Source organism: Eschrichtius robustus, chromosome 14 (assembly GCF_028021215.1).
Source record: "Eschrichtius robustus isolate mEscRob2 chromosome 14, mEscRob2.pri, whole genome shotgun sequence".
Taxonomy (NCBI): domain Eukaryota; kingdom Metazoa; phylum Chordata; class Mammalia; order Artiodactyla; family Eschrichtiidae; genus Eschrichtius; species Eschrichtius robustus.
Window position 1 is genome coordinate 100,075,810 of NC_090837.1, and position 144,179 is coordinate 100,219,988.

The 144,179-nt window shown below is 48.5% G+C and overlaps 1 protein-coding gene across 1 annotated transcript; it reads right to left on the reverse strand.

Annotated features, from left to right (window-relative positions):
• Positions 1–10,159: 10,159 nt before the first annotated feature.
• On the reverse strand, positions 10,160–113,404 carry PARD6G (par-6 family cell polarity regulator gamma). Its single transcript, XM_068563018.1, has 3 exons — positions 113,262–113,404; positions 76,182–76,404; positions 10,160–11,041 (listed from the first exon to the last, which is right to left on the reverse strand). The coding sequence occupies exons 1-3, from the start codon at positions 113,331–113,333 to the stop codon at positions 10,221–10,223; spliced, it is 1,116 nt and encodes a 371-aa protein (XP_068419119.1). The 5' UTR covers positions 113,334–113,404; the 3' UTR covers positions 10,160–10,220.
• Between the last annotated feature and the right edge of the window lie 30,775 nt (positions 113,405–144,179).

The following is a 144,179-nucleotide window of genomic DNA, read 5'->3' on the forward strand; positions in this document are numbered from 1 at the left end:
TGTTTCCTTCTGCAGGTTTGGGAAGTTTTCAGCCATAATTTCATCAAGTACATTTTGACCCCTTTCTCTCTCTCTTCTCCTTCTGGGACCCTATAATTCAAATGTTGCTATGCTTGATGTTGTCCCAAAGGTTCCTTAAACTGTTTTCTTTTTTATGTTTTTCTCTTGCAGCTGTTCTGAATGAGTGATTTCCATTATTCTGTCTTCCAGATCACTTAGTATTCTTCTGTATCACCTAGTCTGCTGTTAATTCCTCTTGTGTATTTTTTACTTCAGTTATTGTATTCTTCAGTTCTGAGGGGTTCTTTTAATATTTTCTAGTTCCTTGTTAAATTTGTCACGTGTTCATCTATTTTTTTCAGTCAGTATTCTTATTCCCAATGCTGTGAACTCTTCATCTGGTAAATTGTTTATCTGTGTTACATTAGTTGTTCTCACAAGGGTTTTTGTGTTCTTTCATTTGAAAGAAATTCCCGTCTTCTCATTTTGCTCATCGTTCTCTGTCTCTATGAAACTAGATGAAGCAGTTACCGATCCCAGTCTTGGAGGGGTGGCCTTGTGTGGGGATGTCCTGACACAGTCTGCGTGTGCCGGCTGCTTTGCTGGGAGAGCTGGATCTGACGTGAGCGTGAGTCACATCTTCCCCCAGGGTGTGCTGGCAGCTACCACCTTGGTAGGAGGTGGGGCTGGAAGTGGAGGTGGCAGAGTCAGGTGTGAGCTGGGGCCACTCCTCTGCTCAGTGGCCAGCACCACCTTTCAGGGGTGAGGCGGGTTCCCAGACCCTGAGGGTCAGTCTGAGCTGGTTCGTTCCCTGTAGGTGTGTGCCCTCCCCTCCGAGCGTCAGCACCTTTGCTCCAGAGGGGAGCATACTGGAGTGGGCGCCCAGGGCTTGCTGGGGGGTGCCCGAGCGTCACGGGCACCAGTCACAGTTGCAGCCAATCCTGACCTGCTGTGAATGCCAGTAATAGCCATCCTCGTCCTGTTCAGGTGCCGTGCTGGGTTGAGTCAGCTCTGGCTCCTCAACCAAGCACTCTCCTCGGCTGCAGCAGCCTTCACCCTCCCGAGGGGCTGCACCACAGAGCAGGAGGGGCTGCAGGGGGAGCTCAGTGTGGGCCGGAGCGTGGCCCCGGTTGGTTGTGGAAACTGACCAGAGCCCGGGCAGTTTCTGTCTGCTTCCTCCACCTTGCCCCGGGAGCGAGCAAGCATGTGCCCACTCTTCATGAGTGGAGTCTAGGTTTGTCACATCCCCACTGCTGGTTCCACTGGTTTTCAAACCAGCTTAAGGGGACTTGTCCTCCTCGCGTTGGGCCCCAGGGCTGGGGTGCCCAGATGTGGTTCCAGCTGCTCACTCCCCAGGGAGGATCTCCGAGTCAGTGTAATGCCCCTCCTCCTTTGTGTCCCCTCCCAGGGGCGCAGGTCCCGACTTGATCGCTTCTCCCCGTTCCTGCTCAGCCCTGTGGGGCTCTGTCTTACAGCCTTGGTTATAGAAGAATCCTTCTGCCAGTTTCCAGTGAGAATTGCTCCACATATAGTTATATTTTTGATGTGTTTGTGGGGGGAGGTAAGCCCCGTGTCCTCTTCCTCTTCCATCTTGATCTCCTCTGGAAAAAGCTTTTTTAAAAAATTGTATTGAGGTATATAGTTAATTTACAATGTTGTGTTTAATTTCTGCTGTACAGCAAAGTGACTCGGTTATACATATATATATATTGTTTTTCAGTTCTTTTCCATTATGGTTTGCCACGGGATTTTGAATATAGTTCCCTGTGCTCTACAGTAGGACCTTGTTGTTTATCCGTGGCAGTAGCTTTTAAAGTATAGAAATATGTAGTCTTGTGGGACTGCTGCGGAGGCCTTGCTGGCCACCAGACAGGCGATCTGAGGTATCCCCTGGGCAGCAGTTGCAAAAGCTGGGGCTCTAGACGAGTTTATAAGCTCCTTTCTGGAAGATACTGGTGAGCGGGAGTGAGGCAGAGGGGGCGCATAGGATGGTGTCCCAGCCCGCGTTCCCTGAGAGCACCGCTGTTCCAGGGCCTCGGGCTGAGCGCACCTGGAGCCTGGCCCTCAGGCCGAAGCTCCGGGGCAGGAAGCAGGCCTCTTTCCCGGAGAGAGTCGGGGTGTGTGCCGCTGTGGTGTCTGCGCCGTGTCCTGGGGTGGGACCCCGCCAAGAGCCGTCTCTGACCGTCACAGTCCTGTGGGCCCAGGAGCACCAGCCCACTGGCCGCCAGAGCCGGGGGTTCACGGGCATCCCGGGGCAGCAGCTGCAACAGTGGGACGCCAGCGGCGTGTAGGAGCTCCCCCCGAGCCGTGCGCTCTGGGCGTGCTGGAGTGAGGATGCGAACGCCCCCCTCTCGAGGCCTCTGGAAAGGTCTGCGCTCAGCCCTTAGATGTCGTGTGTCATTAGACGCCCGCGCCTCAGGCTCCAGCCTCGCTGCTGAGCCGGTAGGGCCTCCTTCACAGGAAGGCTGAGCTCCTGGGCCTGCCGCCTCTTGCTGCGCCCTGAGGGTGGTCACTGTCTGAGACCCCGCCTCCACTGACTGCGCTCCTGGGGGGCCTGCCCGTGTGAGGCCCACTGGCAACTGGAGCCGGGTGACGCGGAGGTGTCCCCTGGACAGCAAACAGGCCTCTGTCTCACAAAGATGGGCGAACGTTTTGGTCTGTTATCTGTGCGGTGCCCTGGGTCATAGCCTGCCAAGAACTCTCGCCAACGTTACAGTCCCAGGGGACCCAGAAACGCAAGCCCGCGGCGCTCAGAGCCAGCTGATCAAGGGGCGTCCCCTGGGCCGAAGCCTCAAAAACCAGGCCCCCGACGTAAGGGCCGGGGCACTGGCGTGTGTAAGAGCTCCCCTCCCAGAGGTGCTGGTGCTGTGGGCGTGGCAGAGAGAGCGGTGAAGACGTTCACCCTCACAGGAAACAGGAAAAATGATGGAGCTTGCTGGCTCTCGCGAGGCAGAGAGAGAGTGCCAAGATGGCTCCCACAGAGAAAAAAAGGAGAAAGGTCTAAATTAACAAACAGGTCACCCCCAGTGTTAGCAAGCGGGAGCACAGCGGCAGCGCTAGCGCCCTGTCCCTGGAGAGTGTCCCACCAGGCCTGGCTCCTCGGGCTGAGGCTTTGAGATCAGCCGCTGAGCCTCTGCCGTCAAGTCTGGGCCCTGGGCTGAGTGAGCCTGCGTGTCAGGGCGCCTCTGGGCTTCCTGCAGCCCTCGGGGTCTCGCAGACGCGGGGCTGGGTGGGCTGCAAACCAGATGTTTTGGGGGCTCGTCTCTCGCCGGGGTGCCCTTTGTGGGGCACAACCCTTGGCTCCTCAGGGAGAAGCTCCGGGTTTGTGATTCCCTCCCGGTGGTGGGCAACTGTGCCAGGGGTGGGTTTATGGGGAGACTGTGTCAGCCTCTCCCACCCGCTTCCAAGTGGCTCTTGTCTCGTTTGTCAACGTGAGGTAGCCGCTCGGCGAGTTTAAGGTCTTTTTCAGAGGAGATGGTCGCACCTGCAGCTGTAGACGCGTGTCTGGAGGAGGTGAGCTCAGGGTCTTCCTGCGTCACCCCTCTGGGTCCTGATGGCTGCAGTTTGGGGCATCAGTTTGGCAGTGTTTCAGCTTTTTTTTTTTTTTTTTTTCCTGCTGTACTTGCAACTTTTCCGTGTGATTGTTTCCAAAGAGAAAGAGAACTTCAAAAATGTTCATACCCTTTGATTCAGTGATTTCATCTAGGAATCTATCCTAAAGAAATAATCAGAAATCTAAGCCACGATTTATATATAAAGCTTCCATACTTTTTATAATATAAACACTGTATGTAACCCAGTATCTCAGGGCCTTTGTGCTTTTCGTGTGTCTACACTGTGTTACTTCAGTGCTGAACTGTCTAGATGCCTACGGGGCCATCTTTCTTCAGGGGTTATATTTTTGAGAGTCACACTTTGTGAAGCACTTTGTGGATAGTTTGGGTTGGTACCCTTGAAGACAAGGGGGAAGGAAATGGCTCTGTGGGTAGAAATCTAGGTTCAGTATTTGAAGATGTCTGATGTGCACTTCTGAATGGGCTCAGATACTTGTGGCGTTTCAGGGCTCCCGCCTGAACACCCAAAGAGCCCGAGTGGAAACAGGTGCAGGGGAGGCGTCCGACAGCACCAGGCCTGTGCAGGGGCAGGAATATGAACGTTGAGCTGGAAGCCTCGACTTAATCTCCGTTGGCCTTGTACAGCCGGCGACTGGCCTCGCTCAGCGGGGCAGTGAGGCAGGCGTTGTGAGGGCCGTGAGGGGTCCCGTCGTCGGCTGGTAAAGCTGCTAAGGTGAGCGGGGACAAAGCGTCTGTACGGAGGGAACAGCTGCAGTCGGCAAGCGGAGGCTTGTCCTGGGGTCACAGCGTTTCTCACAGTGCGGTCCCAGCAGCGCCATTTCCGCGCTCCCAGCAGGGGGTCGTCCACGGGGGTCTAATCCGTTGCCAGCGGCCCCGGGAGACGCCGTTTCCGTCACCCCCACCCCACCGCCAGCCTGAGGGTCCACAGGGACCTCCAGGTTCCCTGCCAAAGTGTCTTCACTCTGCCAGGCGTTTGAAACAGAGGAGATTTCACGTGGGGAACTGATTACAGCTGCCTCCCAACCCACCGCCAGCCAGGGCTGGTGGAATAGAACAGGGGTGATGACCAGTTGGGCTATAGAGGCAGGAAGCCAGGTGACGAGGACGGGAATGCCGGAGAGGCTGCCCTTCCTCCCACCTGCCAGAGACCGCATGGAGGCCGGTGTCTCGGGGTCCAGCGCTGTGGCCGGCACGCTTCTCCCTCGGCACCACAGAGCGTGGGAGGGCGGGCCTGCCTCCGAAGAGCGGAAGGTGAGCCACTAGCAACTTAAGGTGTTGTCAACTCACCTCAGATTGCGGCACTGCTGCCAGGCAGCCGGTGTGATACGTCCCTCTTCACTGCCAAAGCCCCAGTTTTGTTTGGGTGGCCAGTCCTCCCATCATGGTGAAGACGGACTCCACATCCAGGGTCCAGGCCCACTGCCCTGGCTAGTGCTGGATTTGGAGCGTCATGTGGCCTGGAGCTCCACCATCTACCCGTGTGGACAAAGCTGGCCTTTTCTCATGTCTAGGAAGGTGTCACCAGTCCTGGCGGGTGAGTGTCCTAAGTTAGGGAGCAGTAAGTTACTGCCGACCCCAAGTATGCGTTCTCATTTACTGTGTTTATTTAATGCGTATGTGTTCTTTGAACTTAATTTGTACCTGAACCTAGATTTATAGTCTGAGAACTTTCACATTGCACAGCGCAGGGCTGGGAAAATCGGGCTCTGCGTGGTTCACCTGCAAGGTCAGACTGATCCCAGCCCCGAGCTGCGGCCGCAGTGGGATGATGTTTCGTCAGCACTAAACGTCCTGACCACGAACGTAGCCTTTTCTGCGTTTTGAACCCGAGTTCAACCTGGGATATTGACAAGGGGCCGGGATGGTGGGAGTGGAAACCACGCAGCCCCTGAGGGAGCAGAGAGGGTGAGCAGACAAATTAGGAAGGACGTACAGGAGTACAGGGAGTGCACTTCGTTCCTGTCCAAGAAAGTTTCCACTAATAACCACACCTGTCCCACGTGGGGGAGCCTGACCCCTGACCCCTGACCCCGGGGCATGAGGAGGAGCCGGGGCGAGTGTGAGGCAGAGGAAGATGGGCCGTGGTTAGGGTAAGCTGGCTGCTGCCGAGGACGGCTGGGTCTCCCAAACAGGCTGCCATTCTAGCAGCCTTCAGTTCTCTAAGGTGCTTTTAAACACAGAAATCACGATTCTGAAGAAGGGAAGAGAAAGGATGCTTAGGGTCAGTGGCCCAGAACAGGGAAATTTCCCTTTGATATTTTCTACCTGAGTGATCTTGGTATGAGCAGCCCTTTAGTTTAATTCTTGATGTCACTTACGCTGGATGACAGATCCTGGAACTACTATTGTTAGATGGACTGGTTTATGGCTCAGTCCAGAATGATTCAAGGAGGAGAGTGGTGTTTTTCCTTAGTGGGAACTGTGTGGATGAATGTTGCATTTCTTTTCTAATACATTTATTTATTTATTTATTTACTTTTTGGCTGCATTGGGTCTTCGTTGCTGCTCGCGGGCTTTCTCTAGTTGCGGAGAGCAGGGGCTACTCTTTGTTGTGGTGTGTGGGCTTCTCATTGCGGTGGCTTCTCTTGTTGCAGAGCACGGGCTCTAGGTGCGCGGGCTTCAGTAGTTGTGGCTCACGGGCTCTAGAGCGCAGGCTTAGTAGTTGTGGTGCACGGGCTTAGTTGCTCCGCGGCATGTGGGACCTTCCCGGACCAGGGCTCGAACCCATGTCCCCTGCATTGGCAGGTGGATTCTCAACCACTGCGCCACCAGGGAAGCCCCGAATGTTGCATTTCTGGAAGCAGATAGATGGGGCGGGAAAAGTACTGGATGTCAAAAAATATGGGTGTGAATTATGGCTCTGAAAATTACCATGTGATCCTGGAAATATCAGTCTACCTTTACTTCCTCGTTTTAAAAAGTAATGTTAAAAATTTACAATATCCTCCTTCTGGTTTTGTTTTTATTCATAGCAGTTACTGGCAAACAAATTATTACATCTTATACTGATTTGTTATCATCTGTTTCTGAAGTATAAGGTCCGTGGAAACATTTGTATGCTCACACTCAGTAAATAAAAAAATTAAGAGAATGTAACAACCTCTGAACAAAGAGCTTATGCTGGTTTAGGAGACAAAACACAGAAAACCAAAACAGCAACCTGAGGACACTGAGGAGGGTTTGCAGTGCTTCCCTGGAGTCCTGGTAGCTGGTCTGTGGAAGCTGCTTCTCACCTGTGGCCTGGGCTTCGGTGGGGCTCATGTGAAGAATGTAACTTGGTCCTGGAGCAATAAGGCAGACAACTCAGTGTGCCATGGAACACCTGCGGTCTTGCTCAACAGATCACTGGGGTCTACTAGAAGCGAAACTTGTGTGAAAAGAGCTCTTCCCCTGGCACATTAGCTTGGGGTCAAGAGGGTTCAGGCTAAGAAATGTGTTTACTTTCAAAGCCCCCTGGGGAAGGGAACGTGGAAAATGGCACTTGTTTCCTAGGCTGAGGACACCAATGGTGAATCATTTTGTTTGCTTTTTATTAACATAACAACGGTTTATGCCATTCCTTGGAAGTGTTGTTCAGTAATGCAAAGTTCTCAGTCCCTGAAAGTTATCTTTCTGTGAAGATGAAGAAGAAAACAAAATAAGTGAGGAACCATAAGAGGGAAAAAGAATTTGTATATTGACTTGGGACGTGTTTGGGATAAGAAATACTTAGGAGACTGATGTCAGAGGCAGAAAGGAGGAATAGGTGTAGCTGGAATAAAAAGTAAACCACAGAACAGTATTTCTGCCCATCAGGAAATACTTTTTGCAGGCTACCTGATATTAGGGTCTCAGTACCAGCATTATCCAGGTATCTCTGCGACTTGCAACAAGACCCCGCTCCCTGTCTCTGGCTACTTTGTGTAAAACTGTGAGATACTATATAACCTCACTGATTCGTGGACAGGGTCTCCTTATCAGCTGAAAGGTTGGCCCTCCTGAGATGTCACAGGCTCTGGGGCTGGCAACATGCATTACTACAAGGTCAAGTGACCTGCGCTCCCTGGCTGGTCAGCCAGGTATCTGCCCCTGCACCTCTGACTCCATCACAGGAGCTAACTCAGAGCATGTATCCAGCTTCAGCACCTGCCTGCCTCAGCTCCACCTCACAGGCTGCGGGGGTGACTGTCCCAATGCTCGAGTCCCCCCAACCCTAAATGGAAAAGGGCTGACTGCAGCTCAGCAGTGTCAGTGAGGGGATTCAGCGAGGTGGTGCACACTGGTAAAGCTGAGACAGCTGCGCCTCTTTCTTCCAGGAGTTATTGGTGTTTGCTGCTGTCACCTTGACATTTGTAATTTACTGAATGAGTAGATCTTGATGTATTATGCATTTAGTAATGTCAATGATGATAAAGTGTTAATGGAGATTTTGCAAACCAGGGTATATTATTTTGAAAAAGCTGTATAGTAAGTGTTCAGAAAAGCTTTTTCAAAAGGACTTCAAAAGAAGGTTCTGGACCTACGACACATCTATCTCCTATCAAATACGAGTATAATTTGGTTATCTGAAATGCCCTACTACCTGCTTGAGTTTGAGCCCATTTTCCCATCTGTAAAATGGGCTACTACTACTCGCCTGTGGAGGAAGTGTGAGGGTGACGTGAAAAACAAAAAAATAAGGCGCACAAGAGGCACTTGGTCAATATTAGGTACTTCATCCTGAGGCTGAGTTTATCTCTGCTGATCGTTAACAGACGTTCTCTCCAGTATTCAGAACACAGCTGAAAGCAGCAAAGAAAAAGTTTTTATTCTTTGATATAAAAGAAAACTTTAATGTGTATACAACATAGTTTTTTTTGTCCTTTTTTTTTTTAAAAAAGAAAATTGCAGAAATATAGGCCTGGGTAGAAAAATACACTCAAGCAGCTGCTCAAGACAATTCATAACTCCTAAAATTATGAACAATAGCACACAAATCTCAGCATAAGCCTTTTTTTCCTTTACAAAATTATTCACATTTACTTAAAAAACACACCTAGTTATTTGACAAGATATTCAATAACCAGCAATAACTTAATAAAAGAACATTTCCTTTGTGATAGTAAGTTAGCATAAGAGTTTTGGTTCTACAATACTTGTCATAGTAAAAAAACACTTCTGACTCCTGGTGCCCAAAAATGCTCGTACAGTTCATTGGAGCCCATAAATTTGGGGGTCCTAGACCTCAAAGGGGAGCATCTTTGGTCTTCCCTGTACTTAGGACCAAAACAGACAGTGATCCTGGCATACAAATAACAAAAACAAAGGTGCAGGAGACCACAACTACTCAATAAAAGCTATTTATGCCCAATAAATAGTTTCCAAGAGAAAAATAATTTGCTTTTCACTTAATGAATTCAGGAGAAATGAACACATTGAGACACACTGTTTTCCACCTGTTATCAACCTGCCATCCATAAAGTCAGTTCTGCCACTACCAGCAGGGGGTGCCTGACCACAGGAGAAGTAGCCACGTAGTTTCCCAAAAGGCAACCTACAAAAATACGTTTACCTGTATTTACATGAAAACTTTTTTGGGTGAAAGTTTAGTTTTCAAAGTACAAGTGTAACATTTTCTCCTCGACACTGGATTCAAGTAGAAAATACAGGTCATATAAAGTTTGATTGGCTGAAACATGAATAAACCTTTAAAATTACTAAATAAGTGAATATTGCTAGAATACCAAAGGAAGTGACAATGAATTTAATCTGTGTTAAAAATCTTTACATTCCATGTGACTTGTTATTTAAAGTCAAAGATCACAGAACCCACAAATCCAAGTGACTGACCTTTCGAAGGCCTGTGTGACGTGCTGGAAACACTTCACAAACTGCCCTCAGGGTCACAATCCACAGGAACAGACTGGTTTTTACCTCAGAGTAAATGCTGGCTTTTGATCACAGATGGTACTGGTGAGCTGTGCCTTCCACTCCCTTCCCAAAATTAAATTCACCTCAAAGGCTAAAAACAGGCCACCTCTGACGGCCTCACAAAACTGCCTGTCGGGGCGAGTCTGCCGCCGTGGCCACCACGACCACTTCACACTATGTGAGACAGGACTGCAAACAGTGCAACGTTCTGAAATTCATCCTCTACCGCCATGCTTATTATTATTCCAGGTGTGGGTGCATTTGCTCTTGAAGACCAGCCTCTACCTACCTTCCTGCCACGTCCCATCTTCATAGCCTCTGGCCCGTCAGCAGAATCAGTGCAAGTCGGCAGGAAGCACAGTGAAAACATGAATTCGACTATTTTAAAAAAGTAATGTTAAAGCTTCATTTTAAAAAGTATACTTTTAAAATTTAAAAATGAAGTATTTTCTGCACTTGGTCAGATCCTTTCTACCACTTGACAAAGGTGCTAGACCCTCACCCAGCCTCGTACAGACGGTGCATGAGTATGTATGTATTTTACGTTCTGTGGAGAAATTCTACAAAAATACAATATTCTTTTCTCTCCATAAGTTGGAATAAAGAGTAGGGCTGTGGGAGAAAAGGGAGGGATAAGTAAAAACAACAAAAAGGAGGCGTGCGGTATACAATTTTTTCTTATTTTAAGACTGGAATAAAACTTTAAGAAGAAGGAAGTATTTCCCCTCGGGAAACTGACCTGTCGGACGCCTGGCCCTACAGGGTGACTGCCGGCCCGTGCTCCTCCACCCCTCCGGGGGGCAGGGCCAGGCTGTGGCGGGGGTCGGACCGGAGGGAGCTGAGCAGCCTCTGGACGCTGCCCTCCCGCCCAGGGCTGTGCAGGCCGGGCACCAGGCCAGCGCCGTTGACCCGAGCGAGGCTGCCTGGTGGCGGCCTGGGTACCAGCCGGGGCTCCAGGACGCCCTCGAGGACCACGTCGGCCTCCTCGTCGCTCTCCATCTCGTCAGGGGGCAAGTTCTGCAGGACGTGGGCTGCAGGCAGGCTGTGGCGGCTGGCCGTGCTGTCCGAGGAGCGGCCGGAGCTGCTCAACGCACGGCTGCCACGCACCACGTTGTTCCTCTGGTTGGCCGGCTTGACCGTGACGATGAGGTTGTGGCTGTTGGCAATCATCATGTCCGTGACCTGGTCCAGCGTCTTCCCGGCCACCTCAATCCCGTTCACCTCCAAGACCTCGTCGTCCACGGCCAGCAGCCCAGTGCTCTCGGCCAGGCCGCCGGGCACCATGCGGGAGATGAAGATGCCGGGCACCTTCTCCAGCCCCTGCGGGGCCACGCGCACGCTCGTGCCGTCGCGGATGTAGAAGCCCAGCGGCTTCTGGCAGCCATGCCGGTACAGCCTCACACGGCGGTGCGTCTCGGGGAGGATGTCCACGTCGATGATGGAGGACACGGGGCGGAAGTCGTGGGGCAGGCCGATGTGCAGGTGTGTGCGCCGGCGAGGGCCGTCCTCCCGCAGGGCCAGGGGGCGCCGCCGCCTGGACAGCGAGCCCACCCCGAAGCTGCAGTGCTCAGCCTCTTCTGGAAGAGCACAGAGGAGTCGGTCAGAGGAGAGACCCCGCGGGCAACGGGGAAGCACAAGTCAAACAGCATCGAACACCCGGAGCCTGAGGCTGGCCGTCCAGGTAAGGCCTGGCCTTCTGCAGCTCACCTTCCCACCGCTTCTCTGACTTGTGATGTGACCCCAGGGAAGTCTGAGGCAATGGGCAAATCAAACCGTGTGAAGAACTGACTGAAACACAAGTCTCCCACACATGCCCAGGAGCTGAATGATCGATTCATTTTGTCACACTTCAGTTGTTGGGAAAGTCTCAACCTCCTGGATGATATGCAGACACAGTGCAGTAACTTTATGGGTTGTTTTGCTGAGCCCACAGCAATCCTGGCCTCAGGTGAGCTGGCCCAACAATATTCACCAGGCAAATGTCTGATGCCAAGTTCAAGCACAATCAATCACCTCCTTAACATTAGCTCTCCAGGCAACCAACAGAATGGTTGAAAGGTTAAGAGAATTAACAATAGATGAAAGGTTGAAAAGTGCCTGACTGGATTCTGCAGCGACAGTGGAGTGGGAAGCACCAGGAACGTCTCCCAGCCTGGACCACAACCGCAGGGGCAGAATCTGTCTGATGTAACTAATCTGGAACTCGAGAGTCTGTTGAAGGCTCAACTTCCAGGGGAAGAAATGGACGGTAATTGCAGTCAATTTTGCTCAGTTTCAACTCTTAGTACAGTAGCAGCTACCTAGCCCACCCCCAGCACCCTGGGAGGCAGCTGTGCACTGTTCCTGGAGAGTTTGTGGGCCAGGGTGGGCAAAAAGGACCCTGCTCTCCAAACATCAGGCATCTGTGCTCTGATTATGGACTGCTACTTCTGATCACAAAGGTGTAGACAGAGGTAGGTGGCCATTGCACCTCCCTGCATTGTTGCAAGCCCCTCCCCTTCTACCTGAAGGAACGTCCAGGAGAGTTAAAGGACTGGCACCCTATCTCTCCCTTCATTTTTCACCTTTTCTCATTTTGGGAGTCAGACCTTAAAGTCTAGGACATTGAAAACAACTGCATATATGGGGAAAGTTAGTTAGAAGTGACTGCGCATGCTCAAGGAAAGACTCAGAAAGGACCTCAGAAGACCGGAAGTTCACACCTTAATGTTGATACTCAGCAAAGAGCCTCCAACAGTTAAAAAAAAAACCCCACCCCAAAACAGTAACAAAAACCCAGCAAACCCTGGGGAAGGGGTAGAATCTGATTTCCAGAGCTACCATGTTATTAGATGAATCTCCAGTGTTCAACAACAACAAAAGAAGTCACAAGACATACACAGAAACGAGAGTGTGCCCCAAAGGAAAACAGTAATAGAAACTGTCCCTGAAACAACCTGATGGCAGATTTACTAGACAAAGACTTCAAAACAATGGCCTAAGACATGATCAAAAAACTAAGAAAAAAAGAGATGTGGGTAAAGTCAAGAAAACAATGTGTGAACAAAATGGAAATATCAACAGAGAGACAGAAAACCTAAAAGGAAACTAAATAGAAATTTTGGAGATGAAAAGTACAATAATGGAAACTATTGAACAGGGGACTCAAAGGCAGATTTGAGCAGGCAGAAGAAGGAATCAGTGAACTTGAAGATAGGACAATAGAAATTATCATACCTGAGGAACAACAACAAAAAAAGGTTAAAGAAAAGTGAACAGAGCGTAAGCAATCACTGGGACACCATTAAGCAAACTGATGTATGCCTTGTGAAAGTCTGAGAAGGAGAAGGAGAAGAGAAAGGGGTGGAGGGAATACTGGAAGAAATAATGGCTGAAAACTCCCAGACTTGATGAAGTGTGCAAATGTAAACATCCAAGCTCAACAATCTCTAAGTAAGATGAAGTCAAAGAGACACAAGATTACAAAATAATCAAACTTAATAAAGACACAATATAGGGGGCAGAGTCAAGATGGTGGTGTGAGAAGACGCCAAGTTAGTGTCTCCCCACAACTAGGGCTCCTGCCTGCCACTGATGGGGGACCCTGATGCCCAAGGAGACGGGAGGAACCCCCAAGTGAACCGGTAGGACGTGGGGGGACTGAGGGGGGAGGAGAAGTGGAGGCCAGACAGGATGGGGCCCCTGAGGCCGGGGAGATCATGAGAGGCAGGGGGAAGGGCCCTGCGGGAGGAGCAGGAGAGGAGCGGAGGGAGATTGCCCCGCCCACTGGAGCCCAGGAAGGCTGCTGGGCTCCCAGGCTGGTCCCCGCCCTCCAGGGCAACCCCCCCACCGGCCGCATTGGTCCTGGAGGCATAGGAAGGAGGCCGAGGGGGAGAACAGGAGAGGCAGACGGGAGGGGCGCTGCGGGAGGAGGAGGAGAGGAGAGGAGGGTGTTTGCCCCGCCCACTCAAGCCCAGGAAGCTTGCTGTGCTCGAAGGTGAAGTCCCCTGCCCTCTGAGACCAGGAGTGGGGGGCACGCCTTGGCCCCTTCTGTTCCGTTGAGCCTAAGCCCCACCCCGCACAGCCCCCCAGGGCCTTTTCCAGCCCTGTGGGTCCTAAGCATAGGCCCCGCCCACCACCCAAAACCTCGCTCTTGCTTAGGCCCTGCCCTCCACAGCCGAGGCCTTTCCCCCCCTTTTTTTCCTCCTCTTTTTTACTATTGTGGTACTGTTGTACCTTCTGGTTGTTGATCCATCTATATTTTTACTTTTATACTATTTCTAACATATCTGTTAGGTTCCTAGTCTAATTTTATTTTGGGCTTTGTTGCTATTGTCCTCTTTTTCTTTTTGCCACCCCACACGGCTTGCAGGCTCTTGGTTCTTGAGCTGGGGGTCGGGCCGAAGCCCCTGCAGTGGGAGCTCCGAGTCCAAACCACTGGACTAACAGAGAACCTCAGACCCCAGGGAATATTCATCAGAGTGAGGTCTCACAGAGTTCCTCATCTCAGAACCAAGACCCAGCTCTACCCAATAGCCTACCAACTCCAGTGTTGGAAGCCTCAGGCCAAACAACCAGTAAGAAAGGAACACAATCCCACTCATAAAAAAAAAACAACAAAAAAAACCATGAGACAGCAAAAAAATATTTCCAGATGAAGGAGCAAGGTGAAAACCTACAAGACCAAATAAATGAAGAGGAAATAGGCAATCTACCTGAAAAAGAATTCAGAGTAATGGTAATAAATATGATCCAGAATCTCGGAAATAGAATGGAGGCACAGATTGAGAAAATACAAGAAATGTTTAACAAAGATCTAGAAGAACTAAAGAGTAAACAAACAGAGATGAACAACACAATAACTGAAAGGAAAAATATACTAGAAGGAATCAATAACAGAATAACTGAGGCAGAAGAACGAATAAGTGAGCTGGAAGACAAAATGGTGGAAATAACTGCCAAGTAGCAGAATAAAGAAAAAAGAATGAAAAGAATTGAAGACAGTCTCAGAGACCTCTGGGACAAGACGAAATGCACCAACATTCGAATTATAGGGGTCCCAGAAGAAGAAGAGAAAAAGAAAGGGTCTGAGAAAATATTTGAAGAGATTATAGTCAAAAACTTCCCTAACATGGGAAAGGAACTAGTCACCCAAGTCCAGAAAGCGCAGAGAGTCCCATACAGGATAAACCCTAGGAAAAACACACCAAGACACATACTAATCTAACTAACAAAAATTAAATTCAAAGAAAAAATATTAAAAGCAGCAAGGGAAAAACAAAAAGTAACATACAAAGGAATCCCCATAAGGTTATCAGCTGATTTTTCAGCAGAAACTCTGCAGGCCAGAAGGGAGTGGCAGGATATACTTAAAGTGATGAAGGAGTAAAACCTACAACCAAGATTACTCTACTCAGCAAGGATCTCAATTCAGATTAGATGGAGAAATCAAAAGCTTTTCAGACAAGCAAAAGCGAAGAGGATTCAGCACCACCAAACCAGCTTTACAACAAATGCTAAGGAAACTTCTCTAGGTGGGAAACACAAGAGGAGAAAAATACCCGCAAAAACAAACCCAAAACATTTAAAAAAATGGTAATAGGAACATACATATCGATAATAACCTTGAATGTAAATGGATTAAATGTCCCAACCAAAAGACACAGACTGGCTGAATGGATACAAAAACAAGACCCATATATATGCTGTCTACAAGACACTCATTTCAGACCTAGGGACATATACAGACTGAAAGTGAAGGGATGGCAAAAAGATACTCCGTACAAATGGAAATCAAAAGAAAGCTGAGTAGCAATACTCGTATCAGATACAATAGACTTTAAAATAAAAACTGTTATAAGAAATAAGGAGGGATGCTACATAATGATCAAAGGATCAATCCAAGAAAAAATATAACAATTGTAAATGTCTATGCATCCAACATAGGAGCACCTCAATACATAAGGCAAATGCTAACCACCATGAAAGGAGAAATCGACAGTAACACAATAATAGTAGGGGACTTTAACACCCCATTTACACCAATGGATAGATCATCCAAAATGAAATAAATAAGGAAACAGAAGCTTTAAATGACACAGTAGACACGATGGACTTAACTGATTATAGAACATTCCACCCAAAAGTGGCAGAATACACTTTCTTCTCAAGTGCACACGTAACATTCTCCAGGATAGATCCCATCTTGGGTCACAAATCAAGCCTCAGAAAATTTAAGAAAATTGAAATCATATCAAGCATCTTTTCTGACCACAATGCTATGAGATTGGAAATCACTTACAGGAAAAAAAAAAAAACCTGTAAAAAAACACAAATACATGGAGGCTAATCAGTGAGCTACTAAATAACCAAGAGATGATTGAAGAAATCAAAGAAGAAATTAAAAAATACATAGAAACAAATGACAATGAAAACATGATGACCCAAAACCTATGGGACGCAGCAAAAGCAGTTCTAAGAGGGAAGTTGACAGCAATTCAGTCTCACCTCAACAAACAAGAAAAATCTCAAATAAACAATCTAACCCTACACTTAGAACAACTAGAGAAAGAAGAACAAAGATAACTCAAAATCAGTAGAAGCAAAGTAATCATAAAGATCAGAGCAGAAATAAATAAAATAGAAATGAAGAAAACAATAACAAAGATCAATAAAACTAAAAGCTGGTTCTTTGAGAAGATGAACAAAATTGATAAACCCTTAGCCAGACTCATCGAGAAAAAAAGGGAGAGGATGCAAATCAATAAAATTAGAAATGAAAAAGAAGAAATCACAACTGACACTGCAGAAATACAAAGGATAATAAGAGGCTACTACAAACAACTATATGCCAATAAAATGGACAACCTGGAAGAAACAGACAAATTCTTGGAGAGGTACAATATTCCAAGACTGAACAAGGAAGAATTAGAAAATATAAACAGACCTATCACAAGTAATGAAATTGAAACTGTAATTAAAAATCTTCCAACAAACAAAAGTCCAGGATCAGACGGCTTCACAGTCGAACTCTCTCAGATATTTAGAGAAGAAGTAACACCAATCCTTCTCAAACTCTTCCAAAAAATTGCAGAGGAAGAAACACTCCCAAATTCGTTCTACGAAACGACCATCACCCTGATACCAAAACCAGAAAAAGATATCACAAAAAATTATAGACCAATATCACTGATGAACATAGATGCAAAAATCCTCAACCAAATACTAGCGAGCAAACAGAATCCAACAGCACATTAAAAGGATCATACACCACGATCAAGTGGGATTTATCCCAGGGATGCAAGGATTCTTCAATATATGCAAGTCCATCAATGTGATACACCATATGATCATCACAATAGATGCAGAAAAAGCTTTCGACAAAATTCAACACCGATTTATGATTAAAAACTCTCCAGAAAATGGGCATAGAGGGAACCTACCTCAACATAATAAAGGCCGTATATGACAAACCCACTGCAAGCATCATACTCAATGGTGAAAAACTGAAAGCATTTCCACTAAGATCAGGAATAAGGATGTCCACTCTCGCCACTCTTATTCCACGGCAATCAGAGAAGAAAAAGAAATAAAAGGAACACAAATTGGAAAAGAAGAAGTAAAACTGTCACTGTTTGCAGATGCCATGATACTATACATAGAAAATCCTAAACATGCCACCAGAAAACCACTAGAACTAATCAATCAATGAATTTGGTAAGGTTTCAGGATACAAAATTAACGCACAGAAATCTCTGGCATACCTATACACCAACAAGAAAAACTCAGAAAGAGAAATTAAGGAAACAATCCCATCTACTATTGCAACAAAAAGAATAAAATACTTAGGAATAAACCTGCCTAAGGAGGTAGAAGACTTGTACTCAGAAGACTATAAAACACTGATGAAAGAAATCAAAGATGACATAAACAGATGGAGAAATATACCATGTTCTTGGATTGGAAGAATCAATATTGTGAAAATGACTCTACTACCCATAGCAATCTACAGATTCAATGCAATCCCTATCAAATTACCAATGGCATTCTTCACAGAATTAGAACAAAAAATTTTGCAATTCGTATGGAAATACAAAAGACCCTGAATAGCCAAAGCAATCTTGAGAAGGAAAAATGGAGCTGGAGCAATCAGGCTCCCCAACTTCAAACTATACCACAAAGCTACAGTAATGAAGACAGTGTGGTACTGGCATAAAAACAAGAATATAGATCAATGGTACAGGATAGAAAGCCCAGAAATAAACCCACGTACATATGGTCACCTTATTTTTGATAAAGGAGGCAAGAATATACAATGGAGAAAAGACAGCCTCTTCAATAAGTGGTGCTGGAAAAACTGGACAGCTATATGTAAAAGAGTGAAATTAGAACACTCCCTAACACCATACACAAAAATAAACTCAAAATGGATTAAAGACCTAAATGTAAGGCCAGACACTATAAAACTCTTAGAGGAGAACATAGGAAAAACACTCTTTGACATAAACCACAGCAAGATCTTTTTTGACCCACCTCCTAGAGTAACGGAAATAAAAACAAAAATAAACAAATGGGACTTAATGAAACTTAAAAGCTTTTGCACAGCAAGGGAAACCTTAAACAAGACGAAAAGACAACCCTCAGAATGGGAGAAAATATTTGCAAACGAAGCAACTGACAAAGGATTAATCTCCAAAATATACAAGCAGCTCATGCAGCTCAATATCAAAAAAACAAACAACCCAATCCAAAAATAGGCAGAAGACCTAAATTAAACATTTCTCCAAAGAAGATATACAGATTGCCAACAAACACAGGAAAGGATGCTCAACATCACTAATCATTAGAGGAATGCAAATCAAAACTGCTATGAGGTATCACCTCACACCAGTCAGAATGGCCATCATCAAAAAGTCTACAAACAACAAATGCTGGAGAGGGTGTGGAGAAAAGGGAACCCTCCTGCACTGTTGGTGGGAATGTAAATTGATACAGCCACTATGGAGAACAGTATGGAGGTTCCTTAAAAACTAAGAATAGAACTACCATATGACCCAGCAATCCCACTACTGGGCACATACCCTGAGAAAACCATAATTCAAAAGGGTCATGTACCACAATGTTCATTGCAGTTCCATTTACAATAGCCAGGACATGGAACCAACCTAAGTGTCCATTGACAGATGAATGGATGAAGAAGATGTGGCACATATATACAATGGAATATTACTCAGCCATAAAAAGAAACGAAATTGAGTTATTTGCAGTGAGGTGGATGGACCCAGAGTCTGTCATATAGAGTGAAGTAAGTCAGAAAGAGAAAAACAAATACCGTATAATAACGCATACATATGGAATCTAAAAAAAAAAAGAAAAAGAAAAAGAAAAAAATGGCACTGATGAACCTAGCTGCAGGGCAGGAATAAGGATGTAGACGTAGAGAATGGACTTGAGGACACGGGGAGGGGGAAGGGTAAGCTGGGACGAAGGGAGAGAGTGGCATGGACATATATACACTACCAAATGTAAAATAGATAGCTAGTGGGAAGCAGCCGCATAGCACAGGGAGATCAGCTCGGTGCTTTGTGACCACCTAGAGGGGTGTGATAGGGAGGGTGGGAGGGAGGCTCCAGAGGGAGGGGATATGGGGACATGTGTATGCATATGGCTGATTTGCTTTGGTGTACAACAGAAAGTAACACAGCATTGTGACGCAATTATACTCCAATAAAGACGTATCAAAAAAAAAGAACTAGACTCAATATAATCTTACACGCTCCTGGACGCAGGGCAGGAGCAGTAATTTGAAAGGAGGCTGGGTCACACCCACCTGCTGATCTCAGAGCGCCCCCTGGAGTGGCAGGAGGCACCTGCAGCTCACCCTGGGGACACAGACGCTGGTGGCAGCCACCTTGGGGAACTCATCCTACCACATGGACACCCGTGCTGGAAAGTGCCATTTTTGAATTCTCCCTATAGCTTATCAGCTTCAGGACCCAGCCCTGCCCTGCCCAGCCGCCTGTAGGCACCAGTACTGGGAGGCCTCAGGATAAGTGACTAGCCAGGCAGGGACACAGCCCCACCCCCACCCAGCAGGCAGGCTGCCTTAAGACCCCACGAGCCCCCAGCCACTCCTGCAGACAGCCCTGTCCACCAGAGGGCCTAGGCCCTGGCACCACACCCTGGAACTAGATCCAAGACCCCCACGGCCCTGCAGCCAGAGACTGCAGGACCCAGCTCTGCCTACCAGTGGGTAAGTACCTGCCCCAGTCCCCCCTGGGGCCCGGCCCCGACCAGCAGCAGGCAGACACCAGCCCCAGGACCACTGCAGCCAGAGACTCCACGACCAAGCTTCACCCACCAGTGGGTGGACGCTGGCCCTAGGATCACTGCAGCTTGCCTTTTCAGGTGTCAGGCGACGTGTCAGCAGGCTGGCAACAGTATCAGGATACCCCAGGATTCAGCCCCACCCACCAGTGGGATGACACCAGCTGTAGGACCCCAAGGACCCTTCAGCCAGAGGCCTCGGGACCTGGCTCCACCAAGCAGTGAGCTGGAAGTAGCCCATGGACCCCCCAGTCCCTAGAATCACCCACCAGAAAGCCAACACCAGCTCTGAGATACCTTAGAATCCTCAGCTAGCTGCTCAGGGATACAGTGGGCCAGTACCAGCCTTGGGATACTGTAGAACCCACAGCCAGCCATATCAGGAATGGGACCCACCCACCAACAGGCCAAGACTAGATCCAGGAACCCTGGTTCCGCAGAAATCTATGCCAGAACCAGGCTCTGCCCAACGGTGAGCAGTAGATCTGGGACCACCCTGGGTTCTGCAGCCACCTTGTGACCTGGTCCTGCCAACCAGAGGCCAGCAGCCTCCGCACAAGGCAGGGCCTGGCAAACAACCAGACGGGGCCAGCTGCACCTACCAGGCTGCCCGCAATAGTCATCCTGCCACAACAGGAGGACCAACGCAGCCCTCATATAGCCCTAGAGCAAACAGCTCTGGTGACCAGAGGGCAGTGTGCCGCAGGGAACATAGGACATCTCCTAAAAGGGACTACTTCTCTGAGATCAGGAAATGCAACCAACGTATGAGATACCCAGAAATAAAAACAGCAAATTAGGTAAAATGAGGCAACAGAGGACCATGTTCCAAATGAAAAAACCCAGAAGAAGAACTAAGAGAAGTGAAGATAAGCCGTCTACCCAGTAAATAGTTCAAGGTAATGATCATTAAGACAATCAAAGAACTTGGGATAAGAATGGATGAGCAGAGTAAAAAGTTAGGAGTTTTTAACAAAGAGTAAAAAAACAGAAAGAAGGACCAGAGACAAAGAATACGGTATCTAAAATAAAAAATACACTAGAAGGAATCAATAGCAGATTAAATGATGCAGAAGAATGGATCAGCTAGCTGGAAGACAGAGTAGTGGAAACCACTGAAGCTGAACAGAAAAAAAAGAATGAAAAGAAATGAGGACAGTTTAAGAGACCTCTGGGACAACATCAAGTATACTAGCTTTCTCATTATAGGGGTCCCAGAAAGAGAAGAGAGAGAGAAAGGGGCAGAGAACATATTTGAAGACATACTAGCTGAAAACGTCCCTAACCTAGGAAAGGAAACAGACATCCAGGTCCAGGAGGTAGAGAGTCCTAAGCAGGATCAATGCAAAGAGGACCACACCAAGATACACTGTAATTAAAATGGAAGAAATTAAGATAAAGAGAGAATATAAACTGCAGCAAGGGAAAAGCAACAAGTTACATACAAGGGAACTCCAGTAAGGCTATCAGCTGACTTTTCAGCAGAAACTCTGCAGACCAGAAGGGAGTGGCACCATATATTTAAGGTGATGAAAGGGAAAAACCTACAACCAAGAATACTCTATTTGGCAATGCTCTCGTTCAGATCTGATGGAGAGGTCAAAAGCTTTACAGCTAAGCAAAAGCTAAAAGAGTTCAGCATCAGGAAACCAGCCTTACTAGAAATGTTAAAGGGACTTCTTTAAGCAAAGAAGAAAAGGCCACAACTAGAAACATGAAAACTATGAAAGGAAAAAGCTCATCAGTAAAAGCAAATATACAGTAAAGGTAGTAAACCTACCATGTACAAAGGTAGTAAGAAGGTTAAAAGACAAAAGTAGTAAATCACCTATATCTGTAATAAGTAGTTAAGGGATACAAAAAAAAAAAAAAAGTAAAATATAATGTCAAAACAGTAATTGTGAGGGGAGGGGAGTAAAAATGCAGGGTTGTTTAAATGTGTTTGAAATTACGAGATCAGCAACTTACCATCCCTCATGGTAACAACAAACCAAAAATCTATAATGGATACACACAAAAGAGAGAAGTTTCTAAACATAACAACACTAAAGATAGTCATCAAATCACAAGACAAGAGAACAAGAGAAGAAAGTATCAAAAAAGAACTACAAAACAACTCAAACAACTAAAATGGCAATAAGTATGTACCTATCAATAATTACTCTCAATGTAAATGGACTAAATGCTCCAATCAAAAGATACAGAATGGCTGTATATGTATACAAAAACAAGAGCCAGGTATATGCTGCCTACAAGAGACTCACTTCAGATCTAAAGAGACACACAGATTGAAAGTCAGGGGATGGACAAAAGTTATTCCATGCAAATGGAAATGAAAATAAAGCCAGGATAACAATACTTACATCAGACAAAATAGACTTTAAAACAAAGACTGTAACAAGTAACAAAGGACATTACATATTGATCAAGGGAGCACCCAAGAAAAAGATTTAACAACTGTAGATATATATGTACCCAACAGAGCAGCAATACATAAAGCAAATACATAAATACATAAAGCAAATACATAAAGCAAATATTAACAGACATAAAGGGAGAAACTGACAGTAGCACAATAATAGTGAGGAACTTGAACATCCCACTACCATCAACAAACAGATCATCCAGACAGAAAATCAATAAGGAAACTGGTCTTAAATGACACATTAGACCAGATGAACTTTTATATATATATATATATATATATATATAGATTCCATCCAAAAGCATCAGAATATACATTCTTTTCAAGTGCACATGGAACATTCTTCAGGATAGATCACATGCTGGGCCACAAAGTAAGTCTCGGTAAATTTAAGAAATCATATCAAGCATCTTTTCCAACCACAATGCTATGAGACTAGAAAATCAACTACAAGAAAAAAATTGCAAAAAACAAAAACATGTGGAGGCTAAACAATATTCTACTAAACAACAAATGGATCACTGAAAAAAATCAAAGAAGAAATTTAAAAATATCTGGAGATAAATGGAAATGAAAAAACAACGATCCAAAATCTATGGGACGTGGCAAACACAGGTCTAAGAGGGAAGTTTACAGTGATACAAGCCTACCTCAGGAAACAAGAAAAATCTCAAACAAACAGCCTAACCTTACATCTAAAGGAACTAGAAAAAGAACAAACAAAACCCAAAGTTAGTAGAAGGAAAGAAATCATAAAGATCAGAAGAAATAAGCGAAATAGAGACTTAAAAAAAATAGAAAAGATCAACCAAACTAGGAGCTGCTGCTTTGAAATGATAAACAAAATTGGTAAACCTTTAGCAAGACTCATCAAGAAAAAGAGAGGACCCAAATCAATAATATCAGAAATGAAAAAGAAGTTACAACTGACACCAGAGAAATACAAAGAGGGATCATAAAGAGATTACTATGAACAGCTGTATGCAAATAAAATGGACAACCAAGAATAAATGGACAAATTCCTAGAAGCATACAATCTGCAAAGACTGAACCAGGAAGAAACAGAAAATATGAACAGACCAATTACCAGTAATGAAATTGTTGGAGGTTTTTTGATTACTAATTCAAACAAAAGTCCAGCACCAGATGGCTTCACAGATGAATTCTACCAAACATTTAGAGAAGAGTTAACACCTGTCATTCTCAAACTATTCCAAAAAACTGCAGAGGAAGGAACACTTTCAAATTTGTCCTATGAGGGCCGCATCACCCTGATGGCAAAATCAAAACCAGACAAAGCTATCAAACAAAAAAGAAAGTTATAGGCCAATATCACTGATGAACATAGACACAAAAATTCTCAACGAATTATTAGCAAACCAAATCCAACAATGTATTAAAAGGATCATACACCATGATTAAATGGGATACATAGGATGGTTCAACACCCACAAATCAATCAATGTGATATACCACTTTCACAAATTGAAGAATAAAAATCATATGATCGTCTCAATAGATGCAGAAAAAGCTTTTGACAAAATTCAACAGCCAATTATGATAAAAACTCTCTACAGTGGGTGTAAAGGGAACCCACCTCAACATAAGCAAGGTCATATAGGATAAGCCCACAGCTAACATCATACTCAACGGTGAAAAGCTCAAAGCATTTTCACTAAGATTAGGAGCAAGACAACATTGCCAACTCTCACTGCTTATATTCAGCACAGTACTAGATGTCCTAGCCACATCAATCAGACAAGAAAACGGAAGAAAAGGAACCCAAATTGGAGAAGAAATAAAACTCACTATTTACAGATGACATGATACTATACATAGAAAATCCTAAAGATGCCACCAAAAGACTACTAGAGCTCATCAATTTATTCAGTAAAGGTGTAGGATACAAAATTAATATACAGAAATCTGTTGCATTTCTATACACTAACAATGAACTATCAGAAAGAGAAGTTAAGCAAACAATCCCATTCATAATCATGTGAAAAAAGAATAAATTACATAGGAATAAATCTAACTAAGGAGGTAAAAGACCTGTGCTTGGAAAATTAGAAGACACTAATGAAAGAAATTGAAGATGACACTAACAGAAGGAAAAATATACTGTGCTATGGATTGGAAGAATTAATATTATTAAAATGACCATACTGCTCAAGGCAATCTACAGATTTAATGCAATCCCTATCAAAATACCCATGAGACTTTTCACAGAACTAGAACAAATAAGTTAAAACTATATATGGAGGGACTTCCCTGGTGGTCCAGTGGGTAAGACTCTGCACTCCCAATACAGGGGGCCTAGGTTTGATCCCTGGTCAGGGAACTAGATCCTGCATGCATGCCACAACTAAGATCCCGCCTGCCACGACTAAAGATCCCACGTGCTGCAACTAAAGATCCCATGTACTGCAACTAAGACCTGGTGCAGCCAAATACGTATGTATGTATGTGTATGTGTATGCGTATGTATATATATAATATATATTATATATACATACATATATATATATGTATATATAAACACGAAAGACCTTGGACAGCCAAAACAATCTTGAGAAAGAACAGAGCTGGAGGTATCATGCTCCCTGACTTCAGACTATTATAAAGCTATAGTAATCAAAACAGTATGGTAGTGGCACAAAAACAGACACATAGAGCAATGAAACAGAATAAAAAGCTCAGAAATAAACCCATATGCTTATGGTCAATTAATCTACAACAAAGGAGGCAAGAATACACAATGGGGAAAAGACAGTCTCTTCAATAAGCGGTGCTGGGAAACCTGGACAGCTACATGTGTACAAGAACGAAAGTAGAACATTTTCTCACACTACATAAAAAAATAAGCTCAAAATGGATTAAAGACCCAGATGTAAGACCAGAAACCATAAAAATCTTGGAAGAAAACATAGGTAGAACACTCCTTGACATAAATTGTAGCAATAATTTTTTGGATCTGTCCCCTAAGGCAAAGGAAAGAAAAGCAAAAACAAGAAATGGGACATCATTAAACTACAAGGGTTTTGCACAGCAAAGAAAACTACTGACAAAATAAAAAGACAGCCTACTGAACAGGAGAAAATATTTGCAAATGATATGATTGATAAGGGGTTAATGTCCAAAATATATAAACAGCCCTTACAACTCAATAAAAAACAAACAACCTTTTAAAAAATGGGCATTAGACCTGAATAGGCTTTTTTCCAAAGAAGACATACCAATGGCCAACAGGCACATGAATAGATGCTGAACATCACTAATCGTCAGAGAAATGCAAATCAAAACCACAATAAGATAGCACCTCACACTTGTCAGAATGGCTATCGTCAAAAAAATCACAAATAACAAATGTTGGTGAGGATGTGGAGAAAATGAACCAGTGTTCACTGTTGGTGGGAATGTATATTGGTGCAGCCACTGAGCAAATCACTATGGAGTTTCCTCAATAAACTAAAAATAGAGCTACCACGTGATCCAGCAATTCAACTCCTGGGCATATATCCGAAGAAAACAAAAATATTAACTTGAAAAGATACGTGCATCCCAATGTTCATTGCAGCATTAGTTACAATAGTCACGATATGGAAGCAGCCTAAGTGTATATCAACAGATGAATGGATAAAGAAGATGTGGTATATATATTCAATGGAATATTACTCAGCCGTAAAGAGAATGAAAATTTGGCATTTGCAACCACATGAATGGATGTAGAGAATATTATACTTAGTGAAATAAGTCAGACAGAGAAAGACAAATACTGTATGTTATCACTTTATGTGGAATCTAAAGAATAAAACTAATGTATATAACAAAACAGAAACAGACTTACAGAGTAGAGAACAAACTAGTAGTTACCAGTGAGGAGGAGGAGGGGCAAGATGGGAGAGGGGATTAAGAGGCACAAACGACTATGTATGAAATAAATAAACTACAAGGATATATTGTACAACACAGGGAAAATATCCGGTATTTTATAATAACTTTAAATGGAGTATAACCTATAAAAATTTTGAATCACTACGTTGTATACCTGAAACTAATATAATTTTGTAAATCTACCATGTAAAAAATATATTTACATATATATGAAGCAAAAGCTGACAGAATTCAAGGGAGAAAGAGGCAGTTCTTAGGAGTAGTTGGACTTCAGTACCCCACTCCTAAAAGTGGATACAATGACTGGACAGAAGTAAGGCAATAGAGGACTTAAGACAATAAACCAATGAGATCTAACAGACACACACAGAGCACTCCACCCAACAGCATAGAGAGTCTTTTCAAGTGCACACGGGACCTTTTCCAGGATAGACCATATACTAGGCCACAAATTAATTCTCAGTAGATTGAATAAGATAGATATCACAGAAATTATCTTCTCTGATAACAAGAGGATGAAGTTAGAAATCAGTAACGTAAAGAAAACTGAAAAATTCACAAAAATGTGTACCTGAACAGCACAGTTTTAAACAAGAAATGGATCAAAGAAGAAATCACATGGGAAATTAGAAAATACTTAGAGATGAATAAAAATGAAAACACAACATACCAAAACTTAAGGGTCACAGCAAAGGCAGTGCTAAGGGGAAAATTTATAGTTATATGCTTGCATTAAATAAAAACCAAGAGATCTCAAATCTACAACCTAATTTTACAACTTGAGGAACTCGAAGAATAAGGACAAAATAAACCCAAAGCTAGCAGAAGGAAGGAAATAATAAAGATTAGAGCAGAGATAAATGAAATAGAGAACAGAAAAACAATAGAGAAAAGTCAATACAACAAAAAATTTGTTCTTCAAAAAGATTAACGAAATCGATAAACCCTTAGCTAGATGAACTAGGAAAAAAAGAAGATTCAAATTATTAAAATCAGAAACGACTGTGGGGCATTACAACCATTTCTGCAGGGAAAAAAAAACAAACAGGATTTAAGAGAGTACTATGAATAACTGCGCACCAACAAATTGGAAAACCTAGATGAAATGGACAAATTCCTAGAAACACAAAACCTACCCAGACTAAATTATGAAGAGATGGAAAATCTGAATAGTTCTATAACTAGTAAGGAGATTATACCAGTAGTCCAAATTCTCCCCACAGGGAAAAGCCCTGGACTTGATGTTTTCACTGGTGAATTCTACCAAACATTTAAAGAAGAACTAATACCCAATCCTTCTCAAACTTCTCCCAAAATGCAAGAGGAGGGAACCTTTCCACCTCATTCTGTGAGGACTGCATAACCCTGACAAAGCCAGACAAACACACTAAGAGGAAAGAAAACTACAGACCAATATCCCTCATGAACGTCCTGGGCAATTCCGAGTGTGAGGGACTGGGGGTGGGGCGAGGGGCCCGGGGGCGGGCCCGGGGGCGGGGCAGAGCCGGGGAGGGGGGGGGACCGGATGCTGCTGCTCGCAGCATCCCCTCCCTGGACTCAGGACCTGCGCTGTGATTCCATCAGAGCCGCTGGTCTTCCAGCCCCCCGGTTCCCCCAGGATCCCTTCCCCGCGTCCCCAGGCTGGGTGGCCCCAGGGCAGTGGGCACTCCAGGCGCGGTCACCGGATGCAGGCCCGAGGGCTGCGTCCCTGTGCGTCCACCCAGGACTCGGGGGACAGAGGACAGCAGGGCTCCCCACGTACACAGGTGGACGAGGCCCCCGCACGAGACGGAGTGGGCTTCTGCCTCCCGGTGAGGGGGGGATGCCCACCTGCCCATGCTACTCCGGGTCCACCGACGTCACACAAACCGCAGGACGACCCCGAGGGTGCTGAGGGGAAGGCGGCCCCAGGACCGCGGCCCCAGGGACCACTCGCTGTCCAGTCCCTGGGTTTTCTGCTTCCAAGGCCGCAGCCTGAAACGCCAGTGCGCACAGACCTCGAACCCCAGCCAAACCGCTCTTTCCACCCGAAGCACCAGGAAGGGGCAGCCTGAAGAGACAGCAGTTTTAGGAATCTCTTCCCAGTCCAAACGCAACAGTGAAAAGCGCTGCTTTACCCCCATCCGACAGCAAAGGCGGAGGGAGGAGGGCACCCCCCAGGCCGGAGAAGCCCCCGCAGGTCGCTGAAGGCCAAGCCCGGAGGCTGGACGTCCACCCTGGGCCAGGGTCAGAACAGGACCCGCCCAGGGTCAGCTGCAAGTCCAATCCAATGCCTAATGTAGGCGGGTTGAAAGGACGGAGGAACCACGCAGACATAAATCAGAGGAAAGCAGAAGCTGCGCTTATAGGTAACGTATACCTTGGGCAGAGGGACGGACGGACCACACGCAAGACAGTCCACCCGGGAAGCCCCAAGTGCCCCAGCGGGGCCGCAACGAGGCGGAACAAACCAACGGAACGAAAACCGAGCAAAACGCCCTAGAAGAGCTGCAGGAGAAAGCAACAGGTCCAGTCACAGCTGGAGACTCGCCCTCAAGCCTCCTGACCCAGCACAGGGCCCAGCAGGACAGCCTCTGGGGACAGCCCACGGGGGGACACCCACTCTTCCAAGTGCCCAAGGGCCCAAGGGCTCCGTGCTGGGACGGCCGCGCCCCGACCTCAGCAAACTCTTCACACCTGGAGTCACACCGAGTGTGCGATCAAAGCAGAAATCAGCACCAGGGAGGCCACGGGAGGGTCTCCAAACGCTGGGGAAATAATCCACGGGTAAACCAGATGTCTCTAAGGAGAAAACCCGGCACGGGCTGGAGTGGAAACGAAGCACAGCCATCCGAGCACAGGAGACGCGGCGGCTGGGGTGGCCTTGGGGGTGAGGAGTGCAGGGTGCAGGGACGGGAGAGGCACCCAGAACACGTCAGACAAGCGGAGCAGCCTCTGGTCAGCAGTCAGGGCCCACACCTAGAGAAAGAGCAAAACAAGCCCAAGGGACGGAAGGAAGGAAGGAAGGAAGGGATAAAGATAAGTGACTCAACAAGCCTGAAAACAACAGAGAAAATCCATGACACTAAGCGCTGAGTCTGTCACAGTCTGATGGGGGTGCTCCCATCCTGTGGTCCTGGCCCCCTCCCCTTCAGCCCTTGCCCTGGGCCACGACCCCATCTGCACTCCAGGCCTGCTGGGGCTCACGCACCATCGCGGCCCCGCCCCGAGCTCAGCTGCCTGAGCGTGTCCTCCACAGCTCTCCTCCCTACCTGCCTTACATCCTCTTGACACGTTCACCCCCCGTCGTGCCAAGTCCAAACTACAGCAAATGCACGTTCCCCCTCCTCTGGAACCCAAACCCTTCAAACTCCAAGGGCATTCCCTCCATGACATGTTCTCTTCTGGTCTAGAGGGCTACAGGTTTTCACTTTCCTGTCAGAGTGTGTTTTGAAGGGTCCGTACTGTTCCCCACTAGTGTCGTGTGTGAGCGTTGCTCAGCGTCAGAGCACAGAACCATTGGTCCTGGGCCTCCCCGGACCCTAACAGACAGGACAGGTATGAGGGGGCCTCGCTGGCCCACAGACAACAATATAAAAATCCCAGCCAACTTCATGTTGATAAATGTTTTTAATGGTGTTGAATGACTAACCTCTAGGAAGTTGCCAGAAACCATCATTTATCATTGCTACTTATTTCCTGAGTGAAAAAGCTTCCCCTGTCACCATCTGGACGTGGAAACAAATGCTGCGACTCTTCCGCTTGTATTTTTCCTTCTGAAATGAAGGCAGGCCCCCCTGCAGTGCTGCCCACACAACACAGCCTCGCTACCTGAGGCCGTACGTCCGGGGGGCACTAGGCCACACGCCGCCCAAGCATCACCGCTGTGTCCCTCCACCCAGTGGCGCCCACCCCACACAAAACAAGCCCAGGCGCGGCGACCGCGGGGTCTGTCCACAGCAGTCCTGGCCCCGTGCCCTGGAGAACCCAGGGAGGCAGCACAGCCTGGGGCACCTGTGTGCCGACGGCCCTGCTGACCTGACCTGCCTCCCCAGCCTGCGGGCATGAGGAGGACTCCTCAGCTTGGTGGAATGTTCTGCAATTAGATATTTTTGGGAAGGGCGGAGAGCTGGCAGGAAGGCCTCAGAGCTGCACCCTCTCGGCGTGGGTGAATTATTAGTGTTTTCAGGGCTGGAAGCCGTAGCTGGCGTGCTCAGTCACTGATGAAAACGTAGTTCAGGAAATGGGAGATTTTCCCGTTTGTTGTTAAGTATTTCTCATATTTGCCTAACCATAAGTCAGAAAGTTCCTGTAAGAAAAAGCAGCCCTTACTTTCAAATAATATGCCAGAGGTTTTTTGTTCAAATCGCTGTTAATTCCATCCAGGAAGCATATCAGCAGGGTATGGTTACTTCCTTAATGACCCTGACATTTTTGACAGTTTTTGTTTTGACACTTTCCCGTGAACATGTTATTGTTATACACAAGTTTTTCAACATTAAGATTGTTAATCTGTTTCAAATGATAAAATCCTCAAGCTGAACCAGATGAATGTTTGAAACTGAATCTCGGTGTTATCAAACTAAAGGCACATACCTACACATACCACCCCCCTCCTTTAGAATCTAAAGAGTTCAGTAAGTTTATCGTGAGCAATTAATTACAATCTCCCTGTTCAGGGCAGGGCCTGGAACCATGCTTCCATCATGAGGTTTAATTAGCTGCCAGATGTGAAAACACAGCTGCTCAGTGGCGGCTTATTATTTACAAACAAAACAGTATTTTCCATTTTCTGCTAAATGTCCTCAGTGGAGATCATCAGACAAGTGGGGGGAAACTTGCTCATTTCAGCCCATTCCTGCTTCCTGCAGCCACATGTGATGATTTACAAGCCTGTTCCCATCTTCTTGGTGACCTCGGAGAAGCAGACCAGGAGTATGAGGTCAGGGCTGCAGGCCCATGGCCAGAGGGGGCGGCCGCCTCGTGGGTCCTGCACACTGTTAGCCAGACCGGGTCCCGGCTGCAGCACCTTCTTGCCTTTCTCCATCTGCTGGCGAGGAGGCCTGGTCACCTCTGAGGATGGCGGGGGAAGCGGGAAGGGGGAAGCTGGTGGGGCTGGAGCCTGGAGGCTGACCCGGTCCCCTCTCTACCACTCGGCCTCCTTCCTTTGAGGAGCCTCTGAACACAAACACTGGAAGGCCCAACATCTGACCCTGATCACTGAAAACTGGCTGGAAACTAACACTCCATGCTGACCCTACCCTGTGGGCCCAGCTGCCCTGCTTTATTTAGCAGTGCCTCCAAAGGAGTGTCAGCAAATCTAAAGGGGATCAAGGTACCATACCGGGTGCTCGTTCCTTCCAGCAAAGACCCTGTCCAAAGTGAGCAGCTACATCTGGGGACCTCTTGGGCCTTGTGGGTGTCAAGGAGCAGAGGACATTCTGTTGTGTGGTTCCCATCCTGGGAGCACCCTGTCTACTGGGAAACACGTGTGAACACGCATGGAAGCACGAAGACACGGGGACCTGGGGACAGGGCAGTAAGCCTGGGTCCAGGGGCCCCGAGAAGTACACCCTGGAGGGTGGGACGGGGTCCAGAAAGGCCTGGGGGAGGCGGGTCCCGAGTGGAGCCTTCACCACGTTCCCGGGGGGCTGGGAGAGGATGCTGGCGAGAATTGGGTAGGCGTGACCCTGTCCTTGTGTGCTTTGTCCAGTGTAGATCCCCTCTCTGGGAGGGAGGCGTCTCAGATCCCTGAAACGTTGGTCAGGGTTCCCCAGGGCAGCAGGATCAATAGGGTGTGTGTGTGTGTGCGTGTGTGTGCGCGCGTGTGTGTGTGCGCACGCGCATGTGCGCGCGCGCGCGTGTGTAGGTACAGAGAGCAATTTACCATATAGTGGCTCAGGCAATTATGGAGACCAAGAAGTCGCACCATCTGCTGTCTGCAAGCTGGAGACCCAGGTGAGCCAGCGGTGACCCGGGAGCACTGATGTCAAAGGGCAGAGAGGACGATGACCCAGCCAAGCAGAAAGAGGGAGAATTCTCCCTTCCTCCACCGTTTTGTTCCATCCAGGCCTCAGAGGACTGAATGAAGCCCACCCTACTTCACTCAGTCTATTGACTCGAATGCTCACCTTTTCCGGAAACACTCCGAAATGCCCACCCTCTGGGCCCCGTGGCCTGGCCAGGCGGGCACATGCAATCAGCCGTCGACGTTTCCTCCAGGCTCAGGGACTCCTGTCCTCCTTTCTCAGGTGTGGCTGGGCTGGGACTCGCAGCGAGAGGTGAGGAGGTCCGGACACGACCCCGGGTGAGCGCATTCGGGGTCCTGGGACCTGCTTTTCAGGCAGGTTGACGCTGGGACTTGTGCCAGGCAGGTTCCGTCCCTGGCCTGGGACGCGGCCCGAGAGCCTCAGGTGATGCACGTGGTTCACGGCTGCTTCTGAACGACGAGGGGGCTGGCGCGAGGCCGGCCGACAGCGGTTTGAACGGAAAGGCAAACGAGTCTCGGCGGCGGCAGTCAGAGCAGGCGGCTCAAGGGGGAAAGAGCCGACGCCCTCACGAGGAGGCGGGGCGCCCAGGCTTCACCCCAAGTGCCGTGCCCAGCGGCCCCGCGCCCAGGTCCCAGGCGGCTTCCCTCCGTCCTTCCCGTCCTAAGCAGCGCGGCAAAGCTCCGGCCAGACGCCCGGTGCCGACAGCGGCGGGGCAGCCCTGCGGCTCTGGTGGTTTCACACAGAAGCCGTCGCACGGGGACCAGTATCTCAAAAACGAAACTTGCTCTCTAGAAGGTCCCCACTCCTAAGATGCCGGCTTTGGTTCCCGGAATACCTTTCCGCGAGAGCAACACGGCCACGGCTTCTTTATCCCGCAACGTGTTCGATCTTCTGTTTTCCACGAAGTCAACCAGGAAGGGAGGCCCACGTTTTCTGGGCGCATGTCCTCCGCCCTCTCCGCCTCCTGTTTCACATTTCCGCTCACGTGCATCTACGTTCCCTCCCCGCTGCTTCCAGACGCCCTCGGCAGGAGGAGAGACAGGAGCCTGCCCGCTTCCCGGGCGCGTCTCCCGCCTCGGCCCAGGTCCAGCCGGGCAGCTTGTGCCCGGGAGGAGGGCAGGCTGACCGGCTCCCCAGTCCTTCCTCACGGCGACAAGGCCGCTCAGCGCGCCGCGCGTGACACACGTTGGTGGCGCGAGGGGCCTCCCCCGGAGGACGCGCTCCTTGGGGCCGTCCCGGGTGCCACGGGCTCAGGGCAGTCGCGGGGACGCGGCCGGGGACCTGGGTGGCTCACGCCGCCCCCTGGGAGACATCTGACCTGCTCGCCCGCCGGGGAGGGACCTGCAGGTTCCGACGAAAGGCTCAGAAGCACCTGCGTTTCCACGCCAGCCGCTGCTTCTCTCCTCGCAGCTGCTGTGACGGGAACGCGCTGACAGGGTGTTCAGTCCGCTCGCCGCTGCCACCGAACAGCCGCCGGAGGGCCGCCACCTGCACGCGCTCCGGCCCCGAGGGCCTGGCGGATGCGAGGACACGGGTGGGTGGGCGCGATTCCCGTCGGCAGCGCTCGTCCGGCGACGGGGAGGAGACGGGCAGGGTGAGGGAGAAGGGGGTCCCTGCCCGCTCAGTTGAGCCGTGACCTGAAGTGCCTCTGGGCCTGGGTTAGGGACCGGCCCTGCCCTGCGAGGAGGGAGCCGTGTCCAGGGAACGCGGGGACGCAGGCCAGCTGAGGGGAGGCCGGGGAGGGGCTGCGGGGGCCCCCCCGGGACAGGTTCAGCCGGAGGAAGCGGGGCCGGGGCCGGGCAGAGGGAGGGAAGCGGCCGGGGAAGGCGCCGTGCCGTGGGCAGCGCCGCCGGCGCTGGGCCACTCCGCTCCGGAGCTCCAGAGGCTGCAGGCCCCGCCGGCTACCCTGTTTCATGCAAATTTGGAACAGGTCTACTGTGGAAAATCGACCAAGTTACGTGAAAGGAACTTTAAAATCTTTAAACTTGAAACTTTTAAATTTGGAAAACGCAGAATCACGTAGGGTATCCATGGTATTTTCTACGTTATAAGTATGGGAACTTGTGGACGGATAAGTTATTCCCTTTCAAGCAAATTGTTTTTTGGCAATTCACTAGAAACTGGACATTAAATTGAAACTTTATTTTAAAAATTCACTGAGAATTTTTAAAAATCCAGATGACCAGTAAAAATGCTTAAAAAACAATCCCGGAGTTCATAAAGATTAGCAACTCCCCCCTGCCAAAGCCCCAAACCCTCTGATCATGAAGAACAGGAAACAATGTCTTAAAGTATAAAAGGCTAAAAATCACCATATGGTACATATATCAAACCAAGTTATGCCCTTAGTATAAGTAAACATTTTACTGTGTGGATGTCAATACGCCGATTTTAAAGTTTACACAGAAAAGCCGAAGGACCCAGAATAGCCAGTGAAATGCTGAAGGAGGAGAACATGGTCAGAGGACCGACGCCCCCGACTTTAGGACTCATCATAAGGCTGTGGTCAAGGGATAGAGAGACAGCAGCTGGACAGAACCGAGAGCTCAGAACAGACCCGCACAAAGACACTCGACCGATCTTTCTGACCAAGGGGCAAAGGTGATTCAACGGCGAAAGGACAGTTTCTTCAACAAACGGTGCTGGAACAGCTGGATGTCCACATGCAGGAGGTGAATTCAGACCCAGACCTCACAGCCCTCAAAAAACTGACTCAAAAGGGGCCACAGACCTAAATGTAAATGTGAGACTGTAAAACCCCTAGAAGCTGACAGCGCAGAAAATCTAGGTGGCCCTGCGTTGGCAGCAAGTTTTTAAATACAACACCAAAACATGATCCAGGGGAGGAAGAATGCATACATGGGGCTTTATTAAAATAAAAACTTCTGTTCTGTGAAAGACACAGAGAATGGAAAAAAAAAAAAAGAGAGGAGCCGCAAACTGGGAGAAAATATTTTCAAAACACACATCTGATAAAGGACTTGTTCCTAAAAAACACAAAGAACTCTCAAAACTCAACAATAAGAAAACAAACAACCCAGTTAAAAAATGGGCAAAAAGTGTGAACAGACACCTCGCCCAATACACAAAGGGCAAATACGCACATGAAAAATGCTCCACGCCACATCATCAGGGAAACAGAAGGTAAAACAACAACGAGATACCACCACACCGCTATTAGTTTGGCCACTAACAGAAGAGCCAAACTCCGGAACACCGACAACACCAAATGCCCACGAGGATACAGAGCAGCAGGAACTCTCATTCGCCGCTGCTGGGAGCGCAAAACGGTGCGGCCATTGCAAGACGACAGTTTGGTGGTTTCTAACAAAGTTAAACATAATCTAACTATATGATCCAGCAACCGCACTCCTTGGTATTTGCCCATATATGAACCGAAAACATATGTCCTCACAAAAACTGACACGTGGATGTTTACAGCAGCTTTATTCATAATTGCCGAAACTTGGAAGCGACCAAACTGTGAGTGGATCAACTGTGGTAAAGCCAGACAATGGAGAATTATCCAGCAATAAAACGAAATGACCTATCAAGCCATGAAAAGAGAAGAGGGAACTTTAAACGTCTGTAACTAAGCGAAAGAAACCAATCCGAAAAGGCTGCGCGCTGTGTGATTCCCACTAGATGACACTCTGGAAAAGACAAAACTGTGGAGACACTGACGAGACAGACCCGTGGCTGCCCAGGATGGAGTGGGCAAGGGGCAGGGCAGGGGAGAAACAGGGCACAGATCTTCAGCACAGTGAAAACACTCTGTATGATACTGTTGTGATGGACACGGGTCACCATGCACGTGGCAAACTCACTGAACACCACAGCACCAAGAGGGGGCCTTAATGTAAACGACGGACTGTAATTAACAGTAACATATCAATACTGGCTCACCAGCTGTAAAAGTGTAACACGTTAATATGTGACGCTGTCAGTACGGAGGGAGGGCGATGGGCATTCTCTGTACTTTCTGCTGCATTTTTCGATAAATCTAAAGCTGCTCTAAAAAATAAAGTCTGTTAATTTTTAAAAATGCCTTAAAGCATAAAAGGCTAGAAATCAGTCTATGGTTCTTACACAAAACAAACTACTCCCTCAGTAGCACTCACCATTTTCTTTAAAAGTAAACTAGGTATTAGTGGTCGAAAAGCCGTCGAAGCAGCTAGAACTGCTTGGAACCATCTCCCCGTGGCCCTCGCAGCCCCGTCTCAAGGGCCAGCCCTGGCCAGCTGGCTGGGCGAGCACCCCAGACTCAGAGCTCAGATGGGGGCTCAGCCTGGCAGGCTGAGGAGACCTCGGTTTGCCCCAGAGGCCGGGGGATCGTCCCTCACTCCCCGCCACCTGCCCGCTCCGTGACCACAGGACAGACAGACAGAACCTCCGTGTCACAGAGCCCCAGTCCAGCGTCAGAGTCAGCCGACGGCAACGTCCAGCAACTGTGCCAGGAAGAAAACAGGCCGGGAGAGGGTCCGGAGCAGCCCTCTGTGACGGGCAGAACAGGCCGGCGGCCTAGGCAGTGCCAGGAGGCTGCAAGTCACTGTGCTGTAAGCAGCGGCACAGTTAAAGGCCTGCTTTCCCTTTAAAGTCACGCACGGCAGGTGGGCAGGGGACCCCAAGAGACAGATGGAAGCTGGGTGGGCGTCCAGGAGCCACCACACACACCCTCCTCCGTCCCCTCTCCCACAAAGAGTTCCCACCCAACCTCCCCCCACCCCCCCCCCCGGGTCTGGCTTTGCAGGCTGCTTGCTAACGCGCTTGACCCGGAGAAGGGGCCTGTGCGCGGGGGGCCGGCACTTGGCGCCCGGAACCCATCCCCTCTGGGAAGCACAGGGCGGCCCCGGGCCTGCTCCACCTCCCTGGGCCTGTGTGTCGTCCTGCTGCCTCGTGTGGGCCCTCGAGGTCAGTCCACGGTGGCCCCGAGAAGCTCCAGCCCGTCCTCAGTCCACACTGCCCAGCACCCTGGACACAGCTTGAGGCGGAACCACAACCTGCCGGATCACGGTGCCGAGTGGTCATGCCTTGTCCACGCCCAGGGGCCCCACTGACCCAGACTGGACGAGGGGGGTGGCGGTGAACGACCACCACCGCCACGGCTGCCCCTTGCGTGGAAGAAACCCGGTCCGAGCCGGCCAGCAGAGGTCAGGCCTGCGGTTCCAGCCCAGGCCGAGTCTGGGGGATCGCTGTCTGAAAGGACACCCGTTTTCCCTACCACTGCTCTTTTGGGTGTTGGTTGTGCTTTAAATAACACTTTTTCTTCTGATTTCAGAAGCAATGCAGGCTCACTGCTACACTTCCCAAGCTGTGCACACACACAGCATCAAAATCACCTGGCCCCCGGTTCTGGGACGCTCTTTCTGACCTTTTGGTGCTGCTTCCCTGTGTGTGTGTGGCTCGTGCAGCGTCCCTGTTGTGATGCTTTCCCCATTAATGCTGTACGTTAGGAACCTTCGTTCAGTAAACATTCTGCTTTTAAAAGACTACATATACTACCAGTATATGGATTTGCCCGCAGCTGTCTAACCTATCCCTCACAATTGGATATTTGGTTTGATATCACTTTGTAGTCCTACAAATCACAACGAGGTGGCCGTACACTCCTCTGACGGTTTCCTTAAGGCAGGTGCCCGGACGTGAGTCGCCAGGTCAGATGGCCAGCGCATCACCAGGCCTCCCGGTCTGAATGCACTCAACCAGGGCATCACGACGGAAGCACAAACGTGAGAAAACACCACCGTGCCGCTTTAATTTGCAGTTCCAGGAACGGTCTTGTGTGTCTGCAGGTGGTACAAGGAAACAGCTCGGGGTGCACTTTCCGCAGAGCCGGGCTGCGTCCAGAGAAGGCAAGCGGGGCGGGCAGGGGGCAGGAGGCCGGGGGCGCGGCCTCGGCCAGGCTGGGCCAGACCTCAGCGCCCGGACGCCTCGAGCCTGCACGCCACGCTCCACCCACAGCTCCCTTAGGTTCCTGTAACTGCTCAAGGGGGGACGCGCCAGACAGATGCAGGACCGAGGTGCCGTTCTGCCCGGCAGAAACCCTCTGCCCTGCCGGGCGCTCAGCGGCGCCTCCTCCAGGATCAGACAGACCAGGCCTGCGGGGAGGAGGAGGCCTCTCCAGGCGCCCTGCCTTCTGTCCAATAAGCTGGCCCCCACTGTCCTCCCGTCCTGCTGCTGCTGACTCAGCTTCTCGAGACACGGGCTGAGGAGGCCTCCTTCCTTCCCAGGACAGTTACCCGACTTTAAAGCACCATGAGGAGAAGAAGGAACGGCTCCCTAACGAGCCCGATTTGCCACCAGGATCACAAGAGCTGCCGTGAGTCGGCTGCGTGGCCACCCAGAGGAGCATCCTGGGCCACGCGGTACGGGAAGTGGCGCCAGCAAACGTAAAGCTGCCGGCTTCTACGTAAAAGGATTCTAGAAACAAAAAGTGAGAGCAGGGAGGGGGATGTAGGGGAGGGGGGAGGGGGGAGGAGGCCGGAGAACAGGCCGCAGAGAGCTGGGGGCCCTTGCAGTGACGCACCACACAGGGGACGGCGGGCTCACACAGGTGACTCTGATCAGCCGTCAGCCTGGCTGCACGAAAACACGTCCTCCAGTCTTGGCTTGTCCACGGGTAGTTAAGGCCAAACTGCTCCCCTTCCCACAATTAAGCAAACACTGCAGACACAGACAAAAGACATCCCGGAAGAACTGCACCACTGGATCAAAACACAAGTCAGAGCAAGATTTTATTCTTAGAGACACTGGAAATGTCAACATTTTTAAAAGTCTGCCACATAAGCTGAAAAACAAAATATGCCACATATTACAAAGGAATCCGGAAGTCCTACAGTCTTCTCCCTCCCCACAAACTTTGTCATGCAGACTTGGGACCTGTCTCCTTGCTCTATTTTCCCCCGGCGCCCCCAGATGAACTCGCGGAGCGGAAGTCCCTGGAGGCCCCCAGCCGCGCACCCAGCTCTCTCGCCACTCCCGGCTCATCCGATTTGCTGGGCTGAGGGACTCAGTTGGGCCACCCCCAGATGCTCTGTCCCCCCACCCCCCCCCCCCCCCGAGTTTTCCTCAAAGGACGCCGTCCCGGTTAGTCCCCCATCTTTCCCAGGAGTGCAGTCCTCTGGGTTTCGGACGGCTCCGCAGGGCACCCGGGGGCCCACAGCTCAGGAACTGGCTGAATGTGCTCTGAGCGTCGGTCCTGGCATCACGGTGGCTTTTATCAGGGCTGGTTCCAGCTTCAAAGGAAGTTTAAAGAGCATTTCTAAGAAATGACTCAAAATGAATGCAGAATCAGGCCTAGGGCAGAAAGTCCTTTAGGGCCTTCTGGCAGTAAACAGCTCCAACGACCGAGGATCAAGGAACGCGGGGCTCGGGAGCCGAGAACTCTAGCCCGTCGCCTGTCAGTGTGTGTCAGTCTGTCTCTTCCTGACCCGAAATGATTCAGCCCGTTCTGGAAACAAGGACTTGAGCGGGGCTGGGTCGGGCTCAGGCCAATCAGGGCCCCCCTGGAGCTGTGGTCCTAGGACCCCTCCCAAAGGTAAACACGCGTTTCAGTCCTTCTTGGGAACGAGGCTGAGAGGCACTGCTTCAGGGCGAGACGCCTCCTGACAGCTTCGGGGCCCCTCTCAGAGTCGTCGTCCCAGGAGCCCTGCCGACAGCAGACACAGACCTGTCCTCCAGGGGCTGCACGCAGGCTCTGGGGGGCTCGGCACGGACACGCGCACGTGTCTTGTGCGTCTGCTACTCATCCCAGCAGAGAAACTCGGGTAGTTCTGGGTCACCGAGGCCCATCTAGGGGACGGGGAGCGGCAGATTCATGCTGCGACGCCACAGACCAGTGTCAGGAGGCTTGGAAGGAGGGCACCCAGGGGCGGGGCCTGGGCGTCACTCACAGGGCTCCTGGGGTGCGGCCTTCTCGGTGGCTGTGAGCTCCCTGACACCCCAGGGCGGGGTGTGTCCATGAACTAGAGTCGGCTTCTGGGGCTTGTGCTTCTCAGGTGACGAGAGCTGTTTTAACGGGCACAGAGGTGTCTCCTGTGCTTGTTTTCTGTTCCCAGGCGCTTGTTTCTTCTTGGGTTTTCGCCTCTGTCCACGGCAGAGCCGCCAGCTGCCAGCTGCCCTCCCACCCTCCTGCTCCAGCTTCCCCTGGATGAGCTCTACTGTGCGTCTCAGGCAGAGGCTGGTTGTGGCTGGGCCGAGCTGCAGACGGTGGTCGGCAGGGCACCCCAGCCTGGCAGCAGCTGGCACTGGGAGACAGGCCGGTGACCCTGAGCCGCTCCCAGCACCTCTGTCCCCACCTGGGTCAGGTCTGGGAGGGCTATAACCCGCCCCCAAGAGCTGACCGACCGACACAGTTTCCTTATAATCATATCTGTGGGTCCACCCTTTTTGGTAAACTCTAAGCATCTTCAGTGCTTTATTCTTAGCAGTACTAACTTACTCGTAGCCCATCTCAACGTGGACTAGGGCCCCGGGTCCTGTACCTGCCAAGCAGGCGACTGGTCCCGAAGGATGCCAGGCGGTACTCAGGCAAGGAAGAGCTCCCAGCGGGTGGGCTGAGACACACCTGTCTGCTAGGTGTGCACAGAGAGCCTAAGAACATGGAAAACAGGCAGGGATTCAGGTGCCACTGAGAGCTGGGAAGGTGGGGGAAGAGGGGCACCTCGGACCCGCCACAGACGGAGGAAGGGAAAGAGGCAAGAGCACGCAATCAGGGACCCCTCGGGGAGAAAACCTCCCTAATACGACGGCCAGTCCTCCAGCCCTCCTTCCCTCTCACTTTAAAACACATTCTTTCAAAATAAACTCTCCTCACATGAGCTTCAGAGAGCCCTGGGTGCTTGACAACAAGCTTTCTTTTGACAAAAAACCAAAAAACAAAACACAGTGCAGTCATTCCTCAGTATCCGAGGGGCACTGCTTCCAGGGCCCCCCCATGGACACCAGGATCGCGATGTTCAAGCCCCTTACATAAAATGGCCCAGTGCAGTCGGCCCTCTGTATCCATGGGTTCTGCATCCGTATCCCCTTCGATCCTCGGCTGGTTCAATCCATGGATGTGAAACCCGTGGATACACAGGGTCAACTGTACTAGTTTTCCCCTGGGTAGTGTCTTCTGTAACTAGGGCATAGAATGCTTAACTTACTTAGGTTGCTCTTTCTGGAATGCCCCCCACCCCAAGTCCGGGGCAAGGAAAGGAAGAGAGTTTACATTTTCACTGGAAGCATTTAAGAAGCACCTTCTTTTGCTTCTGGGTGTCCAGTACCTCATTCTCTTAAAAAGTTAACCCAAATCATCCACATTCATTATAGAAACAATGGAAGCAAAGCATACTTAGAAAACCCCCAAAGCTGTAGCCCCGCTCCTAGGTTGCCAGTGTCAGCGTTCCCCACTAGAACCGGCTCAGGAAAGCCTCAGGCCACGCCCACCTGCTCCTCTGTGAACCTCGAGCAGGTGACCATGGACACAGCTAGAGGGCGTCGCCATCCCAGGTGGGTGTTTCCACGCACACGCCCCCCAGCCCCCCCCCACCCCCCCCCGACCCCGCCCAAGAAAATCTCTAAGACAGAGGAGCTTCCGGGCTCCCGCCTCTGCCCCAGTCCACGGGGCCGGTGTCAGCAGGGAGCACCGAGTGGTCCATGAAACAGGCACTGCCCAGCTGTTTACTGCACCAGCCCATGTTTGCTCCCTGTGCATTTGGCTTAAAAAAAGCTGTCTTTCAGAAAAAAATTGAGATAAAATCCATGTAACATAAAATTCACCATTTAGACCATTTAAAAACGAACAGTCCAGAAGTTTTTAGTAAATTCACAGTGTTGTGGAAACATCACCACTATCTAATTCTGGAGCATTTCCATCACCCTAAAAAGAAACACCGCCCTTCAAAATGCCTTCCTCCCTCCAGCCCCGAGCAAATACTAATCTGCCTTCTATCTCTATAGATTTGCCAATTCTGGACACTTCGTATAAGTGGAACCATACCGTATGTGGCTTTTTGTGCCTGACTTCTTTCACTGAGCATAATATTTTCAAGTTCATCTACACTGTAGCATTTATCAGTGCTTCATTTCTTTCTATGGCTGAGAAATATACCACTGTATGGACGGACCACATTTTAAAAATCCATGCCTCCTTGATGGATACTTGGGTTGTTTCCACTTTTTGGCTATTGTGAATAATGCTGCTATGTACGTTTTTGTGTGGACATATATGTTCATTTCTCTCGGGTAGACGGCTAGGAGCGAAATCGCTGGGTCGTATGGTAACTATACTTTCACCTTTTTGAGGACTCACCAAATGGTTTCCCACAGAGGCTGCACTATTTTATATTTCCATCAGCAGTGCCCGAAACTTCTAGTTTCTCCACATTTGTTTTTATCTGTCTTTCATCGTTTCATGTGCTTATTGGCCATCTGAATATCTTCTTTGGAGAAACATCTATTCAGATCCTTCGCCAAATCTGACAAATTCAGACTTCAGTTTGTCTTTTTATCATTGTTGAGAATGTTCTTTATATTCTAGACACAAATCTCTTCTAAGATACATGACTTTAAAATATTCTGTTCTGCAAGTTATCTTTTCATTTTCTTGATAGTGTCCCTTGACACACGCAAGTTTTCAATTTTGATGAAGTCCAATTTATCTATTTTTTTTGTTGCTTGTGCTTTTGGTATTATATTTAGGAAACCATTGCCTAACCCAAGGTCATGTCCCTGTGCATTTCTAAGTAAAGCAGCAAACAGAAGTAGCTGTGGCCCTGGTTTTAAAAAACAGAAACACAAATAACACCCTGTGTGTGGGGTCTGGTCTTAGGAGCTCTTTTCTGTCTTTCCTGGAGAAGAGGCCCAACACAAAATACCAGGCGTTAATAGAAGCTGTCTGGAACCAGCATGATGCAAACATGAACAAACCAACCACACAATGTAGAAAGTCCCAATTTGAGAGGCTAAGTATGGCGCTCAGCTCCCAGTTTCCCAGCCTCACGTGAGGGTGGTGTACACCGGGAGCCTGAACAAGTTTACCAGGAAAACAAGACTCAGACCAACACTTGGTGTTTTCTGTTAAAAGCTGCCTCAAACAATGGATCGGGTCTTGAAAGCCACCTCAAAGTAAAACTACAGTCAACTCTGAAATACCTTTCTCTGCCAAAGGAAGCCATGCCCGAGTTTTGGGAGATGTTTGGACCACTCCCCGAAGGGTTTGCTGAGATGCTTTCAAAGCCCACAGTGAAGAGTGCTGGGTCCTGCGTGGCCAGTTCTGGGCAGCACTCGAAATTCTCCACCGAGATTCAGGGTCCAGGCTGCTGGCAGAACCACTGAGGTCAATGACAAGTGAAGCTTTATGTCTTCAGGACATGGGAGAAGCCCATGGGCTGAGGCCCAGCCTGGTCAGCCCGGAGAGCTGTCTGCCGTTTCTGAGCCACTCTCGACCTCCCCCAGGGCTCCAGAGGAAGAACGCAAAGACGCCTGCAGCCAGGAAGTGGAAACCATTCTTTCCAACCCACTGTGGGTGCTCAGAGCCCACCCTTCAGGCCCACAGACACGGGCAAGTCAGGCGGGCCAGGAGCCACTTGGGCGGCTTTCCCGAGGCCTGGAGAGGCCGGGTCAGCCAGGAACAAACCTTCCTGGAGGCCGAGCCGGCTAAGAGCTTCCCACCCCGTCCTCCTCGGTCCTCACGGCTCCTGAGGCCCAGGCTACCTTCCTTTGACAGATGGGGAAACTGAGGCTAGAGGCAGACGCCACTAGGCACGGGCCCCAGGTGCTCGCCTGCGGCACTGCGCCGGTGGCCGGGAGAAGCGTGAAGCACCTCATCAGGGGTAAAGGCAGCATCGTGAAAAGTCACTGTCTCCTGCTGGCTCTTTCATTTAAACAATGTGCAGAGAAAGCGCTCAGCACGCGCTGGGAGCAGAACAGCACACAGATTGGACCAAGCGGATTAAATACACAAAACAGAAAGAAAATGCCCCGATGGTCCTCCTTCCTAATAACTGTCTCGCACACACTTTCCCAGGCTGTTTAGCGCAACTAAAACGTATCTGTATTCGTGGGGTTCTCAGCGGCATGGAGCTGACAGGACACATACAGACACGGACGTAAGAGGAGACTTCTCACGGACACGGGCTCTGGCGGTTACGGGCGCCAAGGCAGCCCCCAGCCGTAGGCGAGCTGGGGACCCAGGAGCTCCATGTCCGAGGGCAAAGACAGGTAGATGCCCCAGCTCCAGGAGAGAGAATTTGCGCTTCCTTCACCTTTGGTCCCATTTGGGCCCCTAACCGACTGCGGGGGGCGGGGGGTGACCTGCTTTACTCAGTCCACTGATTCAAATGCTCATCTCTCCTGGAAACACCCTCACAGACACACCCGGAAATAACGTTTTATCAGCTCTCCGGGCATCCCTTACGCCAATCAGGTTGACACATAAAATTAACCATCATGATACCACATACAGAAAACACATAAAACAGCACTTTAATAATTGGGAACTTGCTACGCTAGCTCGAGCTGGGTGGTTTAAACGGAAGACGTTTACTTCGCACAGGCCTGGGGACTGGAGTCCGCCCTCGGGGCGCCGCGTGGTGGGTTCTAGTGAGGCCTCTTCGTGGCGGAGGTGGAGCTCTGGTGTCCTCTCCTCTTCTTAGAAGGACACGGGCCCCCTCCCATGACCTCATTTAACCTTAATTGCCTCCTGAAGACCCTCGCGTTGGGGTGAGGGCCTCGGCGTGTGGCTTCGGGACATAGCTCGGTCCGTGTTGCTGGGTGCCCGGTTCACAGCTGGCTCCTTCATTTACCGTATCCTGGGCGCCCTCCAGGTAGGACAGGTCTCTCTCTGTCATAGTTAGCAGGTGCACACTGCAGGGAGAGGCCTCCGCGTGCCCACCTGGATGCCCGAACCGCCCTACGATGACCCTAAGACCGTCACTGTGCCTCTGAGTGGGCTCTTCCTGGAAGCGGGGCTGCGAGCTTTGGGTCAACGTGCACGACAAGCCACGCCAGGCCTGCTTCTGTGACGCCGCCGCAGGCAGCGCCTCTAAATCCGATGACCCCAACGGCCCACCAGCGCCAGCGACACTGTGACGTCTTTCCGGTCAGAGGACAGTAAATCCTGAGAGGCTTCCTGGAGGAGGAGCTTTGCAAGGAGAGGAGAGGTTTGTGGTTTACGAGGACCAGCCTTGAAGGTGGGCGAGGAGAGAAGAGCTACGGTCATGATGAAGAGAGAAAGCGGTGAGGGGGTGGAGTTCACATTTTACCTGGAAAGGATTGGTGATAGAAGCAAGTGTGTAAAAGAGGAGGGAATATCAGCTTAAAGGGACAGGTGAGAAACAGAAATCAGAGCAGATACCCAACCACTCTTCAAGTAGCTGCATACCTGCTTTTTATTTATTTCTTCATTTTGACTTTATTTTTTTTATACAGCAGGTTCTCATTAGTTATCTGTTTTATACATATTAGTGTATGTATGTCAATCCCAATCTCCCAAATCATCCCACCATCACCACCACCCCCAACCTGCTTTCCCCTCTTGGTGTCCGTACGTTTGTTCTCTACATCGGTGTCTCTATTTCTGCCCTGCAAACCGGTTCACCTGTCCCATTTTTCTAGGTTCCACATATATGCATTAATATACGGCATTTGTTTTCCTCTTTCTGACTTACTTCACTCTGTATGACCGTCTCTAGGTCCATCCACGTCTCTACAAACGACCCAATTTCGTTCCTTTTTATGGCTGAGTAATATTCCATTGTATATATGTACCACATCTTCTTTATCCATTTGTCTGTCGATGGGCATTTAGGTTGCTTCCATTGTCCTGGCTATTGCAAATAGTGCTGCAATGCACATTGGGGTGCATGTGTCTTTTTGAATTATGGTTTTCTCTGGGTATATGCCCAGTAGCGGGATTGCTGGGTCCTATGGTAATTCTAGTTTTAGTTTTTTAAGGCACCTCCATACTGTTCTCCATAGTGGCTGTATCAATTTACATTCCCACCAACAGTGCAAGAGGGTTCCCTTTTCTCCACACCCTCTCCAGCATTCGTAGTTTGTAGATTTTCTGAAGATGCCCATTCTAACTGGTGTGAGGTGATACCTCATTGTAGTTTTGATGTGCATTTCTCTACTAATTAGTGATGTTGAGCAGCTTTTCATGTACCTCTTGGCCATCTGTATGTCTTCTTTGGAGAAATGTCTATTTAGGTCTTCTGCCCATTTTTGGATTGGGTGGTTTGTTTTTTTAAGATTGAGTTGCATGAGCATACCTGCTTTTTAATAAAGTTTTTCCTAGTGTCTCTACCTGGAAAACTTCATGCCCTCAGAAAAGACTGATGGATATACCTGTAAATTACGTTTAAACTCCGAACACGTTAAGTGTTTTTCAGAACCAGTTATCCTACTTATAATGTGTATTCCCCACTTCCTTAAAAGCTGAAAAAATGCCCCCAAACCCCAGAGAAAAAACCCAGCACCTGCTCTGGGATCTCAGCGCCCACGTGGGCCTCTCCTGAGAGAGGGCACAGCAGGTAACACGGGCTGGGGAGCAGGGCCAGGGGCTGTGGTTGTGTGATGGGGGTGAGGGGTCGGCAGGGACAATGGGAAGGAGTAAAGCACAGTCAGCCTTACAGCTGCTGCCTGCCTGCTTTCGGAGGGCTGCTTCTGCAGCCTGCTGTGGGATGCAGGCCCCAGGGCAGCTCCACGGGGGTGGAAAGCACTCTTTGGGAGGCCGTGGCCGTGAGGGCTGACAGGTATCAGGCATGGCCCACAAACATTACTGATGTGAGTAGCCCGTGACCGAGTCCTAAGGTGTAGGAAGCACTCGTAAATCGCCGTCTGATGGGGCAGAACATCCTGCCACAGATGGGAAAGTGGCTTGTCTTTGTGTGTTCAATTTTACCAGATATTGCTGTGATTTGCTCTTAAAAATCATGCCAGCACCCACAACTGGGTGCCAAGTAAAGCTAGGCAAATGTGAACAAGGTGCGGGGTGTGTCATGTGTGACACTTGTGACACTTTTGTAAAATACCACCACTGGGGGGAACTGGGCAAAGTCCACTGGGATCTGTATTATTTCTGAAAACTGCAACCATCTCAATAAAAACCTCAATGAAAACCCCATGCCAGCGGGCGGAGGGTCCCGCGTGCCCAGCCTCCCACTCCGGCTGAGGCTCTGCAAACTCAGTGTCTTCGGGAGAGTCGGGTGCTGCCATGAGGGCCCCTGGGCCCCCACTGCAAGGCCCCAGCACCGCACCCCTGGCTGCATTCACAGCAGGAAGACTTCTCCCAAACCTTCTGTTCTCCGCAATGCAAATGAGCAGAGACACCCAGAGCCCACAGGGATCTTCCTGGAGAATTCCTAAAGCGTCCTGCTGGCCAGCTCCCAGCTCCCTGCCCCCCCCCCCCCCCCCCCCCCCCGGCCAACACACACACACAGGCTCCTGCCAGACTCTCGGGTCATCTGTGCTCTAGGGCTGCCCCACTCACTGGGGCGGGGTGGAGGCCCTCAGAGTGTGAAGGAACATCACCTTCAGCACAACTCGCTCATCCAGCCCTTGTGGGAAACCAGTCTTTACGTACATAACACAGGGCAGGAAGCAAAAGTCAACAAATACGGGTGAGTGGAGACCAAGCCTTGGGGAGGGGTACATGGGAGGGGCTGGGGGCTGACTGCTCTGCGTTGCTTCAAGAGGACGCGGATCTAAGACAGAAGGGGTGAGGAACGCCGTTTGGGGGCATCCAGCATGGTTTCCTTGAATGTCTCTTCCCGAGCCAAGCCTGCAAATGCTGAGAATCAGGCGTCCCCTCTCCCTTCCTTGGCCCCAATCCCTTCCTGCCACCTATGGGACCATGACTTCTCGGGAAGGAGAGGGAGGAGGACGAACTCAACCTGGGCAGACAGTTAATAAAGAACATGCCGAGTCAAGGGAGAGACAGAGCCAACCACCCGAATTCTTACATTTTTGCAGAAGCCACGAAGGGGGGCTGATCACAAAGCACCAATCGGAACTCGGCGTTCCCGCCTCAAGCCCACGTGGGAGGACTTCTTGCCAAACCTCCCGGCCTCGTGCCCGTGGCCTGGCCCCCGGGGGTGGGGCCGGTAGGAGGACTGCAGTCGTATTTTTAACTAGAGGGGAACATTTTCACTCGGAAATCCCGGGAACTGAAGTCACTCAGGTGTGTCTCGGTGAAGCAGCCTCAGAAGCACGTTGAGGCCAGGGCAGGATGAAGTCACCCCTCTGCAACCAGGCTCGCGTGCCCCAAACTGCAGCAACACGCCTCCCGTCGCCTTGGCCATTGCAGGGGAATATCCCTTTCCTCGCCAGGACTGTGTCCTGCCCTCCGCAGGCCACGGGCCTCAACGTCACTGCGAAAGGGCTGACGGGTGGGAGCCCCCAGTGAATGCCCCGCTCCCCCATCCCCAGGTCCCCAGGCAGGTCTTGTCCGAGGTCTCCTGCCTCTGGGCCTGAGGCACTGCACCAACCATGGCACCCCGGGAGCCACTTCGGCCCCAAGGCCGCGTTTTCTCATTGGGTGAGTGAGCACGGCGACAAACACCAACGCCGTGGGCCACGTGGGTGTCCGGTGGCTGTCCCGAAGCCTGGTGCTCACGGCCACCACGGGGACTACGCAGCGCCCAGACACCGTCTCGTTAGAGCGAGGGGCCTGGGTGACACAGATTTCAGAATGAGCCTCCGCTGCTTGCGTGCTGGTTCGGAACACAGCCAACGCAGATGCTCCTGTGGTCTGAGGGCCGAGGAAGCTGCCCTGAGGCCCCGACAAGGAGAAAGCAGGCCGCGGGGGCCTCTGCAAAGGTGCGACGAGGCGGCAGCAGTAGGTGTGTGCCTGGCTCTCCGAGCTGCACTCAGCCGGTCCTCTCTCCCCGAGGAGAGAGGCAGAGGTAACAAAGTCCAGCGCGCTCCCGAGAGATGCAGATAGGAGACTGAGGTGTCCCGTGCGTAAGTGACCGGAAGGCCTGGTCTGGCAGCCCCGGATTCAGGGCTTGGAGCTCACTTTGCCTGAAGGTACGGTCCTGGCAGCCCTACCGGCCTGAGCTCCTGCTGGGGGAGTTCGCAGCAGGGCCCGTGGTGCGGCGCTCAGCTCTCATCCTGGGGGCTGGGACGCTCGGCCCCCACGGGCTCCCCGGCAGCCCTGCGAGGGGGAGGGCCCCCAAACAGGGGGAGGGCCGGAGGGCCCCCGGGCTGCCGTTAGCACTGGGAACCGGGGGCACCGTATCCACGTGATGGAGAAGACTGTGGGCCAGCAGGCGACCCAGCTGGCGGGACCTGAGACCAAGGGGGCTGGGGGGCAAACCTGGGTGCCGTCTGCGGTGGATGAGCTGGCACAGACGGGTGACCAGCACGTGGCCGTCCTCTGCCCAGTCCGCTCCCCACCTGGCAGAACACATGGGACACACAGGGGGCAGCGCTTGGGTGCCTGTGAGCCCGGACCACCCTCTGAGGACCCGCCCCCCAGCTGTGCTGGGTCGTGACTGGGGACACAGGGGTACCCTCCCAGCCCGGTGCCCCACCCAGTGTCAGAGCCGCTCGCCACAGCCTGCGGCCGTGGCAGGCTGAGACGGGGGGCCTGGCCTTTCGCCTGCTGGGAGTCGCCCCCTTCCTGGCGGGGGCCTGGTCCGGCACCCTCCTCGTGCGGAACGAATGCAGGAAGCAGGCCCTGGGTCTGCTGAGCAGGCTGGCCCGTGGAGCTGCCCCAGAGATCAGACCAGGCCCCGCCCGACGGAGCCTGCATTTAAGCAGACCCAGGAGCACCCACGCGTGGCGGTGGGAAGCCTGGCGCCTGACTCCGCCCCCTCTGCCCCTCGTCAGGGGGAACCTGAGGCTGGGAGCGGGCACCCAGAGCACTCAAAGCCCTTCTATGCCTGCAACTTGACAGCTGCCCCGGACCTCGAGCCGCTGCGTCCCTCTCCTGAAACACCCAGGCCACCTCGGCCGCCTCTGCTGAGGGCCTCAGAGAAACGGCAGCCCCGCCTTCCCTTCCGTGCCCCGACGTCTCCACGAGCAGACATGCGACAGGCAGGGGAAGTTGGCCAAAGAACAGGTTCTGTGTCTAATTCTATGTGGTTTTTTTTACCGTAACCAGCAGAAGCTGGTGGGTTGTGTGTGTTGAGATCAAGGGCAGGCAGTGTGGGTAGAGGCTGGGGTGGCTGTGAGGCTGAGCAAGGGACCTGGGCTCCCTCCAGCTGAGCTGAGTTACGGCTCTGGCTCGCCCACGGGTGGCACCCCGGGGAGTCAGTCAGGCTGGGTGGTAACCAGTCCTCACAGCTCGGCAGACTCCCAGGTCGTGCCCTTGTCCCTGAAGGTGGTGGCGGCTTTGTGGTGGGTCTGCAGTGGCTTGTCTCCCCCTCTCCCCTCCTTCTACTTGCAAAGTAGTGGCTGTGCAACCTCTGGAACTGCACTTAGAAAGCTATTAGCTTTTCTACTGATAACAAACACATGTGTTTGTCTTCGTCCATGGCTGAGGAATCAATCTTCCACGTCTGGACACCTCAACTCTGAATTTATTTCCAACGATATCTGAAAATACACACTAAAAATTAATTCACACTTTAAGGTAATGATTTTGGCCAATGTGTTCTGAGAATAAACGGAAACTGCATAAAGATAGCTTTCACAGGGAAAAAAAGGTGCTAATCCAACACTTTTTCCAATTCCCTGGAAATCACCTGGGAGGTACAGCCTGAAGCCGATTCCACATCAGCAGTGCCTCGGACAAAGCACATTCTCAGCGCTTACAAAGCTTGGGTTAACTCTTTAAAAATGCACGCTTATTGCTTGGGCAGGACAAACATCCAAGGAGACAGTTGTATGCTTTAGCTCTGGGTGCAGGGCTAGACACTCGGCTGAAGGTGGCACGCACCCAGAAGCCGAAGGCCCTCCTGCTGCGTCCCCCTGCCGCGTGCGGCTGGGCCTCCCGGCCGGGCCAGCCAAAGGGCAACTGGCAGGGGTCTGGGGGAGTCACAGGCGTCCTCCCCTGGAGATGGCAGGATGCGCTCAAGGGTTGCACCCAGCCCACCCTCGTGAGCTCCGTCTGAAGGAGCACCTGCGGGGAAACTGAGGAAGGAGCGGGAGCCGAGGACGACAGAGAGACACAGGCTGGGGGACGATACTGTGAAACAGCACGAAAGAGCTCGGAGAAAGCCACTCACGGGCAGACTGGAGAAGCACGCCGCTCTTCCCACGGGTTCTTCTAAAAACGAAAACAAAGACACCCAGAAGACAAAATCGCCAGCACCATTCTCCTTCCTTTGCAGTCAGACAAGCCTCACTGGCCCTGAGGGCACACGCTGGTCAGAGAGGCAGCGCAGGCTCCCGAGGTGAGGGCGGCCCCAGCTGAGCCCACTTGCAGCCGAGCAGGCCGCACACGCCGGGGCAGGGCCGTCTCTCCCCTCCAACTCTGTGCTGGGAGAAACCCCACATTTGTTTCTGCAGACATTCCTAGGCTTGAGCACGGCACGTTCCCAAGACCACAAAGATATGCATTTAGCCAAACCAGGCATAATGACCTTTCTATATCAAACCCAGCCCGAATGACCTTTCACACAACTTTTAAATAAAAGAGAATGGAAAATACAACAAAATGAATCCTCTAAATGGAGCTGTGGTATAAAGTTTCAATTCCCTAACTCAGGAAATCAACTCAGTTTTCCTAGGCTGAGCTGAGAGCCCACGGCACACAACGAAACCACAAGTACGGACACACACTGAACTGTAAATCCAACGACGTGTGTGCCGCGAATGCTGACGCTGATAAAAGTGCTTTAACTCTTGTTTTTATGGATTTTCTTCTTATAAATATGTTAGTAGTCAAGTAGCTCTATTCTCTTTGGTCGTTTTTTTATGAAGAAGATGAAATTAAGAACCCACTCCCAGATGCATTTGCCCCTGATGTAGAAAGAAACACTAGGTCCTCAGCCTGATAAAGAGCATTCATGAAAAAGCCACCACAAACCTCATACTCAGGGGACAGGCTGGGTGCTTCCCTCTAAGATCAGGAACGGGACAAGAGTATCTACTCTTTTACTCAACACTGCACCTGGAGCTTCTAGCCAGGGGAATTAGGCAAGAAAAAGAAATAAAAGGCATTCATTCAGGTGGGAAAAGAAGTACAGCCATCATTAGAAGTAGGACTGCTGGGTCACGTGCTAATGCCACGTTGAACCTCTTGAGGAACCACCAAACTGAACTGAATACATATGTCTACACAGACACTTGTACAGGAATGTTTACAGCCGCCAAACGGGGGAAATGACCCCAGTGTCCATCCACTGAGGAATGGATGAAAGCCATGTGGCACATCCATACGTGGAATATTATTCAGCCATAAAGAAGGACTGAAGCACCGACACAGGACACAACACGGATGGGTCTCAAGAACACGATGTCAAGTGGAGGAAGCCAGTCACAAAAGACCACACGTGATGGGACCCATTTATGCGAAACGCCCAGGATAGGCAAATCTGGAGGGACAGAAAGCAGATCAGTGGTTGTCAGGGGCTGGGAAGAAGCCGCTTTCCGGGTTCAGGGTTTCTTTTTGGGGCGATGAAAATGTTCTACGATTGCTGTGATGGCTGCACAATCCTGTGAACACCCTAAAAACCAGTGAACTGCACACTTTAAATGGGTGAATTATATGATACAGGAATTACATCTCAATAAAGTTTTTATTAAAACAAATAAAATGGTTCCTTCCAGCTTTGGGGGAAGAAAAAGAAATACTAGATACTCACAGCCCAGTGCTTTCCTAGTGGTTGCATCCTCAGAATGCCTTTTAAGAAGAAGACATTTGTGAGAGATTCTCACCTTCTCCCTACTTTTAATCTACTCTCCTTCCCCCAGTTAGACTACAATCAACACTAACGTATTAAAACCTGAACATTTTTGCCTTTATCTGGTTTTGTGTTTTATCGGGTCCACACCTTGCTCGTCCACATCCTCTGCTTCCAAACAGGCTTACCTGCACCCGTGTCCCAGGATGGGGCCTTGCGAGCGCAGGGCCAGGAGACCCCCGGTGAGGCTCCACACGTCACAACTGGACGGCTCTGTGATGCTCGTGAACATGGTGGCCATTCGTTTTCGCTGAAGGCTCTTTTTCCTCCTGACTATCCTGGATTGCTTCCACTTTCGCTACAAACCTGGAGCTTTTGGTCATTCTGGCTTCTGTGCAGGTCTCTGAGGAGGCAACGGTAAGGACCGCAGGCTTTGCAGAAGGAAGGAGCAGCCATCTGAGGGGTGATCGCAAACGTCTGCCCTTGTTTTCAGTCCCGGGGAAGAGAGGCGGGTGAAAGGAACCTGGTCACTGCTGCAGCTTCAGTGACACTTCACGCAGACACACAACCTCGCCGCTCAGGAGCTCGCCGTAATTTGCCAACATTATTTCATTAACTGTAACAGCACCTTTTTCAGATAAGCAACTGCCAAGTAAAATAATCCTTATTTTGTAGGAGACAAAACTTAAGACTTGACACAGGCCAGAACGATGATCAGCCAACAAGGGACCCGCTCTTCCTTCACTCTGAATTCCCCGCTTCAGTGAAGGTCTGTCCCCTTGGGCAGCCCTGAGAGCCCGAGCCCACTCCTCGCGCCTTGGAAAGCAGCCTGCACTCGGCCTCGCCCCCCACAGGGGCAGGTCTGAGCTGGCGCCCCTGCCGCCCACCTCGGCCCAGCCCTCTGAGAAACTGAGCGAGAATGAGCACGGCCGATCAGACAGCGACTGACCTGCCGGCGTGGTGGGAAAACAGGCAAAAGCCAGGGAGATACTCCCAGGGGACCGGGGCCAGGCTTGTTCAAGGGCTACTTCCTCACGTTGCCTGTGCTGGGCGGCCTGGAAGTGCACGGCGGGTCCGGGTCGAGCTCAGGATCTGACGTGAGACGGTGCGTGTGTCTAAACCAGGGCGTCTCGTCCTCCCAGGTCCTGCTTGGGACCCAAGGAGACTGTTCTTTCTGGTGTATTATCAGAAAATCAGGTAGGCACTATGAATTAGAAGGTCCTGCCCTCTTCAGGGTATGTTCCAGTAACTGATCTTGACTAATAAAAGTCTAGTAAATGCTGCTTCGCTTTGCTGACACCAGTAATCAGTTCCCTTGAGCACACAGGTGGCAAAGTCTCTACTTACAAATCCATTTTGAATGGCCAATTATATCCTCAGAAGGTGATTTAAGGTTCAATGCGTTAGGAATAAGTGGTTTAAAAACTAATTTTAATGAAGGTAAAGTAACTTTCACTGTCTTTCCTATCTAGCTACACTTGGACCCAAAGGTACCTGAGTGTCACACCACCGGGGGGGCAAAATCATTCCAGGCACACAACCAAAGACCTCGGGACCCAACAGGACACACACACAGGGGCACGTGCACACGCCGGCACACACAGGGGCACGTGCGCACGCCGGCACACACAGGGGCACGTGCGCACGCCGGCACACACAGGGGCACGTGCGCACGCCGGCACACGCCAACCATTAGCGGCTGCTCCCAGTCATGGCTGTAATCGAGCGCTAATAAGCATTTCACCTGTAGCTGCTCCTCTTCCAACTGTTTCAAAAGTTAACGCATAAAATGTTATCCTCGATCCCTAAAGTCTGTTTCATGCCCAGTGGCTTTTCATCTTTTCTGGTCTTTAGAACCAGCTTAAGGAATGGGGTAAGAGTGCAACAGGAGTCACTCTAATGTCCCCGAAGCCCAATTAGAATGCGTCCCATGGTGGGGTTGCCTGGCTGACAGCTCAGGACGCAGGACTGCCCCAGGCTCCAACCCGGCTTCTGGCAGGAACCGGCAACACACGGGTGGGTTCTGCTCAACGGGCCCCTGAGCCCTGGGTGTGCAACACCGGCCTTGGCCGCTCTTAAATTGTGCCCCAGGGTGGAGGGAACTGTGTCCTGCAGGCAGGACACGGAAGATGGGTGGTGTGAGAGTCACGTACCCCTCGGGCCGAACGACCAGCTTCTCGGGGGGAGAAGCACTCAGGGAGGGGCTGGGCGCGGCTGGGCCGCTGTCGGTCTGAAGCACACCCAGCCCGCCCGACGCTCAAGGACCGGGACCCCTGGGCCCACACCCTGTCGTCACTCGCACCTCAGCCAGGTGCCACGGGAAAGGGGAGGGTGGTAACAGCTAACCCTCGCAAAACGCCCTAAGGGGTCAGGCACTGTTCTGAAGATTTAATCCTCCCAAACTGAGGTTTAACAGATGAGGAAACTGAGGCACAAGAGTCCGAGGCCACGTGGCTGGCGGGGTGAGGAACGGGGACTCGCTCTCATTGCTGTCACGTCCGAGGGCCACGACTAACCCAGAAGGGAGAGGACGCTGGTGGTCCTAAGGGAGCCGGACGGAAAAGACTCCAAGTTCTGGGGGCTGATCTCAGACAAGAAGCTTAACTGAAAAAACTCGGCACCACGAGTGAGACGGCTTGGACTCGGTCAGTCCCCCTCACTTTGCGGGACTTCTGCCCCTCCCGAGTCTGCGGTGCAGTGTAATTAAGATCCAGACTCAGTAACTACTGAGAAGTGGGCCGTGAGCAGGCCCTCCTGTGGACCCACCACATCTCTGGACATCCAGGGGACAGAGCTGGTGTCTCTCCCAAGTAGAACACTTTCAGAAACCTAGAATCGAGGGGCCTCCTGTGGACCCACACATCTCTGGACATCCAGGGGACAGAGCTGGTGTCTCTCCCAAGTAGAACGCTTTCAGAAACCTAGAATCGAGGGGCACTGATGCCAGCCGTTCTGAGGGTCCAAGCAGCACTTCCCAACACCCTCAAGTCCACCCTCACCTCCAAGCAGGGCTGCTCTGCTGACCCGCGGCCCAGACACGACCCCCCGTGATTAACAGTAATGGCCTGGCCTCACCAGCCCCAGGGCAGCGCGCTGGCGGCCAAGCCCAGCTCGGGCCCCCAGCAGGCAGCCCTTCCCAGTCCCTCTGCCTCGCGGAGGTCGGCCCAAGGAAGAGCTCTCCCCGTTCCCCACCCTCTCATACTTAACCTTTTTTATGACATAGGAGAAAGGAGATCAGATAAAAAGCAAGGAAATATGAACCCCCAAGTTCCAACGAAAACACAGGGCCTCTCAGGAGCCTGTCTCAGGAGCAGGATTGGATTGCCGGGGGCAGAACAGGGTCGGGCATTTCCGAAAAGCCAGCTTTCCGACGCGCATCAGAGTCGGTGGCTCTGCCCCCAGCTCACAGCGGGCTCCTGAACACAAGGTGATTTCAGGTGCTGAGCAGAGGATGTGGGAAGAAGAGCACGATCGAATCAGAGAGAAGGGGGCATCGTTCACTGGCTCCCCTTCCTCCGGGCGGCCCCTTAAAAGCCCCGCGGGGTCGCCGTCCCCTCCAGGCGGAGCGGGGCCATCCACGTGTCCACCCTCCCCGCGCTGGCTCCACAGCCGGGGGCTGTGATTCAGCCTGTATTTACGGGACGCTACAGCGGTTACCAGAGGGGACAACTGTAATTGAAACAGCCGAAAATAACTGCTGGCAGGAAAGCCTGTACTTAGAGCGGACCTCCTTCAGCAGTTCCCATGGCCAGCCCTCCACGCTGCAGGCCTGGCCAGCACAGCAGAGGGGGTCACGGAAGCTCCACGGGAGCCTGGCGGAGGGTCACAGGTCCTCACCCCTGCCCTCAGCGGCCAGGTCTCTGCGCCACCCGGCACCACAAGCCTCACAGCACCCCGTCAGCCGGGTCCCGCCCACGGCAGCTGCGCCCTCGCGGCAGAGGCCGCTGGGCAGTGACGACGACGGGGAGACGTCTGGGCTCCGCGAGCCCACGGCCAAGGCCGCCCTTCTCACCAACAGCTCCTGAGCGCGAATCCCAGGGAGCAGTTCCAGGGGCCCTACAGCAGAGCACCCAGGGGCCGGCCCTGCTCTGGGCCCTCCGCGTGATTCACCCCGAGGACCCTGCGAGAGACACAGCTCCACGGGCCCTCAGTCCACGAATCCAGAGAAGGGGCGAAGACCAGTGCAGCTCCGCTAGCGTTCAACACTTGGCTCAAGGAGGCTCAAAGCCAAGCGAGATGCCTGCTTCAGGAAGATGCTTTAACCGCAGGACTGAGATACACGCCACGTGACTGGCTTCCACAGTGCCCCTCGTTAAGGGGTACAATTCAACGGTTTTGGCGCACTCGGTTGTGCAACCATCACCACTGCCTAATTCCAGAACACTTTCATCACCCCGAAAGGAAACCCCAGACACGTCAGCAGTCACTCCCCACCCCGTACTTGAGGTTGTGACTTTTGCTAGTTTATCAATCATTCCAGAGTCTATTTATGCAACTACAAGCAAATACGAACAAAGATTCGTACTCCCTCATTTTGTTTCAGGGGGTAACAAATTATACACACAATTTTGTACCTAGGTTTTCCACTTAATACATCTTGAAGACCCTGGATTTTAAGAGCTGAACGAGTCATCTTCCTGCTGTTCCTAGGGAGCTGCCCAGTCGACCAGCGACAGTCTGGGTCAGGAGTGGGTCCTGACCGGCAGGATTGTCCAAGATGGGCAAACCACGGTGACCAGGAACCACAGTGCACATCTTTCTCCCGTCCAGAGGAATCTGTGGTCCGTCTGGGGACACTTCCTGACGCCCCCCCCCTCAGGCCAGTGGAAACTGCAGCCTGCGGGTTGGGTTTGTGCAAGTGCCTAGGTCCTCTGCTGACCGCTCGGGAGAGCCGCAGCCTCCTTCTTCACTCCCAACTTCAGCCATGGGAGGAAACCAGAGAAACCTGGACAGTCGTGTGGACCTCTCTGGGACTCAGGTTCGTCCTCTGTAAAAGGGACGGGTCACCCCACTCAGGGAGACCATGGACTTGAGGACGCCTGCCTCGACCGTGAGGGCTCCTTGGACTCTTCATTGGTCCCGGCAGCCCACACGCCAAACCACCATCTTGACGCAGGAAACAGGGCTCATTAAGTTCCCGCTGTAACAACAGACCCTGAAACTGTACTCCCAACCCCCTGTGAAACACACACCACTTCTGCAGCTCCCTTCACCCACCGTCCTGGGAACGCCTGCCCGTTACGAGGGGGCTGGCAGAGCAACGCCGGCAGCACACAGCACGAGAGGATCAACTGGGTCCGGAGCACCAGGTGGATGAGGACTTAAAAAGGAACAAAGGGTGAGGAGGGCGTATTTTAATTTCAGAAGCACCTCGCCATAGTTTGCGGTCAGCAGGAATTCCCCAGGAACTCGAGGAGGATCCACAGCTAAAGGATCTGTAAACCTCCTTGTGTGAAGCCCTGGAACCTGCAGCGCGAAGTACAGGGTCTTCTTTGCCTGTCAGTGAGTGCCTGGACCAGAGAGCTTCTCAAGCTTTGGCAATTCCTCTGATCGATTCTGAGAGCGCAGGAGACCCATCAAGGTTCACTAGCTAAGTGTGCCCCCACGCTCGACAGTGAGGGCCGCCAGAAAGAGCTGCTGGAGGGAGGGTTTAGGAGGTTCACGTCCTCGGGCGGACACACCCCAAATCTAAACGTGGGCCGGCCTCAGGCTCTGCCCTCCGATGAGCCTGAGCATCAGAATCGTGTTTCCAGTGTCAACCGCACGAAGAACTTCCATCCACTAAATGATGCTTAAAAAGACGGGGATGGTTCCAAGGTCAAAGGTGACATCAGGAGACAATGCGCCCTCTGCTTGGCACCTGCTCCCAAAGGCAAGCACACTTTTTGGTGGTCTCTGAAGCTGGCAGGAGATGGGCAGGGGCCACGTGGGGCAGATCTGTGTTGGAGCCCCCCTCCCCCCGAGGGGCCTCAACCAAATGTCCACCCCACCTGAAGCCCACCCGAGAGCGAGCCAAGGCCAGGGGTGGGAGCACACCCAAGGCTGCAGAGAGTGGCTCCCGGGGCTGGGCGTGAGGACGCGCTCACACACCGCCCGGTGTCCACCACCGCCAGGACAGGCTGGGATGCAGGGAGGACCCGGAAGACGCGACCAGCACACTGGCCTGGGCAAGGAGGGCCGCCAGCCTCAACCTCCCCGTTCTCCTGCTATTCTGTCTGCGAGCAGAGAGTCCCAGGCCTATTAGCCACAGGAGGAGCCACGGGGGCCCGGCCATCTCCAGGCTCCCCTCACCGGAGTCTGGGAGGCGCGGGGAGAAAGGTCTGCAGGGAAGCAGATTTGCCGCACTGCTGCTGCCGCCCTGGCAGAGGGCATTCCGCCCCCAACACACAGACACCCGTCATGCTACATGCTGCACTTCCCAGCTCAGAGGGGTCCCGAGCAGGAGGAAGACAAGTGAGGCTGGTTGACCCTTCTGAGTCACTGCTGATGCCCTGACGTGTCCAGAGGAGCTGGATTAATTTAACCTGAGACTCTCCACATGCGATCTGAAGTCCAAGAAGCCCGGCCCTCACTGCCAGCCTCCGGTCCAGGCGTGGTCAGTGCACGGGAACCAGAGGGATGAGGGTGGCCTGCAGACACAGCCCCCAGGGAAGGCCTGGGGTCTCTGCAGGGACATGATGACGCCACTAGCAAGTGACAATTATTTCCTAAGTGATTTGCTTTTTGCAAAAGTATAATCCCTCACCCTTTGATTTGAAATTCTAAGAAAACCGTAGACACTATCAGTTATAAATGTGCCCCATGGGCCTTTTATAGGAATTCATACTTACACGGACGGAGGTACTGCTTGGCGTTTGACTTTAACTCACCAAAACACATAATGTTTTAGTGGGTACAGTTTCAGCTGGGAGACGAAAAAGTTCAGGAGGTGGACGGTGACTGCACAACCATGTGAATGCACTGAACACCCCTGAACTGCATGCTCATAAACGGTTAAGATGGTAAATGTTACGTTACATATGTTTTACCACAATAAAAACGGCCTTTCTTAGTTGGTATGTGCTGTATCAACAGTCTCCTTTACAGTTTAACAAGGTACAGAACTCCCAGCCGCAGCCTCTCCCCGTCCGTGGTTCTAGCGGCTTGTTGGAATACGGGGGAGGGGGGGGGGGGCGGCGGGGGGCGGGGGGCAGGGTCTAGGGGGCGTATCCTGCATTCATGTCCCCACAGAAGACAACACAGGAGTAAACTGCTTCAAATCCAACTGTCAGCCTCATCCTAGTTCTCCGCCTGCGTTTGTTAAATGCTACGAAGTGGCTCGGGGCTTTACGAGAGCCCGGGTGCAGGTGGGGTCTGCTAGAGATGGTGTCCTCTGTGCTGAATCACTTTCCCACAGGAGAGGATGGAAACTACAGAGATACAGGGCAAAAACAGGAAGACAAATGACTATGCAAGAGGAAATCCAACTCTTGCGTACGCTTCTGGGAAAGAAAAAAGTTCACGATGGAAATTTTAAATCTCTGGACTCCAAACTAGTACAGGTAAATCATGTGTATAGTAAACTACTTGGCACTGAGGTACCACTGAAGTTTACTGGATTCTAAATAAGGATTCTCCTGGCTATGGGAAGACAGTACGGTCTTTAATGTGGTCTTAATCAAGTCCAGTTCCCAAGGCTGACTGCTTGTGCTGAGCTGCGGACATTCACATGTCACACCCATTACAGTGAAATGGTTGGATGTCACCAGCTCTGCATCCTTTGTTGAAAGGTGCCAGATAAGCCCTCACCAGGGGGTATTTTAAATAAATTCCAAACAACTTCAGTTGAGAACTATATTTGGAATGTTTAACCTTTCTTGAAGCTTCAGTTTCAAAACGAGAACAATTATACAACTTGGTTTGTTGTGACAGTCACATGATAGCTTCAAAGTCCTTGGTCAACAGTAAACTGTTAAAGAGCATTTGTTTTGAGAGTAGAAGGGATATATGTGTTCTGAGGCTGTGTGCGTGAGTCACTGGAGAAGCCAACTCTGACCTTCACCCCAGAGGTTGTGGTTCCTGGGTTGGGAAGAGCTCCAGAATCTGCATCTCACAAGCCTCCTCCCCTCCCTGGGGTTCTGATGAAGGTGGTCCCCGGTCACACAGGAATTACTTTTAAGGACTCCTCGAGTAAGGTGATAACAGCGGTGGATCTTGGGAAGGAATGGATGTTAAAGGGAAACAAGCGGGCTCTGGCTGAGCCTGGGAATGACATAAACAAACACAGAAGCCAACGTGCGAGATGCTGGCGTGAGGAGCCATGACGCACTGTAACGAAAAATGTGAGGAGGGTCCTCGAAGCTGCCGTGGGGCGTGAGCTGTACGTCAGGGGCCAGTCCAGTCTCTAAGCTGCTGACCCAGGTGTCTGGGCAGAAGGAGGAAGTGACAGGCAGGAAACCAGCTCAGCCCCACCGGGGACGCCACAGGGACCAAGAGGAGGGGTCAGGCAGGCAGAACATGGAGAAGTAGTCAACAGTGCTGGAAGACAGGCCAGAGTTTGGGAAGAAAGGAGAAAGAAAGTTAAAAAGGAACAAATAAGCAAGCAAACACCTCCAGAGCTGTGAGTTTAAGGGCCTTGGATGAAGGTGGAACCAAAGCAATTTCATTCAGGGCTTTGGAACCATTTTTCTAGAACAGAGCATCCTTCTTCCCCGCCAGCTCCCTGTTTAGAATGATTCCCTCCTCTTCACTGGTGAATTCCACTGAGGACAGATCACAGCGGATGGGTGGGCTTCAGACGAGCCCACCCGGATTTCCACCAGCTTCCAGTCTCCACAGCTGTCCTCTGCAACGAGAAGCCCTTTTAAACAGAAATGGCCACATAGAACTAGCGGAACCTGTCACAAGAGTGTCCTTGAGCATCTCCGTGTGGTGTGCTTTCATGGGAGCTGCACCCGGGGTCCAGTCTCCTCCCTTGGCGGGGGTGGGGGGGGGGGCTTCCATGGGGCCCACACCAACTGCAGGCTCTCCTCCAGCTGTCTTCATTCTCTCCCCAAAAGAATTTCTTCCAAACGGAGTGGCATTTAATTGGATTCAAAATGACTACTAACAGGAATATAAACAGCGTCCCCAGCCCAGTGACCCTAAGGATACAGGTAGGTGTAGATTAGATGGGCTAGCCTTTAGCTAAGAGGGAAGACGTCACTGTTTTGAGTAACCTGGAGCTTTTTTCTAGCAAAAACACGTCAAATGCAAAATGCTTAAAAGAACACAATTTAAGATTAATACTGGGCTTCCCTGGTGGCGCAGTGGTTGAGAATCTGCCTGCCAAAGCAGGGGACACGGGTTTGAGCCCTGGTCCGGGAAGATCCCACATGCTGTGGAGCAACTAAGCCCTTGCGCCACAGCTACTGAGCCTGCGCTCTAGAGCCCACGAGCCACAACTGCAGAGCCCATGCACCACACCTACTGAGGCCCGTGCGCCTGGAGCCCACGCTCCGCAACAAGAGAAGCCACTGCCATGAGGGGCCCGCACACTGCAACAAAGAGTGGCTCCTGATCGCCGCAACTAGAGAAAGCCTGCGCGCGGCAACGAAGACCCAACGCAGCCAAAAATAAATAAATTAAAAAAAAAAGATTAATACCAATCAACTACTTCTCACCTATGCAAAAGATGTTTTAGCCAGCCACTTTATAAACACGCTAAAAAAAGGGTCTCGACTGAAGGCAACTGGAATATAGATCTCCCAAGGGATGTGCGATTGGCCCCCAGATCTTATCAAGACCTTGAGGGGCTTCTCCTATGTGCCCCCTCCTCTCACCTGCAGGCTCTGAGGGGGATCTGTCATCTGACCGCATCCTTGGCCGGAAGCTCCCTAACGTACTCACCAGCTCACGAGTGAGCCCCTGCTGTTTGCAGGTGGGGCACGCAATCCCCAGGCTTTCTTGGAGCTCAGAGACCCCTGGTCACCTCCCACCATTTCCTCCCATCACAGACTTCAGCCTGGCGCTTCGAAACGGAGCCCCCCAACTTTCTGCTTCTCCCGTGACCCTGCACACGCTTTTCAGCTCTGGCACCACCTCTTCACAAAGCCCTCCTGGACTCTCCACCCAACGCAGTTCTTCCCAGTTCCCGAAGCACAGTCCCCTGGGTGGTCGCTGTTTTCACGGCAGACTGTGGGGCTGCAAGTCCCTTGTTAGCGCAGGAGCCACGACCTGACCTTGTGCCCCAGGACTTGGCAGTGCCGAGCACAGAGCAGGTGCCCATCAGCGAGGTGAGCCTGTAACTGACCGCCCTGCCTCTGCTCAGTGACAGGGGTCACACCTGAGGGGCAGAAGCACGGCCACGCAGACCGGGGTGAGCCTGTCAGTGGACCATGTTAGCCGAATGAGTAAGTCAGCAGAGAGCTGGTAGTTCTGTGACCATTATGAATGACGGCCTAGAAGCCACATCTTTAGTAGGCGCTCTGCGTTTTCCAGGGCAGAGTTAGGGCTGGCTGACCTAGGAACCATTATCCGGATCAAAGGGGAATGAAGCAAAGACCTGACTTTTGGAAGCTGCCAGAGGCCAGGTCACCTCTCCAAAATCTCTGTGCTGACACCTGTGGACACCCATCCCCAACAAGGGCCAGGAAAACTCAACCTTAACCCCTTGCTTACAGAGGCCCACGGGGGCTGGCGCTTCTCGATCTGCTGGCCTTCAGAAACACCCGGTAAAACCCGGTTTTAACTCCAGGCACAGGGCCCGCCCCCCACCCCCGCAAGCTGCACACCTGCTGCGGGGACGCTGCCAGCCTGCTCGGCACAGCAGGCCTTCCGGACGGAAAGGAGCGGGGCCCCACCTCACGGAGAGTGTAGCCCAGGACACGCAGCAGGCACGGTTCCCTTGGGCCGCAGAGGAAGCCGGTGCGGTGGGCAAGGCACCACCCACAGGGCACCTCGCCCCGTTCACACAGGGCGTCTGCTTCAATCTCCCCACGGCTCCCCATCAGCCTTGGAGCAACCCGCACGGCCCTGCAGCGGCCGGCCCATCCCTGGGGCTACAATGCCTCCCTGCAACATGCCTCCCAGTAGAACCTGCACCCAGAGAGCAGGAACACGACCCAACCTGCGTGCCGCGGCACTGGCGGGGCGTGAGATTCAGCGAGTCCAAGAAGGAATGACCACTTGCCGGCCTGAACGTAGGCGGGCCCCACGGGAGGTGCCTGAGTGCCAGGCTCTGAGCACCTCCAAGGCCTCAGGCACACGTGGGAGGTCGGGGTGCGGATGCAGAGTTTACAGGCAGGGCTGCTCCAGAAGGGCAAAGAATCCCTCCCTTCTAAAAGCAGGTGACACCACATAACCCTCACCCCCCTGGAAACAGAAACGCAGCCCTGTTACACTACCTGAGGGGCACGTTTAAAAAGAGTTTTCAAAGAGAAACACTACGGAGAACAGTACGGAGGGTCCTTAGAAAACTAAGAATAGAACGGCCATACGACCCAGCAATCCCACTGCTGGGCATGTACCCTGAGAAAACCGTAATTCAAAAGGAGTCATGTACCACAATGTTCACTGCAGCTCTATTTACAGTGGCCAGGACATGGAAGCAACCTAAGTGTCCATCGACAGACGAATGGATAAAGAAGACGTGGCACATATACACAATGGAATATTAGCCATAAAAAGAAACGAAATTGAGCTATTTGTAGTGAGGCGGATGAACCTAGAGTCTGTCATACAGAGTGAAGTAAGTCAGAAAGAGAAAAACAAATACCGTATGCTAACACATGTATATGGAATCTAAGAAAAAAAAATGGTTCTGAAGAACTGACGGGCAGGACAGGAATAAAGACGCAGATGTTGAGAATGGACTTGAGGACACAGGGAGGGGGAAGGGTAAGCTGGGACGAAGTGAGGGAGTGGCATGGACATATATACACTACCAAATGTAAAACAGATAGCTAGTGGGAAGCAGCCGCATAGCATAGGGGATCAGCTCGGTGCTCTGTGACCACCTAGAGGGGAGGGAGAGGGAGGGTGGGAGGGAGACGCAAGAGGGAGGAGGTATGGGAACATACGTATGTGTATAATTGATTCACTTTGTTATAAAGCAGAAACTAACACACCATTGTAAAGCAATTATACTCCAATAAAGATATTAAAAAAAAAAAAAAGAAAAGAAATCCTACTAACACAGGCAGCCTGACAACCAGGATTATCAGCTGAAACATGAAGAGAAAGCCCCAAACCGTGCCTCCGTTCCTGGCCTTATTTCCCATCAAAGCAGAACTCCTTGAGCTCGTCCTCACTGAGAACTGGCTTAAATACATGTGTTGATCGTCACAAACGAGCCACTCTGATAAGACAGGAAAGAAACGATACGATGCCCACGTTCAGCCACACGGTCCTTTGGCCTCCGTGGAAGCAAACGGCTTCAGCTGGTACCGTCCGCCCCCCTGGGCGGCTTCCCCCCCAGGAGCTCACGTCCTGCGGGTCTTCAGCTCCCACCCAGGGAGGCCAGGTTGGGAGGGGCTCCCTGAGCTCAGGAGTCTGGAGCAGGATAATCAGCTCACGGGGGCAGGCTGGGACCTGCAAGGTACCAGACACAGGCGTCCGCGGCGGCTGCTGTCCTAGCAGGAGGGCAGCCCTCCCCCCACACCACTCGCCAGCCCCTCACTGGCCTTTGCTGCAGCGTTCAAGACAGTAAATTCAAAGCTCACGAGCTTCCATGCCACACAAGAACGGCCTTCAAAGATGTGTTTTAAAAAGACCCAATTCAAATGTCATTCTAGTGCCCTGCTAAAGAGAGGTCCACTGGCAAAAATATACTTTAGTTAAAAATACGCATGCCTTTTAATCCGGCAAGAACATTTCTACCAATTAATCCTGAATCTGACATGTACATAAAAAGGTGCAACACAGTTATGTTAATATAAATGTTTCAGACATTACATGAAAAAAAAAAAAAAACACAGTTTATTATAATGAAAAATTGGAACAGTTTAAATAGAAATTATTATGGGATTGGTTACATTTTGTTAAATTCATACAACTGCTATGTCTGTTAAAAAGATGGTGTATATCTATGTATCTACAAGGAGTCAAAAATATGATGCTAGGCTAAAATAATCTCTACAGTATGTGTATTATGACCCTGTTTATGTGAAACTATAACCAACTAGTTGTATCTACACCAAGGGGTCTGGAGGGGTCTCACCAAACTGCTAACAATGGTCACCTCAGGGCGGTGGAGTTATTTCCGTGTTGTTTGAATTTTCTTTTACAAATATGTTATAAACAGAAAAAACATCTTTTAAAACAAAAGTTTTCACAAAGGGTTTGATGACATAGGATATGTTTATGATATGTAAGGATTTTAAAAAGAATCCAAATTATTAGTATACTATGGGCTTGAATACATAAAAAGTATATATGACTCGCAAATAAATAAGGAAAGAGGAGAATCCAATTCCATCTGTGTAAACTCTCACTGTTTATACACAAGGTGTTCTGTGGGACAGTTAGAGAACAAAATCAGCCTTCGATGTTCTCCCCTCCCTCCCAAAGGCTCAGCTGGAGGGGAAGCTGCAGACCCAGTGACATGGGTGGCGTGAGCCACATACAGGAGACGGCGAGGCCCAGGCTGCCCGACAGGGCCTGCACAGAGTGGCCAGCTTTTCCAGGACAAGCTCTTTCTGGACGGTGGGCGGCTCTGGCTTTGTTTGCTTTTTAATGAGCTACATCAGCACATTCTCTCCCCCCCATCCACTCCCACTCCAGGGGTGAACACCGGCTTCAGGCATTTTGTTTTCTGCATGTTCCCACGGTAGAGCAGTGGGAGAGTTTTTGCCCTTTTTCACAGTTGGAAAAAACAAAAAAGGAAATTCTCCAAACACACGAACTTCCAGGAATCAGTGACAATTAAAAAAGCAAATGTGTCTCATGAAAAAGCTCCCAGAGCAGAGGGGTGTTTAACTGCAGGTTCTCACACACCTGTTCCTATACGCGTGGGCGCATAGATGAAGCTAATTCAGCAGAACTACATCTTTACCCTGCCCTCAACACACAGCCTCAAAACCTTCGGCAGCATCTGAGGAAAGAGAGTAAAATGGGGAGAGAAACAGAGAGATTCAGCTGTGGCAGCTACACTGTTAGACCCACTGAGTGCTTCCTGCTAAGCAGTGAGCCCCCAACGTAAAAGCCAAACACGCCTCCTGCTAATTAATGACGAATCCAAGGAAAGCGTTTATAAGCAGAATTTACAGGCCTGACACTTTAAGAGTCTGCCAGTGTCTATAACCAAATTTTCAGTGATTCTATACGTTTTACTTTGAAGAACTTCCCTTAATTACTTTTTCCGGCCACACACTTAAGTGACGTCGCAAGCAAATACCCCTACCTCCCCACCCTACCCCCAGTCATGCAAATTCTGATAAGTCAAAAGTTTTAAAATGTGTCTTCCTCATTCTAGAAACCCCAAAGAATGCCAGAACGCCAAGAGCGGTTAACAGACACATGTAAATGAGCAATATTCATGTTTATTTTAAAAGTAAATAGTTGAGAGCCCTCTAATTGTGCTGGAAATCTTTTGGTATAATTGTCTTCAACAAGCCTCCTCTGACACCCTGGGAGGCCCCTTACCCCATCTGAAAGCAACTGAAAATTCCATCAGGGTTCCTCCCCTGGTCCTGGGCCGGGACCTGGGGGTAAAAGGGCCATCTCTTAAATGATGAGAACACAGGGGTTGCTAGTATTGGGAGGGTTTATTTGATGGGTGAGTGGTGACAAGTGAGTGTCTGCACTTCCTGTTTATTCTGCTGAAAATAGACTCCCAGCTCCTTTGCTGGTCTCGTCCTGCATCCCCTCTGACTTGGGCTGGTTTCCCCAGTGTTCCTGCGTGCTCGTGCTCGGGGAGGACGGGAGTATGCAGGGGATGGAGAGGATCTGGGATCCAGGCTCCCCACTGTGACTGCTTCATCCTGGTAACTGCTCTTCTTCTTCACTTAAATGGGCAAAGCATTAAAGTGAAAGGCACAATGACATCTTTTATCTACCCAAGGGAAAAACCCCACAGCTGGTAACAGTAGCCAGCCCAGGACAGAGGACTGACAAAGTCTACTAAATGCAGAAGGAAAGAAGTCTGCAGATGTGAAGGCCAAAGGCGTGGTTCTCTGCCCCCTGTGGACACAAATGCCCCTGACGGGGTCCCGGGAGGGCAAAATCCCAGTCATCGCTGGCCTGTTGTCTGAGCGCCCAAATGCAGACTATCTACAGCTGGGTTCTTAACTCTTGAGTCCCAAGAACCCTCAGCAATCTGATGAGGCTCGGGAACTCCTTCTCAGAATAATGTTCTTAAACGCATAAAGTAAGAGACATGGGATGACAAAAGAAAGAAATTACTTTGAAGGCAATGATCAAAACACTAAAGCAAGTGTGGGATACAACACTACATATGCTTTCTTACTAATGCATTCAATAACAATCTGCACTATTTAAAGATAATGATTACTGTAAATGATATTCAAGATCTCTGGCTGATATGATCACATGATATGAAAATGCTATCTGTAATTTCTACTGGTAACAATGTTGCAGGTCCTGCTAATTTTACTGTGCCTGACACTGACATTCCTAATGAGTTCAAGGATGGCAGCCAGGGAAGCCCCTTGGGAGCCAACTTGGGTGTCCTGAGCGCTGTCTTGAGTCCCAAAGCCAGTGCATCAGGACAGCAGGTGCTGCTCACAGCTGAGGCCGCAAGTGAAGAACAAAAAGTCCCTATTACCAGGGGAAAAGACGATTTAAAAAAAAAATCTGTACAAATAAATGAGTTAAAAAGTCAAAGTATTCACACGGATTGAGGATGGCTGAAGTTTGGAAATAAAGGCTGGAGACGAGCCCAGATGACTTCACTCAGGGCCGAGACTCAGATCCAGGAGAGCCTGGTTTGAATCTCATACTTTTAATTTTTAACAACTTTACTGGGATATAATTTACATCCCATAAAGTTCACCCATGTAAAGAGTATAATTCAATGGTGATTAGTATATCTACAGAGCTGTGCAACCAGCACCACTATCGAATTTCAGAATATTTCCATGATCCAGCAAAGAAACCCTGTACCTCCCACCCTCATGAATGTGCCTTCTGTCTCTACAGACTGCCCATTCTAGACTTTTCATATACAGTTGATTCTCGTTATTCACAGTAGTTACGTTTCACAGAGTCTCCATGAACACTGCATTACTGAATACTGAACCATGGCTGCCAGGAAATACAGGGTCCTGTGAGCCTCTGATCACAACATTTTCATCCACCAAGCAATAAACTTGCGTTAGTGTGTTTCTGGTTAAGACGCCTTATTTCATATATACTATTGATTCATTAACATCGAACTCATGGCCAAGAGCATTTTCTAAGTAAAGCACATCCCATCCACCTTGGGCTCAGAGAAGCCCTACAGCACTCTGGCACTACGCTTGGGGCAATTTTAAACAGTGAAATCACATGCACACACAGGAGAGTTCTGGGATGACGGTAGAGAAGGGAGCACCAGGGACACCCCCAACCTGGACAACAATGGCAGGACCTGTCTGTGGTAACTAATTTGGAAATCTGAGGCCTGTTGAAGACTCACGACTTCAAGGGGAAGAACTAGAAGGTTACTGCCCTCAACTCTGGTTCATTTCAGGTCTTAGCACCCACCCATCACACTCCCAGCCACACAGCAGGCAGCTCTGCATGTATGTCTGGAGTAGCTTGCAGGAGCCAGGGTGGGCAAAGAGGACCCTGCCCTGCAAATACCAGGAATCTGTGCTCTGATGCTGACTGTTGCATCTGATCGCAAAGGTGCAGCCAGAGGCAGGTGGCCATTGTTGTTACACTTTCCCCCATTGTTGCAAACCCCTCCCCAAGAAGCTGAAGTGACCTGAAGGGGATTTCAAAAGTGAGTGCCCTTTTATCCCCCCTTTTTCTCTTTTCCCCTTTCATGAACCAGACATTAAAGACTAGGACATTGAAAAACAACTGCGAAAACCAGAAAGTGACTGTGCGTGCCCAAGGAAAGTCTCAGAAAAGACCTCAGAAGTTATTAATTTTACACCTCATGCTGATGGCTTGGCAGAGAAAGCCTACAACAATAATTTTAAAAAGCCAAAAAAACAAAAACCAAAACCAACCCCCCCCCCCCCAGCAAACCCTGGGGGAGGGGTAGAATCTGATTTCCAGAGTTGCCACGTTATTAGATTAAAATGTCCAGTGTTCAACAAAAAATCACAAGGCATACAAAGAAATAAAAGAGTATGGCCCATTCACAGGAGAAAATAATTCAACAGAATCTGTCCCTGAAAAGACTTAATGGCAGATATATTAGACAAAGACTTTAAAACAACAGTCCTAAAAATGCTCAAAGAACTTTAGGAATATGTGGAGAAAGTAAAGAAAACAAAGTATGAACAAAATGGAAATATCAATAAACATATAGAAAACCCAAGAATAAACTAAAAAGAAATCCTGGAGCTGAAAAGTACAATAACTGAACTGAAAGATTCCCTCGAGGGATTCAAAGGCAGATCTGAGCAGGCAGAAGAAAGAATCAGTGAACTTGAAGATAGGGAAATGTAAATCATCAAGGCTGAGGACTAGAAAGCAAAAGATTGGGGGGAAAAAAAGAAAACACCCTAAGGGGCCTGTGGTACACCATCAAGAGGACCAACATATGTATTATGGGAGTCCCAGAAGAGGAAGAGAGATAGAAAAGAGCAGAGAGACTATCTGAAGAAGAATGGCTGAAAACTTTCCAAATTTGAATAAAGACATGAATATAAAATTCCAGAAGCACAGCAAATTCCAAATAAGATGAACTCAAAGAGACCCACATTGAGACAAATTTTAATCAAACTTTCAAAAGCCAAGGACAAATAGAGAATCTTGAAAGCAGCAAGAGAGAAGCAAAATCATCACATGCAGGCCATCCTCGATAAGATTATCTGCAGATTTCTCATCAGAAACTTTGGAGGCAAGTAGACAAAGGGCAATGTATTGAAAAGGTGGAAAGAAAAAAACCTGTCAATGAATAATCCTATACCCAGTAAAACTGTTCTTCAAAAGTGAGGGAGGAATCAAGACATTTCAACATATACGAAAGCTGAGGGAGTTCATTACCACTAGACCTGCCCTGCAAAAAATGCTCAGGGGAGACCTGCTGATGAAATGAGAGGATAGTAGACAGAATTTCAAAGCCAACTGGAGAAATAAAGATCTCTATAAAATTAAATATATGGGTAATTATAAATGCTATAGTATTGTAACAATGGTTTAGACTGGACTTTTTGTTTTCTACATGGTTCAAAAGATTAACACATTTTTTAAAAAAGAAAACAATTATAAGTGTAAAGCCAGTATTAAGGTAACTTTGATTTGTAACTCCAAATCTTTTTTTCTACATAAGTTATGAGTCTAATGCATTTAAAAGAAGTATTAATTTATGTCTGGGGGCACACAATGTAAAAAGATGTAATTTTGTGACATCAACAACAAAAGTAGTAGGGATAGAGCTGTAAAAGAACAGAGTTTCTGTATGTTACTAAAGTTAAGATGGTATGAATTCAAATTACAGTGTTATAACTTTAGGATGTTAAATGTAATCGTCATGGTAGCCAAAAAGAAAATAGCTGTATAGTATACACAAAAGGAATTCATATGAAATCTCAAAGGACTCTGAGTAGCCAAAACAATCTTGAAAAAGAGACCAAAACTGGAGGACTCACCCTTCCTGATTCTAAAACTTATTACAAAGCTACAGTAATCAAAACAGTGTGATACTGAGATAAAGACAGACATAGAGACTGATGGGATAGAATAGAGAGCCTGGAAATAGAGTCTCACATATAGTCAAATGATTTTTTACAAGGGCGACAGGACCACTAAATGTTTAAAGGGCAGTCTTTTCAACAAATGGTGCTGGAAAATAGGATATCCACATGCAAAAGAATAAAGTTGAACCCTTACCTAACATCGTACACAAAAATTAACTCAAAATGGATCAAGAACCTACATTGAAGACTTAAAACTATAAAACCCTTAGAAGAATACGTAGGACAAATGCCTTATGACATTGGATTTGGCAATGATTTCTTGGATATGATACCACAGGCACAGGTAACAAAAGAAAAATTAGACAAATTGGACCTCGGGAAAAATTTAAAATTTTGTACATCAAAAGACACAATCCACAGAGTAAAAGGCAACCCACAGAATGGGAGAAAATGTTTGCAAATAATATATCTGATGAGGGATCAATATCCAGATAAATAGGAACTCCTAAAACTCAACAACCAAAAACAAACAACCTAGTACAAAATGGGCAAAAGACTTCAATGTCTATTCAATGGCCATTAAGCAAGTGAAAAGATGCTGAACACTACTAGTAATCAGGGAAACACTAATCAAAACTACAACGAGCTACCACCTCACACCCATCAGGATGGCTATTATCCAGAAACCAGAAAGCAACGAGTGCTGGTGTGGATGTGGGGAAACTGGAACCGTTACACACTGTTGGTGGGGACGTAAAATGGAACAGCCACTGTGGGAAACAGTATGCGGGTTCCTCAAAAAAAATCAAAAATAGAATTACCACATGACCCAGAAATTCCACTTCTGGGTTTATACTCAAAGAGGATCTCAAAGAGATATCTGTCACTCATGTTCACAGCAGCATTATTCACAATAGCTTAAATGTGGAAGAAACTCACGTGTTCATCAACGGATGAGTGGATACGCACAATGTGGTATCGTCATAGAATGGAAGGAGGACTAAATTGTGACACAGGCTACGACATGGCTGAACCTGAAGGACATGATGCTCATGACATGCGCTGGCACAAAAGGACAAATCCGGAATGACTTCACTTACGGGAGGTGCTCAGAGTTGTCAAAATCCTAGAGACAGAAAGTGGAATGGTGGTTGCCAGGTTTGGGGGAGGGGAAACGGGGAGTTACTGTTTAAAAGGCAGAGTGATTCAGTTTTACAAGATGAAAAGGGGACGATGGTGGCGGCCGCACAGCGCTGTGAATGTATTTAATGCCGCTGAGCTGAACACTTAAGAATGGTTACGATGCTAAATTTTATGTTGTATGTATTTTAATACAATTTCACAAAACAAAAAAGTACAAAAATGTGGAAAATGTGGCACTAAGTAGACCATGAAAAGCACGCTTGTTCACAGCGTGAGCTCAAACAAGCAGGCAGAGCAGTGCCTACTTAGCCTCGTCTGGAACACGCGTTGGCAACCTGCGCACGTCTGCAAACAATTGTGAAAGGGCCCTGCGTACTGACGCTGGGTTACAAACAAACTGGACCGAGTTCACAAACACAGAATCTGCACAGGATGAGGACAGATCATAAGTGGAATCCTATAACACATGGCTGTTTCATCCACTTGGCATTCTTTCCCATCTGTACTGCAGTCTGGACCCTTTAGTACTTCGTTCCTTTATATGGCTGAATAATATCTCATTGGATGGATATACCACATTTTGTTTATCTATTCATCCACCACGGACACATGTTTTCCATATCCTAGTATTTTGCTGAGGGGTTTTTACATCTATATTCATAAGGGATGTTGGTCTGTAGTTTTACTGTGCTGTCTTTGTGTGGTTTGGGGAGGGGATTAGTAAGTGGCAAACAAATTCATTTTCCTAAACATCACTGTGGGTGTATTTCAACATCTATTAGAAGAATGACTCTTCATTTGTGATGGTCAAACAATTTCCTCTTACAATACACATCAATGTACAGAAAGTTATTAAGTAAACTACAGACCAGGTGTGGTTACAGTAAGATCATGAGAATGGCATTACTGTGACCAAAATCTCGGGACCCATGCTATAGGAAAAGGACATGGGACTTGAGTGTCACCTCCAGAGGAATCTCAGCTCTGCCCCACCCATGACGGACACCCCCTTTCACACAGTCAGCGAGCCTTTCCTGAACACGTAGGGCACCAGGATGGCTCCTGCTTGCCGCCGTCCACAGAAACACGACTGCCCTTGCCTCTCCCACTGGGATGCAGTCTTTACAGCTGGCCTCCACTGAGGACAGTGAGAGGAGAGCCCCAGTTTCCCCAGTGATGGAGGGAGGGGCCAGGCTTTGGGAACATCAGGAAGATTTTCCTCTCGAAGCCTGACAATAACCTGAGGTAGGTTCTCCCACTGTACAGATGGGAACATTAGGGTCGGGGGCCGCAGAGCCGGTGAGAAAGTGCTGGGGGCGGGGTATGAATGCGGCTCCCTGCTGCCACCTCACAGAGAAAGGCAGGGGCTGGAGGCGAAGCCTGCACCCTTACAACACAGGACGGTTAGAAACCCTGCGGCAGCTAGTTAAACTCTGGGCTATTCCTCTGAGGCCAAGGGAAAGAGGAAAAGAAAAATAATAAAGACAGGAGGCAGGGCCTGAGCCAGCAAGCTGAGCAGCAAAGCCATCCGAGCGACCCGCGGAAGCTGGCACATCCCCCCCTGCGGCTTCCTGCCTCACCTGAGCTTCGGTGACTCGACAGCACAGGCTGCCAAGTGTCCCTAGGGCTGCCCTCCAAAGGGCAAGAGTGCCTGCGGCGGTGCTCCCAATGCAGTAGTACAGAGCGGCCTGTTTCCTACACAGGTGGCAAAGCCCGTGTGCACGTCCGTCACTCACACGGCTTCACACCCACTACTCACCCTTCCGCACCCTGTGAGACAACGCCACGACCTGGGATGGCCAGGGCAGAGCTGTGGACGTGGGATCTGGACCACGCGCCAGCCCTGGGGGCAACTGATGATACAACACAGAAAGAGCAGAATAAAGAGACAAGGGGATGGGGGCGGCGGGGACACAGGCCAGTCGAGACCAGGCCTTGCTGAGAGGGTGGGCGACAAGAGGCACCCAAACGACGTGAGGAGCAGCGGGGCCCCCCCCACCCCCCACCCCCACCCCCCCCGGCGGGCGCAGCAGGGTGCGGGTGTGGCCACAGCAGAGGGAAGGCGCAGCAGCACAGGGGGCCGCAGCCAGGGGCTGTGCGGGGCCTGAGGCCCCAGCAACTCCACAGGAGAGCGAAAGCCAGTTCCCCCAGGCCACCGTGAGGAAGTGACAGCTGTGTTGACTTTCGGTACCATCAGCAGGACACCCAGGCTAAACAAGGGCTGCAGATGCAGAGCTCTCTGATCTAGTGCCAGGGAACCAGTCCGAAGTGAGGTCAGCAGATCCCCTGCTGCTCCCTCGCTACACACTCCGTTCCAACACCACAGACAAGAGGATGGCAGCAGCCAGCGTGCAGAGCACGGGCTGCCGGCCAGCACGCTCTGAGCACTCGGCATGCGCGGACGGCTTGGCGGGCGAGCGCTCTTCGAACACCGTCACGCAAAGGGGGGACTCGGGCGGAGGAGAGAGGGCCAGGCACCTGGGCCCGCACCTCGGCCTCCTGCAGTCTCACACTTACCAAGCCTGGCTCGGGCTCCCGCGGCCGGGAGGGCCCCCCGCCCAGCACGCTGTGCTGCGGCTTCTAGTGTCCGTGAAGCTGCCCGACTGCCCCAGAGGTTAAGACCATTCTCTCTCCTCCCCACACGCCGGAAGTCCACAACGGCGAGTACGGTGTCCACAACGGCGAGTACGGTGTCCACAACGGCGAGTACGGTGTCCCCACCGCCATGCTGCTCCCCCAGGGTGGTCAGCACTTGCTGTGGGCACAGAGGCCTGCTCAGGGAAGGAGGGACGGTCGTGACCGGGGCAATCATAAGGTGCCTCTTTCTTTAACCTCAGGCCTCGCCTGCAGGTGGCTCTTTGCTTCAGTACGTCACGTAGAATTGTTAGGGTTCTCCCAAGTTCAGAGATGATAAAACAAATCTAACACGCAGCTCTGAGAAGTGACTCCACAGCAGGGTGCCCCACCTTTCAGCCGCTAACCTGTGTTAGTGATTTATTCTCACATAAAATGATATTGTTCTTACTTACAGCAAAGCTAGGCCTTCAGAGCTAAAAGTTAACCAAAGTTATAATCTAAAGCTAACATTTTTTTCAACCCTAAAAAGACAGCGGAAAACATATACTAACAACCGGAAGTTTCATTCTTGGGTTACTGGCTAATGCATCCAGTTAAAATACTGAAAATATCGATATTATTTTTCCTCAGTATTTAAGAATCATAAGTCAACACGATTTCAGGTGGAAAATGCAGCTTAAATATTGTTAAGCCTCAGAAATTAACGTTGACCAAACAGATGTTAATTTCTTTAGTCTCCCACCAAAGGCTAGGAAACAGAGTAACATGGCTCTGAAATGACAGACAAAACAGAAAAGTGCATTTATTTTTTAAATGAGTGCCGGGCAAGAGCAGCAGCTCAGCCTCCTCGGTACCTCGTTTCTGGATGAAGACCCTGAGCAGGGGGTTTGCGCTGGAGACCGCCTTGCAGAAGTTGTCATCGTTGTTGATGGGCAGCAGGTCGCCGTGCACGTCCGCGTAGCCGATGGTCACCTCGGTGTTGGAGATGTGATGGGTGTGCACAACCAGCTTGTAGAAGTCTTCGAACTTTCCAGGCTTTTGACGGTCCAAGGAGAACCTTCGGAACTCAGCTCCAAACTACAACGAAATAGACAGCGGGTACGCGAACAGCAGGGAAAGGGCAGCAGAGTCGTGGCTTGTTCGCCTGACAAAGGAGCATTTACAGAGCCTCCAGGAGGCCTGGGACACAGCTGCGAACGGCACCCCAGTCCTCAGGGCTACGCGAGCCCAGAGGGGAGGGACCAGTTCACTCAGCATGGACCACGTCCTGAGTGCAGGACAGGCGCTGCAGCTCAGTTTGTGGGGGACCCTCACCTCATCTGAGGACGCTGGGGCGCATCTCCAGGCCCAGGCGACAGTGTCTGCACAACCCCGGGGCAGCCTTAGACACTCAAAGGTGGGAGGGAAGCAAAGGCCAGCTGCAACTTCTGAACTCTTTCCTAAGGGCAATGGGAAGTCCTGGAACAATTGTAATATTACGGAAGGAAACGACTTGATATGATTTGCATTTTTAAAAAGACCAAACGGCTGCACTTCAAAAGGATCAGATGCTTCACAAATCTCTGGGGCAGGAGCATGGGTTCTGGACTGGCCAAAAGGACAGAGCAGGTCTTTTCAAAACAGATGCTATTCACTCTCCTGCTGTAGGAAACACGCAGGGCCCACCTCCTTCCTGTCAGCCCCTGGCTCTGGCTCAGATGCCCACAGAGTTGCCTGCAGACCTCCAGGCCACCTGCCAGGAGAGGACCCTGGGTCAACTCCCATGGGCCGACTGTCCAGCGATCTCAGGAGAGGACCCTGGGTCAGCTCCCATGGGCCGACTGTCCAGCGATCTCAGGAGAGGACCCTGGGTCAGCTCCCATGGGCCGACTGTCCAGCGATCTCAGGAGAGGACCCTGGGTCAGCTCCCATGGCCGGACTGTCCAGCGATCTAAGGACACCGCCTGTTTGTTCGGCCTGAGGCTGCTGGCTTAGGACATGCTGTTGTTCCTCACTTGCCAAAGGGACCTTTATTCATCAGGCAGGACAGATGCTGTGCTCTTGTACATAACTGACAACTAATTATATTGGTTCCAAAATACACAAAAATGAAATGTCTAATGTTTACACAAACTAATAGTTACATCATCTAGACACTATGTCAACTACTCAAGGGCAATGCAACCCAAACCATACAGGTGTGAGTGGTTCTAAACTTTGGGGAGGCATCAGAATCACCTGGAGGACCCCAGAGTTCTGGAACTGCCTGATTTGGAATGCAGCCCAGGAATGTGCATTTTTAACAAGTTCCCAGGAGAAGCTGATGGTGCTGGTCTGCAAAGCACACAGACAAAACCACAGATTTAAAGGGAATCAGTCTTCAGACCTCAACCTCCACAGATCTCTTAGAAACAGAGCCTCAGATCCCATTTCCCTTTTTAAAAGCAAAGGACAACACTCATCCTGCACTGCCCCGGGAACGAAAAGCTTCAAATTTGGGAAAACCACCTTCAATGGCTAATCGAAACTAAAGCCTGGCTCCGCAGGCCAGGGCCCAGGGGAGCACTCTCCCTCGTCCCCTGCTGTTGCCAGAGATGCCTCCCCTTGCGACGGGGTCCTCTCCCCTTTACTTAGAAGACAAGCACCGTTCTCCTCCTCCGTATTTTCTCCAAGCACTCACGAGAGCAGCTCACAGTGAGCAAGGCACACCCCACCCCTTACACACAGCGGAGACGTCCCGGCCGGCAAAACTGTTCCAGACACAAGAGACAAGCAGACGACACAAGGTTAATGGGATTTTTCATAATCAGTTACCCAGTCACATCATGAGTGTTTATTTCAATATCAGTCAACCACCATCTTTCTTTCCAGTCTCATATATCTCACACATGCTGACTTCCAGAGCAATTAGTTTGTATCAGTATATGCCTTATTTTCACTAAACACACGAGAAGAACTTCATCATGTCTAATGAAACCAGTAAGAGTATTTTTGACTTTTACATCTAATTCTCAGTTGAATATTTCCCCAAACTGGACACAACACACTCACTTTCATCCAAGGGACACCAGGTAACTCTCATTCCTCTCCCTCCTGCTAGACTTATGCCGCATCCTGCAATTTAAGTAAGGAGAAACAGCATGCAGTAAATAAGTTAGTTCTGCAATGTTTTAGTCCTAGCTGCACTTGGTAATTAATTTCAGATGAAATTTAATTTGTTTCTCAGTTCTTCTAATAATTTTCCTCAAAATACATGTTAATTTGAAGTGCAAATGAGTTCTGACTTTTTCCTGACAGAAAGTCTGAGTTCTGTTGGATAAAGAGGCTGGCTTTGTCAATCCAGTTATATGTTGAATATGCTTCATATGCTGAATGAGTTCCACGGTTGGGCAAAGAGAGGTGTGAAATGTGATATGATAAAAGCATTTTTTCAAGCTTTTTTTTATTGTGGCAAAATATACATAACATCAAATTCACCATCTTAACCATTCTTAAGTGTACAGTTCAGTGGCATTAAGTACATTCACACTGTTGTACAACCATCACCACCATCCATCTGCCTTAACTCTTTATCTTGTAAAATTGAAAGTCTATACCCGTTAAGCAATAACTACCCATTTCCCTGCCCCCCAGACCCTGGCAACCACCGCTGTGCTTCCTCTCTCCCTCTCTCTCTCTCTCTCTCTCTATATATATATATACACACACACACACACACACACACACACACACACATATATATATATGCATATAATTCTTTATCAGATACATGCTTTGTAAACATTTTCTCCCATTCTTTTACTCTGTGGATCTGGGTCCTTTAAGTAAGCAGGGTGCTGGGAGGGAAAGCTGGACTTTTGATACAGTTCTGTAACTTACTTCCTAACCCAGGTCAGGCACAGTTAAGGCAAGTTTTTCTTAAAACATTCCTTAGTAAGTATTGAACTTCATTTGAAATTGGTAATGGAGTGAGCCATTTTACGGGTCTGATTATCGGATAATAGGTGAAGGAGTGAAGATCAGCGGTCACCCTCTCGTGAGTCCTGCCGTGGGAACACAGTCCAGTGAGACGCTGAACACCTTAAAGGGGTGGTGAGTCTTCAGTGAACTTCAATGTTGGTTCAGGCATTTCATAGGGATCCCTCTACCCTAATGCAGTGTTCTCCAAATGTCACATATCCCCTCAAGAATTTTGAAAAACCTACCACTATGAAGAGGATAATACACTTTTAAGTTGGCATCTAAATTCTTCATAATAAAAATAGTTGCAAAGCATATAATTTCCAGCATGCTGTAAATATTTCATTTAAAAATATTTTATCATATGATCTTTTAAATATAGTCAGTGAAATCTAAATGCCATAGTGATTTGATACTACTATCATGCATTTTAAAATAGAATGAACAAGCTCTTTTGTAACAATCAGAAATTCCACAAGGATGAGAAACCCCCGCTCACCACAACTAGAGAAAGCCCATGCACCGCAACGAAGACCCAACGCAGCCAAAAAAAAAAAAAAAGAAATTCAACAAGGTTCCTTTTTCTCTTTGATCTCTTGTTTCCATTACACTGCTCCAAGAGAATTTAACCCTGATATTTTATCCTAATAATTTATGCTTGATTACCCTATCACTCTTCTCTACTACAACAAAATTAGATAAATTGAAATTAAACATTTTCCCCAAGGCCATAAGGCTCTCTTTGTGAAAAGTATTTCAAAGTTGTTTCTAATGGGTATAGAGTTTTAGTTTTGAAAAAAGGAAAGTGTTCTGGAGTGGATGCACAACAATGTGAATGTAATTAACACTACTAAAGTGTACACTAAAAAACGGCTGAGACGGTAAATTTTATGTATGTGTATTTTATCACATTTATAAATCAAGTAATATAAAATAAACAAAAATAGATTTTTACAGTAAAAAAGTTTCTAGATTGAGTCATTACAATTATTAAATCAAGTTGGAACACAGTTATAAAACTTGACAAATGATTATTAGCCTTCCAAAGTAAACATTTAAAAAATCTTTTGTTCAATATAAAGTATTTATTGCTAAATGAGGCAAGGGTAGCATCGATTCTTCTGCTGTTTCTTATTGTTGTGGTGTTGGCACTGAGAAGCCTTTTCACATGAAGGAGGAGATAGGCACAAAGATGCTCAGCCCTGTGAATCTCACCAAGTCTTGGGCCAGAAGTAACCACAGAGCAGCCTATCATTAGAATTATTTCAAACAATCTATTAGCTGACAATTCAATGAGGACCACTTTCAAGTTTGTTGAAAACAAAGAATTGGAAAATACTTGACTTAGAAGATTTAGTAACCAGTCATTAGAGCCATTCACTTTTTCAATTTCTGGTAACTATACCAAGAATTATACAACAATGAATCGTGCCGGCTAATTCCTTCATTTGGAGGCAACCTGTCTGATCTGATAGAACAGGGAAGTAAAAATATAAAATTAGTACCACATGCCAATATTTTTAAAAAATAAAATAGTTTTGTCATAATAAAGTTGGACCCTCACCTAACACCATTACAAAAATTAACTCAAAATGGATCCATGACCTAAATGTAAGGCCTAAAACTATAAAATTCTTAGACAAAAACGTAGGGCAAAAGTTTCAGTCCATGAGGTTTGATAATGAGCTCTCGATAAGACACCAAAGGCACAGGTAACAGAATTAAAAAAATAGACATTGGACTTCTTAAAAACTAAATTTTGTGCATCAAAGGACACTATCCACAGAGTAAAAAGGCTTTAAACAGTGATAAATACAGTCGTACCTCTGTATCAGCAGAATCCTAAGAAGCTCAAGTCCCTTATAAAATGCCACAGTATATGCACATAACCTACGCACATGCCCCACCCCCCATATTTTAAATCAACTCTAGATGACATATAATACCGAATACAATGTAAACACCATGTAAATAGTTGTTAATACAATGTAAATAGTGGCCAGTGCACACCAAATTCAAGTTTTACTTTTTGAAAATTTCTGTAAGTTTTATTCTGAGTATTTTCTATCCACAGTCGGTTGAATCCACGGATGCAGAACCTGTGGATACTGAGGGTCCACTGTATTCAGAATATATAAAGAATTCCTAAGCAAAATGTTATTCAGCCTTAAAGAGGAAAATTCTGGCATTTGCTACAGCATGGGACCTTGAGGACACTATGCTCAATGAAATAAGTCAGTCATAAAAGGACAATACTGTATGATTCCACTTATATGAGGTACTCAGAGTCGTCAAAATCATAGAAAGTCCCATGGTGGTAGCCAGGGGCTTAGGAGGAGGGGAAAATGGTTAGTTATTGTTTAATGGGTATAGAGTTTCAATTTTATAAGATAAAAAGAGTTATGGGGATGAATGGTGATGGCTGCACAATAATGTGAATGTATTTAATATCACTACACTTAAAAAATGATTAAGATGGCAAATTTTATGTTCTGTGTATTTTTAAAATTTATTTGTTTGTTTATTTATTTATTTATTTTTGGCTGCATGGGGTCTTCGTTGCTGCGCGCAGGCTTTCTCTAGCTGCGGTGAGGGGGGGGGAGACGCTTCGTCGTGGTACCAGGGCTTCTCATTGCGGTGGCTTCTCTTGCTGCAGAGCATGGGCTCTAGGCGTGCGGGCTTCAGTAGTTGTGGCACCCGGGCTCAGTAGCTGTGGCTCATGGGCTTAGTTGCTCTGTGGCATGTGGGATCTTCCTGGACCAGGGCTCAAACCCGTGTCCCCTGCACTGGCAGGCAGACTCTCAAGCACTGCGCCACCAGGGAAGTCCCTGTTCTGTGTATTTTAACACAAATTTTTAAAAAAAGATCTAGGGTTCCTTGTCAAAATGGCTAATTCTAGATAGGAGTCAAGAACTTTATATGAGCCCGTGAATCTCATCCTTCTAAGAAGCAAGGAATTATCAAAGACTATTAGGGTCATATCAAAAGGACTCAGGAACTAGTTTGAATCATCTCCCAACAGCTGAAGATGGGACATTTGTGCATTTATCATCTATAAGGATAATAACTGCTATGGATTGGAACACATCCAATATGCATAAATAATGCATGTTTGTTTATAATGAGAACCAAAATTTTATTTTTTACTTTTTGGAGGGTCCCAGGGAACCAACCTACTACTTTGAAAATAAGTAAATAAAAGGAAAGAATCAAGCATTTCCCCCAAAGAAACATCATTAATTATTGGGAAATTAATAGATGTAACAACTCCTTATTTCCCAAAGCTTGCAGATAAATTAACTGTTATTCCATTATTATCTTGATAATATTTATTGAATTTTACAGCTGACCCCACCTGTTATTCCTACAATAGGATAGTAAAAGTGGGGGAGGGGGTTCACCTCTTTAAATTTTTTAGTTATCTCAAATACGAAATAAGGAAGTCAGTAAGCAAAAATGAATCGGCCTCTAAATGAAATTTACTTTTATTTCCTTTAAAAGTATTACATAAATAATAAAATGATCATTATAATTAGAAAACAAAGATTTATCTACACATCTATTTTGACCCTCTTTCCCTTCAGGAAGAAGGGATACTTCTGACAAATGCTTGTTGAATGAATAATACCTAGAACTTAGTTGCTACAAAAGTAATATGCTATTGAGTACACTATGTTACTGATAAAGTTCTTTGTCAACAAGAAGCTTTTCCTTGGTCAAGAAGCAAGGAGACAAAAAAGAGTGGTAGAAACCAAGATAGCTAAGAGCTTGGGAAGTACAAGTTATTTGTTGTTCTAAATTAATCTTGAAGTACTTCTAGAGCAGTGGAGTCATGATCTGCAAAAATCTGCTCCTCCATAAAAGCAATAAGAACACTGGTAAAGATAGTAAAAAATCAACTTTTTGAGAATTCTGGAAATAATCCAAGGTGCAAGCAATAATCCAAGGTGCATTTATTCCAGAAAAGCAGCTGAATCTCAGAACAGCAAGTTTTACAGTGTTTGAACTTGCCCCGTTCCTCAGCTTTGAAAACCAGCAGCCTAATAGCTTTACAGGGGGCAGAACTGGTTTGGAGCTCACCCAAAAGCCCCATACTTATAGAACTGTCATCTTTAAACCTGTCTCACAAGTCCCTGGAAAAGCCCTGTTCACAGGGTTTGTCTCTATGTGACCTGAGTCAGAGATCACTCATTGGGAAAAGCCCTTTCCTCAGGACATTCGTTAAGAACAATCAGCAGCAATTGTTTAATGATTAAAGATTATACAATAAAAGTTCCATTTTTAAATGGAATTTTTACAACATGAAGGAAATTATATCCTTTGTAACTATATTTATTACAAGAAAACTTAGATGTAAACTTCAAAATATGTTATCTGTTCTATAGAGGTAATTCTCAAAATTCTTTTAGGGGGTTGTAACATATGAAGATTACTGCATTAGGGTATAGGAATCTCTGCAAAAGTACCTGAGTCAAGTACCAGCTGGGACAAACACAATAAAAAGAAATGCTGGGGATTCCCACCTGTTAGGATGACTACTGTCAAGAAACAGAAAACAAGTATTAGCGAGGATATGGGGAAAGTGGAACCCTTGTGCACTGTTGTTAGCAATGTAAAATGATACATCCACTGTAGAAAATAGTATGGAGGTTCCTCGAAAAATTAAGAATTACCATATGGCCCAGCAATTCCAATTCTGAGTATACATTCAAAATAACTGAAAGCAGGGTCTCAAAGAGATACTTGTACACTCATGTTCATAGCAGCATTATTCACAATAGTTTAAATGTAGAACCAACCCAAGTTTCTATCAACAGATGAATGAATAAGCAAAATGTGCTTTATCCATGCAGTGGAATATTATTCAGCCTTAAAAAAGGAAGGCAATTCTGGCATATGCTACAACATGGATGAACCTGGGAGACAGTATGCTCAGTGAAATGAGCCAGTCACAGGAAGACAAATACTGTATGACTCCACTTACATGATGTACTTAGAGTTATACTATCATAGAGACAGAAAGTAGAGTGGTAATGCCAGGGGTTGGGGGAAGGGGAAATTGGAAGTTATTGTTTTTTTTTTTTTTTCTTTTGAAGGGAGGTCACTTAGCACACCTTCTTTGTTTTTTGGCTGCGCCATGTGTCATGCAGGATCTTAGTTCCCCAAGCAGGGATTGAGCCCGTGCCCCCTGCCCTAACCACTGGACCGCCAGGGAATTCCCAGAAGTTATTGTTTAACAGGTATAGAGTTTCAGTTTAACAAGGTGAAGAGTTACGAGGATAAATACTGGCATGCTTGCACAACAATGTGAATGCATTTAATACCATTAAACTGTACACCTAAAAATGGCTAAGATGGTAAATTTTATGTTATGTGTATTTTACTACAATAGAAAAATGGAGGAAAATTTTTAAAATGCTGGGGAATGAGGTGTCCATAGAAGGCTTTGATAAGCTCTGATATATTCCTGGAAATATAAGGGCACATTCATGTGCAGGACTGTGTGCATGGTCAGGAAAGACATGAGAAGGTTGTAATCTCTCATATCTGGCTGACTTTGAGATTCTGTGCAATCAGGAAGTGAAACCTAAAGCAAAGTTGTAAACGACTGAAGTGTTGAAGATGTGCCGCAATACGTACGTATAACCAAAAGGATTGGAGACTTATTGGTTCAAATCATTTGAGAAAATCTCTGTCCAATCATCAGATGACCATTAAGCTAACTAAGCAGAGCTTCAGTGGTCACATATGAGAAAGAATACACTTTTTTACAGCATTAGTCCAGGAAAGTCACTCAACAATCAAACAGCAGCAACAACCACAAACCCCTGAGGGAAGAGTCTGGCTTTCAGAGTTATCAGGTCATATTATTTAAAATGTTTAGTTTTCAACAAAATTATGAGATATACAAAGAAATAGGAAAAAATGGCCAGAGTTAAATAAAACAGTCAATGCAAACTGTCCCTGAGGGTGCCCAGAAGCTGCACTTACTAGACAAAGATTTTTAGATAAGCTACTATAAATCTGTTCAAATTAAAGGAAACCATGTATAAAGACTAAAGGAAACCATAAAACAATGTCTCACCACTAGAAAATAATAGAGACGAAAATCATTTTTAAAAAAAGAACCAAACAGAAATTCTAGAGTTGAAAATTATAATAACTGAAATGAAAAATTCCCTAGAGGGACTCAATAGTAGATTAGAGGTGGCAGAGAAAGAATCAGCAAACTTGAAGATAGGTCAATTTAGAGTAACCAGTCTGAGAAGCAAAAGAAAAAGGAATGAAGGAAAATGAACAGAGTCTCAGAGACATACTATCTGTGCCATACTATCAAGCATACCAAGAAACACATCTTGGAGAAATCCTAGAGGAGAAGAGAGAGAGAGAAAAAGGCTAAAGGATATCTGAAGAGATAGTGGCCAAAAACTCCCCAAAGCTGATGAAAAAGTTTAATCTACATATCCGAAAGTTCAACAAATTACAAGTAGAATAAACTCAGTGAGACCCACATCTAGATGCATCATAGTCAAACTACCAAACCCAAAACCAAAGAGAGAATCTTGAAAGCAGCAAGAGAATAACAGTTTGTCATGTACAAATGATCCTCAATAAATTAACAACTGACTTCTCATCAGAAACCACGGAGGCTAAAATGCTGCGGAATGACATGTTCCAACTTGTGGGTGGAAAAAAGAATGTCAACCAAGAATTCTATACCCAGCAAAACAATCCTTCAAAATGAAGGAGAAATGAGACATTCTCAAATAAACAAAAACTGGGAGAATTTGTCACTAGCAGAACTGCCTTACAAAATACTAAAGCCATCCTTTAGGCTGACATGAAAGGACACTCCACATTAACTTAAATTCACATGATGAAATAAAGAGCACTGTTAAAAGTAACTACAGGGGGCTTCCCTGGTGGCACAGTGGTTGAAAATCTGCCTGCCAATGCAGGGGACACGGGTTCGAGCCCTGGTCTGGGAAGATCCCACGTGCCGCGGAGCAACTGGGCCCGTGAGCCACAACTGCTGAGCCTGCGCGTCTGAAGCCTGTGCTCCGCAATGGGAGAGGCCGCAACAGTGAGAGGCCCGCGCACTGCGATGAAGAGTGGCCCCTGCTCGCCGCGACTAGAGAAGACCCTCGCACAGAAACGAAGACCCAACACAGCCAAAAAATAAAAATAAATAAATAAATAAATTTATTAAAAAAAAAGTAACTATATAGGAAAAAAAATAACTACATAGGTATGTACAAATGTGTTGTTGTTTGCTTGTGACTTTTTCTCCTCTCTGATTAAAAGACAACTGCAAGGACTTCCCTGGTGGCGCAGTGGTTAAGAATCCTCCGGCCAATGCAGGGGACATGGGTTCAAGCCCTAGTCTGGGAAAATCCCATATGCTGTGGAGCAACTAAGCCTGTGCGCCACAACTACTGAGCCTGCACTCTAGAGCCCACGAGCCACAACTACTGAGCCTGAGTGCCACGACTACTGAAGCCCGAGCACCTAGAGCCCGTGCTCTGCAACAAGAGAAGCCACCGCAATGAGAAGCTCGCGCACTGCAACGAAGAGTAGCCCCTGCTCGCCGCAACTAGAGAAAGTCCATGTGCAACAACGAAGACCCAACACAGCCAAAAATAAATAATAAATACATATATTTAAAAATAAATAAATAAAAGACAACTGCAGAAAGCAATAATTATACAAGTGTTTGATAAAGTTAAATAAAAATGTACTTTGTATGAGAATAATAACACCAAGGAGAGGGGTGGAAGCAGAGATATATTGGAGCAAAATACTTGTTTTTTATTGAAATTAAGTTGCTATTAATCTAAACTAGATTGTTCTAAATTAAGATGTTAATTGTAACCCTCAGGGCAATCACTAAGTAAACAATTCAGAAAAAATGCAGTAACAGAAACAAAAAGGGAATTAAAATGGTACACTAAAAAATATCTAGTTAATACAAAAGACAGCAGTAATAGAGGAAGAAAGGAAGAAAAAGACATAAGACGTATAGGAAATACAAAGCAAAATGACAGGAGTATATACTCCTAGCTTATCAATAATTATATTACATGTAAATACTAAATGCTCCAATTAAAATACAGAGATTGGCAAAATGAATTTTAAAAAGAATCATGATCCAAACAGATGGTGCCTACCAGAACCATGCTTTAAATTCAAGGAAACAAATAGGTTGAAAGAGGATGGGAAAAAATATACCACGCAAACAGTACAAAAAAGAGTGCTAAGTGGCTATACTAACAGCAGGCAAAATAAACTTTAAGACAAAAATTGTTACTAGAGACAAAGAAAGATATTTTACAATGATAAAAAGGTCATTTCATGAGGGAAACATAAAAATTTAAACATTTATGCACCAAACGACAGAGCTCCGAAATACACGAAGCAAAAAGAGACAAACTTGAAGGAAGAAATAGACAATTCAACAATGAATGTTGGAGGGACTTCCCTGGTGGTCTGGGGGCTAAGACTCCGAGCTCCCAATGCAGGGGGCCCAGGTTCAATCCCTGGTCAAGGAACTGGATCCCACATGCCGCAACTAAGAGTTCACATGCCGCAACCAAAGATCCCGAATGCCACAACTAAAAGATCCCGCATGCCACAACGAAGACCTGGTGCAGCCAAATAAATAAATAAATAAATATTTTTAAAAACTATTAAAAAAACAATGAGTGTTGGAAACTTCAATATCCCACTTTCATTACAGAATAGAACTAGACAGAAGATCAAAAAGGAAATAGAAGACAACACTAGACCTAACAGTCTATACAACATGCCACCAAACAACTGTGGAATGCACATTCTTCTCAAGTGAACATGGAACATTCTCCAGGATAGACCACATTTTAGACCCTATAACAAGTCTTAATAAATTTAAAAGGATTGAAATTATACAAAATATGTCTTCCAACCAAAATGGAATGAAATTAGAAATCAATAATAGAAGGAAATTGGGGAAATTCACAAATATGTGGAAATTAAACAACACACTCCTAAATAACCAATGGGTTAAAGAAGAAATCACAAGGGAAATTAGCAAATACAGAGAGATTAAAGAAAATGAAAACATACCATACCAAAATTTATGGGAATCAGCTAAAGCAGTGCTTAGAGGAAATTCACAGCTATAAACACCCATAATAATAGAAGAAGAAAGGTATCAAAACAGTAACCTAAACTACCACCACTAGAAACTAAAAAAGCACAAAAATAACCCAATGCAAGCAGAAAGTAAGAAATTATAGAGATTAGAACAGAATGAATGTGATAGAGAATAGAAAAAAATATAGAAAATAACAAAACCAAAAATTGGTTCTTTGAAAAGATCAAAGATCAACAAAAGTGACAAATCTTTAAGTAGGTGGGCCAAGAAGAAAAGAAGATTCAAACTACTAAAATCAGGAATGAAAGAGGAAACATTACTATTGAGCTTAAGGAATTAAGAAGGATCATAAGCATCCCAGTAGTAACAATCACACCTAACACCCAAGAAACTCCTTGAAGAACTGACTGATTCTAGAACTGGTGCACAAAATACATAAGATGAGCCTAGGAAATTTTATAATACCAGAAAGTAAGAAAGTGCTGAAAACAGAAACAAAACACATAATCATGGGGGTATGTCAAAGGAAACAGGAACCAATTGAAAAAGCTCACAATTGCTGAAGCTGGAACAACATGAGCAACAAAATCAATAAAGTACACTGGATTATAACTCAGCATACAAAATAAATGTCCATGTGTCCATAATGACATAATAAACGGTGAATAAATAAATGGGAGAGAATAGACAGATCTCCCATGCAGAAGAACACCAAATAATTTATGTAGATACACCACCTTCAAGGAGGTAGAACATAACTCCTTAAGTGTAGGCTGCACACAGAGTTCATTCCAAAGAGTACAGTATGGAAAGGGAGAGAAAGAATAACTTTAAGTGGAGAAATCTGGCAAACATTCTCAGCCAGGTCATCAAGGTCAACATCAATAGTGATAAGCCATGTTGACAGCATGTACTCTTGATATGATGTGATGAAAATGGCACTTTACCTCTGTGGTCTTCCTCCCCAAAACCTATAATCCCAGTATAATAATGAGAAACACAACAGGCAAATCCCAACTGAAGGACAATCCACAAAGTATATGACCATTACTCCTTCAAACTGCTGAGGTCGTTGCTTGAGCTGCTACAACAAAATACCATAGACTGGGTAGTTTAAACAACAAGTATTTTTTCCTCACAGTTCTGGAGGCTGGGAAGTCCAGGTGCTGGCAGATTCAGTATCTGGTGAGAGCTCTCTTCCTGATTTGCTGATGGCCGCCTTCTTGCTGTGTGTCCTCACATGATGGAGAGCTCATGCATCTTTTCCTCTTTGTATAAGGACATTAATTCCATCATGAGGATCCTACCCTCTTAACCTAATCTAACCCTAATTACCTCCCAAAGGCCTCATACCTCCAAATACCTACAGTCAAATTGGGGATTAGGGCTTCAACATATGAACTGAATTCAACATTCAATTCATAGAGGTAATAAAAAACAATTAAAGTCAGAGAAATTGTCATGGTCAAGAGGAGCCTAAGGAGACGTCACACAAATATGATGTGGTATCCTGTACAGGAGTTTGAAACGTTAGGCTAAAAACAATACTAGGTGAGAACTAAGGAAAAATAAAGTATGTACTTCATTTAAGTGTATCAATATTTACAGACTATAACAAATGTACCACTAGATTTTATTTTATTAACATTAGACGTTAATAACAGAGGAAACTAGATGTGGCACATATATGGAAACTCTCTGTACTATCTTTGCAACTTTTCTGTAAATCTAAAGCTGTCCTAAAATTAAAAGTTTATTTTTTAAAAGTATGACAAGGGAATACTACTAATAACTGTGTGTCAACAAATTTGATAACCGAGATGAAAAGGACAGATTGGTAGAAATACACAGATTACCAAAACTGACTCAAGAATAAATAGACAATCTGATTAAACTTATTGCAAGGTATTTATTTAGTAATTTTCAAACTGCCCACAAAGAAAAGCTGATGCCCATATGGCTTCACTGGAGAATGCTAGTAAACAGTTACAAAAATAATACCAATCCTTCACAAATCTTCTAAAAAGTAAAAGAGGAAGGAACATTTTCCAGCTTATTCTATGAAGTCAGTATTACCCTGGCAAAGCCAGAAAAAGACATTACAGGAAAAGAAAACAACAAATCAACATCCACTGTGAATAGAAACACAGAAATTCTCAACAAAATACTAGCAAGCCATATCCAGCAAAGGACTCTATAAAAAGGACAATACATCATGACCAGTGAGATTTATCACAGGAACACAAGGTCAGTTTAACACCTAAAAATCAATGTAGTATATAATAGTAATAAAGAGCAAAGCCACGTGATCATCCCAATAGATGCAGAAAGAGCATTTGACAAATGCTCATTTGACATCACCTTTTAATGATCTAAAATACTCAATGAATTAGGAATATAAGGGGACTTCTCCACCCTGATAGAGGGCATCTAAGAAAACTCATATGTAACTTCTGGAAATTAATAAAGGAGACCTCAACTAAAATTAGAGTCAGGAATGACCTGTCGAGGGAGCTCTCAGGCATTCTCACTCACCATCATCTGCATGCCCCGAACTTCATGTGCATGCCCCACAGGAAGAAGCATACCTTGCACTCCCAGACAGGAAGTGACTACATTACTATCCCAAAGGAAGAATTTCTCCTTGCTCAGCAACAGTTCAGCCAATGGGAAACATCACAGCTCGACCAAGGAGAAGCCGTCACCATACTGAACTCCTACCTTCCTCCAATGAACTTTCACTTAGAACAACCCCTGCAGCTTCCCCATTTTCCCCATAAAAGCAGACTCCCTTCCTTTGTTCTCTGGACATGCCTGTGGTTTGCCATAGACTGCATGTCTCAAATTGCAATTTTTTTGCTGTTCCCAAACAAACCCTATTTGTTGGTAAAATAACTGATTGTTTTAGGTTAACAACTCATACTTAACGGTTAAAGACAGAATGATTTCACCCTGAGATGAGGAACAAGAAAAGAATTTCCACTTTCACATCTACTATTTAACACTGTTCCACAGGTTCTAGCCAGGGCACTTAGGGAAGACAATAAAAGACATCCAGATTGGAAAGGAAGAATTAAAAATACATCTGTTCCCATCTGATATGTTCTTACATGTAGAAAGTCCTAAGGAATCTGGAAGAATTAATTATTAGACCTAATAGATGAGGTCAGCATGGTTGCAGGATACAGTATCAACACACAAATATAAATTTATTTCCGTACACTAACAATGAACAATCTGAAAATGAAATTAAGAAAATTTCACTTACAATAGCATCAAAAAGGATTAAAGTATTTAGGAATAAATCTAACAAAAGAAGTGAAAGACTTGTACACTGAAAACTACAGAATAGTGTACAGAATATTGTTGAAAAATTAAAGAAGACCTAAATAGTGTGAGCACATATATGGACATCTAAAAAGGACAAAACAAAACAGCTTTCAATTCATAAAGTAAGACGGCTGGGAATATTAGTCACCTTGCTCTTCATTTCTAACACATTAACTACAATTCCCTGATGAGTTCCCATTTTGGCAAATATTTTTCTCAAAGTTATCGGCAGATGTCTCCAGGGAGCAGATGGTTACCTATGGCATGAAAGGAAGGGGCAGGGAAGGAAACAAGATATTCAGTGCTTATGAAGCACAAGACTTAATACTGTTAAGATGACAATGATCCCCAACTTGACTGCAAATTCATTTCAAGCCCTATCAAAATCCTCGCTGCCCTTTTGCAGTAATTGGCAAGCTGTTCCTAAAATTTATATGGAAATGCAAGGGACCCAGAAAATCCAAAAGATTCTTGAAAAAGAAGAACAGGGAGGACTCACACTTCTTAATTTCAAAACTTACAGACTAATTCTGGCAAAGAAGTAGACATATCATCAATATTATAGAATTGGGAGTCCAGGAAAATAACACTTATATTTGTGATCAATTGATTTTTGACAAGAATGCTAAGGCAATTCAGTAGTGGAAGAGAATAGTCTTTTCAACAAATGGTGCTGAGGCAATCTGATGCTCACAGGCATAACAATTAAGTTGGACTCCTACCTCATATCATATACAGCTAAACTAAAATTGGATCATAGACGTAAATGTGAGAGCTAAAATTATAAAACTCTTAGAAGAATACATAGGATTAAACTTATTACTTCACTTAGGCAATGATTTCTTCGATATGATACTAAAAGCATAAGCAACAAAAGAATAAATTAGATAAATTGGCCTTCATCAAAACTGAAAATGATGGAGTTAGAGTCTGTCATACAGAGTGAAGTAAGTCAGAAAGAGAAAAACAAATACAGTATGCTAACACATATATATGGAATCTAAGAAAAAAAAAAAAAAAAGGCCATGAAGAACCTAGTGGCAAGATGGGAATAAAGACACAGACCTACTAAAGAATGGACTTGAGGATATGGGGAGGGGGAGGGGTGAGATGTGACAGGATGAGAGAGTGTCATGGACATATATACACTACCAAATGTAAAATAGATAGCTAGTGGGAAGCAGCCGCATAGCACAGGGAGATCAGCACGGTGCTTTGTGACCTCCTGGGGGGGTGGGATGGGGAGGGTGGGAGGGAGGGAGATGCGGGAGGGAGGAGATATGGGAACGTGTGTATGTCTGTAGCTGATTCACTTTGTTATAAAGCAGAAACTAACACACCATTGTGAAGCAATTATACTTCAATAAAGATGTTTAAAAAAAAAAACAAACTGAAAATGTTGTGCATCAAGAAAGTGAAAAGATAATCTACATACTGGGAGGAAAATTCTGCAAATCATATATAATGTACTTGTACCAAAAATATATAAAGACCCATTAAAACTCAACAATGAAAAGACAAACAACCCTATTAAAATGGGCAAAGGACTTGAACAGACATTTCTCCAAAGAAGATATACACATAGCCAATAAATACATGAAAAGATGCTCAACATCATTAGTCATTAGGAAAATGCAAATCAAAACTGTAATAAGCCACCATTTCACCCACTATGATGACTACAATCAAAGAGATAGATGACAGGGACTTCCCTGGTGGTCCAGTGGTTAAGACTCCACGTTTCCACTGCAGGGGGCATGTGTTAGATCCCTGGTCAGGGAACTAAGATCCCACATGCAATGAGGTGCAGCCAGAAAAAAAAAAAAAAAAAAGAGATAGATGACAATATGTTGGTAAGAATGTGAAGGAGTCTGAACTCTCTCATACATTTCTGGTAGGAATATAAAATATGTGTCTGTTTTGGTAATCAGTTTGGCTCCTAAAAATGTTGAACAAAGAGTTGCCATGTGGCCCAGAAATTTCACCCCCAGGTATGTACCCAAGATAAATGAACACATAAAAACTTGTACATGAATGTTCACAGCAGCATTGTTCACAACAGCCAAAGAGTGAAAACTATCCAAATGTCCATCAGCTGATGAATGGATAAACAAAAAGTGGTATATACCCTTATTAGTGAATATTACTCAGCCATAATAAGGAATGAAGTATGATATATGCTGTGACAAATTTGAACCTTGAAAACATTATGGTTAATGAAAGACGTCAGACACATAAGACCATATACTGTATGATTCTATTTATATGAAATGTACAGAATAGGCAAATTCATAAAGAAAGTAGACTAGTGGTTTCTAGGAACTAGAAGTAGAAAGGAATTGAGAATGGCTGTCAGTCGGTATGGGGTTTCTTTTTGGGGTGAAGAAAATGTTCTAAAATTAAATAATGGTAATGATTGCACAACTCTGTGAAAATACTAAAAACTACTGAATTTACACTTTAAAGGTATGAATTTTATTTCATATAAATTACAGCTTACAGAGCTGTGTTTTTAACTTTCACTTCAAAGAATAATTTTTTTAAACCGCCAATTGAAGGCTTATTGGCAGTTGCGTTGAGAAATATGGAAACCCCGGGAGACGGTGGTGGGCTGGCTGGTGCACACGGAGGCTCTACTTTTGCCCCAGGAAATCCCAAGAGGCCAAGGGTCCAAGCATCGGCTGCCAGCACACCTCAGTTAAGCAGACGAAGACTTACAAAGAACTCAGGGAAGCCCGCCCCCCGCCCCGCCACCATTACTGCTGGCCCTTGCAGAGGAGAACAGGATGTGAGACTTCGTCCAAGCTGGTAGGGCAAGCTTTTCCAGTTCGAATTGGTCCAACAGCGTAGAACTGGTAGGGAAGACAGAGGGCAGGCACTCTGAACAGGGCAGAACTTGCCTCCTTCACACGCCCATCTCCACCCTGACCCCAAACTGCAAAAGGCCCTCAATCCCTCTCATCCAATTTAGAAGCTAAAACTTCACATGAATGCTGCTTTTGGAGCCACAAGGCTCTGGCAATGCAAATGTATTTTCATCATTCAATGTCACGTGACTCCAAGGTTAGTTCATTACCATTACCATAATTATCTCTTACTTTCCAGGTTAAAAATATTAAAAATGTAAAATTTTCTTTTTCTTGATACCTAAGGAGTTCTCTCTACAGTTATCCACATGTTTAAACAAACCCCTTTTGTATGGAAACATATTTAATTCAGAGCGTGAAAGGCTCATTTGGTGTGCACTGCAAGTCTTGTTAGCTGTCTTCACGCCCACAATTAAATCATAAGCTTCCCCAGTGGAAGTGCACTTCCAAGCTCCTATGCTGAGGGTCTCAGAGAGAGAGATTTGCCCAAAGCCATAGAGCTACTTGATTCCAGGCTGGAAATAAACCCCATTTCCTGACTCTGGTCCTGTGTTCCATCTGCAGCACTAAGCTGCTGCCACTTCAAGCCAGCCAAAAAGTTCATTCTTTTTACAACTGAAATCATGGCCCCAGGTTTCACCTTAAACTCACTTAGCTACTATTTACTTAAAAACTCTAAAATGGCACATTTTTGATAATTAAGATGCATCTCTGGCTTAATACCATTCCCAAAGAAACTGAGTCTGAGTAAAGCAGCTGCCATCCTCCTGTGGTCTAACATCAAAGGCAAGGGTAGGAGAATTATAAATGGTATTGTCTTCTCACCTAGGTCCTTTCCCACTGTTGTCTTTCTAACTAGGGAGGGCTCCTAGGGCCTGAACCCCACGTGATGTCCCTCGACGGCCCCAGGGAGGGTCAACCAATCACCTTTTCCATCAGTTGGGGAAAGGCTGTGAGAGGTAAAGGTGCACCCGTGGCTGTGTCTCTAACAGCTACCTGGGGGCAGGAAATGCACCACACTCCTGTTACTTTCAAGCTGCCCCCTCCTAGATGTAGGGTTAGGGTTAGGGTTAGGAAACACCGTTTCCATCAGTTGGGGAAAGGCTGTGAGAGGTAAAGGTGCACCCGTGGCTGTGCCTCTAACAGCTACCTGGGGGCAGGAAATGCACCACACTCCTGTTACTTTCAAGCTGCCCCCTCCTAGATGTAAGCAGCCAAAATCCAGAGGCGAAGGGTGCTCTTGGTCACTCTTTGCCACAGTGTCTGACTCAACCACCCCAAGCCCCAGCTCACCTCCCCTTTCAGACTGGCTTTCACAAAAAAGGGGAATTGAACTTTAAGGACAAAGGTCTGTAACTCTGAATTTCTATCCTCCTTCATCATTTCCTTAAGATACTCTGCTGTTTTTAAAAAAGCATCCTTTCCTCTCCTGCATGCAACTCACGGTAATCTTCGCCTCAGAGGCAGTCAGAAAAGCTGACCGCATGTGCCTGTGAACATAGTCACTCTGGAGAAACCAGCAAGATTCATGCTGGACCGAAAAAGAGGCGGAAACGTCAAGGGCTGGTGTCTGGTATGACACTTGAGGTGCCACTGGAGCCCAGGGCTCACTGGCCTGCGGCCGTTCCAGTCCTACCTGGGCCAGGAGGGACAGCTGACTGAGAGAGCTCTGCACTGGGGGAGAGGACGCTCCTCCAGGCTTCTCCAACACGTGTGCGTTTTAAACAATTAGGATCACACAGTTTGGTACGTTTATCTTTATGGTTTGAATGGGATAGAACCATACAGCTCAAAATTCAAAAGGAATCCCAGCCACCCAGTGTCCCCTCCACAGGAACCAATGATTTCAGTCCTACGTGCCTGCAAAAGGCATCTCCTGCATGTAAAAGCAATATCTGTGACTTGTATCCATATTCCCTCTTTTTTAAACAGTAGCATACTGTACGCACTGGTCTACTCTGCGCATTTTCCACTTATCTGCTGTACTTGAAAAACATTCTTTTACTGAATGCTTGTGGTCCTATGAGGTAGGTGTCTCGAACCTGCACGTCATCTGGCTCCTGGCTTGTAAGGGGCCCACAGGGACGTGATGAGGTATCGTCAGACTCACCAGGCAAGGCCAGAGGAGCCAGGCATGAAGGAGGAGTCTTTACCTGTTGAAATCTGCTTAGTTACTGAGTCACTTATAAGCTTCCCCTCAAACCCCAAGCAGCCACAAACTTTCAATTACCACATGAGCGATAGCAGGAAACTGCCACCAGACCACAAGCCCGTGAGTGCAGGGTCTGGTTGCTGCAGCCTAGCACGGTCCCTGGTATACAGTAGGCACTCAAATCTTTATTGAATTAATGAAATAAACCTGTGTTAACCAGTTTCAAAATAAAACTCTATAAGCTGACATTGCCGGACAGAACAGGAATGCAGAAGATGTGAGCATGGATTCACCACCCAGGCCCCGTGCCTCACGCCAGCCCTGCCGCATCCCATCCACCTGAGGCCGAATGCCAGCCCGCCCCTGCCCACCACATGTCAGCACAAAAGTGAAGACGTCTTCACCAGCAAAGGCACTGTTCCAATGAATATTTGCAAAGGGGTGTGTGATCTGGCCAGTGTAACACACTCTGGCTGTGCCTTTGGTTCAGAGGGCACAGCTCAACATCAAGTGCCAGTTTTAGGACACAGAGGCTCGGGGGGGTCTCAGTTAGACCCAGTGGCTGCCTGAAGGTGTGCCCTCCACTGGAGACCACGCGGTGGGCACTCAGCATTTGCGGCAGGAAGGTAGACCCCGAGGCTCTAGGCCGCTCCCACCACCACTGCCCGCCCCACACCCTCCCTGCAGCAGAACTGACCCTAGAAAGAGGAGGACATCCGAGAAGCATCGTTTGCTTTTGCCGCTCCCTTTCACAAGAGAGGCCCCAAGAACCACCAGGACACTTTTACAAAAGTGTCGTTTCATTGTGTCTCTTCACTCCTCCAAACTACCAAGTGGGAACTTTTTTTTAAAAAAATTAATTAATGTATTTATTTTTGGCTGTGTTGGGTCTTTGTTTCTGTGCGAGGGCTTTCTCCAGTTGTGGCAAGCGGGGGCCACTCTTCATCGCGGTGCACGGGCCTCTCACTATCGCGGCCTCTCTTGTTGCGAAGCACAGGCTCTAGACGCGCAGGCTCAGTAGTAGTGGCTCACGGGCCCAGTTGCTCCGAGGCACGTGGGATCTTCCCAGACCAGGGCTCGAACCCGTGTCCCCTGCATTGGCAGGCAGATTCTCAACCACTGCGCCACCAGGGAAGCTCCCACTTTTATTTTTTTTATGTGGACCATTTTTAAAGTCTTTATTGAATTTGTTACAATATTGCTTCTGTTTTATGCTTTGGTTTTTTGGCCTCGAGGCATGTGGGATCTTAGCTCCCCGACCAGGGATAGAACCCGCACCCCCTTCACTGGAAGCCGAAGTCTTAACCACTGGACCGCCAGGGAAGTACCCCAAGGAGGAACTTATTGATTGAAAAAATATTTTCATGCGCTGGACTTTATAGCTGCAAAAAGAAAAATATGGTCTCCATTTTATCCCCACTGACCCTGGCATAGAGCAGGCACTCAAAGTACACCTGCTGAGTGGACAGCTAGTGATAAGGTACGGCCCCTGCTCTCACTCACGCAGAGAATATCCATGGAGAGGTTCCAAGAAGCAGGTACGGCCCCTCACACTGGGGCACGTGAGTGAACAAAACAGAAAAAATGTCTGCCCTCATGAGACTTACATACTAGTGGGGAGGACAGACAGCAAACAGTAAAAATAGTGAACAAGGAGATCCTACAGTGTGTTAGAAAGTGGTAAGTGCCATGGGGAGAAGGAGAGAATAGTAAGGAGATGGGCTGATGGAAGCCACGTGTTTTCCATAACCTGCCGGAAGCTACATAGGAGCACAGACCATGGCAGCTCAAAGGCCTGCTGGATCCCTTCCACAGGGCCTGGATGGGTCGCCCCGGCGCTACAGCTCTCTGGGCTTCAGGTACCCCATCTGTAGGATGGGGCGACTGTAAGGTTTTATGCACACAGAGCAGGTTAGCCGCTTCTGATCACTGTAACAATTTAACGATTACTGTGAAAGCAGTACTTTCCTTGAAAAATCTTCAGGGCTAGACTCTTCGCAGTGATCCTGAGACTGCCCTAATCTTGACGGACCAAGGAGAATGCTAGATGCTAAATCTTCTCATTCCAATAGCCACTGACTGCTCCCTGGCAGGGGCCTGGGGCTGAAGCACCCAGGATTCCTCGGCTCATTTTCCTATTGCAAAACGTTGTGTTTATCTTGAAGATACTCCTGAGGGTTATCCAGGGGGCTACTATGTTCTTCCACACACGAACGACCCCTTATAATTAAAGTCTGTCTTAACAACGCAGACTTAAAACGACGCACACGCGTTACCCAGCCTTCTGAGCCGCTCACTGCAGGAAGCGACCCCAGCCCAGCATTCTGGACCCTGCGGTAGAGGCTCCGCCCCCAGGCGACCCCACCCCGAGGCACCACCCCATACCAAGGCCACGACCCCAGGCCTCTCAGGTGAGAGCAACCACAGGAAGTCATCAGAAGCACAGGTAGATTCTGATGGGAAATCTTCATCAAAATATGGTGAAAAAAGGAAACTGTAAAAGCTCATCAAACAGATGAAGCATGTGCGCAGGATGAAATATGATGAAGCCAACAGAAGTGCCGTTCTAGCGCTCAAGGAAGCCTTTACGATATGGAAAGTGGAAGAAAACACAACCCAACGGTAAATCCACAGTGTGATCCCAATCAGGTTGAAAATTACTTGGGTGCAACACAGAACAAAGCAGCAAGGCCCAACCCCGGGCCTGGGACTCCTGCCTAAGCCAAGAGCCCAGGGAGCTGTGTACACCTGGCCCACCTTCGGCCAGTGAAGCCAGGCTCTCTGGGCTGGGCCCAGGCACAGGGAGTTCTACAATGTTCTAGCTCCTGCTCAAGGTGTGCTCCCTGAAGCAGCAGCTCCAGCATCACGTGCAACCTGCTGGAGATGCAGGACCTCAGGCCCCAGGCCCAGGGAATCAGAATCTGCATTCTAACAAGATTCCCAGTAACCCAGGTGCACACTAAAGTCTCAAAGGCAGTGTCATAAACATCCCAGTAAGCATCTTGCCAGTAACCACTACGGGCTACTTTTTAGTACTCATTCATTCAACAAGATTTCACTGAATGCCCGATACGGGCCAGGCCCTGCGCCAGTGATGAGCGTCTTCGTGAGGCTGATGGTTTAGTTTGAGAGCCCAACGTTGAGAGGTTGAACAGTAATCACATGTGCAAATGTGTAATGACAAACTGAGAAACGTAAACAAAGGAGCTGCATGACACAGGCCCTGGTTTAAACTGTGTGCATGAGGAAAGCAACAAACAGAGGGAGAAGGGGCTGCAGCACATCACCCGCACGTGGCCCGAAGGAGCTCCCAACAGCCCAGGCACCGCGGGGGGGGGGGGGGGCAGGACCTCACTGTGTGCACCAGGAGGCTGCCGGGGCAGCCCTGTGGGCTGTGACCTCCTATGTCCTGCTCTTCATCGGGGTGGGTCCTGGAGTCGCAATCAACACGACATTCCAACCATAAAAGATCTCAGGAGCGTACATTCATAGGGTAAACGCCTGCACCTCGGGACCATTTCAGGACGGGGCCAAGGAACATGTGTACACAAGCATGCCATGTGGAAAACTGTGGAGAGACCTCCATTTATGGGATGCTCAGGCAGCACAGGTTGTCGTCCTAACGAGGCATCTGTCAGAGCTTGGGACCTGCCACGGGACGACCTCCTGGGCTGACACACTGGGACAGTTTAAAATCGGGCCACAGACCTGTGAGTCAGATGGGGTGGAGCCGACAGCAGAGCCTGGCCCCTTGCTGTGCCCCGTCCACCCACCTCGATCCACAGCAATGATGGCGCAGCTGTCAGCACCTGCAGAACTGCTCAGACAAGCACCAATTCCTGCATGAGGCTGCCAGACAGCTGCTGGGGACTGAGAACCCACTGCACTTGTGGTCACCTCTACGAGCCCCATGTGTGCTCCAGACAGGTGGGCACACACTCCTCTGCTCACGAATGCGTGACCGGCACCCATGGACCCAGTACTGCTAAATGTAGGGGTGGGGCAGGGCTGAGAATGGAGGACAGAGAGATTTAGGAATACGGCCTGCGGTCCCTGCCTGGCAGGAGTTTCCACTGTGGTAGAGAAGGTGTGGTGGGCGCCAAGCTTTGCATGCACGCTCTATGTGACCCTAACGGCAACCCAGAGGTGTCACTGTTCCCATTTTACGGACCAGGAGACCGAGGCCTGGAAGGCTTCCATAACAGTGCACGGGTACAAGACTAGTAAATGAAGGAACTGAGGCTAATACAGGGGAGAATTTAGACGAGACCTAAAGAGCGCCCATGGTGCGGGTGAGAATTCCAAGGGACAGGGACGCCCTACGTGGGAAGGGACGGCACCCAGACCAGCTGACAGCGTGGACAAAGGGGGGCCACGGTGGGGCTAGCAGCATGAACCAGAGCCGGGCTGCTCTAGGAGCTGGGGGTAAACGTGCAGGGAGACCCTGGTGTTGAGGTGGGGCTGGAGGACTGGAAAGTCCACCTGGGCCAGAGTGTGGAGGTAAATGCCAGGCTGCTCATCTGTCTTCGCCTCCACAGAACTTTCCTGGAACAGAGATCCACTCAGGCAGAGGACTGGAACCCCAGCCTGAGTAGGGAAGCAAGGTCACATTCGGACGTGAGCTCAGGATGCAGGGAAAGCGTCAGTGACCAGGGAGGGGATGGGCTGAGGCGGGATGCTGCCTGGGTCAGTGGTAGCTTATCACACAAAAGGCAGAGTCACCAAGAGCCAAGGCTCTGGATCAGTATACTAGGTTCAAATTCCTGACTCACCTTGACTGGCTGGGTGACTCTGGATAATTTCAACTTCTCCAAGCTTATTTCCTCCTTTGTAAAAGAGGGACAAAGTATATTCCTCATAGGGTTGTTGTGAGAACTGCATACACATCCATGTGCTGTTCTGAGTGAGATTCCAGCAAACAGCAGCCGTTCACCAGCTTGCACTCGATCAGCTTGTTCCCGGAGCTTTTGCTCTTCTTGGCCAAGCACGCGTGGAGAAGGTGCACAAGTCTTGCACTGAGCTAGACCTTCCACACGCATTCCCAGGGCTGTATTGAGCCCTTCTCAAAGAGCCAGACTTGCCAGCATCATAAAGTGTGAGACCTTTTGCCGGCGTGGGTTTACGAAAGACAGAGCAGGAAGCTCGTGGGTCCCCAACAGCAGCATTCCCTCCTTCAGCTGAGCCACCTTCCTAATTTCTGAAAACGAGTCACGGCTTCCATAGGCCCTGTCCCTTCCATCACTGGCAGGCAGTTATTTTTCAGGGCATTTTTCACAATGAAACCACCTTTTTATAACTCTGTGGGAGAAAAGCTGTGCTCAGGAGTGTGACCCTAACCCCGATCTCTGCATGGGGACTCAGAGCTGAGCTGAGCAGGCGCTGCCCACCCCCAGCCTCGCAATCCAAGGGGCCTCCGCTGAGTCACATGTCCAGTGTGCTAGGGACCCGGGAGGTCACCGCTACACTGACCACAGTTGCAAAGAGCCTCTGCAGTGCTACAGAGGAAAAGGCTCTCCCTATACCCGCCCCATCTCCCTCCAATCAGACTGTACACAGGCCAGAGCTCATGGGGCTGCCTAGGAGAGGGGATTTCACAGGATGCAGGAGGGATATTTAAGGAGCAGTGCAGCCCTGAGCTGGTGTCCAGGAGGTGCTGGGGAGGAAGGTGGAGTGACACATGCTGTGACTTCAGAGCACGTCTGGACCAGGTAGGTGTTGTCTATTTTCCATGAGGTGGAATCAGGGGAATGAGAACTAGATGGGAAGCAGGATGGCATAGCAATTGAGGGTTTAAGATCTGATTTTGCCACGTGGCTGGGGCCTTGGCTGGGTGAGGTAACAGCCTGGTCAAGACCCCAGGTCCTCCTCTCTGCAGCCCATGCATAAGGTGTCACGAGCATCAAGGAAAACATCTGTGACGAGTACCCGGCAGAAGGGCTGGCAGGAAGCTGGTACACAGCTGACGCTCCAAGAAAGGCAGCTGCAACCATGAGATGCCACTGAGACGGACGAGAGAAGGTCACACCTGCCTGGACTCTCCTCCAGGTGAGGCAACCTGGGTGGCAGCTGCTCCCACCAGCCGGGACCTAGCTCCTAGGGCAGGGAGGGAGCCCAGAGCCTGTGTGCTCCCCGGAAACTCGCTCCAGGAAGGACTGCAGGGCAACCCCGATAGCACACGCTCGCTCACTCTCAAGGGCTGGTCCTTGCTGATCCTCGGCCTGGCGGTGACCAGAGTCTGTGACCCACCGGGCGGGCTGAGAGGAGGCACCACTGGTCAGCAGTGCGGTCGCATTCCTGGGAAACTGCTCCCAGCTCGGGGCAGCGCGGGGGGCGGGCGGCGGAGCACAGGACAGGTGGCTCCGAGCTCGAGACGAGCAGGGACAAAGCTGCTCCAGGGCAGCCCCTCTCCTGAGGATCCTCGACACACCGCTTCCCACAAGAGCATCCAGACGCACGGGCTTCCGCACCCCCTTGCAGGCCAAAGGAGCACCTTCTTGTGAAATCTGGGTACCCTGCTCATCCCGCAGCTGTAGCTGCCGCCAGGAGCCAGGGGCCACCTCCTCCTCTGTGTGAAGGACCTGCCGGCAGGCAGAGTAGTCGGCTTTGCCCCATAGCAGCAGCCCGTTACCATTCCAGGCCAGCGAGGGAAGTAAGGGCAGGGCTTGTGGGTGGGGAAGCAGTCGCTCAGGCCCCCAAGCGTGGAAAACAGGACACGAACATGACTCTAGTCTCCCAATTCCTCTAGCACAGCTGACCACGTAAAGACAGCCGCTGAACGGTCGTCACAGTTCTCTCCCACAGCCCTTACCCAGGGGCCCCAGGGTCCTTCCACAGCAACACACCCCCCCAAAGGAGGCCGTCGGGGGGGCTTTCTGCCCCTGTGCATCCGTGCCCCACGTCCTGTCTCGGAAGCAAAGGCACGGAGAGATCTGCTCTGTAGACTGATGGACATACCATCCAGCTTTCGACAGGCACACTCACGCCGTGAAACGGAAAATAAACATGCCGGATCACCAGGCAGGACTTTTAGGGAGAGCGAAGAAATTCCCGAAGGCAAAGGATGCGGTTCACCAACATCCTCAGGTGTGCGAGTGGTGAGCTGCAGGGCGACACAGGCACACCCCCAGGTGAAGGCCACGTGAAGTTCCTGGCTCCACAGCCCGCCACGGTCAAGGCCGCCGTGAGGGTCTTCGTTCCGCGTGGGAAACTCAGACAGTTTTCAAAAGGACAACTGTGCACCGTCACCAAAGAGACTGTGGCAGAGGTAGAGGACACGTGTACGGACACCAGGGGGGAAGCGGCGGGGGGGCGGTGGTGGGATGAACTCGGAGACTGGGATCGACACGAACACACTGATGTGTATGAAACAGATGACTAATAAGAACCTGCTGTATAGAAAATAAATAAAATAAAATTCAAAAAAAAAAGAGACTGTGGCATGAGCTGTCCTGGACCCGTTGAGCAGCAGCAGGCCCGTCCTTGTTCATGTCGTGTCTCAGTTTCTCTCCGAGCACCTGGCCCAGCAGAAGGGCCCACACAAGGTAGTACGGGGTAGAGCGGGGCAGAGGAAGGCAGGACAGCAGCAACTCAAACTGCAGAATTAAATGAAGGACCGGGGCGGGGGGAGGCTTCCCTGGTGGGCCAGTGGGTAGGACTCCACACTCCCGATGCAGGGGGCCCGGGTTCCATCCCTGGTCGGGGAACTAGATCCTGCGTGCGTGCCGCATCTCAGAGTCTGCGTGCCACAACTGACAGTCTGCATGCCACATCTCAGAGTCTGCGTGCTGCAACTAAAGATCCCGCACCCTGCAACTAAGACCTGGCGCAACCCAAGTAAATAAATACATAAATATTTTTTTAAGTAAATAAATAAAGGAAGGACTAGGAAGGCCCTTCAATTCTGTAAGACAAATTCCTGATTTGTTTGGATTCAGTAATCAACAACTAATTAATAAGCTGTGGCTCAAGGCCTTCGGGAACTCCTTAACCCTCAGGACCCTACAACAGCTGCTCCACCCAAATCCACCCAAGTCCAGTGCTGGAGCCTGCACACCTGACACTCCAGAAGAGCCACAGTGGGCTGTGCGCTAGCCTGACCAGGACCTCCGCCAGCCGGCCCCCAGCAGCATCGAGAACGGCTAGTGAAATTCACAGGCACGCTGAAGAGGAGCTCACAGGAGGCTTTGGCCACCTGGACCTCCAGCAACGCAGACGGATGCACAAGAATACTTTTTTTTAAAACATCTTTATTGGAGTATAATTGCTTTACAACGATGTGTTAGTTTCTGCTGTATAACAAAGTGAATCAGCTATACGTATACATATATCCCCATATCCCCTCCCCCTTGCCTCCTTCTCCCACCCCTCTAGGTGGTCACAAAGCACCGAGCTGATCTCCCTGTGCTACGCGGCTGCTTCCCACTAGCTATCTATTTTACGGTTAGTAGTGTATATATGTCCATGCCACTCTCTCACTTCGTCCCAGCTTACCCTTCCCCCTCCCCATGTCCTCAAGTCCATTCTCTACATCTGCGTCTTTATTCCTGTCCTGCCCCTAGGTTCTTCAGAACCATTTTTGTTTTAGATTCCACATATATGCACTAGCATACGGTATTTGTTTTTCTCTTTCTGACTTACTTCACTCTGTATGACAGACTCTAGGTCCGTCCACCTCAATACAAATAACTTAATTTCGTTTCTTTTTATGGCTGAGTAAAATTCCATTGTATATATGTGCCACATCTTCTGCACAAAGGAATACTTTGAATCCATAAAAAACAGATCTCTGGATGCACACAACACGGATGGACGTCGCGCCTGAGAACCAGCGCGCTCATCTTTGGTGACAGAGACCCTGATGGTGGCTACGCTGGGGACGGGTGCTGACCGCACAGGGCACGAAGGAACCTCCTGAAGGCCGAAGTGTTCCACACTGTGATGGGCACAGTGCTCACCGGGTGTGCAAACACGTAAAATTTCATCAAGCCACACGCCTGAGGTTAGTGTACTTTACTGTCACACACACCGCACTCCACACAGGAGAGGTTCCCTGGTGTGAGGCGGGGCTGGAACAGTTTCCTGAAAAGGCAGCTGTTTCAGCCTTGAGGCGTGGCAGAGCTTCCCCGGTAAGTGTAGGAGAGGATCAGGTTGCAGAAGGTCAGCCCGTGGACCCGGGGAGGGTGACAAACTAAGAATTTAACAGGGATGGGCCATGCAGGAGGCTCTGGGCGCTTTTCACACTCTTTAAGCGACAAAAGCTTTTTTTACTTCCCTCAAGTAAAATGCCACACATATACCCCAAAACACAGAGCACATGCTCTGGCTGGGGATGGTGAGGGGAGCCCACCCCCTTGGTCTCCTCTGCCAGCAAGCATCTTTGCAGAGCCCCAGAGGAACACAGTCTTGGGGAGTCGGAGAGATGGATGGTGGGGTGCGGGAGACATATCCCTGGACCCCAGGAACCTGGGAAGCACTGAATTTAGGGGACAGGGAAAGGAGGCATCAAAGGTAACTGCTGTCCCAGCTGTAACAGTGAGTGCCCTGTCCTGCTACCCCTATCCTATGGGTAACACAGGGCTGCCCAGGCGGCTCTGGCAGAGGAGGCAGGTAGGGCCAATGGGGTTTACGAGGAAGAGGGGTGAGCGCCGCTCGTGGAGGTGCACGGGAGCTGGCTCTGACGACGTGCCCCGAGCTGGGCCCCTGCAGCTCTCAGCCGACAATTTAGCACTAAGGAAATAAGGAGACACTAACAACAGCAGCAATGTCCACGCGGACTTTTAAATCAGCTTCCTTTGAACTTCCAAATTTTCTCTTCTTTGTTCAGCTCATCTTCTACCCCGTTCTTTCCCTTCCCCTCCGTGGCACTAGCAGGCAGGGGACAAGGCCCCGGAACCCTCTCAGAGATGCCCTGGGAATAAGTCAATTGGTGAATCCAGCTTTGGTCACCTTCCTCAAAAAGCAGTTCTTTTTGAAAGTACCCTGACAGACCACTTCTGAACTAGTAGCTGTCAGGAAAATCATCTGATTTCAACTCAACTAACATTTATTGGGTACCTACTGCATGCAAAGCACTGCTTGTCACATTTTAGCCGCTGAATTTTTTCCTTGGCGCGTGCTACTGAGAAACGCAGCACAGGGAGAGAGCTAGAGTCCCCAGATGCGTAAAAAGTGGGGACCAGAGCCCAGCTGCTTCTGGAAGCAAGGAGGGGAGAAGATGTTCTGACTCATCTCAAAGCAGCCCGCGCAGGCACTGCTGTTGCTGACGCCAGAGAAGATAAGAGCAGTTCCTGGATGCCCGAGCACCGTGACTGGTCTTGCTATGTGGGCAGGATGGCTAGGATGCACCGGAAACCTCTGGTCTCAAGATGTGAAACTGTGGATTTGGTGACACTTTGGATATCAGAATGAAGGACCCCCGCATCCACCCACTCCGATATGCCCACCAGCGACTGATCCTTCATTGGATCATACGTTTTTAAGGTGGGGATGCTGGATGTCTTGGTTACCTTTGTACCCCAGCACGAACCCCACACCTGTCACACTGTAGTTGCTCAGTAAATGAATACATCAATGGATGGTAGGTTTTTAAGAGTAACTACTGAACACTGGACTTCCCTCAAGGCCACACGGCTAGAACCTGCGCCCGGGATGGAAGAAAAGTAGAACTTCCTCCCCCAAAGCACTAGGCCTAACCCTTCCAAACTCCAGATCCAGACAGCCCGAGAGGGACTGCCTCATTCTACACGGGGTGAGCTGTGAACACCTGCGTCAGTATCCGGACCTGGACTTGAGGGCTTGCCAGAGGGGGAGGGGCAGCAGCCCTCCTCCAACAGGGCCACAGACCGTCCATGGTAAAGAGCACGGGGTCTGGAGCCAAAGTGCCTGAGCTCGCTGACCCGGGCCAGCTTAGTGGAACCACCTTGATTTTTCAGTGTTCTCTTGTGTGATGGAGGTTAGAACAGAACCCATCTGGCAAGGTTGTGATGGGGATTAATGAATTATTATTTGTAATGTATTTAGAATATATATGTATGTGGTTAACCAAACATTAAGAAATACTTCTGAATGCAACCTATACACAGAGGGCAGCATCCAGCCCGGACCATCTCTATAACCCCAGTGTGTTCAGGGCAGCCTCAGAGGAGGGCTACAGGCTGTGTGTTGGGGCTAGAAAGGGGCACAGCAACTCGCATTGCTCCCCAGGTTCACAGCTGAGGAGAAATCTGCCGAGAGGAAGTGGGGAGCCTATAAACATGGAAACGGCTAGTTGACCTAATGCAACTCCCAGACCCCTGAGGCCCCTTTCACAGATGCCTCTGCCGTCGTCATTCCAAGCTCCTTCCTTGCTTGCCTCTAAAAGTCCAGGAGGCCCCTTCATGGGAAAGAGGCAGGATGCCTCTCTATTTTCGCCGATTCAGGATGTGATTCACAAACATTAGAGCTCCTGACACCTAGAAGCAACCTTGAATGGTTGCATCTCCCAGGCCCTGACACTCCTTTCCTTCCCTAAAATTGGAAGAGCCCTCTATCTGAAATGTCATGGGTCCTAGGAAAGGGCTTGAACCCCTGCTAACTGGGGTGCCCCTAGGAAGGCCCATAGGGTTTTCTGCTGCTCACGGGTCACAGACCCACAGGAGGTGGGCAGCAACACCATCCGTGCCCACCAGACTGACACTCCCCACCTGGGTCCCTGATGAGAGTCTCCTCTAGATGCAACTTCCCAAATCAAGTTACAGAACCTGTTTAAACACAGACATGCACAGATACAACAAAACCGGAATCTTCAAAGGGTGTAGCCAAACACACAGGTGAGTCAAACCGTGTCAGGCGGTTCTCAACTGGCCCACAGGAGGCAAGTGCCCAGCCACCCGATGGGGAGGGCCTGGCCCAGGCTCCAGCCCCCAGATGGAAGGGCATGGCCAGGCAGCCAACAACCTCAGCAGAGACAAGATGTGGGACCACAGGGAACACTGTCACCTAGCACCATCTGCACTGATTGGAAAATCTCCTGTGGACAAGCGGCTCCATAACTCAGTAAAAAATAAGAACACTAACCAAAAAAAAAAAAAAAAAAAAAAGAAGGGTGGAAAGAAACAGGCAGCTAAAAATAGACATACAAATAGCTAACAAATATAAGAATTTTCTATTCATTAATAACCCAAGAATACAAATTAAATGGGGTAGTGCTTCACTTATCTAAATGGGAAAGAATAAGAAAATACCCAGTACTGGAGGCAGGGAGAGGGCTAGATATGAAACAAGGTGTACACATTTATAGAAGAGACTTTCTGGAAGTAAATTCAGCAATATGTACTCAAAGCCTTAAAAATGTGCATACTTTTCACTTAGTAATTTCACTTCTAGGAATCTGTCCTAAAGAAATAATAAAAGTTCTGCACTGAATTAAGGGAATCAGTATTCTTTGTATACTTTTTATGATATACATTCTACATGGACTCTTTATATAAAGATTTAAATGCAAAGTTGTTATTCACAGCATTGTTTATTCTAGGAAAAAACTGGAAATAACCCAATAGGATATTAGTTAGATTAATTATGGTTTACACATAAGATGGACTACTACGTAGTCATGTCAAAAATATGTTTTCTAAAAATATTAATGACATGAGAAAACACTTTACACTTCACTGCTAAGTTGAAGGTGGAAACTTGAAGGCTACAGAATAATATACCTATAAAATATGACTCTGATTCTGTAAAACAAAGACATCTGCATGTATACATGCATATAAAGGGTCAGAAGGACATGCGACCACACTTTGGATGTGAGAATTACCCCCTTGTGCCTGTTATGGTTTCTACATTCTCTACAATGGTAATGCATTTGTTTAGAATGCAGAAAAGTCTCCAACATTATTATCTAAACCAAGCAGCCAAAACTGGATTAAAACCTTTAGAGGTGTTACTCTCCCCCCACACAATGGATACAACAAGCCATGGGGGTGTAAACACAGTCCTGGGTTCCTGTCACCAGCACCGTGACAAAGGCCATAAGATGACAGAAACACGGGGAAGGGGTCAGAGGATGCAGAAAGCTTGGCCTGGTGAAGACATCAGGTGGGCCTTGTAGGAGAGGGTCATCAGGATAGGGCAGATTCTTCGAGAAAACATTTCAGGTGGGGGTTAAGCCACATAAACGGGGCCCAGAGGCTGAAGAGAACATGGATGAGGCCTGAGGGGTAAGGAAACCGGGAAAAAATGGGCCTCATTTAACACAGGGGCCTCCAGCCAGAGGGTGAGGGCTCAGTGAACAGCAGCTTGCGGAGATGGGTAGCTGTGTTCCTCTAGGCTTTTCAGGCATGTGGCTCACAATGGCCCCGGGCGGCCTTCTGCCTTCTCCTCAAACAAGTCATCCCCAATTACTCTGCCCCTGTAGACCCCTCCCCCAGCATTGGCCTTCCTGCTGCCCCTCTGATGGGCCAAGACTTGCTCCCCTCGGCCTGAAACATGCTCCCTCAGACAGCTGCACAGCCCCTCCCCACTGCAGGTCTTACAGGGAGAGAGGAAAAAGTCAGAGTGAGTGTGAAATGGTGGCCCCATTAACCAAAACTGGGGAATCAGAAGTGCGTGCACCTAGAGGGCTGGGATAGGGAAGGTGGGAGGGAGACACAGAGGGAGGAGATATGGGGATATATGTATACATATAGCTGATTCACTTTGTTATAAGGCAGAAACTAACACACCATTGTAAAGCAATTATACTCCAATAAAGATGTTAAAAAAAAAAAAAAGAAGTGCATGCAGCTGGTGGGGAGAGAAATAGATGCATCACAGGTATTAAAACAGAAATGCTGGGGAAGAGTCAGGGGCTATATGATGGGGAAGAGCCACTAGGTCAAGATACTGTCTCTGTCTCTGAGGCTTTGGGAATTGACCAGCTGTGGCAGATGGCTAATGCCAAAAATTCTGAGAGGATCAGATTTTCAGACCTGATATCCTGAAATGCCACAGAACCCTGATCTGCAGTGCTTAACTCTTATAATTGTGGGTGCTCTGCAGTTTAAAAGTACTTCATTACCTCATTTGATCCTGGAAGGCTAGCAGAATAGGTACAATGACCATTTTACAGATGAAATAACTAAGGCTCAGAAAAGTTAAATAACTTGCCTGAAAACTCCAAAGGGTAGGTGGCAGAACTCCAAAGGGACTCAGCTCCCGGGCACCACTTTCTCCACATACAAACCCAGGTGTTACGGTGCTACCTTTAGATGGTAGAAAGACATCACTGTCGTAACGTTTGGGCTCCCATATTTTGACATCAGCAGCTGGACTAAGGCTCCCTGCAGAGATGGACTCCATGCGTGCAAGTGTTCACTACCACGTGGGTGGGTGGGAGGGCGTGTACAGAGGGACGAGCCATGTGAACCCTCTGGACAAACAGTAAGGCAAGCCCCCTCTTCCGAAAGGGCAGGGGTCGGTCGTGGTGGTGTGTGTATAACCAGCCAGCCCAGCAGGGCCCAGGCTGGTGTGGCCTGCCAGGGGTGCTCCCAAATTCAACCAAAACTTTCGCTCTGCCACTCACCCCCAGTGGAGCATTCAATGCATCTGAACTTGAACCCAGGCTTGGGCCATGGGGCAGTGCCCCTTCTTCACTGGGGAGTTAAGAAGGTGGGGCACCCTGAGGCAACCCGCTGGGCCACCCGAATGCCCACAGCCCCCAGCTCCCCAGGAGAGGCAAAGGCAGACTCCTACTCTCCAGTCCCCAGGGGCCCTCACAGTGTCCACAGTCCAGAACTGCAGGATAAGGCCTAGTGAGGACATTTCCTCCAGGACTGTCCCTCTGGACGGACCCTCTGGAGTTGCATCTGGTCAGGCAGCTGCAAGCCGCCCGTGGCTACTGAGCACAGGGAATGTGGCCAGTGAGACTCAGGAACAGCATGTGATGTTAATCACTTAGAACCAAACTGCCACCGTGAAAGGGCAGCAGGAGGTACCCTTGCGATCGAAGTGGTCTGTGTTGTGACCGTGCTGGGTCTCAGGAATGCGCACACGACAAAAGTGTGTGACCCAAAAACACCCCGTGAACAAGTCTGATGAGGTCCTGGATGTGACACTGTGATACAAGATGTTACCTTTGGGGAAGTCTCTGTATTCTTTTTCACAACTGCCTGTTAATCGATGATGATCTCAAAATAAACAGTTAAAACGAAACACCACACGTGCTCAGTGGCTATTGCAGGGGACAATGAGCCACCTTCCCACTGAGTTGAAGAAACGTCAATTACTTGGGGCTCCCACTCAACGCCTGTCGGTTCTTCTCCCCCACGCAACTCATAGCGGGCACTTCTGATTCCGGGGTGTGGGCACTCTGGGGCTAAAAGCGGGGAGGAGTGCGGGTCGAGGGTCCCAGAATTAGCATACGGGGTAGTTAGAGATGAGGGGTTCCGAACAAGACTGTCCAACAAGATGGTGATGAAATGCCGCAACTCACTGCAGTGGGGTTCCCGCAGAGAATCCCCCGTCCTCGGAGGAAGCCCTGTAACTCCTTCGCCAAAGGACGCCCCTTGGCCGGTAGGGGCAGCCCAGGCAGGGGGCCGCCGGGTTCGTCTTCCCAGAGACCGGACCGGGGCACACACGCCCCGCGACCCAAACGTGCACAGAGTTGGAGGTCAGAGCCCACCCTAGAGTCCGGCCCCCTCCCACCAACCACTCAGTCTCCTCCGCCTTGCTTGACCGAGGCGGGGGCCGCGCAGAGAACGGGCGAGAGCCGGATCCCAGGCAGCGGTTAGCTGGGCCCCCTCCCTCCAGGACCCTGAACAACTGCAGCTCCTGCTCTGCCGCGGGGTCCACCACTGAGACCCTCGCAGACAAAAGCGTCTGCCGCGAAGTAGCCGCCCCCGCAAAGGGCAGAAGCGCCAGATCCTATCAGCCAATTACCCAAACGCGCACAGCAACCCGCAAGTTCGGGCACGCTGGGGCCGGGGCGCGGGCAGCGGGAGGGGCCGCCGGCCCGGCGCGCCCGGGCAATCTGGGCCTGGGGCGCGCCGGGAGGCTGAGGGACTGGTACAGAGGGCCGGGCCGGGGGCTGGGGGTCCGGTCCGGGGATCGGGGACCGGCTGCCCGTCTCCCCTCACCGGTTCCGAGACTCCTCCGCAATGAAGGAGGCGGCGCGGCCAGGGCCCTCCCCTGGCCCGGGCCCCCGAGGCCCCTCCACGGCCCCGAATCCGAGCAGCCCCCGGGTCGCCCCGGAAACGTCGCCCCTCCACCGTGCGGCGCGCCGGGTCGCCGCCAGCTTGTGGAACAAAAGAGCCGCTCTCGCAGAGGGTCAGGCGGCCGCGCGGCCCTCCGAGCGCCGGGGCTCCAGCTGAACCCTATCGGGGTGCCGGGCTTTGTGCGCGCGCAGGGGCGGGAAGGATCGCGGGACCCCTGCACATCCCACGGACGGCGCCGCGTTCCAAAGTTGGCGCCGGCCCGTCTCGCACCTCCCAGTCCCCTTCGGGGTGCCCATTCATTCGCGGGGGTGGGGGGCGCAGACCGCCGGCCCCCGGCTCACCTTGCTCTTGACTTCCACCGCGCTGCAGTCGTAGAAGCGCAGGGTCTGAGACTTGTGGAAACTCCGGTTCATGGTTCCGGCCCCGCTTAGCCTCGTCTTCGCCCTTGCTCCTCGCTACGGGGGCTGCAGAAGGACCCCGGGTGCAATACCCGCCGCCGCGGCCCCGACCCCGGCCCGCGCTCGCTCGGCCGCGGGGCAGCTAGAGTGCAGCGGCCCGAGCTGGGCTGGCCGCGCGCCTTGGGCACTCCAGGGGCCGCGCGCGGGAGGAGCGGGGGAAGCCGGCGCGCGCCGCCCCGAGGACCCGCCCCCCGAGCCCCTAGAACCCACGTCCCGCCCCGAGCCCAGAGGATCCGCCACCAATCCCCGCCCCGCGCCCAGAGCATCCGCCGCCAATCCCCGCCCCGCACCCAGAGGACCCGCCCCCACGCCCCGCCCCGCGCGCCGACGACCTGCCCCGCGTCGCCAGCACTCGTACCCCGAGGACACGCCCGGAGCTCGGAGGACACGCCCCCACGAGCCCCAAGGGCCCACGTCCTGCTCCGCGTCCCGTGGATCCGTCGCCAATCCCCGCCCCGCGTCCCGAGGACCTGTTCCCCGAGGACACGCCCCACGCCGAGAAAACCGGCTCGCGTTCCCGAGGACCCGCCCCACGAGCCTCAAGGCCCAGACTCGCGCCCTGAGGATCCACCTCCCGAGACTGGAGGACACGCCCCCTGCCCCGAGGACTCACCCAACGCCCCGCCCAGGGCTCGCCGACCCGCCCCCCCAGAACCCGCCGCCAATCCCCGCCCTGTGCCCCGAAGACCCTCCCCCAGCCCCGCCCCGCGGACCCGCCCCCAAAGACGCCTCGCCCGCGTAGGTGCGTGCTCCAGTCCGCAAAATCAAGAGCGGGGAAGGGACGCCGCGCTGACCCACGCGGGGCGCCTCATTCCCACCTCGGCGCCCACGCTTTTTCTCCCTTGCTCGCTCCCGCCAAGCTTGTGTTTGCCTCCACCAGTCGGCCAAGGAGGGGGGCTGATTTTGGGTGATCTTTAACGTTGTCTTGGATGATAGGGGAATCATAGGAGGCGTGACGCCCTTGGGTCCACGTGTCCGTAGGAGCTGCCAGGTGGTAGATGGTCTGGGCGAAGGTTCTGCCCGAGGCAAACTCCTAAGGCATAGTCTAGCACAGGCCGAAGTAAAGGGATAGGGAAGGGTCAGAAGCATCTTATAGGCCTGTCTGATGAGAAGGAAGACTTCTGCCACGGCTGGTAGAAAAAAGAACATGTTAGGAGAAAGAGGTCATCAGTTGTTAGCAATGACATGAGTACTTATTATCTAGAGAGCTCTGGAAGCGGGGCTGCCAAAACCAACATCCTCGCTCTTGAGGTATTTGTAATGAAGCTAAGAACACAGGACAAATAGGTGTTTCAAAATTATTGTAAAGTATTCTATACGAGTTTACAATCCAATTTTAGTTTATTATATAATTTTTCTTAGTGTAAATTCATAGGAGGAAAAGGAAGAGGAAATACAAACATGCTAATGTAATTATTATACATACAGAAGGGTGTGTTAGTTAAATGTATGGTTTTATATGTAATCAAGGACTTCCCTGGTAGCGCAGTGGTTAAGAATTCGCCTGCCAATGCAGGGGACACCGGTTCCATCCCTGGTCCGGGAAGATCTCACATGCCACGGAGCAACTAAGCCCGTGCCCCACAACTACTGAGCCTGCGCTCTAGAGCCCGTGAGCCACAACTACTGAGCCCGCGTGCCACGACCACTGAAGCCTGTGCGCCTAGAGCCAGTGCTCCGCGACAAGAGAAGCCACCGCAATGAGAAGCCCATGCACCGCAACGAAGAGTAGCCCCAGCTCGCCGCAACTAGACAAAGCCCACATGCAGCAACAAAGACCCAACGCAGCCAAAAATAAATAAATAAAAAATAAATTTCTAAAAAAAAAAATTAAACTACGTTAAAAAATAAATGTAATCAAGAACAAATTTAGGAAACAATATAACCCCTCCAAATTTTCAGAACATTTTTTGTATATATATATAGAGAGAGAGAAAGAGTGTGAAACGAATGCAAACACGTTGTGAAATACTTATTAAATTCTATAGACAGAAAAAATAAATAGGAACTGAGAGTATATATATATATATATATATATATATATATGTATATACACATCTGTCATGCCTGTAAATGTGAATGAGATAAAATTCACCTATTTTAAGACTTTCAGATTTGTTCACTAAGTAATACCCAGTCAAAAACAGTAAACAAGAGGGGCCCTCCCTGATGGTCCAGTGGCTCAGACTCCACGCTCCCAGTGCAGGGGGCCCACGTTTGATCCCTGGTCAGGGCACTGGATCCTGCACGCCGCAACGAAGATCCCCAAGGGGCAACGAAGATCCCCGCATGCAGCAACTAAGACCGACGCAGCCAAATAAATAAATAAATAAATATTTTTTAAAAAAAACGGTAAACAAGAGACATAACTACAACAAAGTGACATAGAAAGGATGAAATTTAAAATATCAGTAAAAGGGAGAAAATGGGGGTTCTTAATTTAAGATTATGTTGCTTTAGGGACAAAGGCATTACCTCATTTAATGAAAATGAGCCTTCAGATACCACAGATGAGAGGATTTTGTTTTTAAGGAAAACAAGTCATATGGGCAAAATTTTTCTTTAGGAATAATGTTATTCCTTACTCCTGTTATATTAAGCTTACTCAGTCATTGTACAGACTTTAGACATCTCTTACATGATATTTAAGTAAAAGGCTCTGTATCTTGGACACACACACAAAAGGAAATGAGCCTTCATAATGAAAATTGTCCTTCATAATGAAAAATGGTATATGCCAACGTGAAGATCTAATACATATGAATGCTACATGGATCAGCGTTCATAAAATAAAATGGCAGGAAATAGAATGAGAAATTAACTAATGTACCTTTGTTAAAATGCACAGTAATAGGTAACGAATAGTAAACTTAGTCATTTGAACTTATATAACTATTGAATTCTGTGCCTAAATACAGACAATGGTCCTTTTGCAGTTTTCATAGAACATCCACAAAATAACTGTGTATCAGGACATATGTTAGGACAGGGCCACACGCTACGGCCCATGTGCCAAATCTGCTCTGCTGCTTGATTTTGTAAATAAGGTTTTATTGGAACACAGGGATGCTCATTCTTTCATGCCTGTGGCTGGCTTTGTGCTCCAGGTGCAAAGCTGAATAGCTGAGAGGGAGATTGCATGGATCACAAACTCAAAAACTTTTGCAGTCTTGCCCATTACACAAAAAGTTTGCTGATCCCTAAATTAGTTTGTAAACACTAATAATTCCAAAGTATAAAAAAAGAGTATTAATATATATGTATCAATATATAGATAGATAGATATTGATATGTATATGTGGTCACAATGTTTTAAAAATAGGAATGAAAGAAAAAATGAGAAAATAAACACCACAACAAAAATCCTTACTGTCTGGAAACTAATTTTATGAACTCAAACTGTTATGAAAATACACACACCTTGAATAAATGAGTAAATAAAAATCAGATTAAAATATCTAAAGTAATAATGAAAAACCATAGATCGGAGTGTATATGATATAGTTCAAGTAGTGCTTAGAGGAAAATTTTATAGTAAGTAATTATGCTAATAAATAAGTGAGAATGAAAATAAATGAGTAAAAGATCAAATTTAAACATTTAAAACAATAACAATAAAATAAAATTGTAGGATGGGAAGTAGAAAGATTGAATTAGGAAAAGAATAATAGAATCAATAAATAAATGCAGGAGGTGGCTTTTTGAAAAAAACAAATATTAGGTAACCTAACCAATTAAAAAATTATTATCAAATATACTATAAATGACTATAATTTATAAGTTATGTAATTATTAATGTACTATAAGTTCATTGTAAAAGAAATCTGGAGAATACAAACACATAATAGAAAAAAGTTAAAATCACCCATAATCATACTACTCAGCAATCAACTGTATTACCTTTTTGGTATATTTGACCTGTATTTCATTTTTCTGCATATATATTTATATATTTCACAAAATTTTGACTATGCTGTTTAACCAGCTTCACAACCTGCTTTTTTTTTAACCTCATGTTATATAGAAAACATTTTCATTAAATGTTCTTAGAAAATATAGTTTTTAATAACTGCATATATGAATACAGGTATAATTTTTAATCGTTCCATTATTGAATATTTAGAATGTTTCCAATGTTTAGGTTTTATATAATGCTGTGTTTGTTGAATTCTCTTATTTCTGATTTCATTAGAATCAACTCCTAAAAATGGAATTACTAGGCCATAAATCACACCTATCCCTAAACCCTTCAATATAGATTGCCTAACTGCAGTACGCAAACTCTAATTTTCATTTCCTTTTACTAAATATGCTGTTACATGCCAGGGACTACAATCGGAGAGGCAGCGATTCACGGCCCCCGCCCTTAAGAGAAGGGCGGCCAGTGGTCCAGACCTGTAGACAGAGTTCCACAACAAGGCACAAGTGAAGTAAGCAGGCAAACAAAATGCTGAGAAATTTCCACAGAGAGTCAGGAGAAAACTGTTCCAGACAGCAGGCTGAGGATGTCCACTTGTCTGAAAGCTAGAAAGGACCTGGTATATTAGTTTGCCATCTATGCAAAACTTAATAAATTCCAGGTAGAACAGAAAAATGTCAAAGAGATACACAGTGGGCAAGTGGGAGAGTAAACTGTGTACAGAGGTGCTGACTTTCTCTCAAAGGGAAATTTCCTAAACTGAATGCAGGTCTTTGGCCCCGAGGAGAGTCCCAGGTTATGGCTGACAGTGGGCACCTTCGTCTGGTGCGGGTAGGAGAGGTTCCGGGCATGCTCGCGGCGAGCTCCCACCCAGACATTTTAAGAAGGAGGGATAGAGGCAGAGGGGGGGGTGAGCAGCACCCTTGTGGCAGAAGAGAGAGGAGAGGCTGGAAGCCACAGGAATCCAGGCTTGGTGGGGGAGAGATCATCTCTGCCACGTGTGTGGCCCATGTGGTCCGAGGCCCCATAGCACGTGTTCCCGTGGCACTTGTTAGTGATCCCGCAGGCCCGCTGCAGCACGATCTGCACCTGAACATCTGCACCCTTTCTCACCCATCTCTCATCTCATCTGTTGCCAGTCACTTGTTGGTTGGCGTGGTCAGCAGGAGGAAAGGCTGGGAAAGCTGCCTGGCTGCATGTGGAGCCTGAGTGTCCAGCTGAGACTTGAACAGGATCCTTTAGAGCTTCAAGGCTGTGGGTGGGTTGGGTGTAGACAAACCAACTTGCCTAGCGGAGCCTTCGGGTGGAAAAATCTCTTCAAAGTTCAGAAGCATAATTGAAAAGCTCTCCACAGGTCCTGGCCTGACACACACCATGGGGTCACAGAGCCCTGGGAGGCCTCGTTGGGAGGCTCTCTATGGCTGGCAGGTGCATGCTTGCCCCACAGGCCAGATACAAGATGTTGATTGCTGTTCCGTTAGTTGTCTCTGAGCTAGCTGCCTCAGTCAGGTATCCAGAGATTTAAATGAAGTTAAATTTGGAGTCTCTCAGCAGAGGTGTTGGGAATGCGCGGAGGCCTTATATTTCCATTGTGCGTCCTGCAGGCATCTTATGAAGGACCTGGATCCAGGTCAACTTGGACAAGTCACTTAACTGAGCTTCAGCTTTCTTTCTTTGTAAGGTAGGCACCACAGTGCTTCCCTCGCCTACTCCAAGGCGATATCCTGGCAACAAGAGGACACCATGTGGGCCCACTTTGAAATCTTTAAAGAGGTCTGCCAATAAAAGTGGCTGGAGGTTGCACCTTCCCAGCAATGCCTCACCTGGTCTGGGGTGGAGAGGGTGTCAGGAGTGAGCACATTGCCCTTGAGATGAATGGACACAGCCCAGCCAGAGGTGTTCCTTCACTGAGGCCCGGGCTGCAGAGGTTCACACTTTCCATGTACACAGGTTAGTTTCAGATGGAGACTGAGAAGGAAAATAGGCAGGTGTAAGGGTGCAGTCCTCCTCAAATCTTTGGCTTCAAATAATCCATCCCAAACTGGTACCCGAGAACCCCAGTATCAAAAAGGCAACATGCTATAGACCCCGAAAATGTGTTTCCCAAAAGGCCTAGGTTTGCCCTCACAGTCATCAGTATCTAAAATGGAAGTAGCGGTACACTTAAAATCTTAAACTTCTAGGTACTCGGGGACCAAAGGCATTTTCATCAGAAAGAAAAGGGATTTAATAATGAAACCACAGAGAGAGAAATTGTTTTCAAGCCCCTGATAAGAGAGGGGAGAAATGTCAACCTCATGGGAGTTGCAGAATCAGCAGTTAGGATTTTTGGATGCCAACACTGGGGGAGAAGAGACTCCAGCCTGTCCCCTCCCCGCCCACCCTCCCCGGTATGCCTGGTTAGGGGGTGAGTCCTGCAGGCGCGGTGGCCCCTGGGCTGGCCGGAGCGGCAGGATGAGTGCAGGGGTCCCTGGACAGAACAGTTTACCCTCCCTCCCCAGAGACACCTGGCAATGTCTGGAGGGTGGGCTAGCGGCAGGTGGCCAGGGACGCTGCTAAACACACTGCAATGCCCAGGACAAAGCCCACCACAGGGAGCGATTCAGCCCAGAATGTCAGCAGTGCCGAGGGTGAGAAACCTATGCATGTGGCAATGCTGGCCTCCAGGAGAAGCTCAGGAGACAGCCCAACCCCCTTCCTGCCCACAAGGGGGCGATGGTCCTCTCCTGTAGCTTGCTCCAATTTAAGGGCCTTTTGCTGTCCGCTGCTGGTGAGTGACCCGGTGCCCTGGCTTTAGGGGTCGGGGCCTGAGGGCCTCGTTAGCTCCCCGAATTCTGTGCACTCAGAGTGCGCTTTGCCCCCGCGCTTCCCGCTGTTGTAGAGCAGGGTCTGCAAAGCCAGGAGGGGGGATTGCTGGATTTGGCGCTAGCAGGCTTGGTCTTGGCGTCACTGGTAATGTACAGGGTGGTATTTGGGGTAGAAAGAGACAAATCAGGCCGATTAGTAGTGAGGTGATGGCTGCTCTGCAGAGCACCCTTGAGTCGCGAGACCCCAGGGTCAACTGATAAGTAGCAGAGGTGTGACCAAGACGCAGCCTCACACCCTACTCCACGGCCTGGGCCTTTCAGAGCTGACCTCTTCAGAAGGCTCTCCCAGGCACAGACAACCCCATCCCCAAGCCCCAGCATGCTGCCCACTCTGCACTGGACATCTAGGGGCAGTGCGGGGTGTGGTGTCCACACCAGACCAAAGTCCAGGTCAGAGGGGCTCAGCCTGAGGCTGAAAGGAGATGGATGGATCAGTAGGTTAGTGGCGGTATCTCTTGGGAGGGAATCACAGGGAATTTTTACTTCTTCTCAGTTATCTTCTGCATTTTAAAAACTTCTGCCATAAGTACGAATTTCTGTAATCAAAACCTTATTAGAGTGGAAGCTTAGTGGGGCAACTTTGCAAAAGGACCCTGCCTGACTCTTGACCCGCCTGTGTGCCTAAATGCACATGAAGTTGGGGGCTTAGTCAGCAGTGGTGACCTCCTGAAACTATTTACAACCTGTAAACGGTGTGTGCTCCTCCACGGGATGCCTCAGTTCTGTGATTCTCAGGTTCTTCTTCTGTGGAGAAAGAGGGCAGATATGTTCTGCAAATGTCCACAATTCCCCGTGGAGAATGTACCTCTGGGCATGAACATGTGCTGGAGTGGCATGATGCTGGTGTCTGCCCCTCACAGCTCAATCTCAAAAACTCCAAGCAGAACTACCTATTTTATATTCTTCTTCCCTTCTGAAGACATTGGCTGGCACTTGGCCTTGGTCCAGGGTGTACACCTTCTTCAGGACGGGGCTTTAGAGAGGGTCCACACGCCCCTCCTTCCCAGCCACACACCTTCTTTTCCTTGAAGAAAGCTTGTAGAAGCTCTCCCTTCTCCTACTTTGCCAGCAAAGCAGCTGCTTCGTCCTCTTCTGTAACCTGGGCTCTCCCACCTGTCTTCAGTTTTTCATGTGCTCATAGCTGGCTAGAAACCTGCCAGGGGTGTTTTTCAGACGAACTTGAGTAACTTGCCCTCGTAGATTAGTTAAGAGCCTGTAGGTCTCGAAGGGATTTGTGGAAAAGACCCAGCAGAGTCTCCGAGAACCCGAAGCGGCTGTGGCTGGAGCCAGGTGAACCACAGGTTAGGGGCGTCTGGGCCTCATCCTGTGTGAGGATGGTTGCGCTACTGCTCTCCTCTGCCTCGGGCCCTCATCTGTGAAATGGGGGAACAGTGAGGACTGCCCTCGTGAGGTCGTCATGAGGCTTAATGTGTGAACGCACCGACCACTCAGAGCAGCCCTCACCGCAGGGAGCAGTGTGTGTGTGTGTGTGTGTGTGTGTGTGTGTGTGTGTGTCATTGTAGCCGCCGGGCTTCGCTTTTCTCCACCAGCTCCTTCTTCACGGGGAAGCAAGGAGAGGCATGGGAGGGAGGGAGGGAGAAGACTAGAAAAAGGAGGCAGAGGGAGGTCCCTGGGGAAGGGTTTCTGCCACTCATGCATGGGTGGCCTGGGGTCCAAACTTGGGGTTTTATACCCGGGCGTGTGAGCAAGGGGCTGCGGCCAGGGGCAGAGCATTTGCCGACCGCGCACAGGTCTGGACAGAGCAGGAAGACGCCAAGGCTCTGCTTCCTCCCAGCTGTCAAGGCCCGAGGCAACAGGTCACCCTTTCTGAGTCCCTGAGAAATTGCGAGGTGCTAGTCCAAGGGCACAAAGTTTCAGTTATGCCAGATGAAAACAAGTTCTGGAGCTCTGCTGTATAATATGGTGCCTGTAGTTAACAATACTGTGTCGTGTGCTTAAAATTTACTAAGAGGACGGTTCCTTTCTTAAGTGTTCTTTCCGTACACACAAATGATGATGATAATAGGAATAATAATAAATAAAGGAATGAATAGGTCGGGAGGAAACCTTTGGAGTGACAGATATGTTTACGGTGTAGATTGTGGTGATGGTTTCATGGGTGTAATCTGTCTCCATACTCACGAAGTTGCATATATATTAATTATGTACAGCTTTCCGTATGTCAATGATACCTTCATAAAGTGGTTTAAAAAAATAAAATAGGGGAGAATATAGTCACCCCAAGTACTCAGCACATTGCCTGTCACAATAAATAAGCAAATAAATGTAATTATGGTTTAACCTTAGCTCAGGACTGAGAGTGGGTCCCACAGGTACTTGGCAGGTGGTGTCTGTGGCCAGCTGCTCCGCCCTGGCTCAGCACTGCTTCTGTGAAGCACAAGGGCTCCCCAAACACAGAGACCAGCTCCAGGTGCGGCTCCCGACAGAGGAGGCGGGCTGGTCGCAGACACCTTGTTTTGGTTACTTGCTATTCCCTCCCCCGCACACCCTTTCATTGTCCTGGTCCTTAACCTTTAGCTCCTGTAAGAAGCTGGGTTTGCAGATTCCTGAAGACATTTTGCAGCGTGCAGACCTGTTTTGCCTTTGTTCCCCATCCTTGGGTCTGGAGATAAGGGCGGGAAAACAGTACTCTATGAAAGCAACAATCATAAACATCAGGCACGCTCACCGTCAGATGCCTCAGACTTCAAAGAAATGGCAAACTAAGCATATCACTTTATACACGGCCCTCTTTAAGTACACATCTATGTACGTAAAACGAAACTGTACTGAAAATAAATCTTATTACTGAACGTTTGCTTTCCAGAAGACACTTTGGTGTAAAAGTCCCTAAGAAAATGTATTTTTTAAAGGACCAAAAATGGGGTGAATGTGTAAATGCAAAGTATGTTCCATGGGTAAAGACCTTTTTCTTAACGACCGAAGGTGACATGAGCAGGCTGTGCAATTTGGATTCCAGCTGCATCTCCGTCACTGCCCTCGGGAGTGTGCTGGAAGGACCCCAGAGGGCTGGCTCGCTGGGATGAGCTTATAGACTTTGGCCCGCGACTGGGAGGGTGGCAGGCATCCCTGCTGCTCTGGGTTCATCAAGACCCGAGGTGGGTGAGGAGGGGGTTGGGTGGGAGGTGAGCGAGGGCACAGTTTTGCCCTCGCTCTTGGTGGCCTGTGTTAGAGGGGGAACAGAAGGCCAGAGCAGGCCTGGGTGAACCCGAGGTGCCGGCTGAATGTCTTGAGCTGGGGCAGCAGTTGCCTTTTCCTGGTGCCTGGTCTTCCCCCTCAGCGCCCCCTGCTGGTCATTTTCTGGTCCGGTGACCTCCCGCCAAACCAACACCGGTAGCCGTTCAAGGAAACAATTGTGTCCTTCCTCGCGGAGGCTCTCCACCCCACGCCCCGGCCTGGCTGGCCCAGCACAGCCCCTTGGTCCTCCGGCTGGCCTCGTTGTTCCCATGAATGTACCCTGTCATAGCACTCGTCACCCACACTGTCATAGTCTGTCTCTCTGTCTGTCCTTGTCTGGATACAGTTTATTCATTGTAGATTGTTACGTGTTAGCCCAGCACTCTTAGAACCGGGTGGAAATCTTCCTGGAAGGTGCTGCTCTAGTACGCGACTGTAAAACTCACAGTAGCACATGAAGAAAGTGAACAAGGAACCCCCTTAGCCTAAGGAAGACAAGGTTTGGATTCAGGCAACATCCAGTTTGCTACCCAGTCCTTTAACCAGAGGCCCTTCTGTCCTCAGTATGCAACCAATCTAGCTGTTCTAGCGTGTCCTACTAAAAACCCCAAGGGCAAACTGGAAGCCCACTGGGTTCCCTCGGACTATCCTCTTCTGATCTCTGGTCCTGTTCATTTCCCCATATCCACATGTCTGCATCCCATTCTGGTGTCTTCTTCTCCTCGATTAGTCCTGGATCTCCCAATTTTACTGGGAGAATAACTGCCCAGACTTTCACTCCCTGCGGAATCTTCATATTCCTCATGTCCTCAAAGTGGTAAGCAAGTAGCAGAACCTGGGTTCCTCTCCTCCTCCTTCCTTCCTACTCATATTTCGCAAGATCTAAATCATGCACTCAGGCAGTCCATCTGGATACTTGTCACTATGGCTTGACCTATCCAGCCGATCTCATCGTTTCTGCCCTCACTCTCCTCTCCCCAAATTGCTGCTCCTAGGCTCTCCCCGTGATGTGCTCCCCGTCTGCCATCCCGACCCCACCTGCCCAGCAGTCACCCTATCTCGTCTACTGCCTGTATATGATCCCCTGGCGTGATCTCGTTCTGGTGTCTGCTTGGCTCAATGCAGCCTTTCCTAGCTGGTCTCTGCAGGGCCTTGCTCCCCTTCATCCTCCTCACAGTGGCCCAGGGCTCTCTCTAAACTCTGGAGCCTCCCAAACCTATATCAGGGCTGCCCCCCTGTTCCCACCAGCAGCTCAGCCCCAGTCCTCAGGGGGGTCTGTGGTCCTGTCCACACTGTGGTCTCCCGGGCATGCCTTTTGAGGCAGCCTCGATGGCTGGACCCCTGGTTCCTTTCCCTTCCTCATCAAACTTCCTCCTCCCGCAGCTGCCCCCTCCCACCCCGGCATCCCCTATAGGTATGCTTGTCTGTGGCTGGCTCCGACACTTCCACTCTGGGGAGGCGAACATGAATTATTCTCTGTCTCCCCCATCAGCCAGCACCGTGAGAACAGAGATTCTGCATTTATGTATTTATTTATTTAGGCCGGGCCGTGCAGCATGCGGGATCTTAGTTCCCCCACCAAGGATTGAACCTGCCCCCCGCTGCAGTGGAAGCGCTGAGGCTTAACCACTGGACCGCCAGGGAAGTCCCAGAGATTCTGCATTTAAACTCTATATCCGCCCAGTTTCTGTGTCCTGTGCTCCTGAGCGGCACGCACTTGTAGAAGGGGGGAAAGATGTGTGGACTCTCTTTTCTAGTTGTTGGCTGAGTATCTAATGTCCACTCTGGGTCATCTAAGAGCCGAGACCAAATACTCTGTTCCTGCTGTGACCCGTGCTTCTGCTACCACGTACTGCACAAGGTAAGTACCTCAAAGTCTTGGCTGAACAGCTAATAGGGAGACAGGTCTCACCCTTGCTTCTCCACCTGCATCTTACAGAGGTGGGAAGTAGGAACTGCAGCCCAGCAAGCCAGGGACCCAGGCATTCCCGAAACTGCAAAATCACCTGTTGATTCCAGCCGGCTTTTAGTAAGTAAATCCATGACTCTTGTAAGAAGAGATGTCTGAAGATGTGTACCTTCTACAGAATTCACATTTAGCGAGGGGCGTGTGAAAAGGTGTACACAATTTTAATCTTTTTATTTTACTAATAGTACATCTTAATGATTGAAAAATAGAAATTCCTGTAAATAAAAAGAAAACCAGAAAGTACTCATACTTTACACACCTAGTGTTCACGGTCTAATGGGCCTGCTTCGCCTTCCCCTCTCTCTTCTATCTGAGCCTCCACGACGGACGGGACTCACCTGGTACAAGTGACGCAGGGTCAAGCTGGACTGTTGGTTTTCTGCTCTGCCTCTGCTTCCTCTCCGCATCCTGGACTCTAAAGAAGATGAATGAAATGTCTGCTCTGGTTGCTGGCTGTTTCATCTCCAACTTAACCTCAGTCCGTGGTTGTGGAGGGCCTCAGAAGTCAGGAAGGGCGCCCGCCGCCGACCTGGGGAGGGTGGGGCTGGACCCAGGTTCCAGCCCAGCCCTGACACGCAGTGCGCTCAGTGGGACATGTTGGCATGCATGCAAGCCTGTAGCACTGCCAGCCCCCATATGCTGCCTTCTTGAGGGCTGGCGGTGCCCTTCAGGACTGGCTGCATCCTTTGTCCCATTTGAGTGGGCTCCAGGAAGCCCTGGATGGAGTGAGAGAGACTGTTCCTGTGAATGGGGCCACCCAAAGGCATTTAGCAGGACAAAGGATTGGAGAGAGACCAGATCACACTGCAAGAGAGTGAGCCCCGGAAACTGCCAGGTCCAAATCCACTCTTAAACCTGTCGCTTACAGTTATTAATTTATTTCTATCATTTAAAAATATTGGGGACTTCCCTGGTGGTCCAGTGGTAAGGAATCCGCCTTACAATGCGGGGGACGTGGGTTCGATCCCTGGTCAGGGAACTAAGATCCCACATGCCGTGGGGCAACTAAGCCTACGTGCCACAACTACTGAGCTCACCCACCTCAACTAGAGCCTGCTTGCCATGAACTACAGAGCCCACGCACTCTGGAGCCTGCACGTCACAACTAGAGAAGAGAAAACCTGCTGCCACAACTAGAGAGAAGCCAGCATGCCGCAACAAAGACCCAACGCAGCCAAAAATAAATAAATAATAAATAAATCGTTAAAAAAAATATTGATTTATTTTACTTTAGTAAGTGTGTCCGGTCCCTTGGAATCAAAGATTCACAGCTGACACATCAGAACCAATAATCCCTGAGACTCCCTTGGGTGTCCTACTGGGTGGGGCATGCCTGGGGGAGATGAAGACACTGAATGTGGTTGAATCTTAGGGGAGCTGCCGATTGCTCTGTCTCTGTTCCTTCCCTGTCTCAGGAGAGTGAAGTCTCAGAAAATTGAGAGGAGAAGCAGCGTGGGGAAGAGGTCCTTTGCGGCTAATTGTTCTGTTTGTATTTTCCATAGTTACGTTCCATTTTGTTAACGTGTTTTTACTAGGAAGTTTCCCATTTGCTCTAGATTTCTAGTGCGATGCAATAGATTTCTCCTATTTCACTTTTATTTTTTCCTCTTGTTCTAGTTTTCTACAGAATTGTCACAATTAATGAACAAATATCGATACCTTATTATTAACTGAAATCCATATTTCATTTGGGTTTCCTTCATTCTAACTTCTTCTCTTCCAGGATGCCATCCAGGGTATCACGTGACATTTAGTCATCATGTCTGTTTAGGCTCTTCTGGGCTTTAGCAGTTTCTTAGACTCTGCTTGTTTCTATGACCTTGACATTGGCGAGGGGGACTGGTCAGTATTTTGTAGACTGTCCTGCGTTGGGATTTACTTGGTGTTTTTCTCATGATTAGGTTTGAGTTATGGGTTTTGAGTAAGCAGATCACAGAGGTAAAGTGTTTTCTTTTTTTTTTTTTAATTTTATTTGTTTTTGGCTGTGTTGGGTCTTCGTTGCTGCGCGTGGGCTTCTCATTGCAGTGGCTTCTCTTGTAGCAGAGCACTGGCTCTAGTCACGTGGGCTCAGTAGTTGTGGCGCGCAGGCTGTAGAGCACAGGCTCAGTAGTTGTGGCACACGGGCTTAGTTGCTCCGCGGCATGTGGGATCTTCCTGGACCCGGGCTCGAACCCATGCCCCAGGCATTGGCAGGCGGATTCTTAACCACTGCACCGCCAGGAAAGCCTGGTAAAGTGCTTTCTCATCACTTTATATCAAGGCAACAGGTTCTCAAGGCAACTTATCACTGTTAATATTAACTTCGGTCACCTGGCTAGGTAGTGTTTGTCACATTTCCCCACAATGAAGTTAATTTTTTTCCCATTTCCATACTGTGTGCGTTCTTTAGGAGGAAGTCTCTTTGGGAACCAGCACCTATGGAGACAGGAGTTAGCTCCACCTCCACACTCCACGGATGGCTGAGTGTCTATATCAATCATTTGGCATTCTTCTGCATAGGAGATTTGTATTCAACCCATTCATAAAACAAACAAACAAACATACAAATGAAAAAAGAACAAAAACCCTATGCACTTACTTATTTTTACCAGCATGGACACCTGTGGATAGTTTTTTTTTTGTTGTTTGTTTGTTTGTTTAGAATTTGTGTTATAATCCAGCACTACAGATTTGGTTGCTAAGTTCATTCCCACTTTGGCTACTGCTCTTTCCATTGGCTCCTCTTTTCCTTTGACATAATTCCATCCTGTGGATTTTTTTTTTTCTTGATACTTCCTTACTTGCTGATATAAGATCCAAGATTCTCCTGGCTCATATATTTACTGTGTCAGTCTTAGTGTCAGCCATTTTTTCAAAGAGCTCTGGTTCCTTTTACTAGAGAAAAAGTTACATATAGGAGGTAAAAATGCTCAGCTGATAATGCAAGGAAATATATGTATGTATTCCCACCTCTGGGTATTGTTGGGACTCAGAGAGGGCTGCTCCACAATGGCGTACTGATTATTTTGAATTAAAGTTACTTAATAGGAGGGTGGGAGGGAGGGAGACGTAAGAGGGAGGAGATATGGGGACATATGTATATGTATAACTGATTCACTTTGTAATAAAGCAGAAACTAACACACCATTGTAAAGCAATTATACTCCAATAAAGATGTTAAAAAAAAAGTTACTTAATAAATGGCTGATGCAAGAGGGGCACTCTGACTCTCTATCTCCCTGAAAGAAGGAAATAAGTCTCTCATGTGAAAGGTGCAGAAGCCTATATAAACAACCCTTGGTACTTCTTTAATTTACTGCCTCAATCCCAAACTCTGTTTAGATTCTTCACTAATTGAATATCAAAACCTAAGTTTCTTTGACCTGTAAATTCTTCATAAGTTTATTGTGTGATGAAATTAAGCCTTACTTTCTGTGACAGCTGGGGAGGGGTTTGTAAAGCACCTTGGCTTTTAAGGCAAAGGTTTGTTACTAGAACAAAGTATCCCCCCAGAAATGGGCTGAAGCTCAAGATGTCTCTGTCTGCTTCATGTAAGAGTCCAGGGCAGGTGGGTGTCAGGGCCCAGGCTCTGTCCCCCCTTGTTTCTCCTCCCTGCTTCCAGGTGAGGGCTCCAACCAGCAGGGTGGGGTGACCAGGTGGGCGTCATGCCCTCCGTCCTAGGATGCAGGCTGCCCTCCGTCCTAGGATGCGTCCTAGGATGCAGGCTGGCCAAGGCCCTCACCACCTCCACCCCTTCCCCTTGGTAACACGAGACACTACACCCTAGCTGTAAGGAGTGGGAAGGCTGGGAGGTGCAGGGTAGCTGTGAACAGGAAAAAGGGAAATAGGTTCTGATGGGCAGCTGCGCGGCCCTGCTGTGAGGGTCACCCGGACGCTAGTGCACAGACTCTGGGTCCTGTGAAGCTTCGATGCTTTGTGGTTCTGGAAATCCTATAGGAGACGGTCCACAGCAGGTGAAGCTAATGCTCTCAGTGGAGGTGGTGAAGCCAGAGATCTCAGTTCAGACTAAAGGTGCCGATGTACATACAGGACAAAACCATCTCGTGTGAATGGACTTCAGGCACGTTTAACGTGAGTGCAGTCATGTTAATGCCTAGCATCTTCTATCTTGTGCCTCTCCTCAGGGGCCCCCTCCTCAGTTCCTGAGGATCCTGTAACTCCCGTACAGGGGGATGGAGAGTGGGCTCTGTCCAGTCTGAGCCCTGAGTAGCCCCGCGTGTGAGTCTGCTCAGGACCGCCGTAACAAATACCACAGACTGGGCCGCTTGAATAACAGACCGATCTCCCAGTCCTGGATGCTGTCTGAGATCAAGGTGTGTGCAGGCTGGCTTCTCCTGAGGCCTCTCTACTTGGTGCTTAGACAGCCGTCTTCTCCCCAGGTCCTCACGTGGTCTCCCCCTGTGCCTATCTGTGTCCTAATCTCTTCTTGTAGGACACCAATCCTATTGGATTAGGATCCACCCTAGTGACCTCATTTTTACCTTGATCACCTCTTTAAAAATCCCATCTCCAAATACAGCCACATCCTGGGGTCCTGGGGGTTAGGGATTCAGCATGTGAATTTGGGGGGACATGGCTGAGCCTATCCCATCCTCCTTAGGAACCAAGTGTGCCTCGGTCCTTCCTTCCCTCAAGTCACATGAGGTGATGTAATGGCTCACGGAGAGGCCACTCGTGCAGAGTCTGTGTCCCAGCTGGGGAGCCCTTCTCTGCTCTCTCTGATCAGGCAGTGGCAGTGCCAGTCCCCTCCTGAGGTGAGCAGTTCTGGGGTTTCCTGCCGTGTCGCCTGGCCTGCTGAGGTGCTCATTGTCAGGGAACTCAGGAGCCAGCAGCCTCGTGGGGACGCCGGGGACTCTCAGGGCCTTGGCAGATGTCTCTCCCAGCAGATACCCTAGCGGAAGTGGGGAAACATTTGGGGGATTACAGGTGGGAGAGAGTCACAGTCTCGTTTATGCTTCAGAAAGACCACGTTGGGGTGGTACGTGAGATGCACCGTGCGGACAGGGAGCTTTGCCAGGGCCTCATGGAGGAACCAGGCACAAGATCGGGCTTGGGCCAGGGCTGTGGGTGTAGAGGGGAATTAGTGTGGGAACTGGCCACAGACTGTTGTCAAAATCTCGGCTTCCCCGTGCACCGAGGCTGAACAGAAATACGGAGACAGGGATTTTGGAGGAAGAGAGAGATGGCTTTATTCTTCTGCCAGGCAGAAGGGAAGACACAGCCGGCTAGCGCCTCAAGAACTGGGCCCGCCCTCCTTGAGAATCAGGGAAGATTTTATACGTGGGGCTCTCGCAGCCTGGGGTATAGGATGAGGATCGAAGTAGTGAAGGTCTTGCATTCCTCCTTTCCTTTGCATTATTTCAAAACAGTCGTAGCTGGCATCAGGCCGCCCGGTAGTTGGGGTCCGGCAGTCTGGTAATTGCGTCTGTTTGTGTCTGGTTTATCGGCCGGTGACCTTGTTTCTGAAATGCAAAAACTATAGGGGGTGACTTGTCATGAGGGGCGTATAGAATGTAAGTGCTGGACATAATAAGGTTAGGCAGTGAGAGGCAGGGGATGTAACTCACACAGAGTTAGGGGTGATGGGTGCTGAATGTAAAGTACATAGTGTCAGGGAGTGAGGTTAGCTTTGTAAAGTACAAATCTAGTTACTACAAATTAGTGACAAAGTAGAACAAGGAGTGATGAACTCTTTCAGGCCAGGTTATGTTTCTTCTCTAGCCTGTTTGCTGTTAGCCTTTGTTTTCCTTGTTCTCAGGGGAGGGAAAACTTCATTTCTATTTTTGCTGCAACAGGACTCTGGAGGAGCAGATGACAGTCAGTAGGGCACAAGGAGAATGAGAGCCTGGGAGGCCCCAGTGTTACCGAACCAAACTTGGGTCGGCTATCCCGAGTGCAGTAAAGCCAATCTACTGACACCGGGGTGTGGTGAAGGAAAGTGCAGCTTTAATTGTAAAAGTGCCAATACAAGGAGGCCAGGTGGCCTGTGCTCTAAAACCCTGAATTCCCTGAAAGGTTTCAGCAAAGCAATTTTAAAGGCCAGGTGAAGGGGGGGGGGGTTGTCGCAGGGTATGCGATCAGCTGGTGCACAATTCTCTGGTTGATGGTGAGGTAACAGGCGGTTAACATTATAAATTCTTAGGCCCCAGAAGCTCCGGGGCTACCTGTTCATGATCATCAAGTAGTTAATTTCCTCCACTTGGTGGTGGAGGAAGCATGCATCAGATGCTGTTATCCAGGTACTTCAGAGAAGAGCTACAGCAGAGGATGTGGGGGAGGGCTCTGTTCTGGGAAGGCCCCGTAGGGTCCTGCTCGGTTACACCCAGTGCCTGGGCTCGGCAACCTGGGAAGGTGGGGCTGCTGCTGGGTGTGGGGAGCTGCAGGATCCCAGTCCTCTGAGGGGCCTGTTAGCCCCCAAGGTGAGATGGGGGTGCAGTGACTAGACAGAGGCGTCTGGCCTGGGAGAGGGGTCCAGGCTGGAAATGTCACTGGAATCATCGCAGGGAGGGAGAGGAAAGGCCAGTGGGGGCAGGTAGGTCACAGCAGACTACGTCCAGGTGACTGCGGTCCTGTTGGAAGCAACTCAGAGCCAGAAAGGAGTGGCCGTCAGGGGCTCAGCTCCATTCTCTTGTTCCTTTGTAAGACCACTGTGTCAGAGCTTGAGACACTGCCAGGAGACGTCTGGGGCCAGTGCTGCCATGGCTTCATCAAAGGGGTCCAGGGGGAGCACAGAACCACTGCAGGCCCCACCCATGTACTCACTGGGAATGAATCCCATCGGGGCTCCTGGGCTCACAGACTTGAGGGAACCTCTGTCCTCAGGACGGGTCTTCCTCCTTCCTCTCACCTGCTGGTCAGAGGCCCCGGCACCCCCAACCTGGCTCCACCCCCAGGGCCTGGATTCTGGGACAGCTTAGGGGTAAGCAAGACCCTCATGTTCCTTTATGCACCTGTGGGTGAGAATGTCTTAAACGCTGCAATTGACTGATGATGGAGGGCTGAGTGTTTCCAGCAGGTATGGGTGGAAAGATGGGGCGTGAAGTTCCTGTGTCTGCAGGGTCTTCCCAGCGTGAAGATCTGTGCGTTTCCCCCGGCCAGTCAGCATCCGCCCAGGAAGCCCAGATCCAGGATTACGAGGGCAGAGACTCTCCCCTTGCTTGTCTGTAACTTCCCACTCCCACAGCAAGGAGCCTGGCTCCCACCATCTGCCAGTTATGTATGCATTGCTCCTTTCCAGGTTACGCGTGCAGAGGTTTCAGAATTGTTAGCTACTACATCCTGGAAAGAACTTCATAAAATAAAGCTCACTGTTTGTGTGCAGTCCATTTTGCCTTTAGTTTACAGATTCTGTTCATTTCCAAAGTTAACTTAGGTCAGCACCTTTTACCCCATCCTCTACAGTGAGTTTTTTCCATGCATTTCTAATACAGTTAGATTCTGTCACATTGAGTATTCCATCCTGCAATACTCCTACACCTTAAATAACTAAATTTGAATAAATTTTGATTGACCCCTTGGGCTATACAAATCTATGGGCTTAGACAAATGCATAGTGACAGGTATCCATCGTAAAGTATCACTTCAAACCCCCCACCCCATGATCTGCTTATCATCTGTGTAGTTTTGCCTTTCCCAGAATGTCATCAATGCGATCATAATGTGTGCAGCCTCCTCAGACTGGATTCTTTCACTTAACAATATATACTGAAGATTTATCCATGTCTTTCCATGGGTCGATGGTTCATTCCTTTTTATTGCTGAGTAGTATTCCACTGCATGTGTATGGGAGGAAAAACAATTTTCACTCTGTTTTTCTAGGTTCCTGGTTGAGGCCCGCCTGCCCCTGTAATAAAAGACAGATTACCAGGAGAAAAGCAGAAGTTTAATAACATGTATACCTTCTGAATACAGGGGGCATACCAAGAAAAATTGAGTCACTCCCTGAGATGGCCAAAGCCATCCCCTTAAATACCATCTTCAGCTAAAAACAGACGAAAGATGCTGGGGAAGGGGAGAAGCCAGTTATGGCAGGTTATCATGCAAAGCACAGTAAACAAGGGTATGGTTGTTTGCAGATTTAAGTCAGGACTTCTCCATTGATAAGAGTTACTTGAGATTTCATTATCCTTCTATTTCTGGTGCAAAGAGGGACATACCCTTATAAATGGAGACTGCTCTATTGTAAATGTCCTTCACAAAAGGACAATCTCTACTCAGTTTTTATTCTTTCTTTTTTTCAATCACACTGAAATAATCCTTATGACAGAGAGGCACAGTTTGGGGTGGCATATTCTACTCACCTTGACATGGATGTACTCCACTTTGCTTATGCATTCATCTGTTGAAGGATATCTTGATTTCTTCAAGTTTTTAGCCATTATGAATAGTGCTGCTGTGCATAATTGCATCCTTGTTTGCATTTGGACATAGATTTTCAAAGCAGTTGCCTAAATACTGGAAGCATGATTGTTGGATCCCAACGTGAGACTTGTTTAGTTTTGGAAAAAAAACCTGCCAAACTGTCTTACAAAGTGGCTGTACATGCATCCCCCCCAGCTATAAGGGATAGTTTCTGTTGTTCTTCACCCTCCAGCAATTGATATTGTCATATTTTTGGAGTTTAGCAATCCTAATAGGTGTGCTGTGATATCTCATGATTTTAGTTTTTAATTCCCTAATAGTATATAATATTTTTGTATAATTTTTGTATGATTTTTACTATCATCTGTATATCTTTTTTGGCCAGGTGTCTTGTTCAAATCCTTACCCATTTTTTAAAAATTAATTAATTAATTTATTTTTAGCTGTGTTGGGTCTTTGCTTCTGTGCGAGGGCTTTCTCTAGTTGCGACGAGCGGGGGCCACCCTTCATCGCGGTGCGCGGGCCTCTCACTATCGCGGCCTCTCTTGTTGCGGAGCACAGGCTCCAGACGCGCAGGCTCAGTAGCTGTGGCTCACGGGCCCAGTTGCTCCGAGGCATGTGGGATCTTCCCAGACCAGGGCTCGAACCCGTGTCCCCTGCATTGGCAGGCAGATTCTCAACCACTGCGCCACCAGGGAAGCCCCTTACCCTTTTTTTTAAATGGGGTTGTTTTAGAACTCTTTGCCTGTTTTTAGTCCAAATTCTTTATCAGATATGTGGTTTACAAATATTTTTCTCCCAGTTTGTGGCTTGTCTTTTGACTTTCTGAATAAGATCTTTCAGAGTAGAAATCTTTAGTTTTTATAAAGTCCACGATATTTTTTTTCTTTTGTGCATTGGCTGTTTGTGTGTTAAAACTCAAAGCTCATGGTCTACAGACCAAACCCAAGGTCATGTAGATTTTCTTCTGTGTTTCTATGTAATTTTGATAGCTTTGCATTTTAAATGTCTGATAATAAATTTGCATGAAGTTGGTGTTTTAAAGTTTGTGTCTACAGTCATTTCATTTCATACAGTTTCCAGTTAATTGTTTCTTAACTATTTTGGAGAAGTCATGGGATACTTGACTGTATTTCAGTTTGCATTTCCACAGTTTAGTGGATGCAGCGGAAGTGCCCTCAGGGGCGGGAGGTGAACTGGGAGGCGGCTTGGTCTGCACGTTCCCATTGGCTGGCAGGGAACGTGAGCCCGCCTCCCTGACCCTCGGCGGGAACGCGCATTCTGCTTGCGGACTTGGCTCGGCGCACAGCTGACTGGAGCCTCGTCTCCTCACGACCCGCTGGGGCTTTGGCTTCTGGGACACGCGGGGTCGAGTCCATGCTGACGGCCGGGCTTCGGGACAAGCCGGGATCGAGTCCACACTAACGGAAGCCGGGTCTCCTCAGGACCCACTGGGGCTTCAGCTGTGGGACACTGTGGGGTCCAGTTCATGCTGACGGGAGCCTGGTCTCCTCAGGACCTGCCGGGAGGTGACGCCGCTGAGGGAGAAGGTGAGGAAAAGTAGGGAGAAGGTTCCTGTGTGTGGCTGACCGATGAGGGCGTCTGTCTTCAGAGGAGCCAGGAGACGAGGGGCTTGATGTGGAAAACTGGGTTTTTGGCCCCTTTTGTGTGTGGTGTAGACAGAGCGCAGTGTTGTTCTTTGGCGAGTGGCGTCCGGTTTTCCCAGCACCGTTCATTGAGGGGACTGTCCTTTCCCTGGTGTGTGTTCTTGGCTCCTTTCTTGTGAATTAACTGACCACGTACCTGTAGGTTGGTTCCTGGGCTCTCTGCTCTGTTCCTCTGGTCTGTGCGCCTGTTTTTGTGCCAATTCCACACTTTTTGGGGACTGTAGCTTCGTAATGAAGTGTGAAGTCAGGGAGCGAGATGCCTCCAGCCTGTTCTGCTTTCTCAGAATCCCTTTGGCTATTCAGGGTCATTTGTGTTTCCACACAAGTGTTAGGAATGTTTGTTCTGTTCCTGTGTAAAATGCCATTGGAGTTTTGAGCAGGCTTGCCTTGAATTTGAACATTGCTTTGGGTAGAATGGACATTTTAACAGTATTCTTTGCATCCAATATATCCAATGATAGCTCTCCATTTATTTGTGTCTGTTCAGTTCCTTTCATCAGTGTTTTACATTTTTCAGTGTGCTTTCACATCCTTGGTTAATTTTGCTTTGATACATCTTTATTGGAGTATAATTGCTTCACTGTACTGTGTTAGTTTCTGTCATACACCAAAGTGAATCAGCCATATGCACACACATGTCCCCATACACCCTCCCTCTGGAGCTTCCCTCCCACCCTCCGTTTCCCACCCCTCTAGGTAATCCAAAATCACCGAGCCGATCTCCCTGTGCTATTTGGCTGCTTCCCACTAGCTGTCTGTTTTACATTCGGTAGTGTATATAGGTCGATGCTACTCTCACTTCACCCCGGCTTCTCCCTCCCACCGCCGTGTCCTCAAGTCCATTCTCTACTCCTGCGTCTTTATTCCTGTCCTGCCCCTAGGTTCTTCATGACCATTTTTTTTTTCTTTTTTTTAGATTCCATGTATATGCATTAGCGTACGGTATTTGTTTTTCTCTTTCTGACTTATTTCACTCTGTAGGACGGATTCTAGGTCCATCCACCTCACTACAAATAAGTCATTTTTGTTTCTTTTTATGGCTGAGTAATATTCCATTGTATATACGTGCCACATCTTCTTTATCCATTCGTCTGTCGATGGACACTTAGGTTGCTTCCATGTCCTGGCTATTGTAAATAGAGCTGCAGTGAACATTGTGGTACATGACTCTTCTTGAATTATGGTTTTCTCAGGGTATATGCCCAGTAGTGGGATTGCTGGGTTGTATGGTAGTTCTATTTTTAGTTTTTAAAGGAACCTCCATACTGCTCTCCATAGTGGCTGTATCAATTTACATTCCCACCCACAGTGCAAGAGGGTTCCCGTTTCTCCACACCCTCTCCAGCATTTATTGTTTCTAGATTTTTAAACAATAGGCATTCTAACTGGCGTGAGGTGATACCTCATTGTAGTTTTGATTTGTATTTCTCTAATAATTAGTGATGTTGAGCATCTTTTCATGTGCCTCTTGGCCATCTGTATGTCTTCCTTGGAGAAATGTCTATTTAGGTCTTCTGCCCATTTTTTAGCTGGATTGTTTGTTTTTTTGATATTGAGCTCCATGAGCTGCTTGTGTATTTTGGAGATTAATCCTTTGTCTGTTGTTTCATTTGCAAATATTTTCTCCCATTCTGAGGGTTGTCTTTTTGTCTTGTTTATGGTTTCCTTTGCTATGCAAAATGTTTTAAGTTTAATTAAGTCCCATTTGTTTATTTTTGCTTTTGTTTCTGTTACTCTAGGAGGTGGGTCAAAAAAGATCTTGCTGTGGTTTATGTCAAAGAGTGTTTTTCCTATGTTTTCCTGTAAGAGTTTTATAGTGTCTGGTCTTACATTAAAGTCTTTAATCCATTTGGAGTTTATTTTTGTGTATGGTGTTAGGGAGTGTTCTAATTTCATTCTTTTACATGTAGCTGTCCAGTTTTCCCAGCACCACTTATTGAAGAGGCGGTCTTTTCTCCATTGTGTATTCTTGCCTCCTTTATCAAAGATAAGGTGACCATACGTGCATGCGTTTATCTCTGGGCTTTCTATCCTGTTCCATTGATCTATAGTTCTGTTTTTGTGCCAGTACCATACTGTCTTGATTACTGTAGCTTTGTGGTATAGTTTGAAGTTGGGGAGCCTGATTGCTTCAACTCCGTTTTTCTTTCTCAAGATTGCTTTGGCTGTTTGGGGTCTTTTGTGTTTCCATACAAACTGTAAAATTTTTTGTTCTAATTCAATGGTGAAGAATGCCATTGGTAGTTTGATAGTGATTGAACTGAATCTGTAGACTGCTTTGGGTAGTACAGTCATTTTCACAATATTGATTCCTCCAATCCAAGAACATGGTATATTTCTCCATCTGTTTATGTCATCTTTGATTTCTTTCATTAGTGTTGTATAGTTTTCTGAGTACAAGTCTTTCGCCTCCTTAGGCAGGTTTATTCCTAGGTATTTTATTCTTTTTGTTGCAGTGGTAAATGGGAGTGTTTCCTTAATTTCTCTTTCTGATTTTTCGTTGTTGGTGTATAGGAATGCCAGAGATTTCTGTGCATTAATTTTGTATCCTGCAACCTTACCAAATTCATTGATTAGCTCTAGTAGTTTTCTGGTGGCAGCTTTAGGATTTTCTATGTATAGCATCATGCCATCTGCAAACAGTGAGTTTTTAAAAAAAATTAATTAATTAATTTATTTATGGCTGTGTTGGGTCTTTGTTTCTGTGTGAGGGCTTTCTCTAGTTGTGGTGAGTGGGGGCCACTCTTCATCATGGTACGCAGGCCTCTCACTGTTGCAGCCTCTCTTGCTGCGGAGCACAGGCTCCAGACGCGCAGGCTCAGTAGTTGTGGCTCACAGGCCTAGTTGCTCCACGGCATGTGGGATCTTCCCAGACCAGGGCTTGAACCCATGTCCCCTGCACTGGCAGGCAGATTCTCAACCACTGTGCCACCAGGGAAGCCCCCCAAACAGTGAGTTTTACTTCTTCTTTTCCAACTTGTATTCCTTTTATTTCTTTTCTTCTCTTGATTGCCGTGGCTAGGACTTCCAAAACAATATTGAATGAGAGTGGTGAGAGTGGATGTCCTTGTGTTGTTCCTGATCTTAGTGGAAATGCTTTCAGTTTTTCACTGTTGAGTATGATGCTTGCTGTGCGTTTGTCATATATGGCCTTTATTACGTTGAGGTAAGTTCCCTCTATGCCCATTTTCTGGAGAGTTTTTATCATAAATCGGTGTTGAATTTTGTCAAAAGCTTTTTCGGCGTCTATTGAGATGATCATGTGGTTTTTATTCCTTAATTTGTTAATGTGGTATGTAACGTTGATTGATTTGCATATATTGAAGAATGCTTGCATCCCTGGGATAAATCCCACTTGATCATGGTGTATTATCCTTTTAATGTGCTGTTAGATTCTGTTTGCTAGTATTTTGTTCAGGATTTTTGCGTCTGTGTTCCTCAGTGATATTGGTCTATAATATTCTTTTTTTGTGATATCTTTTTCTGGTTTTGGTATCAGGGTGATGGTGGCTTCATAGAATGAATTTGGGAGTGTTTCTCCCTCTGCAATTTTTTGGAAGAGTTTGAGAAGGATCGGTGTTAGCTCTTCTCTAAATGTTTGATAGAATTCCCCCGTGAAGCCATCTGGTCCTGGGCTTTTGTTTATTGGAAGATTTTTAATTACAGTTTCAATTTCATTACTTGTGATAGATCTGTTTATATTTTCTAATTCTTCCTGGTTCAGTCTTGGAAAATTGTACCTTTCTGAGAATTCGTCCATTTCTTCATGGTTGTCTATTTTATTGGCATAGAGTTGTTTGTAGTAGTCTCTTATAATCCTTTGTATTTTTGCAGTGTCACTTGTGATTTCTTCTTTTTCATTTCTAATTTTATTGATTTGCATCCTCTCCCTTTTTTTCTTGATGAGTCTGGCTAAGGGTTTATCAATTTTGTTTATCTTCTCAAAGAACCAGCTTTTAGTTTTATTGATCTTTGTTATTGTTTTCTTGATTTCTATTTCATTTATTTCTGCTCTGGTATTTATGATTACTTTCCTTCTACTGACTTTGGGTTTTCTTTGTTCTTCTTTCTCTAGTTGTTTTACGTGTAGGGTAAGATTATTTATTTGAGATTTTTCTTGTTTCTTGAGGTGAGATTGAATTGCTATAAACTTCCCTCTTAGAACTGCTTTTGCTGCGTCCCATAGGTTTTGGGTCTTCATGTTTTCATTGTCATTTGTTTCTATGTATTTTTTAATTTCTTTTTTGATTTCTTCAGTGACCTCTTGGTTATTTAGTAACGTATTGTTTAGCCTCCATGTGTTTGTGTTTTTATGGGTTTTTTCCTTGTAATTTATTTCTAATCTCATAGCATTGTGGTTGGAAAAGATGCTTGATATGATTTCAATTTTCTTAAATTTACCAAGGCTTGATTTGTGACCCAAGATATGATCTATCCTGGAGAATGTTCCATGAGCACTTGAGAAGAAAGTGTATTCTGTTGTTTCTGGATGGAATGTCCTATAAATATCAATTAAGTCCATCTTGTTTAATGTATCATAGATCTCAGGGATTTAAATGGATGGAGCAGGATGTCCTGACACAGAGTCTGTCTTCCAATGACTGTCACTGTCTCAGTAACATCCTTCACACCTTATTTAAGCCCCATTCAGGGTCCAGCTTAGGCCTCGATTACATTCAGTCACCTGCCCCAGGTCCCTATAAGCTACAGTGTCACAGTGGGAGAGCCCGGGCAGGGCCTGGGGTGTCCCTCCTGTTGGCTTGGCCTCCAGGCCCTAAACTTGGCTCCTGTGTTCCCATCTCTCAGCCAGGCCCCGACTTGGATGGGGCCGCCATTCCTCACAGGGTCCCATCGCCCAGTCAAGGGGGTGCATTCTCCCAAACTCAGCATCAGGAGTGGGGGGGGAGGTGACAGCCCCCACTGGGTCTCCTTCACGTGAGACCCTGTGCCTTTGAAAGAGCAGGCACCCTGCCCTCGGGGGTGGGGGGGGGGTGGGGGGTGCCATGGGGCCCATGATGGGCAGGTGGGTCCCCGGGTGGGGTGAGCCAGTGTGCAAGGAGTTCTGTGGTGGGTTCTCCTCTCCAATGGGTTCTGTGCCCTAACCTCTCCCTGTGTCTCCCCTCGAAGACAGCTCGGTGCCCGTGCTGGGTGTCAGCCCCAGGGCATGAGGTCACCTGACCGGGAACCATAGGAGCCATCAGCCACAGCCCCCTCTACACACACACACACACACACACACACACACACACACACACACACACACACACACACACACACACGCACACGCTGCGGGGAAGCAGGACCTGAGTGCAGGGCTCTCAGCGGCCCTGAGCGCCCCGCCCGGAATCGGCCAGCCGAATGGACAGACCGGATCTCCCGGCCCGGACCATGCAGGACTCTCCTGCCTGGGCTTCCAGTGTGGCCGCCTCCTTCTGGAAGCCTGGGAGGCTGGAATCAGGCCACTTCTTGTCTGTCCTGGCAGCAGACTGGGCTGCACTCTAAGAAGTTCGTGGCTCGCCCATGGATCCTGACCATCAGGTGGCCAGAGAAATTGGTAACATTTCTGTTTTGCCTGTTGAAATGTTTAATGACAAAGATTTTGTTCAGTTTCCTGATGTGGGTGTCCAAAGATGAGAGACCCATGTGTGTGACCTGTGCCTCCTATGAGATCAGCCCTAAGCTAGTTTAAACATGGTCAAGTTCTGTCTACACGGAAGATTTAGACCTCTCCATGTCCTGTTATGTTTAGAGCTGACCATGTGCTGTCTATAATAAGAAGATTGAGACCTGACCATGTTCTGTGTACGCTAGGACTATGGGGACCTGGGTAGAGACCCGGCCTGACCTCAGTACTGGGAAGCTCCGTGCCTGCATCTGAAGGTCGGTGCTTAGATGTCTGGGGTCTGGAGCTGAGGTGGGCTTGTCTAGGTAACAGCCTCTCTTCTGAGTGTGGTTACCTGGCCCTCCCAAAGGTCAGTGCTATGGTCGGGGCCTTAGTATTTATCCCTGCAATGTTCACCTTCCCTGGGGCTGATGGAGAATCCTCAGGGGGGCTACCTGGCAATAATTCCAATTTACCAGCACGTGCATGGTGCATAGGGAGGCAGGTTTAGCTGGTGAATTGATTGCAGGGCACGCAGATCGGGCAAAAGGCCGATGGGTGACAGCTGAGGCTGCTGCTGAGCTCTCCTTCCAGTCTACCGTCCCTACTCAGCAGAGTCCAGAGCTGCCCCTCGGCTTTCAGCCCTGCTGTCCTGTGAGTTTTCTCAACATGTAAGTGAGATAAGAAAGGACTGAGTCTGCCAGAACCAAGGTAGTGTGTTCAACTCTAGCATGAAAGCTTTAAAAACAGTTAAAATCACACAGAACCAAAGTGAAAAGAGGAGAACTTCTCTGGGACAAGTGTGGGGAGAGGAGACCCACCTGACACTTTTTTCCATCCCAGGAGGTCCCAGGAACCCAGCTTGTTTCCACATTAGGGGAGCCACCAGCAGAGCCATGGTGTCCTGACCAAGGGGACATGTGACCCCAGGTGCAGGGTCTGGGGAGGTGAGGTCACCCTGGGACTGTGCACGTGTGACCCCAGGTGGGGGAGTCTGGGTAGGAGGGGTCACCTGTTGAGACAGAACGTGTGACTTTAGATGCAGGGTCTGGGGAGGTGGGGTCACCGTGGTGAGTGTGGATGTGTGACCCCAGGTATAGGGTGCGGGGACTGTGTGGGTCTCACCACATCTGCATGGGTCAGGATCACATGTACGGGGAGACCCCATATCTGCTCTTTGCCTGCAGTGTGTCTTGTCCCCTTTGAGATTTCCAGCATCTGAATTAAGGGTGTTGCCCTGATTAACTAGTGGTTCCTTTTCTTTTCTTAATCTTGTCACATTCATATGAGGTCAGGCATGTTTGAGTGGGTTGCTGCTCTGTGTTCTGGTGAGTGACAGTGGTATCATATTAATATCATAGCATATCATATGTCTCATCTATGGGGGTCACCACTGCCTGGGTCCCCCTGGACAGAGGTCAGGTGAGCACAGACTAGCCCCCCCCTAAGAATGGACCCCATGTGCCATGTGAGGGTACCACGGTGGCCCCTCAGGTGGGGGACTGTGTTTGGGCCTCTGACATTTGTGATGAAGGGGAGTCGAAATGGAATCTCAATTAACAAGACATTATTTTAAGAATTTATTTTAAGTGAAATAAAACACTCGTCACATACCCTTTACCGTCATCACCATTTTAAGCGCACGTTTCTGAGGCATCAGATATATTCAGTTTCTCGTGGAGCCATCACCACCATCCCTAGAACTTTTCATCTTGCAAAACCAAAATTCCACAACCATGAAAGTCTCACTCCCCATTCCCTCCCACTGCCCCTGGCACCGATATCCACTTCAGTCCCTGAGTTGTCGACTCCAGGGCACCCACTGGAGTGGAATCCTGCAGTGTTTGCTGACGGGTCATTTTGGAAGAGCTGACTTTCAGTCTGAAGCACTGCCTGTTTGCATCTGAAGAATCTGCATTTAAGGAGAGGGTGTGTGAGGAAGGGGGTGTATGAGGGACAAAGGTGTCCGGGGTGCAGATGAGCCAGGACCTGACCAGCTGCCTTTTGGGTCCTCTGGTCCCATCTCTTGGTCTGTGCCTCATCTGCATCATCACTGTCCCCGCTGGCACCCCTTGGGGTGTTGTTGTCTGAGTGAGATTCCCCTGGTGCCCCTGCTCTCCTCCCCTCCTCCTGCTGGTTGCGGAGGGAACTGCTTGCTGTGTGGTCTCTACTCCTGAGGCACGAAGGACCCTGTAGCATGGACCTGCAGAGTGTGGGGTGTGGTCCCAAGAGCATGGGGCCCACATAGGACGCAACATCGGGGCGTGACAAGTATTAGGGCTGCCTCATCACTGACAGGGAATGTTGTCCAGATCCTGCTCGGGAGGGTGTGGTGGGTGGCCTGGGACCCTAGAGGCCCCATTCCTATCCTGGAGCTTGGAGAGTGCATCCCCATGGGCTCCAGATTCACCCCATATCTCAGTCATATCCCTCTGTCCTGTCTTTGAACTCAGGAAAACGAGCTCTCTTTTCCACAAAAGAAAAGCTCTCTTTTCCACAAAAGGTCCTGTTGGTGTTAGGATTCTTTAATTTAGGCGTCCTGGGATAGCAGCTCTTTTTAGGCCTGAGAAGGAACAGCTCAAGAGTGTAAAACATTTTCAGATGAAACTAATATTCAATGACTATCTCGAACTACTTGGTTGTTGACTTCTATTAGTCATTATTCTCCTGGTTTTAGCTCTGATGTGGGGATTACAGAGGAGTCAACATTTAAATCTTCATCATCTGTGTATTTGTAGCTTCAGTATCATTACTGACCCATAGTTTTTATGGTTTGGGAAGAGTTGTTGATTTCATGTATCATGTAAAGGATTCAAAATGATGATAGGGCAATTAAGATTACAGTAATGGCTAGTAAATTGTTCACATTTTTTCTACCGGGGCATCTATTGTATGTATATGAGTTAGTTTAGTTGTCAATATTAGTGAAATAATATAGAGGACTAGAGAACTTATTTTAAAAATAACTATTGGGCTTCCCTGGTGGCGCAGTGGTTGAGAATCTGCCTGCCAATGCAGGGGACATGGGTTCGAGCCCTAGTCTGGGAAGATCCCACATGCCACGGAGCAACTAGGCCCGTGAGCCACAACTACTGAGCCTGCGCGTCTGGAGCCTGTGCTCCGCAACAAGAGAGGCCGTGACAGTGAGAGGCCCGCGCACCGCGATGAAGAGTGGCCCCCGCTTGCCGCAACTAGAGAAAGCCCTCGCACAGAAACTA

What these genes read in the sequence shown, in the direction of transcription:
- PARD6G (XM_068563018.1), bottom strand. Translation starts at nt 113,333, where the DNA reads ATGAACCGGAGTTTCCACAAGTCTCAGACCCTGCGCTTCTACGACTGC. An exon ending in CGGTGGAAGTCAAGAGCAAG is followed by an intron (nt 76,405 to 113,261) that starts GTGAGCCGGGGG and finishes ATTTCGTTGTAG; the next exon opens with TTTGGAGCTGAGTTCCGAAG. An exon ending in GGTCTTCATCCAGAAACGAG is followed by an intron (nt 11,042 to 76,181) that starts GTACCGAGGAGG and finishes GTGCTCTTCCAG; the next exon opens with AAGAGGCTGAGCACTGCAGC.